The following is a 144,179-nucleotide window of genomic DNA, read 5'->3' on the forward strand; positions in this document are numbered from 1 at the left end:
GGACTAAAACTGTCATTTATATATGTGCGTTTCTGGAGTTGGAAATAGGGAAATAGGACTAAAATTGCAAAAAAAAAAACATATAGTTTAGGACCATTTTCGTGAGTTGGTCAAAATGCGAGTACCAAAAGTGTAATTAACCCAATAAATAATTTATGTTTTGATTGTGGCTCATTTGATGGAAGCATGTGAAAGGAAGAAAAAGATTATAACAATATCGATCATGCATTTGGAGATGTTGAATTTATTTACTTTGATGACAATGATGTTATGCTACTTTGCTTTAAGTAAGCGTTTAGCCAAAAAGGACATGGAATTGGTATGAAAGGAGTTTAGTAAGAGAAGTGCATTTTCAAAGAATTATTTACAGAAGTGATGTGGCTTGTGTTTTATCTTGGTTTTCGGGTGTCAAACATTAATTACGTTTGAACCTTTTAACCTTTGATATCTCATTTTTTCTTGGGAAGGGAAAAAAATAAGCAAAACCCTTGAGAATCGAGGTCCGGGAGTTGTTTTCGCTACGGGAAGGTGTTAGGCACCCATAACGACTATAGTATCCTATAGGAACCGTCTTTACTTTCTACGCGCGCGCTTTATTTTTAAATGCTATTTGAAAATGTTATTTACACCTAAGAGTTTACTAAGTCAAGAATTGGAGGGAGAAGAAGATGTTTGAATTTTGTTTTATTTGAATTGAAGGAATATTGTTTCCTTGCCTACGTACCCTTTTAAGGGATCAAATCCACCGTAGTTCTCTTCCAAAGATGTTTATTGTTTTTGTTGGTTGATTTTAAGTTTGAAAATTGGAATTTAGAGGAATGAGAGAGAGGCCTCAAGGGCATAAGGTTGTGAAAATGTGAGGTGGAATTGGTTATTTTGCAAAAGAAAGTCTAAGTATGATTAAAATTCATTAATGGTTTTTGCTTAAGAAAATAAAGGAAAAAGGGAGGAGTTTTGACTCCTATCTTTTTGGAAAAAAGGTTTTCAAGTGAGATTGTTCATGTTTATTTGGAAAATGATTTTTTGCTAAGTTTCAAATCCTAAACATACATCTAAAGCATTCAAACCCTAAACATACATCTAAGGCATGCATATCCTAATCATACATCTAAAGTATCTATGTGATGTGTGTGCATGTGTCGGTGCTCGTGTCGGTGTACATCATTAGATTCCATTGTCCTTTACATCATTGGCCTAGATACATGCTATGGTATTGCAAGAAAAGTAAATGACATGGAAGTAATATTACAAGTCCCTAATTCTTTACATACTAAATTTTTGTAAGAGAAATAATATTGCAAGAAAACTAGGCTAGAATATGAGATGAGACGAGCTTATGGAATGCATGAAACATGAAGTAAAGTGGTTAGTAACACAAGGTATAATAGCATGAAAATTATAAGCAAAAGAAACACTAAAAACTTGACAAAAAAATAATGAAACTCTTAACCTAAAAGTAGCAAAATATGCCTAAAATTTATCATAGTATCTAAGCAAGTATATGACCTATAATCCCCATACCATGACAATCTTTCAGAGGCTATATTACAATCCATTAATATGAGAATCATAAGAACATATCCAAATCAAGAATTATGATATATTTTTGGACATGTTTGGCACTTTTCTTTCACAAACAAATATTTACATGACTTGTAAAAACAAGAAACTAACACCACACATCACAAACAGTACCAAATACACTAAACCATGGACCAACATATCACCAAATTGATTCATCAAGTATCAATCATCATGAGATCAAGTATTGGAATCAAATTATACAAAAAAAAAACTTCACAAGTGTTGACAAAAGGCACCAAAACATCACAAACAAGATCACCTATGTTTTTTATCCATTTTTTATATATCAAAATATCCTAAGTAACAAATTTTAAGTGTCAAAATGACCTGCAAGGAGGTTTATAAAAGGTTAGAGGTTCCTTAACAAGATTTTTATCAAGAAATGAAAGAAAATTGAATCCACAAGGTACAAACTATTTTCATGTATTTTCTATCAAAATTAACATGTAAAACACATCAAGATTTATTGAAAATAACAAGAAAACATTCAACAAATTTTTAGGAATTTTTTAAAGGATTTTTAGTAGAAATAGTGGTGCAGAAATCAAAACATAGTGTTGGAATAGCAAAAAAACTGGAAACAAACAAGCTGCAGCGAAATAAGGGCCCAGGCCCAAAGGAAAGTGGATCCTGGATCATCCAAACGCACCAGGGACGTTGGATTGATCCAGTTCCTGAAACCCTAGATCAGACGGTGCAAACACATGGTCCAAGAATGAACCAAACTGGTTCAGGTGAACCGGTCTGGTTCACACTCCTTTAAAACTCAAGAGGCCGGTCCAAGGTTATTTCCACTTCTCTTTCTCTCTCTTCTCTCAAACCTAGTGAGAGAAGCTCTCACTTCTCTCTAAGATTCTGTCATCTTCTCCAGCAGGTTTCACCGCCGCCGGTGAAGATTTTGATGCCGGAAACCTAACCGTCACTCAAACTCACAAAAACTCTACGATCTAAAGCTTTTCACCGTTTATTTTTCATCCTAAGCATGAATCAGATACCAGAAATCACGAAAGAAGCCTAAATCTATGTAGATCGGAACTTGATCTTTACAGTTTTGAAATTTTTTTATGTTTTCTGAAACTTCTTGAAAGAAGCTTCATGAAAGCTTCCGATCTACATCGATCTGTGAATATACGTCATACATATGCCTTTGTTGAAATCTTGGAAGAAAAGAGAGAAGATGAAGAGCTTACCTGTGGTTAGATCGGAGAAAGACGAAGTGAAATGCTTCGGAAAACTTCGATGAAGCTTCTGATTTCTCTGGTGAATGATTTGTTGTTGTTAACACCGGAAATAAATCGGTGAAATTCCACTTTCTTCTTCTCCAGTTCAACTTCGAATTCAATCTTTTTTCTTCTCTTCTCACCAAATCCTTCGTGATCACGTTGGATTCGTCATCGTTGGTGATGAATCTACGTTTGAATTGCGAAGGTGGAAACTCAGTGATGATGATTCTTCTACGAATCTCTGAGAGTTTTTTTTTTTTTTTTGTAAATTCGAACTGATTTTGTACAATATTTGTTGAATTGAGTTTTCTTGTGATGAAATTGGTGTGGATTTGTGGTGAATTGATGTGGATTTTGATTCTGGACAATTAGGGTTTCGGTTTGGGGATGAAGTTCTTCATGAGCTTCATCGTGTTCTTGCAATTTTCTGTGATTGATTCTGTTTTCTGGAGAGAGAATTGGAATTGGTGTTTGTGATGATTTGGCACTAATTTTGCTGAGTTGTTGCGTTGTGAATGGGACCGTCCCTGACTTGTGCAGTAAATGCACTATTTATAGCCTGCCATGTGAGATTCTGCACAAATGAGATAGTGCCACCTGGACTTGGACGAAACTTGGACTTAGAGGACCATTCTGCAATTATGAAAATTAAAAGGACCAATCTGCAAATAACTAAAAAAAAGACTAAAAGTAAACTGGACAAAATGTGGATTGTTCTGTAATTACCAAAAAAATAAAGGATTGGACTACAAGGCTAAAAAGGACTGAAACACAATTTTTTTTAGAATTTTTAGGATTAAAATGAAAATTAAAAATAAAATTGAATTAAAATTGGTAAATGGAAAATAACGTAAAGTGAAACGATTAAAAATAACAAAACGGACTAAAATGAACCAACTACTAAATGAGGTACTTTAAAGTAACCTCTCTTTGCCAAAATCTTGTGTGAAATGACCAAAATGCCCCTAGGGACTAAAATGACTCAAAATGTCTCAGATGCAATTTGAAAAATGGTTTTTTTTAACAGGTAATTAAGGCAAGAGTTTATACCAGCAAATTAAAAGACTCAGAGACAATTTTTAGAGATTAAACAGGGTTTTAACACAGGAAATGACTAAAATGCCCCTAGGGGCTAAACTGACTCAAAATGACTTCAACTGTGATTTTTGAAATGGATTTTGACATGAGATTGAAACAAGGACTTATTCAGACCAATTGAAAAGACTCAAACAATTTTCAAGGACTAAAATGAGTTTGAATGCAGGAAATGAATAAAATACCCTTTTTCATAAATTTTGCAAGTAACATTGAAATAAGATGCAGAGGAATATGCACTTGATCAGAGACAAATTCAAATGACTTGAAATGCAAGAAAAATACTTTTGGATGACTTGAAATGCAAAGAATCATAGACAAATACACAGTTAAAAAGATTTTTAAAGCTAAATTGAGAGATAAAAGCAGAGTAAAATGTCAGTGTAAACAATAGCAAACTGGCAATTCTTCAAGAGTAATAGACATATATTCAAGATAGAAGAAATATTTTGAATAAGTATTTTTAGGTCCAAAATTAGGGTATAACAGTTGCCCCTATTTAAGTTTCTTTGTCCGGAGAGTCAAGAGACGAAGTCTTTGATTTGACGGGACGAAGATACTTAAATATTAACATTTGCACTGTTTTTGGACATAAAAATACGCTTTTCACATTTTCAAGGAACATGAATGCCATGCAACCTTTTGATTATGAATGCAAGACAAACAACTGGAGTCTACAGAGCATGTCATATCACTGGGGATCTAGGTAGACATTGACAGGGTAGACAAACCAGGGGACAAAAGAAAGGTACAAGCTGTTCTTTGGATCGAACTTGCCACTTGACCAAGAAATACAAACAAGAGATGGGTGCAAGCTGTTCTTTGGATCGAACCTGCTACTTGACCGGGGATAGAAATACGAGACAGGTACAAGCTGTTCTTTGGATCGAACTTGCTACTTGATCGGAGGCATAGACATATAGGCAGATACAAGCTGTTCTTTGGATCGAATTTGTCGCTTGATTGAAAACACAAACAGATAGGCAGGTACAAACTGTTCTTTGGATCGAACTTGCCATTTGACCTGGAGGCATAGACAAAAAGTTGATACAAGCTGTTCTTTGGATCAAACTTGCGGCTTGATCAATATCACAACATGTAGGTTGGTGCAAACTGTTCTTTGGATCGAACTTGTCGTTTGACCGATAACACAACATAAGCAGGGTACAAACTGTTCTTTGGATCGAACTTGCCGTTTGACCGGAAACATAGGCATATAAGCAGGTACAAGCTGTTCTTTGGATCGAACTAGCCACTTGACCGATAACAAGACATATAACAAGATACAGATTGGAAGTTTGATTTGAAAAGATATAAATTGAGAGTAAGTTGGCATTGATTTGATTTGAAGATAGACATGACCATTATTGTTGGCCCAAAAGCAAATTGAGAGTGAATTAATATTGATTCGAATTGAATTGAAAGTAGACATTGAAAGAGGCATTGAAAGTTGAAAACAATCAAGGACATAGACATAGACATAGACATAGACATTGACTTGAGAGTTGAAATTGAATTGAATTGGAGATTGAAATTGAATTGAATTGAAAATTGAGATTGAACTGAATTGCAAGTGGAGACTGAACTGGATTGAAAGTGAAGATTGAGTTGGATTGAAAGTTGAGATTGGGAATGCAACATGTATGTATGGTATAACAATATCATCAAATGTATGAGCACATAAAATGCATGATTATGCATGTATGAATGCTTGAAATGCATGATTGGTTTGTAGTTTGACAGAGAAATTTCACAGAGACGGACGAAACATTGGAAGATTGGGCACGTAGTGGCTCGTGCTGTAATATATACATATAGAAATCCTCTTTGGAGAGACCGTCGTTGAGAGACGTACCGGAACCATGGCTGAGGGCAATATATTCATATAACATACAAAACTTGTAGAAGAAGGAACCCTAGAAGATTCTTTGATACAGGTCGCCGTTGTTAGGCGTGTCAGTGCTGGGTAAACATTGGATGTTCGCATCTGTGGTCAATGTTTTTCATTCCTTCGTCCTTTCTTTTTCATTTTTCAATCCCATTTTTGCCTGAACCGCCCTTTCGGGTTTTCGATTCGCCGGGAATAAATTCTTTTCATTGCCCCATTTTTGCCTGAATTGCCTTCATAGGATGTCAATCAGCGGGGTGCTCATTTTTGCCTAAGTCGCCCTTTTGGGTTTTCAACTTAGCGAGCTTTTTATTTGCATTTTTTACTTTCATTTTGTTTTTTCATTCTTGCCATTGACCACAGATCATCCTGGGGAACAACCTGCTTGTAACATGTATTGGAATAGACATTGACACTCATTTATTCATGCATGTTTCACTGGAATGTACCCTATTGCTCAGGTTTGCTTTCAAAATAGACGGAAAAGATTTTTCAATTTTCAAAAATGTTCGTTTCAGACGTTGACATTATCAAATAGAAAGAAAATATTTTGTATATAGCATTGTAAGTAGGAAGAAAATAGAATTTCAAACAATAGCACAGGCTCAAATTGATGTAGAAGAGTGAGAGTCAGCCAAAGGCATGACTTCACGGATTTACAAAGCTTGGAAAATGGTAATTTTATTGGTTGGTGGTACATTGAACACGATGACCGCTACATTTCATAGAAATTTTGAATTCACAGGTACAGAAGCTTCTGATGAAGACGATCATTGACAGTTGCAGATGCCCCAAGGGGTGGTGGTGGTTTGCCAGATATAGTTACTTGTCTTTTATTATCAATCTCATTTTTGCATGAACCGCCCTTTCGGGTTTTTGGCTCATCGAGATGCTCATTCTTGCCTGAGTTGCGCACAATCTCAACAAGCTTTTTCATATTCATTTTTTTTGTCCCTAACTTTTGCCTGGATCGCCCTTTCGGGTTTTCGATCCACCAGGAAGCGCATTTTTGCCTAGGCCGCCCTTTCGGGTTTTCGACCTACCACGCTGTTCTTTTCTTTTTAGACAAAGTATTTCTTGACTATATCGGCATTAACAGGATTTGGGAGTTCAACACCATCCATGTGTGTAAGGATCAAAGCACCACCAGAGAAAGCCTTCTTGACTACATAAGGACCTTCATAGTTAGGTGTCCATTTGCCCCTTGGGTCAGGTTGTTGACTTATCCTTCTTTTCAATACAAGTTCTCCCTCCTTGAATTCACGAGGTCGGACTTTCTTGTCAAACACATTCTTCATCCGCACTTGATACAACTGTCCATGAGCCATAGCATCCATACGTTTCTCTTCAATCAAATTCAACTGATCATACCGACTTTGACACCATTCAGCCTCAGTTAATTTTGCTTCCATAATCACTCGAAGAGATGGAATCTCCACTTCCAGAGGGAGAACTGCTTCCATACCGTATACCAGAGAAAAAGGTGTTGCCCCGGTTGAATTGCGCACTGTAGTACGGTAACCATGCAAGGCGAAAGGTAGCATCTCATGTCAGTCTTTGTAAGTAGTGACCATGTTTTGAACAATCTTCTTGATATTCTTGTTAGCGGCCTCAACTGCACCATTCATCTGAGGTCTATAAGGAGAAGAGTTGTGATGTTCGATCTTGAATTCTTCACATAAAGCTTGATTCATGCTATTGTTCAGATTGGAACCATTGTCAGTGATGATCTTGTTGGGAACACCATATCGACAGATGATGTTATTCTTGATAAACTTCACTACCACTTGCTTGGTTACATTGGCATAGGAAGCAACTTCAACCCATTTGGTGAAATAGTCAATTGCCACTAGAATGAAACGATGTCCATTGGAAGCTTTTGGCTCAATTCTTCTGATCATGTCAATGCCCCACATGGAGAAAGGCCATGGGGAAGAGATAACATTGAGGGCATGTGGAGGCACATGAATCTTGTCGGCATAAATTTGACATTTGTGGCATCTCTTGGCATGTCTGTTGCAGTTACGCTCCATAGTTATCCAGTAATAGCCGGCTCTTAACAGCTTTCTTGACATGGTGTGACCTGTAGCATGGGTCCCAAAAGTACCATCATGTACATCATGCATCAATTTCTCAGCTTCTTGTTTGTCGACACATCTCAACAAGACCATGTCATAGTTCCTCTTGTATAGGATTTCTCCGTCCAGAAGGAATTTACTAGCCCATCTTCTCAAGGTCTTTTTATCCCTGTTGGAAGCACCAGGTGGATATTCATAATTCTGCAAGAACTGTTTGATATTATAATACCAAGGTTTTCTATCATTCACACTTTCATCAGCTTGATCTGGCATATTTTCAATAGTAAACACATGTGCGGGTCTATCAAGACGCTGCACTTTGATCACGGGCACATCATTCCAGTGATTTACACGAAACATGGAAGACAAAGTAGCAAGAGCATCAGCCATCTGGTTTTCATCCCGAGGGATATGGTGCAACCTAACCTTGGTAAAGTATGTCAACAGCCGTCTTGCATAGTCACGGTAAGGGATCAACTTCTCATGATGAGTCTCCCATTCACCCTTTATCTGATTAATAACAAGTGCAGAATCTCCATAGACATCAAGGTGCTTAATTCTCATATTAATGGCTTCTTCAATGCCCAAGATGCATGCTTCATATTCAGCTATGTTGTTCGTGCATTCAAAAGTTATTCGAGCAGTGAAAGGAATGTGGTGCCCCTGCGGAGTTACAATAATGGCTCCAATCCCTTTACCATAAGCATTGACAGCACCATCAAATACCAACCCCCATTTGCTATTGGGATCCGACCCTTCATTGATCAGTGGTTCTTCACAATCTTTTGCTTTTAGGTACATAATCTCTTCATCAGGGAAATCAAACTTGATCGGCTGGTAATCATCAAGAGGTTGACAAGCAAGATGCTCAGCAAGGATACTTCCTTTGATTGCTTTCTGAGCTTTGTACACAATATCATATTCAGACAACAACATTTGCCAACGTGCAATATTTCCAGTAACAGCAGGCTTTTCGAAGATGTACTTGATTGGATCCATTCTGGATATCAACCAAGTTGTATGATTCACCATATAATGACGTAGACGTTTGGCAGCCCAAGCTAAAGCACAACAAGTCTTTTCAAGCATTGTATACCGAGTCTCACAGTCGGTGAATTTCTTGCTCAGGTAGTAGATGGCATGTTCTTTCTTTCCAGTCTCGTCTTGTTGACCGAGAACACAACCCACAGAATCATCTAACACTGACAGGTACATAATCAAAGGCCTTCCTTCCACTGGTGGGACAAGGATAGGTGGTTCCAACAGGTATTCTTTAATGCTATCAAAAGCTTCTTGGCATTCATCATTCCATACAACAGGCTGATTCTTTCTGAGTAATTTGAAAATTGGTCCACAGGTAGTAGTCATGTGAGATATGAATCTTGAAATATAATTCAGGCGTCCGAGGAAACCTCTGACTTGCTTTTCAGTTTGAGGGGCCAGCATCTCTCTGATGGCTCGGACTTTGTCAGGATCAACTTCAATGCCTCTTTGGCTGACAATGAAGCCTAGCAACTTTCCAGATCTTACACCAAATGTGCACTTGTTAGGATTCAACCGCAGCTTGTACTTTCTCAATCTTTCAAACATCTTTTTCAAATACACGACATGCTGCTCTTCGTCAATTGACTTCACAATCATGTCATCAACATATACCTCAATCTCTTTGTGAATCATATCATGAAACAGAGTAGTCATACCTCTTTGATAGGTTGCACCAGCATTTATCAAGCCAAACGGCATCACTTTATAACAGAATGTTCCCCATGGAGTGATGAAGGACGTCTTTTCTCTATCTTCAGGTGACATCCGTATCTGGTTATAGCCAGAGAAACCATCCATAAATGAGAACACTTTGGATTGGGCAGTACTGTCAACAAGCACATCAATATGAGGCAATGGGAAGTTATCTTTCGGACTGGCTTTATTCAGATCTCTGTAATCAACACGCATTCGAACTTTCCCATCTTTCTTTGGTACTGGTACAATGTTGGCACTCCGCTCGGGATATTCAGCTGTCATGATGAAACCCGCATCAATTTGCTTTTGCACTTCAGCCTTGATCTTAAGAGCCATGTCTGGATGAGACCTTCTCAATTTCTGTTTGACAGGAGGACATTCAGGTCTTGTCGGTATCCGATGTTCCACAATCTTGGGATCTAGACCTGGCATATCTTCATAGGACCATGAAAAGACATCTGGATAATCATGGAGAAGCTGAGAAATCTTCTTTTTCACTTCTGGCTCAAGTGCAGCACCAATCTTGATCTCTCGCTTGTTCTCTTCAGTACCCAGGTTGATAAGTTCTATCTCTTCCTGGTGTGGCTGAATGGCTCTTCTTTCTTGCTCAAGCAATCGAGTGATCTCATATGGTATTTCTTCATCATCTTCCTCATCTTCAGCTTCATATACAGGGAATTCAAAATTTGGAGGAACCATAGGGTCACTGTGTTCAACGGGTTTATTGTGGTTCAATCTGCATAATATGATTGGGATGATTTTAGAAAAAATGTTTTTCATGCAGATTTTTGAAATTAATAAGAAAATACAGATGTTTTGGTTTTTTCTGGCATTACCATTATTTCCAAGAAAAAGGCACTAAAAAGTACAAAAACAAAGAGTCGCGGAAAAGACGACAACTTTTATTGATAACGGCAATGCCGAAACAAACATGCCCTTACAAGGATATCACTTTCGCCTTGGGCAGAGCAAAAGGATTGTTATTTTGAAAACAAAGAAAAGCATGAGCAACAAGACACATTACATGGAAGCATGCATGACTAAAGGAACATCAATGGCCTCCCAATTTCTCACGGTGCCTCCTGGTACAACAAACGTAGGCACATAACTACTTTCAGCAGCATCTTCAGTAATAGCATTAATGAACCCAGCACTGTAGAAAGTTCCTGTTGAAACGCCTGAGGTTGGGGAGAACCCAAGGCCTTCTTTACGCTTGTTTTCCAAAATCTGTATCACTTTGCCCCAGCCAGCAGCTTGCCCTTCTTGAACAACTTTCTGGGCGTCTTTCAATGAAACCATGCTAGCACTAGCTCTCCGGGGTTCTGCAGCTTCAACAGTCAAGCCTTGAAATGACGTCCCTTCAGCGAACCCTGCTTCAACACAAGAGAAAGATGACACTTGGCTAACCAGATATGCTTCTTCACCATGTATAGTGACAAGCTTACCATTCCTCACAAACATGAGTTTCTGGTGCAGAGTAGAAGTTACTGCCCCAGCGTCATGAATCCACGGTCTTCCAAGGAGACAACTGTAAGAAGCATTGATATCCATGACTTGGAAAGTGATCTGAAACGTCTCGGGACCAATGGTAATTGGTAGATCTACCTCTCCAAGAACATCTTTGCGAGATCCGTCGAAAGCCGTAACCAAATAACTACTTCCTCTTAGAGAGAGTCCATGATGACTCAACTGTCTCAGTGTGGACTCAGGCATTACATTTAAGGATGATCCAGTGTCCACCAGCACATTGGATATCATGTCAGACTTACAGTGTACGGAGATATGCAGAGCTAAGTTGTGGTGTTTTCCTGCTTCGGGGAGCTCATCGTCACCAAACCCCAAGTTGTTGCAAGCAGTAATGTTACCCACTATTCCATTGAACTGATCCACGGAGACTTCATGATCAACATAAGCCTGTTCCAGTACCTTCATTAACACTTTCCTGTGAGCTTCTGAGCTCAAGAGTAGAGACAAGATGGATATTTTTGACGGAGTTTGCAGCAGTTGGTCTACAATCTTATAATCGCTCTTTTTGATAAGCCTCAGAATTTCGTCCAGATTAGACTCTTCAATAGACTGGCCTGATGGGCCGGCGTTCTTGTCAACAGGAGGAGTAACTGGTGGAGTTATTGTAGCAACAGGTGTAACCACCTTCTTTTGGAACAAGGGTGGACGGACTTTTCCGCTTCTCAGAGCTGTAATCTCTCCAGCAACGTTATCAACCGTAGCTGGTGATACCAAAGTCACTTCCACTCCATTCTCAACCATGGTTGCATCATACTTGTAAGGGATTGCCTTTGTAGAGGCATAAGATACCAGACCAGGTAACCTGATCACCAAAGGTTCGACATTCCTTGTCTGAGATGCACTTTCAGCCGGAGAATCATGAAACACTGGCACAATCACGCAAACATCACTGGCAATCAAGTGCTTGTCATCCATTAGGCTTTGTATATCACCTTGCACCACACAACAACCCATAGGATTTTGAAGACATTCTGAATAAGAAGCATGATCGTGATTAAACAAAGAAGCCTAGCAAAGTTTGACATGTAGTGGCACCAAAGGAGTGGCAACATTACGGACATCTAAAGTGGGAGCTTCTCTAGGAACACGAACTCTTTCGAAAGCCTCGATCATGTTTACGGCAGCATGGTTTGGAAGTGGATTGTCGAGAACATGAGGAACACTATTTTCAAAAGTCAACCGTCCTCTGTCTATCAGGTCTTTTACCACATATTTCAGAGCATAGCAACCTTCAACATCGTGGCCTTGAGCGCCCTGATGGAATTCACATGTGAGATCCTGTCGGAACCTGGGAGGCAATGGTGTAGGCGGAGGCTTGCCTGGTCTGGTGACGCAGTGGCCTTTAGCGAGTAGAGTTGGGAGTAGATCAGCATACCGCATTGGTATTGGTGGGAAATAAGTCTTGGGCCGAAGACCCTGTTGTTGCTGCTGTTGCTGTTGAGCAGGAGGCTGTTGTTGTACCTGCTGAGCAATGGCATTAACGGGTACTGGTGGTTGACCCGGTGGCAGAGGATATTGCTGGTAGAATGGTGGGAAGAAAGGATGTTGAGAGTACTGCATATATTGGTAGGGTAGAGGTAACTGAGTAGCAGCTGTAGACTGGTTACCAGATACCATCCCTACTTCGGATTCTTTCTTCTTATGGTGGCCATTACCATACTTCTTAGGTGTGCTAGCTGAAGATTCCCCCTTTTCAAGAACAATGATACCTTCTCTGACAGCCTCTTCTAGACGAGTTCCCATAGTAACCATGTCGGAGAAATTATTCGGAGCAGAGACTATCATTCTTTCAACATATTCCTTCCTCAAAGTTTTCAGGAATGTCTGTGTTAGTTCTTCCTCATCAAGCCGAGGAGAAACACGGGCAGCTGCCCCTCTCCATCTCTGAGCATATTCACGGAAGGTTTCATCTGACTTCTGAGACAAAGACTTAAGAGAATCCCTATTTGGCTTCAAGCGGGTATTAAACTCATAATGATTTTCAAAGGCAGTAGCGAGTTCCTCAAAAGTATGGATATTGTCTTTGCTCAAGCCAGTGTACCAGTCTGCCGCATCTTCCATCAAGCTATCCTGGAAGCAGTGGATCATCAGCGCATCATTATCTGCGTAGTTGGCCATCTTTCGGATGTACCGAATGACATGGCTATGTGGACAAGAAGTTCCATTGTATTTGTCAAAATCTGGCACTTTGAATTTCTTAGGGATCTCAAACCGGGATACTAAGCATAGATCACGAGCCTTAGCGGAAACACTGTTCCCACGGCTAGCTTTGACCTCACGGAGTTCTCCAGCTAACTCTCTCAACTGTTTTCTCATAGCCTCCATTATAGGGTCTTGTCCACGCGGAGTGTCAACATCGATTACCTGTTGCACAGTGTGTACAATAGGATCGGTAACAACAGTAGTTACTTGATGCATAGAGGTAGGTGTGGAGGCAAAAGTTGTCACAGGAATCTGTCCTTGATTGCCAATACCAGAAATTCCAGCCGCAGTATTAGGAGCATAGAAAGCTGAGAGTCCATAAGGGCGTCCATTGGGCATAACAAACCGAGCATCAGACATCACAGTAGACAGTGGGATAGATGGAATCACTTCAGTAGAAGCTGGGACATATGTGGCTGGTTGTTCTTGTGCAGCCATCATAGTGGACATAGCGTCATGAGCCTCAGCCAAGTCTTCTTTCATAGCAGCCAATTCGGCACGGAGCTGAGCATTTTCTTCTTCAAAGTTAGCCATGTTTCTTCTCCTGTAAAATCTTGTTTGATTAACTCTATCTGGTTGGTAGACCTTCCGAGCACGAGCAACTTTTCAGACTGCGGCAGAAGAACCAGGAGGCAATGAGCACGAGGGAAGTTTTTTGTGACCAATGACTGCATATGATGCATGAAATGTGTAAATGCATATGCAAAAAGACTCTTTTTTGTGTTATCAAAGGGTTTTAGACAATCAAGCATCACAAAGTCTTTACAAAATAATTCCCTTTGAAATACTAAGCCAAGGGATAGACTTTGAAATGTAAAACAACATAAACAACTGGAAATAACAACAGGAAAAAGAAATCCTCAAGCATAGGAAGTGGAAGCATCATCCTCAGACTCAGACTCAGACTCATAACTGCAGTATCGGGCATAGAAGTTGCGGGCACCCCTAGCCCTCTTGGAATCTCTCATAAGCAACTTATCCTTCTCTTCAATTTCTTTCCTAGCTTTAGCCAACTCTTTCTTCAGTGTCAACACCTCATGAGTCTTCTGTTCATCTTTTCCATCCAAAGGCAAGATCAAATTCTCAGCCACATAGTATCTAGTTTTCCACTGATGCTTCTCCCGACTCTCCATAGCTAGATGCTCCTGATACATCTCCTGAGTAGGTGGAAGTAGAGGCAAAGGTATGGTTGGAATAGATGCAGACACATATCTCATGGCGGGGTAAGGCATACCAATCTTCTCAGCTTGGTTTATCACCCACTGTGTATAGGCCTCATGAGCAACACCGGACCTTACACCCATATGCTTCACCTCTTTCTTCCGAAGCCTAGACCAAGCCTCCATGAAATCCTCTCTTATTCCTGTGGGAGCATTGGAGTAATGGAAGAAGTAAGGAGATGTAGCAAGATGGATTGGCTTTACTTTCATCGGGAAACCAAATTGTCGCAAGGCGAGCTCCGGGTTATAGTTGATTCCACCCCGGGTACCAAGAAGAGGTACATTAAGAAACTTTCCACCACTAAGGATAATTTCTTTGACTCTAGCAGCAGGAGTGAGCCAAACTACTTCATTAGGGGTGAGAGCCATGATCCTCTGTGAAATAGTCCAACTCTCTGAATTGTCATGGAAAGACTTCGGAAGGTGCGAAATAAACCACCTATAGAGGAGAGGTACACAACAAAGAATGTATCCACGACCCTTGCCGGATCGATCGTGAATGGCATGGTATGTGTCAGCTAGCAAAGTAGGAACCGGATTCTTGGAGAGGAAGATCATAATAGCATTCATATCCACGAAGTCATCAAGATTTGGAAAGAGAATAAGCCCATAGACGAGTAGTGCAAGAATAGCCTCAAGAGTGTCCTGACAAGTGGTTTTGAGGTTGACTTTCTCAAGTAGATACTTCAAAGTGAACCCTCGGATGTGAGCCTTAGTGACAAGATTCTTGGAGACATCGGTGGTCTTGAGATAGAGATCTTTAGCAATAATCAATGGAGTAGGAGGATTCTCAAGTCCTGCGAAGGGTACCCCCTTAGCAATAGATAGATCCATCAAGCAAGCATAAGCCTCGAGTGTGGGCACCAACTGAAAGTCGGGAAAAGTGAAGCACCGATAATCCCGATCATAGAATTGCACTAGAGTGTGCACAAGCTTCTCATCCACATTAGCCCGGAGAATGGTAAGTAAATCCCCATAACGGTGTCGGAAACCAGTCGGATCCTCGACCTTGAGTGCCAAATCTCTCAAACTAGCCAAATCCACTTCCTTGAACTTGTAGGACTTAGTCTTCCCCATTCCTACAATGTTTACAAATTCAATTTGTCTAAGCCCTTCGATAAAATGCATGGAAAAAGTTTATGCATGTATGCATGTATGCATGATTATGTTCAAGTACGGAGAAAACATGTTGGGTTGAGATTCAAAGTCAAGAAGTCATGGGTGGACACGGTGTCCGGTGAATCTAGGGCTTTGGATAATAGTAACCGGGTTCTAAAAAGTTCCCAAGTCGCAACCTCTCCCACGTATATCATGGTGTCACGAGACAAACACTCGCTCCATGATTATCCGTAAGAAGGTCTAACTTGAGTGTAGTATCGCGTGACGACTAAAATTCGAGACAACACTCGGTTTAGCCTCCGCGCTACATCCTAGAAAATGGCCATGGATGGGTTCGGTTATCTACGGTTCATAGCGTCATAGAACAATTAGAAGTAAAGTGCCTAAATGCGACAACACGCGCCGACAACATCACCCCCAAAATGCCTCAACTATGTGGGATTGATCACATAATCCAATACACGAGGCAACCCTCGGAATGAATTGTCGATTATATCCCTCCTAAATCCTAAGTTCACTCAGCCCGGGTGTAGGACTTTTGATATTCTCACCCCACACGTTTGCAAGAAATTAAACATTTATTCACATAGGAAAACAAGTAAAAGAAACAAGTAAAAACAAAGCGCAAGCGTGGAAATAAAGACTAGGCGTAACTCTCGAATCTCCCCAATGAAGTCGCCAGCTGTTTTATCTTGGTTTTCGGGTGTCAAACATTGATTACGTTTGAACCTTTTAACCTTTGATATCTAATTTTTTCTTGGGAAGGGAAAAAAATAAGCAAAACCCTTGAGAATCGAGGTCCGGGAGTTGTTTTCGCTACGGGAAGGTGTTAGGCACCCATAACGACTATAGTATCCTATAGGAACCGTATTTACTTTCTACGCGCGCGCTTTATTTTTAAATGCTATTTGAAAATGTTATTTACACCTATGAGTTTACTAAGTCAAGAATTGGAGGGAGAAGAAGATGTTTGAATTTTGTTTTATTTGAATTGAAGGAATATTGTTTCCTTGCCTACGTACCCTTTTAAGGGATCAAATCCACCGTAGTTCTCTTCCAAAGATGTTTTTTGTTTTTGTTGGTTGATTTTAAGTTTGAAAATTGGAATTTTGAAGAATGAGAGAGAGGCCTCAAGGGCATAAGGTTGTTAAAATGTGAGGTGGAATTGGTTATTTTTCAAAAGAAAGTCTAAGTATGATTAAAATTCATTAATGGTTTTTGCTTAAGAAAATAAAGGAAAAAGAGAGGAGTTTTGACTCCTATTTTTTTGGAAAAAAGGTTTTCAAGTGAGATTGTTCATGTTTATTTGGAAAATGATTTTTTGCTAAGTTTCAAATCCTAAACATACATCTAAAGCATTCAAACCCTAAACATACATCTAAGGCATGCATATCCTAATCATACATCTAAAGTATCTATGTGATGTGTGTGCATGTGTCGGTGCTCGTGTCGGTGTACATCATTAGAGTCCATTGTCCTTTACATCATTGGCCTAGATACATGCTATGGTCTTGCAAGAAAAGTAAATGACATGAAAGTAATATTACAAGTCCCTAATTCTTTACATACTAAATTTTTGTAAGAGAAATAATATTGCAAGAAAACTAGGCTAGAATATGAGATGAGACGAGCTTATGGAATGCATGAAACATGAAGTAAAGTGGTTAGTAACACAAGGTATAATAGCATGAAAATTATAAGCAAAATAAACACTAAAAACTTGACAAAAAAATAATGAAACTCTTAACCTAAAAGTAGCAAAATATGCCTAAAATTTATCATAGTATCTAAGCAAGTATATGACCTATAATCCCCATACCATGACAATCTTTCAGAGGCTTTATTACAATCCATAATATGAGAATCATAAGAACATATCCAAATCAAGAATTATGATATATTTCTGGGCATGTTTGGCACTTTTCTTTCACAAACAAATATTTACATGACTTGTAAAAACAAGAAACTAACACCACACATCACAAACAGTACCAAATACACTAAACCAAGGACCAACATATCACCAAATTGATTCATCAAGTATCAATCATCATGAGATCAAGTATTGGAATCAAATTATACAAAAAAAACTTCACAAGTGTTGACAAAAGGCACCAAAACATCACAAACAAGATCACCTATGTTTTTTATCCATTTTTTATATATCAAAATATCCTAAGTAACAAATTTTAAGTGTCAAAATGACTTGCAATGAGGTTTATAAAAGGTTAGAGGTTCCTTAACAAGATTTTTATCAAGAAATGAAAGAAAATTGAATCAACAAGGTACAAACTATTTTCATGTATTTTCTATCAAAATTAACATGTAAAACACATCAAGATTTATTGAAAATAACAAGAAAACATTGAACAAATTTTTAGGAATTTTTTAAAGGATTTTTAGTAGAAATAGTGGTGCAGAAATCAAAACATAGTGTTGGAATAGCAAAAAAAACTGGAAACAAACAAGCTGCAGCGAAATAAGGGCCCAGGCCCAAAGGAAAGTGGATCCTGGATCATCCAAACGCACCAGGGACGTTGGATTGATCCAGTTCCTGAAACCCTAGATCAGACGGTGCAAACACATGGTCCAAGAATGAACTAAATTGGTTCAGGTGAACCGGTTTGGTTCACACTCCTTTAAAAACTCAAGAGGCCGGTCCAAGGTTATTTCCACTTCTCTTTCTCTCTCTTCTCTCAAACCTAGTGAGAGAAGCTCTCACTTCTCTCTAAGATTTCGTCATCTTCTCCGGCGGGTTTCACCGCCGCCGGTGAAGATTCCGATGCCGGAAACCTAACCGTCACTCAAACTCACCAAAACTCTACGATCTAAAGCTTTTCACCGTTTATTTTTCATCATAAGCATGAATCAGATACCAGAAATCACGAAAGAAGCCTAAATCTATGTAGATCGGAACTTGATCGTTACGGTTTTGAAATTTTTTATGTTTTCTGAAACTTCTTGAAAGAAGCTTCATGAAAGCTTCCGATCTACATCGATCTGTGAATATACGTCATACATATGCCTTTGTTGAAATCTTGGAAGAAAAGAGAGAAGATGAAGAGCTTACCCGTGGTTAGATCGGAGAAAGACGAAATGAAATGCTTCGGAAAACTTCGATGAAGCTTCTGATTTCTCTGGTGAATGATTTGTTGTTGTTAACACCGAAAATAAATCGGTGAAATTCCACTTTCTTCTTCTCCAGTTCAACTTCGAATTCAATCTTTTTTCTTCTCTTCTCACCAAATCCTTCGTGATCACGTTGGATTCGTCATCGTTGGTGATGAATCTACGTTTGAATTGCGAAGGTGGAAACTCAGTGATGATGATTCTTCTGCGAATCTCTGAGAGTTTTTTTTTTTTGTAAATTCGAACTGATTTTGTACAATATTTGTTGAATTGAGTTTTCTTGTGATGAAATTGGTGTGGATTTGTGGTGAATTGATGTGGATTTTGATTCTGGACAATTAGGGTTTCGGTTTGGAGATGAAGTTCTTCATGAGCTTCATCGTGTTCTTGCAATTTTCTGTGATTGATTCTGTTTTCTGGAGAGAGAATTGGAATTGGTGTTTGTGATGATTTGGCACTAATTTTGCTGAGTTGTTGCGTTGTGAATGGGACCGTCCCTGACTTGTGCAGTAAATGCACTATTTATAGCCTGCCATGTGTGATTCTGCACAAATGAGATAGTGCCACCTGGACTTGGACGAAACTTGGACTTAGAGGACCATTCTGCAATTATGAAAATTAAAAGTACCAATCTGCAAATAACTAAAAAAAAGACTAAAAGTAAACTGGACAAAATGTGGACTGTTCTGTAATTACCAAAAAAATAAAGGATTGGACTACAAGGCTAAAAAGGACTGAAACACAATTTTTTTTTAGAATTTTTAGGATTAAAATGAAAATTAAAAATAAAATTGAATTAAAATTGGTAAATGGAAAATAACGTAAAGTGAAACGATTAAAAATAACAAAACGGACTAAAATGAACCAACTACTAAATGAGGTACTTTAAAGTAACCTCTCTTTGCCAAAATCTTGTGTGAAATGACCAAAATGCCCCTAGGGACTAAAATGACTCAAAATGTCTCAGATGCAATTTGAAAAATGGTTTTTTTTAACAGGTAATTAAGGCAAGAGTTTATACCAGCAAATTAAAAGACTCAGAGACAATTTTTAGAGATTAAACAGGGTTTTAACACAGGAAATGACTAAAATGCCCCTAGGGGCTAAACTGACTCAAAATGACTTCAACTGTGATTTTTGAAATGGATTTTGACATGAGATTGAAACAAGGACTTATTCAGACCAATTGAAAAGACTCAAACAATTTTCAAGGACTAAAATGAGTTTGAATGCAGGAAAGGACTAAAATACCCTTTTTCATAAATTTTGCAAGTAACATTGAAATAAGATGCAGAGGAATATGCACTTGATCAGAGACAAATTCAAATGACTTGAAATGCAAGAAAAATACTTTTGGATGACTTGAAATGCAAAGAATCATAGACAAATACACAGTTAAAAAGATTTTTAAAGCTAAATTGAGAGATAAAAGCAGAGTAAAATGTCAGTGTAAACAATAGCAAACTGGCAATTCTTCAAGAGTAATAGACATATATTCAAGATAGAAGAAATATTTTGAATAAGTATTTTTAGGTCCAAAATTAGGGTATAACAGCTTGTATTGAGAATACGAGAATGGATAAGCCCGCTTTCCATAAATTGTATGAGATGTTGAAAGGTATTGATGGACTAGTTCCTACTCGACATATGTGTGTTGAGGAGTTAGTGGCCATGTTTTAATGCACATTTGCTCACCTTGTTAATAATAGAATGATTAGAAGGCAGTTTGTTAAGTCTTGTGAAACGATTAGTAGGCAATTCATGAATGTGTTACTAGCTCTAGTGAATTGTCACAAGGTGATGTTAAAACAACACCAACCAATTGTAGAGAACAATACCGATGAAAGATGGAAATACTTAAAGGTATAAGACCAAAGCCCGTTATTTATATTTTTCCAATTAGTATGAGTTTTAATATTCAATTTAAAGTAGTAACATTCGTCATTATACCATTATATAGAATTGTGTTAGGAGATCTTGATGGCACTTACATAAAGGTCAATGTGCCTGAAGCTGATAAAAGTAGATTCATAACAAGAAAGGGTGAGATAGATACAAACGTGTTAGGTGTATGCTCACTAGATATGCAATATATATGTGTTGCCTAGGTGGGAAGGTTTGGTGGCTGATTCTAGAGTCATCTGAGATGTTATTTCTCGACCAAATGGGTTAAGGGCTCCTCAGAACACAACATAAATTCATGTTAATATAGAACATGTCTCACATATTTAATGGAATAATAATAATAATTTTATTTGTGATAGGGTATTATTATTTATGTGATGCTGGCTATATGAGTGGAGAAGGTTTTCTTACTCCTTATAGAGGTCAAAGGTATTACCTCAGTGAGTGGAGGAATGACTTACAATAGGCTACACCTACAGAGTTTTTCAATATGAAACATTCATCAGCTAGAATGTAATAGAAAGATGTTTTAGACCATTGAAAGGGCATTGAGCTATATTGAGAGAGAAGTCTTTCTATCCTCTAAAAACTCAAATAAGAATTATAAACCATTTGTTTTCTTCTACATAATCATATTTGGAAAGAAATGGCACCAGATCCTTTGGAAAGGGATTTAGAAGATGTTGAGTCCTCTAACGAGTTCATGTGCGGTGACATGATAACGGTGGTGGAGCCAAGTAATGCATGGAATTAGTGGAGAGATAATTTAGCATGGGAAAACTTTAATAGATGGAGAGGGGAAACCATAAATAAATTTCATGTTTGTTATTTGTTATTTTTATTTTTGTATGTTGTTTTTCATCTTTTTTTTTTTGAGATGAATTTTTTCATCTTATTTGTATTATTGAATATGAACTAAAAGTTTGTATTATTGAATATGAACTAAAAGTTTCATCAAATAAATTTATATGTTCATTGTGTCTAAAATATTTTCTTTCTTTGCATTCGTAAGCATCAAATAATTGATATTGCTTGCATTCTTCATATCATATACGTATAATGGAAGGTTGAATGTTGGGTTATGTTAGGAGTTTGGACTTAGTTTATATATAGTGGAAGTTTTTGTTTCACACTTATCACGTTGTGTACTTACGTCATGTGTTAGACAATTTGGAGAGAGTATTATTTGGTTGCTTCAGATGCTGTTTCTCCATAAGTCCCCTCTATGACATGCTTGGAGAAGGTTTTGTAGAAAAATAAATTTTCAGAATGTAATTTACGGGAATGAGAGGTTCCTATCTCTAGTGAAATATAATTTTTTTTTAAATTCATTTCATCCGACTTCACCTCAAAAATAATTTTAAAATACATTATCATTAAGAAATGCATTAATAAATGTAATTATATATAGTTGTTACGTGTTGAATTTGTTAATCTATATAATCATATGTAGTTTTTTAGGAATAATTATATACATATATGCGTGCGTGCGTGCACGCGCGCATGCACTTGGTTTAGATAAGAGTTTACAATGTGTGCGCGCGCACGTGCATGCGCACATGCACGTGTGTTGTATATGTAATATATATCGGTCATTAACACTATGCTTTCTCCCAATAATTTATAACCACTACTACAGAAATGATATTTCACATCAGTGGAAATCGACTTTTCACATCGGGTCCCAACCGATGTCACTAAAGGTGATGTTGTATGTCCGTAACATTTCCCATCGGGTACGGAACTGTTGTGATAAGTCGTTATCCACATCGGCTTGTAATCCAACTGATGTGAAATCGCTTTTTCTAAAAGATGAACATGTATTTCACAACGACGGAATTTTCATCCCCGTAGTGAAATCTGCATATTTCACATCAGCTATTATTAACACCGATGTGAAATCCGTTATTTATTTAAAAAATATAATAATTATTTTATTCTGGATTAAACATCAAATATGTTTTTTATTCATTGACTTCATTTTCTTGATGCAATAAAAGTTATATAACAAAATAATATAAATTCAATGAAAAGTCCAATAATTTTAACGAGTACATAAATTATAAGGACATAAGATCTAATATTAATTTAAGTTATCACTTTCAAAATAGCATCAACACTACGATAAATATCAAGAACTTAGGAAGAATTTATGCGTATTGCACCATACACTAGATTATGTAAAGTACGTGAATTAATGCATACTACACAACAAAAATAGGAATATTACTGTACAATTTACATAATCAAGCATAAACAACTAGTCAATTTAAAATAATCTTCAATAACACTTTATAGCAAAGCTGGAATGTTCTGTCTCCATCTTACTCTTGCCAATAGCAATAAAACTACAGGACCAGTTGGTACTTAACTCAGGTGCAAGTAGCCGTGGAAGTTCCAAGAAGAAGAAATGCTAAATTTCTAACATGCAAGCAAATAAAGCACCAAGAGAATGAAACATGTTGCAAAGCAGTGTCTCTATTTGACTACTAACCTTTACCATAGTATCCCTCATAAAGTCATATTCAAATCTTTTCAGCTGAAGCTGCAAGACTGGAAGAAAATCGATGAACAGGACACCTTTCTTAGCATCCTGAAAATATGAAAAATTATTAGTTGCACATGAAAGCAGACTTCAAAGTTGCTTAGATGATTGCCCTCTCAGAGTGAATATAAGAAACTCAAGGAAATGTCATGAAGTTGTTCCAAGCAAATTACAAAACAAAATAGTAACATGGAATAAAATAATATATCAACATTTGAGTGCAGAAGGTAGGTAAATTAAATCATTCTGTTGAAAGAGAGGGCTAAGAGAAGATTGGTGGTGAAGGTACAAAACGTAATAAATACAAATAATCTTTTACTTCTGAAGAAACTAATTGATATACATATCTAAAACATTGAATGTTAACATCGCTTCTACTACTTTTACAATTATAAATCGTATGATTTATTTCTATTTCAATAACTATACTAACAGCAACAAAGTAAAGGTTTAGCTTTTCTAATAATAATAAAATTTAGATGCTCCATTAAGCATTATATATTTTTGCAGAAGTTATCTGATACTCAAAAAAAGCTAAGTTTTTTAATAAAGGGACAGGAACCCAAAGAAAAAGAAACTACAGAGAAGTAAGTCTGGGAGTGAAATCTATATTTTCTAGTAGTGAACTTAATTTTGAAAAATAGAAGTATAACAAACAAATGTCATGGAATAACACATAAAATTATTTTTAGAAAAAAAAACATAAAATTATTGATAAAAATGAATATAAATAAAATTAGTTGTTCATACGGATTTTAGTGCCAGAAGAGCACTCATTAACAAGACTTATTTTTAAATGGGTCATGTTAACTTGTTAAGGAGCTTAAAATGGAAATTAAAAAAAATCTTATATTGAAAGTATAACTTTAGCAACTTTTAATATATAAAATGCATAAGTTCCAAGAAAAAACCTTCTATATTTGGTTTTTTAACTTCTTCCCCAAGAACACAAGTTAACATTTCCCTTTGTAAATAAGTAAAAACAGATCACATTTGTCCCCATGAGCTTAGCTCATTTGGTAAGGGATAATGCACAATTTGTGCAGGGGCCGAGGTTCGAACCCCGGACACCCCACTTATTCATCTTAAAGGTGAATTTCTCTAGCCACTAGGCTACTTGACCCAAAAAAAAAAAAAGATCACATTTATTGTAGTAAGTAAACTTTATTGCTCAGGCACAGCTAAACATCACGATCGTTCGCTATTTGAGCTTTAGGAAAATCTCTGAATCTCTAGCCACTAGGCTACTTGACCAAAAAAAAACAGATCACATTTATTGTAGTAAGTAAACTTTATTGGTCAGGCACAGCTGAACATCACGATCATTCGCTATTTGAGCTTTAGGACAATCTCTGAACTTAATTCCATCATGTTCTAGACACAATCCAACTTCATGCGAATACACCGGTCCGCCAACTTTTGGTTGGTGACAACAAAGTTCTGGAATTTTTCCTTCAATAACCTTATTTATGACCTTCTCAACTTGTTTATAATCATAGGTGTTTGTTGTATTTGGTCGTCTATTTTTTTTGTGAAAGTAGTATTAATTATAGTTATATACCGGTCCATCAACTTTTGGTTGGTGACAACGAAGTTCTGGAATTTTTCCATCAATAACCTTATTTATGACCTTCTCACCTATGTTTATAATCCTAGGTGTTTGTTGTATTTGGTCTTCTATTTTTTTTTAAAAGTGGTATTAATTAGAGTTATATACCGGTCCGTCAACTTTTGGTTGGTGACAACGAAGTTCTGGAATTTTTCCATCAATATTCTTATTTATGACCTTCTCACCTATGTTTATAATCATAGGTGTTTGTTGTAATTTGGTCTTCTATTTTTTTTCGTGAAAGTAGTATTAATTAGAGTTATAATTGAAAAAAAATAATTAATGTTGTATTGAAAAGTAAAATGGGTCAATATTCTTGGGACAATATTTTTTTTACTAATAACTCAGTTATTATGGGATGGAGGGAGTATATACCTTATCTTTGATATTTAGGGAAAGCGTAAAATAGTCCAACACTTTAAATTTGGATATAGAACAACTGCCATGCTTCACCCACTTCCAAAACCAAGCGCCTAGAGTATGGTATAAAAAACTCCACTCCACTTTACTTGGGTTCTCTTTTACTCATAGTCAATATGATTCATCTCTATTTATTCATAGCACATCTATAGGAATTGTCCTGCTTCTTTTATAGGTTGATGATATAGTTTTTTTTTTTTTTTGACAAAACTGATGATATAGTTATTACTAGTATTTGTTAAAATGTGCTGCATATTTCTAGAATTATCTAGAATGCATTAGTAACATTTAGAATGTTATGAATTGATGTACATGTCTAGATTTCTCTAGAATAGTTTAATATATTTTAGAGTTAATTAATACTTTACTCTAAAAACTAAACACGTTTCAGTAGAAAACAGCCACAACAAAGAAACCAAAAGCCAATGGAGAATGAAAGAAACCACGCACCACACATTTTAGTATTACAAGAAACAAATCACTCACATTTTAAAAAGTAAACTATCCGAGTAGAAAGAGAAATTAAAAATAATACTAGAAGGTCAACTTTTGCATCTGAATTTAATCTGCTTCATCCACATTTTCATTATTTTGTCACCTCCCAAAATAGTATTCATTATCGTTTTCCAAAACTCGCACGACCACTAAAATAAAAAACGACCAATTATTTTTGTGATCTCCCTGGAAAAACGAAAATCGCTCTGAAAAGATTCAGAGAGCCACAACCGCCGCCCATCCGACCCCATGTATTGATTTATCTTTTTTGTTGGATGGATGATTTTTTGCAATAAACCATTTTCGATTTTGAAACAGAGTATTAGTTTATTGCAAAAAATCATCCATCCAACGAAAAAGAAAAATCAATATTTGGGGTCGGGCGGCAATGGTTGTGGCTCTCCGAATCTTTTTAGAGCGGTTTTAGTTTTTCCAGGGAGATCACAAAAATAATAGGCCGTTTTTTATTTTAGTGGTTGTGCGAGTTTTGGAAAAGGACAATGAATACTAATTAGGGAGGTGAAAAAATAAGGAAAATGTGATGGAAGCAGATTAAATTCAGAGGCAAAAATTGACCTTCTGGTATTATTTTTAATTTCTCTTTCTACTTGGATAGTTTCCTCTTTTTTTTTTCTCTCTTGATAAGCATGCCCTTGTGAGTGTTTTGTTGCTTGACGTGGTTAATATCTTTAGATTGATCTGATCATTTTGCCTTTGTCCTCCCTTTTTGAGATCTGATACACAACAAAGAAACCAAATACCAATGGAGAATGAAAGAAACCCTATGCTTCAATTCTCAAAACGTTTAATCCAAAATGGAGTGAAAGTGACACTAGGAAACACCATTTCCATTTGGAGCAAAATCGACAACAACATTGATCTAAATTCAATTGAAATTGAAAGCATCTCAGATGTTTCTTCAATTGAAATTGAAAGCATCTCAGATGTTTCCAAGAAAATTGGAATTCCTGTTGCTGTTTTTTTTTACTCAAGCTTGTTGTGTTAATACTAAAAACATTGGGGGGATGAGGACACTGATACTACTGATGGCACATTGGAACCTGATACTGACCATGAGTTTCACAAGCGCAACTGTCAAAGCTCATTGGAGCATGATATAGACACAGCTGGTACCCTAGCCAATTTGAAGGAAGCTGACCAGTACCTTCTGCACCATGAAGATGTTTTTATTAAACCAGGTAGGAAAGGCTGGAAGAAAGCTGCTAAAACCTTAGAGGGTAACAGTTCTGTCAGAGTTTCAACTAGACATAAGAAGACTAGTGTTCGCCTTAAGGACCAAGCATGAAGTGCATCATCCGTTGGAATTTTAGGGGAATTGTCTTTACTAGATTTTCTATGCTTTAGCTGTTTTTCTTCCCTCCTTGCTGTTTTAGGAGGGTTTGCTTCTTTTTGTTGGATTTGTTTCTTTTTGTTTTGTTTCTGAGACTTTTTGTATGAGGTTCAGGCTGCACCTGACAACATTTATTGAATTTTTAGCTTTATCAAAAAAATACTAAAAACATGCATGCTTTTATGAAATGGATTGAGTTGCCAATTTCGAGTAGTGAAATTGTGTTACTTTGATATTCCTACAAACCAGTTTTCAAAAATTGATCAAGCAGATTGGGTTCTTGTCAATACTTTCTATAAACTTGAGCCGGAGGTAAGTAAGTTACATATGTATATATATCTGTAAATATAAATATCATTGACTAATTTTTGATTTTTTATTCTTCATTTTAAGGATTGCAATGCGTTTGTGATTTTGCTAGTCATTATCAGATTTTTAACACGGATGTTGCAGCCCAGGTGGCAGTGGCAAACCTTTATTAAAAGCATTCGTCACGATCCTTAATATTGTAATCACGGGTAAATGTTGCTCATGTGACCTTACATGTAATCACATTGACATTTGAAACCATGATAGCATCGCCAAGATTGGGTTGAGGACTTTTTAGAATTGGGATTCCCGCAGAGATTAGAATCAAGGTTTTTTTTATAGCGATAACAGTTGTGGTTGTATCGCATTCTTTGACATTGTAGATAATCGTAGTCAAGTATGTTTGTTGCAACACTTAATATTATGGAATATATTTCGTATAGGTTGTTAGAGATTCAGAAAAGAGTAAAATTCCAAAGGAAATTTTGGAGTTATTATTAGAGAAAAGTTTAATTGTTAATTGGTGTCCACAACTACAAGTGCTAACACATGAAGCTATTGGTAGTTTTGTAACACATTGTGGTTGGAATTCAACATTGGAAGCTTTGAGTGTTAGATTTCCAGTTATTACAATGCCACTTTAGACAGATCAAATCACAAATTGAATGTTTATTGTTGATGATAGGAAAATTGGAGTCAAAGCTCATACTGATTAGAAAGGGATGGTTAGAAGGGAAACAATTAAGGATTGCTTAAAGGAAATAATGATACTTGCACCACACTTAAATGGATTCGCTGCGGTTGAGATATTTCTGCATTCACGCAGTCAATGCATTGGTAACTGTAAGATTGAGTTTCGATAGTTAACTAAGTATGCTGAATTTTTAATTTGTTTTTTAATTTTCATTGGTCATTGATGTGCTGACTCTATGAACTCGAAGTATTCCCACAGCAGAGAATCTCGGCCTATTATAAAATAAATTGGTATGTCAGCTTCAAAATTACGGTCTAAAAGTATGCTTAAGAGGTACCAATGAAACAAGGTTGTCTAATATTATAAGGTGATAATTCATTGATGAGGAAAAGCAAGTACTATCAATGTCATCTTAAATTGTATTGTAAGGTGATAATTTATTGATTTCCTCTTATAAAGTTTGCTCAATCATTAGAAGATGGACATAAATTGAGAAAAATATTTGTGTTTCAAAAAGTCACATGATAGCAATACTCGTAAAAAACTCCCCTGGAATTTATTATTTCTTCAAGCATATTAACTTTTAAACTTTTATTTAATTGATATAAACACTGATTCAATATAATGAAAAATTTGAAAATCTAAGCAACAGATTGTATATACTGGATAGATTAGTTGATATGACTGCACTTAAAATGTAAACATAATGTATTTAAAACTACCATTGTTGTACTCGGCATTTTTTTTATTAAATAAAAAATGAAATCTTGAACCAAAAAAAAAAAATGAAATCAACATGTTTGTACACAAATTTAGAATACCTTACTTCAATTTTGATTCTTAAGGAACCAAATAATAAATTTCATGTGTTTTCGTTTTTGAAAATTGTGGCTACAAATTTTAACTCTATTGATAACATAACCATCAATAATAAACAAAAAGTGTGAAGATTCATGATTAGGGTTGAAGAATATTTGACATTGTGAATTGATACTATGTTGGAGATTGATTTTTTTATTCTCACCTACTAATAATTAATTTAGGCCCCAACATTCTTTTTACCACTTTTTATTGTTCAAATCTTATTATTCGGAAGGCTATAAAGTATTCAACATGAACCGTCAAATTTTGTAATTTTCTTTCTTATTTACTTACAATTTATGGTACGTAGTATTTGCCATTTGTAACTCTTTGAATATTGTAAGGAGAAATTGTGTTTGTTATTCATTCAAGTGAAAAATACATCAAGTGGATACCTATTTATAGTAAAGTATCCAAGTATTTGAGCTATCTTACTTTACAAGAAATAATGCAAAACTAACTCTAATTCTCAGAAAGTAACTTAAGTTGTAAGCTCTAACAATCCCTCCCTTAAATTGTGCATTATCGTAAAACAGTTTACAAGAGTGTATCCTAGTCTAATCCATCAATAACACCAAGCTTAGCTCTCAGTTTGCAAATTGTTTCAAGTTTGAGTGGCTTTGTCATAATGTCAGCCAATTGATCTTGTGAGTTGCAGTGTTTCAGTTCCATGATTCCATCTCTGGTCAAGTCCCTCAAAATAATGAAATATTACATGATACATCTATGTACATGCACCTTCCATGCATGATAGGGTTCTTAGACAGTTTGATTGATGAACTATTATCACATTATACCACAGTTGCTTCCCTTTGATCTTCACACAGATGGCTCAAAATCTTTCTCAGCCAAACTCCTTGACAAAAGCATTAAGCTGCTGCATCATACTCAACTTCAGTAGTAGATACAGTAATTATAGGCTGCTTCTTAGATCGCCAGGATATTGCTCCATTTCCAATCATGAACACCTACCCTGAGGTGCTTATCCTATCATCCGTTCTCCATTTTGAATGTTTAATTCAAAATAAATAAACATTATATAAATTGCTTAATAACAATTATGTGTGTCTATAAGGCACTAATTCCATTTGATGAAACTGTAACAGTAGCCTATAATCATCTATACGAAATTACAACTTATTTTATATATTATAATAGATTAAGAAGAGTCATGTACCTTCTTAGTTGGTTAGAGCATGTTGGTAACGTGTTATGAAACTAAGCAAATAAGAAAAAGAATAGAGAGAAGGAGAGGAAGGGATAATAGAGAGAAGTATTGCATTATTCTTTGATGTCCTCTAACATGTTACATATGAGCTCTATATATTCAATAACTTAGGGAACAAGTCCAATCCCCAATCTTAAATTATTCGATTTTGGAGCAAATCAATTCTCAGGTCCAATCCCTATTTCGATTGCAAATGTTTCTGCCCTACAAATATTAGACTTAGGAAACAACAAGAATTTGGTTGGACAAGTTCCAAGTCTAGGGAATTTACAAGATCTTTCCTTTCTAAATTTGGAAGGAAACAATTTAGGTAACATTTCAAATATGGATTTAGAATTTCTAAAATATTTAACAAATTGTAGTAAACTACACTTGCTTTCGATAGCTGGAAATAATTTTGGAGGTCAACTGCCAACATATTCCATTGGCAATTTATCCACTGAACTTAAACTACTATATATGGGGGGTAATCAGATATCAGGAAAAATTCCTGCAGAATTAGGACATCTAGTTGGCTTAATTCTCTTGACCATGGAGAATAACTTCTTTGAGGGAATTATTCCAACTACTTTTGGGAAGTTCCAAAAGATGCAGCTATTATCTTTGATGGGAAACAAGTTGTCAGGAGATATTCCACCCTTCATAGGGAATCTCAGTCAATTGTTTAAATTAGAATTAAATCATAATATGTTTCAAGGAAGTATTCCTCCAAGCATAGGAAACTGTCGAAATTTACAATCTCTTGATCTTTCTCATAATAAGCTTAGAGGAACCATACCTGTAGAGGTTCTAAATCTTTTATCTTTATCAATCTTATTGAACTTGCCACATAACTCTTTGAGCGGTACCTTACCAAGAGAAGTGGGTATGTTAAAAAATATTGAAGAATTAGATGTCTCTGAGAATCATCTATCTGGTGATATTCCGATGGAAATTGGTGAATGTACAAGCTTGGAATATATTCATTTGCAAAGGAACTCCTTCAACGGAACAATACCGTCCTCTTTGGCTTCTCTCAAAGGTCTTCGATATTTAGACCTTTCAAGAAATCAATTGTCTGGATCAATTCCTGATGGTATGCAAAATATCTCTGTTTTAGAATATTTAAATGTTTCTTTTAACATGTTAGAAGGAGAGGTACCGACAAATGGTGTATTTGGAAATGCAACCCAAATAGAAGTGATTGGAAACAGAAAGCTTTGTGGAGGTATTTCCCATCTGCATCTACCACCATGCCCTATCAAGGGTAGGAAACATGCAAACCAACACAAGTTCAGGTTGATAGCAGTGATAATTAGTGTGGTTTCTTTTATTCTCATACTTTCATTTATCATAACTATCTACATGATGAGGAAAAGAAATCAAAAGAGATCTTTTGATTCACCAACAATTGATCAACTAGCTAAGGTTTCATACCAAGAATTACACGTAGGAACTGATGGATTCTCGGATAGAAACATGATCGGATCAGGAAATTTTGGTTCCGTATACAAAGGAAATATTGTTTCAGAAGATAATGTTGTTGCAGTAAAGGTCTTGAACCTCCAAAAAAAGGGAGCACACAAAAGTTTCGTTGTTGAATGTAATGCACTCAAAAATATTAGACATCGAAATTTGGTTAGGGTTTTAACATGTTGTTCTAGTACAAATTTCAAAGGTCAAGAATTTAAAGCTGTAGTTTTTGAATACATGAAAAATGGAAGCTTAGAACAGTGGTTACATCCTGACACTTTGAATGGAAATCCTCCAACAACATTGAACCTTGGTCAAAGATTAAACATCACTATCGATGTTGCTTCTGCATTACATTATCTTCATCGAGAATGTGAGCAATTAGTCCTTCATTGTGATCTAAAGCCAAGCAATGTCCTTCTTGATGGTGACATGGTTGCTCACGTGAGTGATTTCGGCATAGCAAGACTTGTCTCAACCATTTGTGGTACCTCTCATAAGAATACTAGCACAATTGGAATAAAAGGAACAGTTGGTTATGCTCCACCGGGTATGTTTTAAATTCTAGAATTCTCCATTATTTTTTTGAATCTTCATATGTTTTGGCGTAGATATATATAATACCTTTTGTTACATATTTTAGAGTATGGGATGGGTTCAGAAGTATCCACCTGTGGTGACATGTATAGCTTTGGAATCCTTATGCTGGAAATGCTTACCGGAAGAAGACCCATTGATGAACTCTTTGAAGACGGTCAAAATCTGCATAACTTTGTTACAATTTCATTTCCTGATAATCTTATAAAGATTTTGGATCCACATCTTTTACCAAGAGCTGAAGAAGGAGCAATAGAAGATGGAAATCATGAGATTCTTATTCCAACTGCAGAGGAGTGCTTAGTTTCACTTTTTAGGATTGGACTTTTATGTTCATTGGAATCACCAAAAGAAAGAATGAATATTGTGGATGTCACTAGAGAGCTTAGCACAATCCAGAAGGTCTTTCTAGCTGGTGAGATGAACTGATATTCTTATGCTTATTTGAATTATAACTAACTCATTAATTGGTTATGGAATTAGAATTTTATTCCTAAACTACAAAATATAATGGTAATAATGGCCTTCTTGATTTTAATTTCAGGTTTTGAACAAAATTTCTAAGTCAATTGTGGAACGAGAAGTTATGCAGCATAATGTACTTTGGTTAAGAAAATGAATGGTCAGCTGGAATCACATGTGGCTATGCTTAGTTTATTAGTTTGTTATTGTGTTCAACGTATATTTGTTTGCAACATACTAGTTGCTATAAATAAACAATGTCGTTTGTATTGCTTTCTAATTAAATGAAGTGAGAATTGATAATTCTCCAATATTTATCTTCATTCTCATAAGAAATGTCAATGTAGTTAATTTAATGGGTGTCGATTTAATCAAATCTTTATTAAAATGTGTGTTCAATTCCTAAGTATCTTAAACTTTATTTGCCCAAATAAAACAACAAAAAATTCATTGGGAAATGATTTGACTTCTTACTATATTACTTGACATGAATGAGTTACTTCCTTGGCTGTTAGAATCAAACTTAATTTTAAACTCAAAATCAATCATGTTAATCATAAGAAATAGTAAATCCATATGCGTAAGCATATCTGAATTCATGATCAGATATCATTGACGTGATATGTCATTCTATACACATTCTCAGTGAGAGAACTCTTTGTTATTCTCTTTATCTCCTTGTGATGATGGGATGTCAACAAGAACGACAACCACTAGTATGTGTGACCTAGGGGCCATGTTCTCCTTTATTTATAGAACCCAATTATGTTTAATTATTGGTATTTCTATTTTATTCCCTCATAAAAATAAAAATAGAATGAAAATTGTTTTTCCCACTTCAAAAATTGCTCAAACACACCTGAAAATTACATATATAACACAACGATAGCTGATTGCGGTTCGGCCTTTGCAACGGTCGTTAGTTGCCATTCGCTTAAAGCAAAGATGGTTAACTACCGTTTTTTCCTTGCAACGGTACTTAACAACCGTTGCGCTGGAAACTTACCAAAACCAGCACAACCTACTCCTACCTCACCGTTCATCCATCACTTTTTTTGTCTCTTCCATCAAACCACTAAAGTGCAAAAAAAAAAAAACCACAATCTTTGTCTCAAATCATTGAAGGAGTGCTACAAGGCTTCTACACACATTTGACGTTAAGAAACAGATAATGCATCTTTTAACACGTTTACATTTGTAAATTTTTCTGCTATATTTTGAAGTTTCTGTGATATACTCACAACAGTAGGTAACTACCGTTGATAGAACAGTAAGTAACTACCGTTTGTAGATTAACAGCTAACTACCGCTGGTGGAGCAGTTATTTTAGCATAGTGGCCACTGCTTTTTTTTTCGCAAGCCACGACTTTTTTTAGCATTCTTTTTTATTTTTTTAATTTGAATTAATTATTAATTCAATGTTTTTAAAAATGTTATGTTGTTTATTTATAGTTATGGTTGAAAATGCGGATGATGATCGGTTGAGAAAAAAACTAGTTTTGTTGATTATTCCGGCGAGTTCAAACAGCCTAAGGTTGAAGCTTCGATTGATGTCCCAAGTTGGATTTGATGAAGTTGACATGACTCAATTCTTTTCAACCGAAGATACATGGAAAGATAGAGATGACATGCTTAATTGGGTACGTCGATAAGCAAATAGGGTCAGATTTACCGTTGTTATTCGAAGATCCAATTTAAAGAAACCAATGTTGGTGTTGTTGTGTTTTAGGAGTCACGATCTCAAAGCGCCAAAGAAAAGATTGAACCATGAACGCATTCTTCTTAGTTATACCCACACCCCTTCATTCTTCTTAGTTAATTTGTCATCTTGCAGGCTCTAGGACCCTACTTCAATATGCTTCATGCAAAATGTTGTAAATGGAGATCAAACTTCTCTGTAGCTATTACTGAAGGAAGTCAAGTAATTTTTTAGATTTATAGTGATAAATTATAAAAGCATAGAGACCTATGAAGTATGGACTCCGACACGGACACCTGACACGGACACGTCGAAACCACTAATGTAAAAAATTTAGGATACCGACACCGCTACGTATATTGTGTCTGCTTATTAGAAATCTTGTTTATTAGAAACACCATTTGGTATTGTGTCTGCTTATTAGAAATCTTGTTTGACACAACATGTGTCCAACATATGTCTGTCCTACATGTGTGCCCTGTCACATACTGTTTCAATGTTTGTACTTCATAGGTTATAATGGATTCTGCTTTGTGTTTTCCTCATCTGTTTTTCAATTGTAGCTTACTATGTGGGACTTGAGAGTGAAAGAAAACGGCGGTTGTGTACATCGGATTAGTGGTACCCCTGGTGACACTTTATATTCTGTTTGCAGTTCTTCCACTGGTAATATTGCCGTTGCTGGGGTTGATCGTACTGTGACTATTTATGATCCTCGCAGGTTAGCTTCCGTCATCATTTCATGAATAACACTTCAAAAGTAATGTCTGCTATCATGACTTGTCATTATTTTTTTGTGAATCTGTATACATATTTAACCTATGTAAACATGATGCATGCCTATGACTAGTTTGTATATATTTTCTTAATTGTTTTTCAATTTACTTTAACAATTTCCTAACTATGTTTTATAAATCACTTCATATAGATGGTCGTCATTGTCTAGATGGGTGCATTGTTCAAAATTTGAGGTCAGTAAAACTCACCCATCCTTGATCTTCTTGCTCAACTTTGATTACTGCTTTTGATGATTTTTCTTTAAGAATGTATATTGCAGTTTTAATTTTATCTTCATTCCAATTTGCTTACTTCAAACCAATATTATCTGAGTTAATTTTACATGATGTTCAAATATATAAACAGAGAACATAGTCAATTATCCCTAGAGTTGAAATTCGACATGTATTTAATCAAGGAAACTGATGGAAACCATAAAATCATTAGTGAAATATGTGTATTATTGAATGAAAAAGATGGGCTCAGAGGCTCTACAATGGTGGAATAGTAGAAAAGAAAGAGATAAACCCCTTGAATACTTGTGAACACTCCTACCAGAGCTATGCTCCTAGACTAGAGAGAACATCTCTGTTAACAAATATTATATTTGCATTATATTTGCATGTTTACTATTGCTTCTATTTATGAATGTAATTGACTGTGTTTTCACAAGTATTGCAGATAACAGGGCTAGCTTTCTAATCAGTTGATCCTGACTATATCTATATTTAAGGGGTTGATTATGAGGTAATTATTTTATGGAAAATTTTACTGACCAATTTATAACTTCTATGTCCAATAATATAACGAGGTATTAGAAGTAGAAACCGCCATTGTTAAACCTTGATAGAGGTTGTAACAGAATTTAGTTACAAGAGAGAGAAAGAGAGAGAGAGAAGAGAAGAGGGAAATTAGAGATTCTCATTATTGATTGAATAATAGAGGATACAAGTATTTATAGGCACAAGCTAAGTGCAATGAGTCAGTGACACATGTCACTGACTTATAGACTAATGCTACACTAAGTGTAAACTAAGATAAGCTCAATAACAGAATATAACAAGCCTAATCAATACTCTTAACAGTCCCCCCTCAAACTGACAGTGTTATCAAACACTCTGAGTTTGTTTCTGAGGTAGATGAATCTTGATGTAGATAAGGGCTTTGTCAAAACATCTGCCCATTGATCATGAGTTGGTACATGAGAGACCACAAGAGTTTTGTTCAGAACTTTTTCCCTCACAAAGAAGATGTCTAACTGCATGTGCTTAGTTCTAGAATGTAGAACAGGGTTGTGAGCTAGGGAAACAACACTCAAGTTGTCACATTAAATTTGAGGAACCCTGCTAGGAACTTTCCACTCTTGAAGAAGGGACTGTATCCAGAGGATTTCTGCAGCAGCTTGAGCCAAGCTTCTGTATTCAGCCTCAGCACTTGATCTTGCAACAAGTGTCTGCTTCTTTTCCCACCGAGAAACAAGATTTGGTCCCAAATATATACAAGCACCAGATGTGCTTCTTCTGTCATCTGGATCAAGTGCCCGATCTGCATCACAAAAGCCAGTGATTGCAATGGGTTTTGATGAAGAGGCTGCTTCAATAGTCAGGCCATGATTGATTGTTCCCTTTAAGTACCTGAGGATCCTTTTAACTGTTTTCCAGTGATCTTCCAGAGGGTTAGAGAGAAATTGGCAGACCTTATTAACAGAGTAGGAAATTTCTGGTCTTGTAATGGTGGCATATTGAAGGGCACCAACTATGGACCTGAAGTAAGTAGCATCATGCACCTGATTAGAACCAAACTTTGAAAGTTTAGTGTTGGATGTCATAGGAGAGGCCATACTATTTGCATTGGCCGGCAGATCTTTAATATATTTTGTTTGAGAAAGATGAAGTGAGCCATTGGGAGAGTGCTTGACTTCTATGCCAAGAAAATAATCAAGTGTTCCCAAATCTTTTAATGAGAACTCTGAGTTAAGTTGAGATACCAGATTCTGAATCACAGCTTTTGAGCTTCCAGTGATGATTATGTCATCCACATACACTAACAAATAGATGCAATAAGTTTTGGTATGAAGAGTAAACAGAGAGGGGTCACATTTACTGGATTTGAACCCAAAACTGAGCACAGTAGCCTGTAATTTCTCAAACCAAGCTCTAGGGGCAGGCTTTAGCCCAGATAAAGCTTTATGAAGCTTGCAAACAAGTTGTTTGTCAGCTGATTCAAAACCAGGAGGTTGAATCATATAGACCTCGTTAGTTAGAAGGCCGTTAAGGAAGGCATTATTGATATCCAGTTGTTGAATGGCCCATTTCTTTGTGACAGCCAAAGTGAGAATAGTTCTCACAGTTGCAGATTTCACAACAGGAGAAAATGTTTCATTGTAGTCAAATCCATGTTGTTGGTGAAAACCTTTGGCCACAAGTCTGGCCTTGTATTTGTTGATGCTCCCATCAGGGTTTTGCTTGATTCTAAAAACCCATTTACATCCCACTGCTTGTCTTTGATCAGGAAGAGATACAAGTGTCCAGGTATGATTGTGCATAAGTGCATCATACTCAGCTTGCATAGCCTGCAACCACTCAGGGCTTTGCATTGCTTGCTTATAACTGGCAGGCTCAATATGAGTGAGTAAAAGTGTTGGTTGAATTCTCTTTTGAACAATCTCATGCTTCCCTCTAGTGGTCATAGTGTGAGTATTATGGGGATGAATGCGATGAGGAGGAGCATATTGTATGGGATGACCACCAACAGATGCAGAAGAAGCAGTTTGACTACTATGGTGTGACTCAATGGATGCATATGGATTTTCTGAAGAAAAGGGAGATAGAGTAGTAATAGGGAGATGATTTAGAATGGGTCCAGGAGGAAGGTGATGATGAGATTATGACTGAGAATTATGAGAAATATGAGGAGGAGTGACAAGATTTTGAGGTTGCTTACTGGCAACAGAGTGATGAGGTGAGGAATGAGAGGACTGAGTAGGAGAAACAGTAGCAGATGAGGACATAGTGAGATTAAAAGGTGACTGAAGGTTAGCAGTAGGTGATGCTACGGAAGAAGACATCATAGAAGGAAGGAAGGTGGTTAAACTGGGTCTGGTGAAGAGGAAACAGGCACAGCCAAAACACTTCAAGAATTTATAATCAGGGATCTGAAGGTGAAGGATGAAAAAGGGTGATTTGTTACCAAGAACAGGGGAAGGTAATCTATTAATGAGATATGTGGCAGTTACAAAGGCATGATCCCAAAAACATAAAGGCATTTTAGCATAGGCTAATAGAGTAAGGCCAGTTTCCACAATGTGCCTGTGTTTCCTCTCTACAGTTCCATTTTGATGGTGAGTATGGGGACATGTCAGTCTATGAGTGACACCTAAAGTATTTAGAAATTGGGTTAAAGGGCGGAATTCACTACCTCCATCTGTTTGAACAGATTTAATAGGGAGATTATATTGAAGTTCAACCATATTTTTGAATTTTTGAAATGTGATAAGAGTGTGGGATTTTAGTTTAAGTGGAAAAACCCAGGTATATCTAGAATAAGCATCAACACATGGCAAAAAATATGAGTAACCTTCATGAGACTCAACAGAGGCAGGGCCCCACAAATCACAAAAAACAAGCTCAAGAGGCTTACTATAGGTTGTAGTGGAGGAAACAGATGGAAGTCTATGAGACTTTCCTAAGCAACAAGTTGAACAAAAATCAAAGACATTTTTATTTGGTAAATGTTGATTACAAAGTTGCATTACATATTTGAGAGCCTCGTGATGAGGATGACCAAGTTTGCTATGCCAAACTTTCTACAAACTGGTATTGCTACTGCTAACACTATTGCTACGGGTTGAAGTGGACACACTTTCAACATTATTACATTGAATTTGAGACAAAGGGAAACTAGAGTAGGAAAAGCAATGATTAGCTGACACTGAGATTTGTGAGAAGAACTGGAGCAGGAAGAGTCAGCAACAGCCCTGGGCACAGAATGAGAGTCAAATTGTTAGAGCCCATCATCACCTAGACGCCCTGTTAGAAGGATTTTAGAAGAATCCTGGGATTTGATGTAACGGCCTAATTCTATTAAAGCAATAAAACATGCGAATATAACAAATATTCAAGAATTAAACGCTACGTCTCCAACTAAACAACAAGCTTGCATGCATAGATATAAATTTCAACATTCGCAGCGGACATAAATCATACATCTTCATATCAATCCAATACGTAAACCATGGTCAAATACATCATCATAAGAAAATTCCCCAGTCACAACAGTCAATACATCTCAAATACATAAAATGAGTCCAACACAAACAACAGACACTGACTCGACCTAATAAGAGCCTATATTATAACTCCAAAATGATAGCGGAGGCTAACTCCAGCTATCCAAGCACTCACCGCAAGTGGACTAATCCTGCACAGTGTCTACCCATCCATACAGACAGGTAGGCGGTCAAAACCACTAGAGGTTAGTATTACATCAATCATAAATAATAAGTAATAATTGGATAAGAAGAAGTCAATTATTCTCAATAATTGCATAAATAATTAACTACCACATATACATTCATTCAACCAATCCAAATATTACAAGCAAGCATATAGTTGCCACATACATACAACATTCACGTATCACATCAAGATTTTATTTCAATATGCAATGCGCCTATACCCGACACATATATGCATGTGGTACCATACAACAACAATAGATGCCAACCGCACATCTAGGTAAGAGTACACCTCCTCTTACTATGTAAAAGTACATCTCCTTTTACATTTCACAACTAACTCATATGATATGATGCATGGACATACAACAACGACCCGATAATGCACAACTACAACATACAACTACCAACGACAATGTAAAAGTACACCTCCAATTAGATTGACCAATTCAACAACATTAGCATTATCAAGTATTCATGTCCACACACATTCAACAAATTCACAATTCACATATGAGACATCATCACAAAAATCATCATCAATTTACACAATATCTCACAACAATTCCACATACTTCTCATAAACAAACAAAGTGGATAAATACATCCTTAATGATAAATATCATATACAACCTTCAACAACCATTCATACATTCTCAATTGATCACATAAAATCATTCACAAGAGATTCACAAGACAATTGGTCCAAAGGAACCATTTTCAACAAAGTTCGTCTATCTTATCTCATTTTCAAAACAATTGAAATTATTGAACCAAACCAAATAAACAAGATGCAATGCCTCAAATAAGTATACCTCTAGGCCACATATAGGTGCAGTATAGAATACCTTGGCGTTTCACCGGCTAAACTCGACGAAAATGTGAAAATCATAAGGTTCGTCTCAATTATCATTTTTCAAAGAATTTCCCATTTTCTAAGTAAAACAAGTTGGATTCACCACATCACAGTTTAAATGCTTTACCTAACTCATAAAAATTCAAGTTTCAAAGATTAGAAATCGTCCACAAGGTTCTGATCGACTTAGAACTAGTTATGCGGAAATTTTTCGAGAAAACTTTTCAAGAGTATTTTTCCCATAACTTGAAAACCAAAAACTATATCCAAGTCAAACGAAAGCCTATAGAAAGTTAAAAATATTATCTACAACTTTCATGTTTATGCCAAGAACCAACTCAAAACAGAAACAAGAGAAAAAGACGCAAGAACGCGAAACAAGGGGTTCTGCCCTGTGCAACTCGCAGGTGCGAGTAGCTTCACTCGCCGTTGCGAGTTGGATCCAGGGAGCCCCTGTTGCTCGCATTCAACTCGCAGCTGCGAGTGCAGTGCGAGTCATGATAGTTAGCTCTCGGGAAAAACTCCATTTTCACCCCAAAACCCCAATTTTGACTTCCCAAAGCTCAAATTTGATCCCAAAGTTGTTTTAAACATTTCTAAACATGAAAAGACACTCAAAATCATGTAAAACTTGTCCCAAAACAACCTCTTATCAAAAATCATCATTTGACCCATTTTCATAAACTTCAAAATAAACAACACAATTCATCACAACATCAAAGATTATGAGTACCCAAGGTTCAATTCATCAACAACAACATTCCACAACATCAACAACAACAACCACTCTTGAATTCACCATCAATTCAACAACTACAACATAATTCATCATTCATTTCACTCAAGAACATGTTACATGTATATAAACCCATTTTATCATGTACATTCAACAACAACAACACAATTATCATTCAATTCATGCATAGAATCATACCCTCAAAATTAAGCACGAATTTCTACATCTAAAAATCAAACTAACCACTTAATCAAAGAATTAGGGAAGAACAATAACTATTAATTATGCTTGAATTTTAACCCCCTTACCTTAATTATGCTCAACACCAACTAAGGCTTCACTTAAGCTCCCAAAGCTTGGTTCTCTAGCTCCCTCTAACCTCTTTGAGATCTCCTCTTCAAACCCTTATCTTCTCTCTATTTCTATCTCTTTCTTCCTTTTCTCCCAAATGAAAATTGTTGGCAAAAACCCTATTTCACTACTAACACTAGTGTTTAAATAGGCTTTACTTAATTGGGCTTAACTCACCACACCTTAATGGGTCTAACCCATTTCTATTCTAACCCACAAATATTACTACTTACTTAATGGTAAAATGTAACACTAACGGTTAACTACCGGTAAATAAAATAATTACTACATTCTCTCTAGTAATTAGAAAATACCCACTCTCACTAAGTACTAAAAATAAATCTCAACAAAATTACAAAATTACCCCTACTCGTAAAATGACCAAAATACCCCTGTGCCCAAAATGACTAAAACACCCCTCTAACACAGAATTATACAATTCCCAACCAAAAATACACACAGAGGCAATTAATCACATAAGAGCACATATAACACACATAAATAAATAATAAAATAAATCTAGCGAAAATCGGGCTGTTACAACTCTCCCCCACTAAAAAAGAATTTTCGCCCTCGAAAATTACCTAAAGGAAACAACTCCGGATACGAAACCTTCATCCTACTCTCCGATTCCCAAGTGGCACTCTCACCCGTCGGTCCAACCCAAATCACTTTAACCAAAACGATCTCCTTGCCACGCAAACGCTTCACTTCTCGATCCTCAATCCTAACTTGCCAAGTCTCAACGGTCAAATTATCCCTGACTTCCAAATCATCCACTTTAATCACATGAGACGCATCATACACATACTTCCGCAACTGAGACACATGAAACACATCATGAAGATTCGACAAAGATGGCGGTAACGCAATCCGATACGCTACAACCCCAACCTTCTCAATAATCTCAAACGGTCCAACAAAACGGGAATTCAACTTCCGACACTTCAAAGCACGACCGACACCGGTTACAGGATTCACTCTCAAAAACACATGATCACCAACCTGAAACTCAATGTCCTTCCTCCTCTTATCATGATAACTCTTCTGCCTACTCTGAGACGCTCTCATCTTCTCTTGAATCATCTTAACCTTTTCCGTAGTTTCTTGCACAACTTCCGGTCCTAACAAAGCGCTTTCACCTGACTCATACCAACACAACGGCGTCCTACACCTTCGACCATACAAAGCCTCAAAAGTGCCATTCCGATACTAGAATGAAAACTATTGTTGTAAGTAAACTCAATCAACGGTAAACATTCAACCCAACTGACACCTTGTTCCAAAACACAAGCTCTCAACAAATCTTCTAAACTCTGAATAGTCCTCTCCGTCTGACCATCAATCTGGGGATGGTAAGCAGAACTCAACCTCAACTTAGTTCCCAAAGCAGCTTGCAAACTCTCCCAAAACTTAGAAGTAAACCTTGGATCCCGATCCGACATAATACTAGAAGGAATACCATGCAATCTAACAATCTTCTCAATGTAGATCTCAGCCAACTTCGCCACAGACATACCAGTCTTGATAGGAACAAAATGTGCCGACTTCGTCAACCGATCAACAATCACCCAAATAGAATCAAAACCCTTAATAGTCTTCGGTAAAGCTCTAACAAAGTCCATAGAGATACTATCCCACTTCCATTCTGGCATAAACAACGGTTGCATCAAACCTGAAGATCTCTGATGTTCAATCTTGGACTTCTGACAAATCAAGCAAGCATAAACAAACTCTGCAATCTCTTTCTTCATTCCAGGCCACCAAAACAACCTCTTCAAATCCTGATACATCTTAGTTGCTCCTGGATGAATACTCAAACTACTTCTGTGACCTTCTTCCAAAATCCATCTCTTAAGCTCAAGGACACTTGGTACACAAACTCGATCGCGAAACATCAACACATCGTTCTCATCCAATCAAAAGTCTCCACCCTTACCTTGGTTAACCAACACCACTCGATCTACAAGTTCCAAATCTTCCTTCTGACCATTCTTGATTTCTTCCAAAATATTACTCGTCAGCTTCAACATTCCAAGTCTCACACGCTCCGGTGTCAACTCACTAACCAAACTTAAATCTCAAAACTGCTCAATCAAATCTAACTCTTTACCATCTAAGCAGACATATGCAACGACTTCCTACTCAAAGCATCGGCAACAACATTCGCCTTTCCAGGGTGATAACTCAACTAGAAATCAAAATCCTTAAGATACTCCAACCACCTTCTTTGCCTCATATTCAACTCCTTCTGATCAAACAAGTACTTCAACTCTTGTGGTCACTGAACACTTCAAACTTAGAACCATACAAATAATGCCTCCAAATCTTCAACACATACACAACAACCGCTAATTCCAAATCGTGAGTCGGATAATTCTTCTCATGCACTTTCAACTGCCTTGAAGCATAAGCCACAACCTGACGATTCTGCATAAGCACACCACCAAGACCCATCTTAGACGCATCACAATACACAACGAACGATTCCTTCAGGTTCAGCAAAATTAACAATGGAGCCGATGTCAACCTCTTCTTTAACTCTTGGAAACTCTTCTCACACTTAGCATCCCAAACATAAGCTTGTCCTTTCCGAGTCAACTGCGTCAATGGCAACGCCAACTTAGAGAATACCTCAATGAACCTCCGATAATAACCTGCCAAACCAAGGAAGCTCCTCACTTCAAACACAGACTTAGGTGATTCCCACTGCAACACTGCATCAACCTTAGACGGATCCATAGCAATACCACCTTTAGAAATCAAATGACCAAGAAAACTCACTTCCTGCAACCAAAAATCACACTTAGACAACTTAGCAAACAACTTCTTCTCCTTCAAGACTCCCAACACAATCCACAAATGCTCGACATGCTCTTCTTCAGACTTCGAATACACCAAAATATCATCTATGAACACCACCACAAAACGGTCCAGAAAAGGATGAAATATTCTATTCATGTATTCCATGAAGACACCTGGCAGATTAGATACTCCAAATGGCATCACAGAATACTCACAGTGTCCATACCTTGTTCGAAACGCAGTTTTGGATATATCTTCCGCCTTCACTCTAATCTGATGATATCCTGATCTCAAATCAATCTTGCTGAACACTTCTGCACCAACCAACTGATCCATCAAATCATCAATCCTCGGAAGCGGATACCGATTCTTGATTGTCACCTTGTTCAACTGCCGATAATCCACACATAACCTCATGCTTCCATCCTTCTTCTTAACCAACAACAGTGGAGCACCCCACGGAGAAACACTTGGCCTAATAAACTGCTTCTCAAGCAACTCTTCCAACTGACTCTTCAATTCACCCAACTCTGATGCAGACATCCGATACGGCGCAATCGAGATAGGACTCGTTCCTGGTACCAAATCAATTGCAAACTCAACTTCCCTCTCCGGCGGTAACTCGATAATGTCGTCCGGAAAAACTTCTGGAAACTCTTGCACTACCGGCAAATCACCAACTCCTTTCTCACTACTTTCCTTCAAGGAAGCAAACATCATAAACACACTAGCTCCACCGTCCAAAGACTTCTTCACTTGTTCCTTGGTCAAGAACTTCCCACCTTCCTCAGCTACCGGCTTAGAAAATGTTACACCCTTGGTCAAACAATTAATGTTAACACCAAAAGTCAACATCCAATCCATACCGAAAATCACGTCCATATGCTTCAACGGAAGACACACAAGATCCAACTCAAAATCAACATTGCCAAAACTAACAGGACACTTAGCACACACTAAGGAAGTAGTCACCGAACCACTAGTCAGGGTATCAATAATCATCCCTCGCGACAACGGAGTCACAACCAAACCCAAACGTTCAACACAACTAACCGCGATAAAAGAATGAGTAGCAACAATATTAATTGCAATCAAAGGAGTACTATTGATAAAACACATACCTCGGATGAGATTATCCGGATGCTCCACCTCTTCCGCATTCAATGCAAACACCTTTCCCGCCGCATTCTTCGGTTTGGTACACTTAGAACTGATATGCCCATTTTCACCACAATTGTAGCAAGTAATCTCCTTCTCAACATAAGTACACTCAAAAGCCTTGTGACCCGCTTTCCCACACTTGTAGCAACTATCACCCTTCTTGCAATCATTAGCAAAATGACCCAATATGCCACACTTGAAACACCTCACCTCAGTAACATTCACTTTAGAGCCTCCACCAGATTCTTTCTTCTTTCCTTTGTCCTTGCTATACGGATTCTCAAGTCCATAACTCTTTCCCTTCTTATCATGCTGAGCCTTGTAATAATTAGCTTTAACCATTCCGGCATCATCAAACGTACGACACTTATGCACCAAAGTATCAAAGTTTCAGATCTCCTGAATGCACATGTACTGATAGATGTCGGGCCTCAAACCGCTTTCAAACTTCACGCACTTAGAAACCATAGCATCCTCCGCATTGATGTACGGACAAAACCTCGAAAGCTCTTCAAACTTTGCAGCATTCTCAGCCCTGGACGGTTCTCTTGCTTCAAGTTCAAGAATTCCACTTCCTTCTTAGTCCTCAAATCCTCAGGAAAGTACTTCCTCAAAAACTCAATCTTGAACCTAGCCCAAGTCACAGCTCCACTAGCCTCAAGCCTCCCCTTAGCATTGGTCCACCAATACTCAGCTTCCTCAGCAAGCATATGAGTAGCCATCCTGACCTTCTGGTCCTCACTAGTCACCATAGCACGAAAGATTCTCTCCATGGCTTGCATCCATGACTGAGCTCCATCCGAATCATATCTACCCTTGAACGTCGGCGGACTGTTTCTCAAGAAATGATCAAGCCTCTGCTCCTCGGCCTCTCCAGGATCACGATGACCAACCGCCGCCTGCTCGTTAGCCTGAGCCAACACCTGAGCCATCGAAGCCAAAGCCTGCGCAATCGTTGCATCATCTCTACCACCAGACATCCCACTTCCACACAAAGCCAACCAACAGATAAGAACAACAGCACAACAAGTATCGAAGGTAACTCATTACCGTTCGTATACTAACATGAAAAATCAACGGATACTAGTCTACTAGTCCATTAGTCCGGACAAGACTGACCACGGCTCTGATACCAACTTGTAACGCCCTAATTCTCTTAAAGCAATAAAACATGCGAATATAACAAATATTCAAGAATTAGACGCTACGTCTCCAACTAAACAACAAGCTTGCATGCATAGATATAAATTTCGACATTCGCAGCAGACATAAATCATACATCTTCATATCAATCCAATACGTAAACCATGGTCAAATACATCATCATAAGAAAATTCTCCAGTCACAACAGTCAATACATCTCAAATACATAAAATGAGTCCAACACAAACAACAGACACTGACTCGACCTAATCAGACCTTATATTATAACTCCAAAATGATAGCGGAGGCTAACTCCAGCTATCCAAGCACTCACCGCAAGCAGACTAATCCTGCACAGGGTCTACCCATCCAACACAAACATCAAGATTTTATTTCAATATGCAATGCGCCTATACCCGACACATATATGCATGTGGTACCATACAACAACAATAGATGCCAACCGCGCATCTAAGTAAGAGTACACCTCCTCTTACTATGTAAAAGTACACCTTCTTTTACATTTCACAACTAACTCATATGATATGATGCATGGACATACAACAACGACCCGATAATGCACAACTACAACATACAACTACCAACGACAATGTAAAAGTACACCTCCAATAACATTGACCAATTAAACAACATTAGCATTATCAAGTATTCATGTCCACACACATTCAACAAATTCACAATTCACATATGAGACATCATCACAAAAGTCATCATCAACTTACACAATATCTCACAACAATTCCACATACTTCTCATAAACAAACAAAGTGGATAAATACATCCTTAATGATAAATATCATATACAACCTTCAACAACCAGTCATACATTCTCAATTGATCACATAAAATCATTCACAAGAGATTCACAAGACAATTGGTCCAAAGGAACCATTTTCAACAAAGTTCGTCTATCTTATCTCATTTTCAAAACAATTGAAATTATTGAACCAATACAAATAAACAAGATGCAATGCCTCAACTAAGTATACATCTAGGCCACATATAGGTGCAGTATAGAATACCTTGGCGTTTCACTTGCTAAACTCGACGAAAACGTGAAAATCACAAGGTTCGTCTCAATTATCATTTTTCAAAGAATTTCCCATTTTCTAAGTAAAACAAGTTGGATTCACCATATCACAGTTTAAATGCTTTATCTAACTCATAAAAATCCAAGTTTCAAAGATTAGAAATCGTCCACAAGGTTCGGATCGACTTAGAACTAGTTATGCGGAAATTTTTCGATAAAACTTTTCAAGAGTATTTTTCCCATAACTTGAAAACCAAAAACTATATCCAAGTCAAACCAAAGCCTATAGAAAGCTAAAAATATTATCTACAACTTTCATGTTTATGCCAAGAACCAACTCAAAACAGAAACAAGAGAAAAAGATGCAAGAATGCGAAACAGGGGGTTCTGCCCTGTGCAACTCGCAACTGCGAGTAACTTCACTCGCAGTTGCGAGTTGGCTCCAGGGAGCCCCTGTTGATCCCAAAGTTGTTTTAAACATTTCTAAACATGAAAAGACACTCAAAATCATGTAAAATTTGTCCCAAAACAACCTCTTATCAAAAATCATCATTTGACCTATTTTCATAAACTTCAAAATAAACAACACAATTCATCACAACATCAAAGATTATGAGTACCCAAGGTTCAATTCATCAACAACAACATTCCACAACATCAACAACAACAACCACTCATGAATTCACCATCAATTCAACAACTACAACATAATTCATCATTCATCTCACTCAAGAACATGTTACATGTATATAAACCCATTTTATCATGTAAATTCAACAACAACAACACAATTATCATTCAATTCATGCATATAATCATACCCTCAAAATTAAGCACGAATTTCTACATCTAAAATTCAAACTAACCACTTAATCAAAGAATTAGGGAAGAACAATAACTATTAATTATGCTTGAATTCTAACCCCCTTACCTTAATTATCCTCAACACCAACTAAGGCTTCACTTAAGCTCCCAAAGCTTGGTTCTCTAGCTCCCTCTAGCCTCTTTGAGATCTCCTCTTCAAACCCTTATCTTCTCTCTATCTCTATCTCTTTCTTCCTTTTCTCCCAAATGAAAATTGTTGGCAAAAACCCTATTTCACTACTAACACTAGTGTTTAAATAGGCTTTACTTAATTGGGCTTAACTCATCACACCTTAATGGGCCTAACCCATTTCTATTCTAACCCACAAATGTTACTACTTACTTAATGATAAAATGTAACACTAACGGTTAACTACCGGTAAATAAAATAATTACCACATTCTCTCTAGTAATTAGAAAATACGCACTCTCACTAAGTACTAAAAATAAATCTCAACAAAATTACAAAATTACCCCTACTCGTAAAATGACCAAAATACCCCTGAGCCCAAAATGACTAAAACACCCCTCTAACACAGAATTATACAATTCCCAACCAAAAATACACACAGAGACAATTAATCACATAAGAGCACATATAACACACATAAATAAATAATAAAAGAAATCTAGCGAAAATCGGGCTGTTACATTTGACATAACAGATGTTAGGATGAAATTCAAAGAAAACATTGTTGTCTTTTGTAAATTGACTTACACTGACAAGATTTTTAGTAATAGAAGGAACATGAAGCAAATTATGAAGCTTAAGAGTAGTATGAGGAGAAAAGGGAGAAGTAAATTTCAGTGAGCCAATAGAGTTAATAGGCAGACCTTGACCGTTACCAATGTGAACTTGGTCAGAACCTGATAAGGAAACTGCATCCATGAGGTTGGTGGCATCAGGGGTAACATGGTGCGTACCACTAGAATCAGCGTACCAGCCTGTGTTTAAGGAGTTGGAATTAATAGACTCATTACCATTCAAATAAGCTTGTGGAGGTGAGGGCCTGATATTACCAAATTGAGGAGGAAAAGAGGATCTAGGTGCAGCACCAGATGGAGCTCTCTGAGCAACACCTTGCATCCAAACATTAGGTTGAGGTGTAGCACCTTGCATCCAAAAGTTAGGGTGAGGAGTGTATCCAACAGAGGAGCCAGGGCCACCAAAATTACCACCAGAAGCACCATAGCCTTCATATTGAGGCAGAATAGAGAGTCTATGATAATAGATACTAGCATCGTGACCAACCTTATAGCATATTTGACATTGCACTGAGCTTCCTCTTCCAGAATTGCGTCCTCCTCTTCCTCTGTTGCGTCCTCCACGAAAACCTCTACCTCTAGAACCATTTCTTCCTCCATAGTTAGGATTAAAATACTGAGAAGCATGCTGATTTGAAAGAATAGTCCGATTCTGGTCATAATATGAATCAACTTAAGCCTGATTATTACCAAACTTTCCATCAGGAATAGCAGATTGAGTAAGATGAGCAAAAACAGAGTCTTCAGTTAGGGCTTTCTTGAACTTGTCATTGCGAGCCTCTTGTGTGAGTAACTGAGATTCCAATTCATCCAGAGAAATTATAGCAGCTTGACTATTCACAGTTGCAACAACAACATTGAATTCCTCAGGCAAAGCTTCCAAAACAACTTCAATTAGGTCACGGTGTGAAATTGGATCTCCAATAGACATTAATGACTCAAAAATTGTATGCACACGAGCAATAAACTCAGAAATTGAGTGTGTGCCTTAGGTGATTCCACGAAGCTCAGAGCGAAGCTGTCTCGAGCGTGTTCGCATTTGTGTATAGCAGTAAGTATGAATCTCATCCCATACCTGATGCGAATGTCGCAGATGAACGAAACGTGACAGCAGAGAAGGAGAGATAGTGGAGAGGATCCACGTACAGAGCAGAGAATCTTGTTCCTCCCAATCGGTGCATGCCAGATTCTATGTACCGGCTTCGCGCACTGCGTCAGAGAGGAAAACTGGTGGGATCTGCGGTGAAACGACATAGCGCACCATTTTTGTACCACGCAAAACGCCTTCAACTTGCTGTTTCCACTGGAGGTAGTTCGTATCGTCGAGCTTGACAGATACGACCTGTTTGAAGGTTCGCGAAGCCGCCGCAGTGACGCGTGGAGCTCCATTGGTGTCCGTGTGAGGTGCGGTGTTGTTCATAGGTGAAGAAAACGAAGACTAAGCAGAAGCCATGGATAAGGATCGAGAAAAAATGCTCTATGATACCATATTAGAAGTAGAAACCGCCATTGTTAAACCTTGATAGAGGTTGTAATAGAATTCAGTTAGAAGAGAGAGAGAGAGAGAGAGAGAGAGAGAGAGAGAGAGAGAGAGAGAGAGAGAGAGAGAGAGAGAGAGAGAGAGAAGAGAAGAGGGAAATTAGAGATTCTCATTATTGATTGAATAATAGAGGATACAAGTATTTATAGGCACAAGCTAAGTGCAATGAGTCAGTGACACATGTCACTGACTTATAAGCTAATGCTACACTAAGTGTAAACTAAGATAAGCTCAATAACAGAATATAACAAGCCTAATCAATACTCTAACATGAGGCATAAGAAAATTAAGGATGAGTGTGAAATCTACAAAGGGATTTATATTTTAGACAAGTGGTCTAGAGTTAAATCTTCATCATGCACAATCTACCTGATTATAATATGTTAACCATTTTTGTTTTCATCTACCTGATCAAACTTTTTTCAGATACTTGTTTCATAATGTTTTCTTTAAATCGCCACTGATAAATGTTTTAATGGGTCTGTGAAATTGTACAATCTGCATGTTAAGAATTTAAGATTACAATTTTTTAAATGACAAGTATGGATGCATTACATATCATAAAAATCTAAAACACATTTGAGGAGGTTAAGATGAGTGATAAATGCTAGTTTTATTCCTTAACAAAATCCTTTTTTGATTATATTTCTGGATTATATTCATGTAGATACTTATAATCTTTATACAGTTGTGTAACAGATTCAGGTCTTTTGTGGACAATGGAAAGAACGCAACAAGTTATTTTCATTTAGAGGAGACTCGAACTGGCTTGGCTTTAGTAAGGTACTGTATTTCAAAGCTCGTGTATAGATTTTAGATGTGTATGCATTTGGGTTTGTTACTCTGAAAAGGCTTCATCTCATTCTTCTCATGTTTTTGATAATTATTGTTATATTTGTTTAATTTGCATATTTTAGGTCTGTTTGTACCCAGTTCAGAACTTGTTAATGTCGAACTGAATCTTGCTTTTGTATCTATTTGACATACTATTTTCCCTGCTTTCTTCTACTCCCTCCGTCCCAAAATATGTTACTTTAGCACATGGCACACGAATTAAAAATGTAGTTAATTTTGTATGAGAACGAGAAATTATAACTTAGTTTACAAAGTTACCCTTCATAAATGGTATGGGAAAGATAGTGGTTTCCTTATTCGTAAATTCTTTCGTTAAACTATTGAAATTTGGAATTGCTCAAAGCTCATGGTTCTTTCGTTAATGTTAAATAATTTCAAACTTAGGCGCAACACTACCACTCACATTTGTTGTTTTACCAGGCAAATAAATAACCTTGGCAGAATGCTATTTTCTTTTTATGGAGCTTTTTCTATACTTATTTTTAACATTTGTTGGCTCAAACTTGCGTACTTGTGTTTAATATTACTGTATTTTACTTTGCAGTGCTCCAACAAAGATGTTTTGGGTGGATGGTGTGATTTGGGTAGCATATTTGTAGCTGATGTTGCTTAAGTGATATTGACATATTGGTCCGTCCTGTAAACATTCCAACTATGTATATTTTTTGTTGGTTCAGTATATTTAACCATGGTAGAGTCCATGTTTGATAGGAAAAAGAAAATCGATGTGTTTATTGTGCCAAATGTTATAATACATTTCTAGCCACAAAATGTGAGTTCATGTTACTGAATGCATTCATTTTGTGCTTTTTCAATGTTGTAATATTTTAGTGAGAAAGGTTTAATGTCCATTTCAAGTTCCTATTTTGACATTTCAATTATTTAAGTATCAAGTGTATTTTATGGTTTACAAACAAGACCGGACCAATATTGCAATATAAATTGAACATGTTTATGTTATAATTCAACGAGAAGACATGTTTAAGAGATCTGTGCATGAGGCCACAACCTCGTCCTTGACATTGTTGTACTTCGTTTTGAGGTGATTGATCGATGGTACAAACTTATGACTAGAAAGTGGACACTCGTTGTTCGTTTGGAGTTCCCTTCATCGAACATACCGTAAGTTCAATAGCCCCCTAGGGGTGGGTTATTGAACCATCAACCCATGTTTCATGAAATGTTCATACATAATGACAAATGAGCTCCCTTTGTCAACCAAGATTCTGGAGACTTCATGGCCGACCATTGCAGCTATGATCACCAGACGATAGATCTGTCACCGCCTACCATTTTGTTGTTGTCGACCCTAGGATAGGTTTCTCATGTCTAAGGCTCCGCCCTGAGTCCCTAATTAGATCAACTACGAGCATATCAATGATCTTCCTCTTTTTTGCCTCTTTCGAAGGCGTTTTGGGAGTCCTCTTGTAATGGATCCTACTGAGACACATTTTATCTTGTGGAATCACATGATGTTTTGTAGAGGAGGAGCGACAACAACGATTTGTTTGTGAGCTAGCGAAAGAGCGATGGTGGTGCTTTCTCTAGGAGTAGGAGAAGAATTTTGTTCCTGTTATCTTTAAGCGTAGGAGAGAGAATAAGAGCCGCATAATCTCGCAAGATTTTTGCCGCAAAACGGGATTTTGTGGAGGTATTCTTGAAGCAGGCGAAATCAGTTCCGGTCTTCGGAAAGTTATTTGTTTGGGAACATAGCTCAAAGACGATTCAATTACGATATATGTATTGTGGTGGACAAATACGGTAGAGGAGATGCTTCAATGCGGTTTTCGGTGATAGTTACAATGATGGACGACGATAGCTGCAAAACAAACACACGCTCCGACGCTTGTAAAGGAATTATAGGTTAACAACCCTTCATATATTAGGCTGACGATATGGGCTTCTATTCAGTCTGAAACAGAAATACTTATTTCTTTAGTTTCCAAAAGCTCATCGAGACGATATAAAATTGAATTGGATATTCCCTTCACTGCAAATCTAATTAAACCGTCCGTGACAAAACGTGTCAAATACAATATGGACTACAAATGATTATAAGAAATTTAACCAAAACTATTCAAATTAATTTGAGTATTTTAATTTATCCTCTTTTGGCTTATTGAATCAATGTTTTCAGAAAAACTTGTCTTTTGACAATCTCCAATTCAGCACAAAAAATATGGTTCAGACATTCAACAAAGACCTTGTATGTAATTTGCACCATGTTTTGATTCAATCTTTAAAGCTATAATTTCATTAAAATACATAATCTTTCTTGATCAAATTTCATGAAAGATTAATTTTATTAAATGGCAAACCCAACAAATTTTCTGTTTTTGCATATAATTTTCTGCACAATTTATAACAACACAAAGTAAAAGAGAGGGAAGAAAGTGTATACAATCGTCTTTGCTATGGGTACATGTACCACTAATTTCAAATGGCATTGAGATATTAATTTTCTTATGCAAAAAGGGTATACAAGAAGAAAACATTACAACAAAATCAAACCCCAATTGAATCTTCAATCCCTTGATGATGATGATGATAAACTTTCTTCTTCTCAACCCTTGTTCTTCAACCAAGATCAAGTACCAAAATCATTCAAACAATCCTCTGTTTGTTACTCATTTGCAATTCAGTTTAGGAAGCAAGGAGTGATTCGATTCATACTTCATACTTTCTTTGATGTATAAATTGACTTACTATCTTTTCTTTGATGCCAAGTCGTAGTTTTTCTTCTATTTGTAAGAAGTGACTCGGTGTTTCTAATATACAGGCTGAAAGGGTTTTTACCTTCATTGCTGAAAATGCTGGTTCTCTCCAAAACTTGTGCCTGCCAAGATGCAATATGAACGATTATGCAGTAGAACAAGTAAACCGAAAGCCTTCAATGATTTCCATCTTAGATTTGAGATATTGCATCAAAATTGGTGGCAATGCCATAGAAACAAGAACTGCAAATGCTTGGAAGTTTTCTGTCGAAATATAAATCTGTTAGAAACGTTGGGAAAACCCTTCGAAGATGCTGAAGCATTCAGAATTGTATCTGCTATGATCTCTTTAGCATAGCAGACACAATTGTGAATATTTCAGCCTCTACAAAGGGTTTTCTTAAAGTTTCTAAAAGATGCATATTCTGACACAAAACTTCCAAGTGTTTGCAGTTTTTGTCGATTGTTTCTATAGTATTGTCACCGATTTTGATGCAGTATCTCAAATCTAAGATGGAAATCAATGAAAGAATTTAGTTTAGTTGTTCCACTGCATAATCGTTCATATTTGAGGTACTCATACAACATAAACAATTCTACAGCAAGAGTAACATATAATTTATCACAACATCTCCAGCTTGATTATCATCTCGTTTGCTCATTTCCATTGTCCAATGGTTTGCACTTTTAGTGATAGAAAATCTTCGAGCTTCTAGTGGAGTAATGGGCGCATCTTTCTCATGATTATAATTCATGTGAGGGGTTGCAAGTATCTGTTGAATATTTTTCATAATAATATGATTATGATCTTAATTGAATGATCTAGATCAACAATAATATAATTGGTTTCTTAAAAAAAAAACAATATAATTGGTTAACTAGAGAACCTTCACAAATTCTATATGCAATCAAGATAACCACAAATTCACGCAGCCATATGTTTGATCTTGACATAAAATAGTGAAATTCATTTTAAAAAATGGATCTAAAACTCAAAATGAAAAAATGAAAATACACACTGTAACGCCCTCCTTGTTATTTAATTATATTTTTTGAGATAGAGTCGAATTATATGATTTATTTAATTATGTGATATGTTGATATTTTATTGAGTGGCTTTATTTTATTATTTATTAGAATATATTTAGTGGGAGAATATAATTAGTTGAAGAATATATTTAGTGGAAGAATATATTTAGTGGAAGAATATATTTAGTGGAAAAATATAATTATTTAGAATAATGAGGCTTTGGGGCAGAATTGAAAATAAGGGAAAATAAGTAGGTTAAGGATTTATATATAAAGAGGAGAGTTAGAGTTAGAAAATAAGGATTACGTGCAAACTGTTTTTTTTGGAGAAAGAGGAGAAACCTAGAGAAAGAGGAGAAACCTAGAGAAGAGAAGAACCAGATAAGAGAAGTCTGTGGAATCATTGCAATCAATCAAACTGAGGTAAGGGTGGGACTAACTTTCTCTAATTCTAAGTCATATGATTCTGAAATTGGGTTTAGCAAGTCGTAGGTTAAGAGTTTTGGGATTTTGAGAAATAGGGTTTAACATGTTTGTTGTTGTTTTATTTTGATGATGTTTATGTTGTTAATTATAATTGTTGAATTATATGCTTAATATTATTGTTGATTGCTGTCGTGAGTGGCTATCTCTCACTGTGTCTTTAGGTTCTCTGATACGTAACGAGATGGGGACTTTTGTGGTTATTTTCTATTCCTTACGTACTGCTTATGATTTTACATGACTATGATTTAGTTTTTGGATTATTACGAGATGTTTTGATGAGGCCTTTGCAATGCCCATTTCGATTATTTAATTATTTTAAATGAGTTTTAAGATATGTTTATATGATTGACGTGATTTATGAGTTTTTAGATTATATTTATATAATCGATGTGATTTATGTGATTTATATGAATTATGTGATTTTAGAGAATTTTATGAGATGTTGTGACTTATTTTATCATTTAATAAAATAAGATTTAAAAATAAAATAAATATTGAGTTGTGGGGCTGTTTTGTGAATTTAGAAAGTTTGGTGTAGAAATATATTTGTTATTTTGTGTAGAAATATATATGTTATCTGGTGTAGAAATATATTTGTTATTTTGTGTAGAAATATATTTGTTATTTTGTATAGAAATATATTTGTTATTTGATGTAGATATATATTTTTTATTTGGTGTTAAAATATTATATACATATACATTTTGATGAAATATGCTATTATGTGTTATTTGGTGTATTAATATATTTAGTGAGAGAATATATTTAGTGGAAGAATATATTTAGTGGGAGACTATTTTATCATTTAATAAAATAAGATTTAAAAATAAAATAAATATTGAGTTGTGGGGCTGTTTTGTGAATTTAGAAAGTTTGGTGTAGAAATATATTTGTTATTTTGTGTAGAAATATATATGTTATCTGGTGTAGAAATATATTTGTTATTTTGTGTAGAAATATATTTGTTATTTTGTATAGAAATATATTTGTTATTTGATGTAGATATATATTTTTTATTTGGTGTTAAAATATTATATACATATACATTTTGATGAAATATGCTATTATGTGTTATTTGGTGTATTAATATATTTAGTGAGAGAATATATTTAGTGGAAGAATATATTTAGTGGGAGACTATATTTAGTGGAGAAATATAATTATTATAATAAGTAGATTTGGGGGCTGAAATAGAAAGAAGAGAAGTTAGTTTTATAAATAGAGGAGATATTATGTTGAAAGACTAACATATGCAAAAACAAGGATTTAGAGAGAAGAGAACAAGAGGAGAGAAGAACCAAGAGAAGGGTTGCCAATCGATAATTCTAAGATAAGGGTGAGACTATCATTCGGTAATATTAAGTCTGTAATTCTGAATTTACAATTAACATGTTCTAGGATTAGTTTGTGAGAATTTGCGAATTAGGGTTCATAGAGAGAATTGATGATCAGATTATGAGAATTTGTTAGATTGATGTAGAAATTGTGTACAGACCTTAGATAATCCATGGGTAATCATAATCATAGAGCTTGAAGTGAATTTATGTTGTTCTTTAAGGTTTTCATGAAAAATGGGGCAAATGGTGATTTTTGTTGAAAGGGTGTTTTAGTTCAAGTTTTATATGGATTTGGTGTCTTTTCATGTTTAGAAACGTTTAAACAAACTTTGGGACCAGATTTGGGCTTAGGGGATTCAAAATTGGGATTTTGGGATGAAAAATGGAGTTTTCCCGAGAGCTATCTCTGACAGCATTCTCTATTTCATGTTTTTGCATCTTTTTCACACATTTCAGTTTTGAATTGGCTTTAGGTGTAAACATGAAAGTTGTAGGTATGGATGTTAGCTTTCTAATGCCGTTGGTTTGACTTCAAAAGGATTTATAAAACTTGAGTCATGGTCAAATTACTGCACGTAGGTCACAGTGTATTTTTATGGACTTTCAGCACAATTTTTCCGAAGTTAAAATGAAAACTGGTATTGATCAGTACATAATTGGTCTTAGGTATAAACATGAAAGTTTTAGATAATTTTGTTAGCCTTCCAGTGGCTTTTGTTTGACATGAAAATAATGTTTGGTCTTTGAGTTATGATGAAAATACTACAAGGAGGTCTTACGAAATTGCACAGTGACAGCATTCTCTGTTTCATGTTTTTGCGTTTTGTTCATATGTTTCTGTTTTGAATTGATCTTTGTTGTAAACATGAAAGTTGTTGATAATTGTGATATCTTTCTAGTAGCCTTGGTTTGACATGAAGATATGTTGTGCATGATTATTTATGTTCTTACAAAGATGCATGATGAATTGTTGATAGTTGAATACGATGATATATGATGAATTGTTGATATTTGAATACGATGTTATATGACGAATTGTTGATGTTTGAATACAATATTAATGATTATCTGTGAAGTTGTTATAAGATGATTTAATGTTGTTACTGATTATATATATAATCGTATATGCATTATGTGTTATTATGATGCTTATGTTGATGCGATGTTTAAGATGTCGATGTTTATCGTTTGATGCTGTTGTACCATGATACTGATATGATATGAATTAATATGTGCTGCATATGTTGTTGTTAATCTTTATTAAGATATAAATGTCGATCTAAGTCAAAGAGTTGTAAGGTGTTCATGAAGTTTCTAAGACGTAAGATGTTGAGTCCATGCATACTCATTTAAAGATGAGGGCTTATGCCCTGGAGCTTTTGCTCAACCAAAGACGAGGGCTCATGCCCTAGGAGCTTTTGGTCAACGACAATGAGGGATTATGCCCTAGGAGCTTTTGCTCAACAACGATGAAGGCTTATGCCCTAGAATGGTACCACATGCATTTGCATTTCATGATGATTCAAGATGGTTTAAGACGTTAAGAGTTGCATAGTCGAGTCTAGATTCATTGTCAAGTCATGTTGTTAAGTTGTGATGTTTTAATGAATTACCTTGTGATGTCTTTTAGTATGATGATATGTGACGATGATTGTGACTGCTATATGATGATATATTGCTAAGATGAAATGATGACGTCTATGTATTTGATTATAATTGTTAAATTATAAGATGTTTATATTGTTAAATGTAATTTATTATTTATGAGCTTAATATTATTGTTTGAGAAATTTCACCCCTTTTGCTTGAAAATGTTGCTCTTCGTATGGGTAACTTGCAAGTAATCAAGATTAGCTGCGGTCGTGGGTGACTATCTCTCACTGTGTCCTTAGGTGCTCTGATACGTACCGGGATGAGAATTTTTTTATTGTCTTTCTATTCCTCACGTATTACTTTGAAAGTTTTTCATGAATTATTGCTGAACCAAGATATTATGAGATTTTATGTTGAGGCCCTTGTGCCAAAGGTTTATTTAAGTTGTTGAAATTATTCCGCTGCGAAGTTTAAAATAATATGATATTGGATTTTGAAGGATAAATATTTATTTATTTGCTCCATGTACACATACAAAGAAGTTCCATTTTAATTGGAAAAGAAACCGAAAAATCAGGGCAATAACTAAGAGTAAAAGTTACATGGTCAAAGCTTGCAACGGTTGTTTAACAAGGAATAGGGAAAAATAAAAAGCGTTTTTTTAGTCGGTTACAAGACTTAGTTACTAGCAAAATTATTGATATAATTATTAATTAATATAATTAACTATAAAATAAATTATCAAATAAAACTCCAACAATCCTCCGCAATTTATTTTAGAGTTTTAGGTGTTCCCAAAAGCGGAAAAATCAATGCATAAGCGGAAAAATCAATGCATAAGCACTAGCACATAGAGAAAATGAAATCAGTGACCTCATCACGCACATTGACCTCTCGTCCAGAGTTGTTCAACGTGGTGTGGTGCATTTTGACCTTGCACCTATGCCTGGATTTCATGAGTGGCTCTAGAAAGTCTGCCCAAACATTCATAGAGGCGGCCCCACCTCCAACACTCATATAGGCAAATCTATCAAGTGTACACCACAGTCAAGCACTCCACTCAAATATATGAGCTATAGATTTATTAAGAGTTTATAAACTCAACCTTCAACGCTATACACTATCCTACACATAGGGATGAATTCTCAAAATTAAAATGGATAGTGTCTCAACAAATTGACAAGAGACTTGTCCTTACCCATATGAACATAACCTTGTGAATTTTCACAATTTATGTTGGGTTACCATCACTCTCAATTTTTGTATTGGACATAATTCATCCCCTTTCGATGTAAAAGTATTTTTCACTATACAGCAGCTGTATCAACAAATCACAAATAATACATTGACTAAGACGTCTCTCAGTCAGTATCTCATATATATTATCAAATCATCATCTATGATATATTATCATAGGTTTGCTTAAATAAATTCTAAGCAACAGCACCCCCACATAGGAGAAAATTAAATCTATTTTTAGATTTATTGCACATGTCTACTTGAAAATGCTTCCAAGCGACAACGCCCCACATTGGGTAAATATAGACTCATTTGTGGATTTTTATTAGTCTACTTGAATTATTTTCAAGTGACGACACCCCCACATTGGAGAAAATAAATCCACACATAAATAAATCAAACATCATTGTATTATTTTAATACAATGGATAATCCAAAATATATATCATCAATATTCTAAGGTGTATCTCAATATATATCTCATGAGTTTTATCAAGTGCCACAAACAATATATTCAGCTGCTTAAATTAATTTTAAGCGACAACATCTTTATTGCACTTATTTCACTCATGCATATCATATATGTATCTCTATAAGTTTCTCAATTTTTTTCTCTAATAATATAATTAAATAATATTCCACAATCAAACAAAATTTAACAAATCAATGCTATCATTGCACACTCATATCAACTTGGTTTCACATAATAAATGTACAAAGTAAATTCTCACAAATTAATATGTCCCTCAACAAAATTTATTTGAACAGTTTTCGCACAAATTATAAAGTTGACATATCAATGTATTTTATACCAACAAAATGTTCATGCTTCTGCAAATATCCCTCAAACACTTAGTCACCAGGGGCGGATCTGAACTAGGCCTGGTGTGGTAAGTGCTACACCAGCCTAGTTCCATTCAGTTTTTTTTTCTTAACAGTCCACAAGGCAACCCATCCATACACAGTCACAAACACACACTTTCCTCCACTCTCAGCAACCTTGCCACTTGTGGACGGTTTCAAGGGGATAATAGTTTATAACTTACAACGAAGTTGATCACGCTATATTGTTGTAGATTGAATCAAATGAATTCCGACTTTGAATGCATCTCACAACTATGAGCATTTGCCAATAATTTTTCTCGTTGCCGATAAGCGTTTCTCGAAGCAATGGCAGGAGAACAGAAGGAACCTTAAAAACACATGTATGAGCAGAATGAATTACTACACAACAAATTAAAAATCCCACCAATAAAGATCCAGCATTATCAAACCTGTGATTCAACAATGACAACACAAAATGAAAATACACACTATCCAGTCAAAATAGGATAAAAAATATTATTGTACTTATAAATCAAGTACTGGATTGCTACTTTCAAATTTCTCCTAATTTCTAAATTACCTTCAAAAAATATAAAAAAACATAATAAATAATATCAAATAGATAAACTATATAAAATATTAGTCATTGAAATAAAATCAATTAATTCAAAATAAAATATAATAGATTAGGAGATTATATATTAATTTAATAATTATTAAAAATTAAAATAAAATCATGTTTCTTTTAGGCTTACCTTTTTTCAATATTTAATCAATGAGATCATATCAGAGATTTGTCATGGAGATCGCAAAAACTAAAAATAGTCCTTGGATCTTGTTTTTCTGCCTCACCGTAGATCTAGTAGGAAAAATACATAAGATTAAACAAGAGAAAATAATCCAACAATAACTATATATCAATATCTGACAAAATAAGATAAAAGTCCTTATAGATCGAATACACACACATAATTAATTCGACTAAAATGAAATCACAAATATGATGAATGTAAGCGGCGCCGATTGCTCGTATTGTAACAGTTAACCTAGGAACACATTTATAAAGAGGTCACTTGAGGAGTTGTTGGAGTACATAGGTTAAATTTTGTTGACGAGCTTCACGGGTCCAAGAAGCATAGTGCACATATGGGACCCTTCATTATATCTTGTTTGGACAAGGCCCGCCTTTTTAACCACATCTCCTTTTCTTATTGACTATTTCTTTTTCCACCTTGCCCTCCCCTACACCCTATTTTTTTTATTTCTTTTTTACGAAAATGACTGTGGGATTTTTGGATTCTATAATCCTAAATGAGGTTTCCCCCTATTTTGGGTGGAAAAATGAGTTTTTCACCATTTCGGATTTTATAATCTGAACACCCCAAAAATTAGGGCGTGTTCCTTTTTTTTTTTTTTTTTTGGACTATACAATCCGAACACCTTGTAAACACCTTAGTGGTGTGAAATTAGAATTCGGCAACTGTACCAAATCGTATCATGTAATAACATAAAATTCGGAAAGTGTACCGAATCGTATCATGTAACAATGTAGTAAGTTATCGTCTCCAAGGGGATTGTCTTTCAACTTGATAATTGGTGGAATTTATTAGAAGTATAGAATTTAGAAAAGATGAAGTGGTTTGTAAGGTTTTAATTGACCTGCCAAATACGAGAATATGTCTTGTGGTTCAGAAGTATAAAGACAATTAGGGAATCCTTGAATCCCCCGTCCGCCTTTGTTGAAATTAACTCGGTTGATTATTAGTTTATGACTAGCAAAAACATGGACATACTTAGAGGGAATAGAGTTGACAAAGTATACTCAAATAAAGCATTTAAATCAATAGTCTCGAATTGTAATAATAGTAATAAACGAATAGTCTATAATTGTAATTGAAGTTGTAATTCTTATTTAAATCAATTTAATTGTGTATGAGCATTGTAGTACTAATACTACCTTTATCCCTAATTATAATCCCCATTTTGAAACAAAGTTGTCCCCAATTATGAGCTTCAATACAAATTACTCAGTGTATTTATTAATTTTTTTTCTAAATATATCCAAACTAATATTACTAATTTATCTTTGGAGATGAAAATTCAATATTGAAGACATCTATACAATTTAGTAAGGGTTTGTCTAACATGTGCAAACTTGCACATGATAAGGATATTAAAAGTAGCAACTTTTTATTGAAAACCATAATTATTTATTAAAAAGTTATATATCTAATATAAAATGCACAAGTTCCAATACAAACTTACTACTTTAAACTTCTTATCATGTGCAAATTTGCACATGTTAGAAAAACCCATTTAGTAATAGTCACATGCAAAATGTTTAATTTCAAAAGTATTGAAAGAGCTTATAAATAGAAAAGGATAAAGTATCATTGTAGATCTTTGAACTATCAGCAAAATTTTTAGACATTGCTTTTCATAATTTCCACGACAATATTATTTACAAAAATGCCTCTTTGTTTTGAAGTTTTTTTTAAAAGTAATACTAAACAAATGTTTATTGTTGGTATTAGAAATAAATAAAGACAAACCTAATGTAAATATTTTACTTTCAACTTTTAAGGTTATAAGTGATACATAGTAGTTGCTTTCGTTTATGATATAAAACTTTTTCCGTATGTCTTCTCTTTCTTTGTTTATGTTCTTGCAGAGGATGGAGAAGCTGAAAATTCTTAATCTTAGTCACTGTCATTATCTTACACAAACCCCTGACTTCTCAAACTTGCGTAATCTCAAAAAGCTAGAACTCACAGATTGCCCAGGTATTCCAATTGTTCTTCAATACTTTGTTATCATCAAAACCCTAAAAGAATTGTAGAACCATTCTTGTTCTAACCATCTTTCAGGGCTTTGAAGCCTGTGGGTTAGAGTGTGGCTCAGACCTTCAACTTTCCGAAGATACAAAAATTATTTTGGATGCTTTATATGCCACACTTGTGAAGGAATTGGAATCGACTTCAACTACTTCACAACGATGAAATATGAAAACTTCTGCATTAATTGAACGACGCGGTCAATTGCACGTTTCCGGATCAAATGATTACTTAAACTCTGTTCTAATACAAATGGGAATGATTTGCTAGGTCACCAGTAATCTAACATAAAGCATTTTACAGGTTTTTCTGTTTCTCTGGTTCTCTCTCTACATTATGTATTCATGACCTCATTGTTATGGTTGTTGATTTCCTCTTAAAGAATTACATGTAATGTAAGTATAATATATACAATTGTTTTCTGTATGTGTAAAATATTTAGAAATTAAAAATTGTGGAATTCCAAACATATTATTTTTAAATGATTTTCCACCACACATACACTGCACAATTTTTTATTATCATGGCATAAATATCAAATGGAAATATGAAACCCTTGTTAAACTTTAGAATTCAAGTAAATGCACATCTTACTTGTTCAGCAAGTACACTAGTCTAGTGCACAAATTTTCTGTTTTTCAGTTTTCTGATTCTCTCAATTTAACTCTGATTTTGTCTTCATCGTCATGTTCATGAATTTCATGAACCCTCACTTTTATTCTTGTTGTATAGTACTTTAGGCCGGAATGGCAGACTGATTTAAGAATCCAAGCTAAGCATTTTTTCTTCTGCATAATTCTTATTTCAACAACACATACGATTAATCATCTAATGATAAAAAAAATCACATCTTTAATTGTTGAGTGACATTATTAATAAACTTGACAAAAAAACATTAAGCCTATTTTCACTTTTACAGAATATGGATGAGAATAATATTGGTTAACCTTCAATTGCGAGGGTTAATCTATTACTTTTGAAGTCCCTCAAGTGGAAGGGAGAATGTTGAAGACAATAATGATATGCATTGTCCACTCTTTAAATAACATAACGTCTGATGCCCTAAATGAGTGTAGTACAGTAAGGATCATGTTTAAACCATGATAGTGTTCATGTTTGAAAGGAAAAAGAAAGTCAATGAATTTATTTTGGGAAAATTTTTCCAGTGCAAAATGATATAATGCGTTTCTAGCCACAGAATGTGAGTTCATGTTATGGAATGCATTAATTTTGTGCTATTTCAATGTTGTAATGTTTCAGTAAAAAAAGGTTTAATGTCCATTCCAAGTTTCTATTTATTAAAGTATCAAACCATTATTGCAATATAGCATTGAACATGTTTATGTTATCATTCAATGAGAAGATATGTTTGAGGTGGAAGTGGACTCCAAGAATGCTGTTGGATACAAACTTGCACGGGGACGCCATGGAAGTGGACTCTCACTGTTCGTTCGGAGTTCCCTTCATCAAACGTTACCAAGAACTCAGTGGCCCCCCAGGGATGGGTTATTGGACCATCAACCCAAGTTTCATGAACAGTTCCTCATACATAATGTCATATGAGGTCCCTTTGTCGACCAAGATTAGGGAGACATCATGGCCAGCTATTGCAGCTATGATCACCATAGGATAGGTCTGGCACTGCCTACCATTTGGTCGTTGTCGAACCCTAGGATAGGTCTCTCATGTCGTAGGCTACGCCATGGCTCCTTAATTAGATCAACTACAAGCATTTCAATGATCTTCCACCTCGCCACCTCCATCGGAGGCGTTTTGATCCTATTGAGCTACACTTCCCGTTCAACATCTGGTGTTTGACCACATGTTTTGTAGAGGAGGAGCGACAACAATGAAATGTTTGTGAGATGGGGAAAGAGCAATGGCGGAGCTTTCTCCAGGAGTAGAGAAAGATTTGTATTCATGTTATCTTTCAGCATAGGAGAGAGAATAAGAGCATCACAATCTTAAAAGACTTGTATGGCAAAGCAGGGATATGTAGCGACATTCTCAAAGCGGGCGAAATGAGTTCTGGTCATCGAAAAGTGATTTGTGTGGGAACAAAGGTCAAGGATGATTTAGTTACGGTACTCGTGTTGTGGTGAACTGGTGCAATGGAGGATATGCTCTGATGAGGTTTCCGATGACAGTTACGGTGGTGGACGACGATACCTGCAAAACAGACCCACGCTTTGACGCATCGAAAGGAATTATGGGTTAATAAATTATAGGCCAACGACATGGGTTTCTACCCGGTGTTGCGCCTTGTTATATTTAACAAATCAAAACACCCTAAATTTACAAGGCGTTGTAACTCTTTAAATTAACTGTTTTAAAATTGTCAACTATGTCTTTTATTAAATAAAGGAAAAATATATTTAAAGATCAAGATGTACAATAAAGACACACATAGAAATTGCAATAAAAAAAAATGTTTTTGCCTCCATTAGGGAATAATATATTGATACCGGGAGATGGGTCCCATATTATAATCCTATTATATTGGACAATGCATAATATATGCAAGATTCGGAGTTCAAACCCCGACCACAAAAAAAAAATCCTTTTATGGCCACATCTAATTGTAATTTCATTCTTGCAACTTCCATTCTTGAAACATATGCAAAATTTAAGTGATATATTTGTTTATGAATTAAAAAAATCTCTAAGATATTAAAATTTAAGAACATGAATTTTCTTCTTTAAGAGAAAAAATAAAACTTAGATTAAACAACAAGAAAAGAAAATTATTCCAATGGCTTCTTACTTTTATGTTTAACAAACACTAACTTTAATTAATATTTAGAATATACTATATAAATGATAAATTTCCTTAAGAGTAATGCTATAAAAAATTATAACTCTCCCATTTCATTTACAAAGTTGTCCATTGCAAGGAAAAAATCTGGTAGCAATTGAGATCCTATCCAACTTAAGTGGAAATCCAACTTAAGTGGAATTATGTGAGATTTCTTAGCATTATCAGTAGTTGTCCACATAGTTTGGTGGGTTGCATTATAAGTGTCGCATCATCAGCTGTTGTCCACATAGTTTGGCGGGTGGCATTATCTTCCAGTTTTCTACCCCAAAAGAAACGATTGTCATGTTGAAATGGTAGTATTTGCTTTTATCATAGAAACTTCGTCAAGAACGTATTAAAATTTGATTTGATTGTTATTTAAAACTAATTTACCCTTATTATTTGAATTGATAGCAGCAAATTATCCATGTGTAGTATCATCAATTTTATTTTGACGTAAAATCAAGTTTTGTACTCTATTAATTTCTCGGTTCCCTCCAAATTGTTTTTCCTTCTTTTATAGTTAAATAAGTCATTTTCACATTTTTTCAGTGTCTTTAGTTTGTTTTTGTGATTTCGTAAGATTCTGTTTGTTTTGACTTACCGCTTTTGTAAGGTGTGATTTTTGATTTCCCATCTTAGTGTTGCTGATTTAGATTGAAAGATTTGCTTTGAACATATATATTTAATCAATGACTTTTGCATCAAAAATCATCCAAAGGTGATTAATTATCTCCCATGTGCCGTGCTTCTCTGTTTGTTCGTTCAATTGACTTGACTTACACTTTGAAAGATATTTTCTTTAATTTGCTCTTCCCACACTAGTATTTAAATGCATGTTCCCTCTCTATTCCCACATCATAACTATCGAACACAAACAAAACTAAATTTCATATATCACTTTCTTCTAAACCAAATGAAGTCTTTTTCTTTGTTGTCCCCTACACTTTTATACCTTCATCTCCTTTTTCTGCTTACCTTAAATTTAATATGGTCTGGTCCAAACAAAAATAGGGCAGTGGCTGCAATAGGAAACCAAACTGATCATTTGGCATTGCTCAAATTCAAAGAATCAATTTCTAGTGACCCATACAAAGCTCTTGAATCTTGGAATTCTTCCATCCACTTCTGCAAGTGGCAGGGAATCACATGCAGCCCCATGCATGAACGAGTTATAGAGTTGAGCCTAGAAAGATATCAGTTACATGGATCTTTATCTCCCCATGTTTGCAATCTCACTTTTCTGAAAACTCTCGACATTGGAGACAACAACTTCTTTGGAGAAATTCCACAGGAGTTGGGTCAGTTGCTACATTTGCAACAACTTTTTCTCAGCAACAATTCTTTTGTAGGTGAGATTCCTACAAACCTGACATATTGCTCCAATCTCAAATTATTGTTTTTGAATGGGAACAATCTCATTGGTAAAATACCAACTGAAATCGGCTCTTTGAAAAAGCTTCAAGCAATGACTGTTTTGAATAACAATTTAACTGGTGGAATCCCTTCATTCATAGGAAATCTTTCAAGCTTAACAAGACTATCAGTTTCTCGTAACAATTTTGGGGGAGATATTCCACAAGAAATATGTTTCCTCAAACACTTGATAATTTTAGCTTTCGATGAAAACAATTTGTTCGGTAAGATTCCTCCTTGTCTTTATAATATCTCATCACTTATTTCCCTTTCAGTAACACAAAATAACTTTCATGGCTCTTTTCCACCCAACATGTTCCACACCCTCCCCAATCTTAAAATATTTGAATTTGCAGGAAATCAATTCTCAGGTCCAATCCCTATTTCGATTGCAAATGCTTCTGCCCTACAAATATTAGACTTAGGAGGCAACATGAATTTGGTTGGACAAGTTCCAAGTCTAGGGAATTTACAAGATCTTTCCTTTCTAAGTTTGGAATCAAACAATTTAGGTAACAATTCAACTATGGATTTAGAATTTCTAAAATATTTAACAAATTGCAGTAAACTACATGAGCTTTCGATATCTAGTAATAATTTTGGAGGTCAATTGCCAAATTCCATAGGCAATTTATCCACTGAACTTCAACAACTATATATAGGGGGTAATCAGATATCAGGAAAAGTTCCTGCAGAATTAGGATGTCTAGGTGGCTTAATTCTCTTGGCCATGGATTATAACTTCTTTGAGGGAATTATTCCAACTACTTTTGGGAAGTTCCAAAAGATGCAGGCATTATATTTGATGGTAAACAAGTTTTCAGGAGATATTCCACCTTTCATAGGCAATCTCAGTCAATTGTTTGATTTAGAATTAGATCATAATATGTTTCAGGGAATTATTCCTCCAAGCTTAGGAAACTGTCAAAATTTACAATATCTAGATCTTTCTCATAATAAGCTTAGAGGAACCATACCTGTAGAGGTTTTAAATCTTTTTTCTTTATCAATCTTATTGAACTTGTCACATAACTCTTTGTGCGGTACCTTACCAAGAGAAGTGGGTATGTTAAAAAATATTGAAAAATTAGATGTCTCTGAGAATCATCTATCTGGTGATATTTCGACGGAAATTGGTGAATGCACAAGCTTGGAATATATTCATTTGCAAAGGAACTCCTTCAATGGAACAATACCGTCCTCTTTGGCTTCTCTCAAAGGTCTTCGATATTTAGATCTTTCAAGAAATCAATTGTCTGGATCAATTCCTGATGGTATGCAAAATATCACCGTTCTAGAATATTTGAATGTTTCTTTTAACATGTTGGAAGGAGAGGTACCGACAAATGGTGTATTTGGAAATGCAACCCAAATAGAAGTGATTGGAAACAAAAAGCTTTGTGGAGGTATTTCCCATCTGCATCTACCACTTTGCCCTATCAAGGGTAGGAAACATGGAAAACAACACAAGTTCAGGTTGATAGCAGTGACAGTTAGTGTGGTTTCTTTTATTCTCATACTTTCATTTATCATAACTATCTACATTATGAGGAAAAGAAATCAAAAGAGATATTTTGATTCACCAACAATTGATCAACTAGCTAAGGTTTCATACCAAGAATTACACGTAGGAACCGATGGATTCTCGGATAGAAACATGATCGGATCAGGAAGTTTTGGTTCTGTATACAAAGGAAATATTGTTTCAGAAGATAATGTTGTTGCAGTAAAAGTCTTGAACCTCCAGAAAAAGGGAGCTCACAAGAGTTTCATTGTTGAATGTAATGCACTCAAAAATATTCGACACCGAAATTTGGTTAAGGTTTTAACATGTTGTTCTAGCACAAATTTCAAAGGTCAAGAATTTAAAGCTCTAGTTTTTGAATACATGAAAAATGGAAGCTTAGAACAGTGGTTACATCCTGAGACTTTGAATGCAAATCCTCCAATAACATTGAACCTTGGTCATAGATTAAACATCATCATCGATGTTGCTTCTGCATTACATTATCTTCATCGAGAATGTGAGCAATTAGTCCTTCATTGTGATCTAAAGCCAAGCAATGTCCTTCTTGATGATGACATGGTTGCTCATGTGAGTGATTTCGGTATAGCAAGACTTGTCTCAACCATTTCTGGTACATCTCATAAGAATACTAGCACAATCGGAATAAAAGGAACAGTTGGTTATGCTCCACCGGGTTTGTTTTAATTTCTTGAATCTTCCATTGTTTTGTTTTTAATATTTATATGTTTTGGCGTAGATATATATAATACCTTTTGTTACATATTTTAGAGTATGGGATGGGTTCAGAAGTATCCACTTGTGGTGACATGTATAGCTTTGGAATCCTTATGCTGGAAATGCTTACCGGAAGAAGACCCACCGATCAACTTTTTGAAGATGGTCAAAATCTGCATAACTTTGTTACAATTTCATTTCCTGATAATCTTATAAAGATTTTGGAGCAAGATCTTTTACCAAGATCTGAAGAAGGAGCAATAGAAGAGGAGTGCTTAGTTTCACTTCTTAGGATTGGACTTCTTTGTTCATTGGAATCACCGAAAGAAAGAATGAATATTGTGGATGTAACTAGAGAGCTTAGCAAAATCCAGAAGGTCTTTCTAGCTGGTGAGATGAACTGATATTCTTATGCTTATTTGAATTATAACTAACTCATTAATTAGTTATGGAATTAGAATTTTAATTGGTAATAATGGCCTTCTTGATTTTAATTTCAGGTCTTGAACAAAATTTCTAAGTCAACTGTGGAAATAGAAGTTATGCAGCATAATGTACTTTGGTTAAGAAAATGAATGGTCTCGGCTGGAATCACATGTGGCTATGCTTAGTTTATTAGTTTGTTATTGTGTTCAACGTATATTTGTTTAGAACATACTAGTTGCTATAAATAAACAAGAGGGTTACCCATGAGTTATGGTACGGGCCAAGTGTTCCACAACAGTGGTGTAAGAGTTACGTACATTCGTACAAGCCGAAATCTTCTCATCTCCATGAGGGTTACCCATGAGAGTAACATATAGATTTCAGATGTGTATGCATTTAGGTTTGTTACTCTATGAAAAGGCTTCGTCTTGTTCTTCTCATGTTTTTGATAATCATCGTTATATTTGTTTAATTTGCATATTTCAGGTCTGTTTGTACCCTGTTTATAACTTGTTAATAAACAGGGTACAAACATACTATTTTTGCTTTAGGGTACTCTGTTTGTTACTCTATTGAACTGAATATTGCTTTTGTATCTATTTTACATACTATTTTCCCTGCTTTCTTCTACTCCCTCGGTCCGAAAATATATGTTACTTTAGCACATGGCACACGAATTACAAAACGCAGTTAATTTTGTATGAGAACAAGAAATTATAACTTAGTTAACAAAGTTACCCTTCATTAAATGGTATGGGAAAGATAAAACCAATTATGTAACTTCACCTAGCATCTTAAGCATTTAGGAAAGTCTGTAGTAGGCCTGATTTTCTTATTCGTACATTCTTTAGTTAAACTATTGAAATTTGGAATTCCTCAAACACTTGGAAACTTCCAAGCATGTGCAGTTCTTGTCGATTGTTTCTTTGGCATTTCAAACCGATTTTGTTTTACTGCATAATTGTTCATATTAGGTCACGACATGCACATGTTTTTGGAGACAGCCAACATTTTCAGCAATGAAGGTAAAAACCCTTTCAGCCTGGATACCATAAACATTATGTTACTTCTTACAAACGGAAGAAAAACTACGACTTGGCATCAAAGAAAAGATAGTAAATCAATTTATACATCAAACTAAGTATGAAGTATGAATCAAATCACTCTAGTCTTTGAACTGGGTCGTTTTTTTTGTTCGAGGTACTCATAAAACACAAACAATTATACAACAAGTGCAACATATAATAATTTATCGCAATTCATATTTGTTAATTTGTAGCGATATCTTACAACATCTCGAGCTTGATTATAATCCCGTTTGCTCATTTCCATTGTCCAATTATTTGCTCTTTTGGTGATAGAAAATCTTCGAGCTTCAATTAGAGTAATGAGCGCATCTTTCTCATGATTATAACTCATGGGAGGGGTTTCAAGTATCTGTTGAATATTTTTCATAATAAATTTACCATATCATTAGAAACTTTTGAATTAAACATAAATATGATTATGATCTTAATTGAATGATCTGGATCTAAATATAATTGCATAACTGAAGAACCTTCACACATTCTATATGCAATCAAGATAACCATATATTCACACAGCCGTATGTTCGATCTAAACATAAAATACTGAATTCATTTTAAAAAATAGATCTAAAACACAAAATGAAAATACACACTATCCAATCAAAATATGAAAAAAAAATTGCAGTACTTATAAATCAAGTAGAGGATTGTTCCTTTTAAATTTATCCTAATTTCTAAATTACCTTCAAATAGATTCAGGTAGATTATATATTAATTTAATACTTATTAACTATATAAAATACTACTCATTGAAATAAAATTCAGGAGATTATATATTAATTTAATAATTATTAAAAATTAAAATAAAATCATGTTTCTTTTAGGTTTACCTTATTCCGATATTTAATCAAAGAAATCGTAGCCGTCGGAGATTTGTCAAGGAGATCGCAAAAACTAAACAATAGTCCATGGATCTAGTTTTGCTGCCTCCCTGTAGATATAGTAGGAAAAAAAACCTAAGATTAAACAAGAGAAAATAATCCAACAAAAACTATATATCAATATATGCCAAAATAAGATAAAAGTCCTTAGATTGAATACACACACATAATTAATTTGACTAAAATGAAATCACAAAGGATGTATCCCACCTTCACATATAATAACCACATCCACTGTATTAGTAGATACATGTGAGCATGTATGATATATAGATGAGTGATAAAAAGATATAAAAAGTCAAATAGAACATAACATGGACAAAGAGATAGAGACGCACAAATATGATGAATGTAAGCGTCGCCGATTGCTCATATTGTAACAGTTAACCTAGGAATACATTTATAAAGAGGTCGTTTGAGGAGTTGTTGGTGTAAATTGGTTAAGTTTCGTTGATGGGCTTCACGGGTTCAAGAAACATAGTGGATATATGGGCTTTTTCGTGCCCACCTTTTTTACCACATCTCCTTTTCTTATTGATAAATTCTTTTTCCACCATGTGCCCTTCTCCTACACCCTATTTCTTTTACGAAAATTGCTATGGGATTTTCGGATTCTATAATCTTAAATGAGGTTTCTCCCTATTTTGGGGTGGAAAAATGAATTTTTCACCATTTCAGATTTCATAATCCGAACACCCCAAAAATTAGGATGCGATCCTTGTTTTTTTACTAAATCTGAACACTCGTAAACACCTGTACCAAATCGTACCATGTAACAAATTAAAATTCAGCATGTGTACCAAATTGTATGATGTAAGAACGTAGTAAGTTATCGTTTCCATAGAGATTGTCGTTCAACTCGGTAATTGACAGAATTTATTAGAAGTTGAGAATTTAGAAAATATATATAAAGTGACTTGTAAGGTTTTAATTGACTTGCCAAATACAAGATTAGGTCTTGTGAAGCAGAAGTATAACAGTGATAAGACAATCCTTGAATCCTCCTTCCGTCTTTGTTGAAATTAACTCGGTTGATTGTTGGTTTATGACTAGCAGAAACATTAGAGGGAATAGAGTTGATAAAGCATACTCAAATAAAGAAATGGTTGAAAGTGAATCAACTGAGCTCTTTAATTGTGATGCATTCAAGCAAGTGAGTCCCAGAGAAGAATTTGTTGAAATTTCCAAAACCATCGTTATGTATTCCGGGGGATTACAGCTAGCTCTAGAAGTTCTTGGGCGCTATTTGTTTGAGAGAGAGGTGACAGAATGGAATTGTGTATTTGAGAAACTAAAAAGAATTCCCAATTACAAAGTACATAAAAAGTTAAAAATTAGCTATGATGGTTTAGACGATGACTACCACTACCAGAAAGCAATATTCTTCGACATAGCTTGTTTCTTTACTGCGATGAATCGAAATGATGTTATACATATTCTAAATGGCTGTGGATTTTTTGCAGAAGAGGGGATTAGAGTCCTTGTTGATCAAAGCCTAGTAACTATTGATTATAAAAACAAGATTGGAATGCATAATTTGTTGTGGGATATGGGAAGAGAAATTGTTTGTAATAACTTCATAGTAGGACAAACTGTAAGAACTTCATATACCTTTGTTTATTTTGGATTTAAAATAACTAGAGTTAACATAATGAGTCTGGGACTAACATTCATTTGATTTTTTAATTATCACAAGAACTTAAAAAATTTGATTGTTCTCTCAAGGATGCTTATAGATAGGTTTCATCACAAGTTTTGTTAACTGTCTTGTATCTATAAGTTGTGCATGGTTTAATTTCTGGTTCGGATCTATTGCACAGGGAACCAAAGCTGTTGAGGGATTGTCTTTGGAGTTGCCAAGAGATAGTGCAAAATGTTATCAACTAAAGCATTTAAGAAGATGGAGAAACTCAGATTGCTTCAACTCTCTCGTGTTCAACTTGATGGCGATTTTGAATATCTTTCATGAAATTTGAGATGGCTTTATTGGAATGGATTTCCTTTATCATGCATACCTGCAAATTTTTATCAAGCGAATTTAGTCTCCATCGAGTTAGAAAACAGCAATGTCAAAGATGTGTGGAAAGAGACTCAAGTATTAATTTTGATTTTAGTTTATTCGCATGTCATGAGTTATTTTCATTTTTCATATTTATGGTGAAATTTAAATCAATAGTCTCGAATTGTAATAATAGTAATAAAAGAATAGTCTCTAATTCTAATTGTGGTTGTAATTCTAATTTAAATCAATCTAATTTAGTGAGCAGTACAATTTATTGTTATCATGGCATAAATATCAAATGGAAATATGAACCCTTGTTAAACTTTAGAATTCAATATGTACGGCTTACTTGTTCAGCAAGTATACTAGTCCAGTGCAGAAATTTTCTGTTTTTCAGTTTTCTGATTCTCTAAATTTAACTCTGATTTTGTCTTCATCGTCATGTTGAGTGACATTATTAATAAACTTGTCAAAAAAACATTACGCCTATTTTCCTTTTACAGAATATTGATGAGAATGAGATTGGTTAACCTTCAATTGCGAAAGTTCTTCTGTTACTTTCGAAGTCCCTCAAGTGGAAGGGCGAATGTTGAAGTCAATAATGATATGCATTGTCTACTCTTCAAATAACATAACATCTGATGGCCTTACAAACTTGTGGTGAAAAATTACACCAAAACCACCAGATCAGCTTTATAAGAGAGATGCATTAATTTTCTTTGAAGATGAAGCGGGGCAGAGAGCAGTATCAAGCATCGAACATGGGAACAAAGTGGAGTTTATTGTTGTTTTTAGGAACGGTTTCGTTGTGAAGAAAACTACACTTTATATCATATATGACGAACCAATTGGAGAAAAAATAATGCCATGTCAAGAACCGGAAGGAAATGCTATTGTTTCTAGTGTTAGCTCTCGGGAAGTGCAACCCATGGATGAAAATTTTGGCGCTGCTAGTTGTTGTGAATTGATCAAACATAGTTTCATACAATGGATTACAAATTTTATGTGTGGATTAGTGGAGTGCTGGGGATAGACAAGTTGGTCTTGAATCTGTTAATCGGCATGTGCCTTCAGTTTAGTTTTCAATCTGCTGGTACTTTCAAGTAATGATATTTAGCAAAAGATGTATTCATTGGTTAGCACATTATAAAATCATAACTTCGAGGAGATTTCTTATCATGTTTCAATTTCCTTTGATGTCATTGCTGCAATTACTGCCTGAGATTTATGGTTAATTTACTGATTTTGTCGGTCAGTTTTTTCTCTACTTCAGTTTAGTTCATTTTTTGTGCTATTCAATTAGTTTTTTTTTTTTTTTTTTAATTTCAATTGAAAAACTGTTTATCTGTTAAATTGATCCTCTATCAATGAAATGCTATTTTCCCTGCTTTCTTTTACTCATTCCATCCCAAAATATATGTTACTGTAGCACATGCTACTTGAATTCAAAATGCAGTTATTTTTGTATGAAAAGAGAAATTATGACTTGGTTTACAAAATTATCCTTCATTAATGGTATCATCTGAGGCATTTAGGAACATGATATCCAAATCAATTCTCCCCAAATACTAGACAGTGGGTTTCTCATTTGTCCATTCTATACTATTGAAATTTGGAATTACTCAAGGATCATGGTTCTTTCTTTAGTGTTAAATAATGTCAAAACACTACCAATCACATATGTGGCTTTACCAGGCACATAAATAACCAAAACACTGGCAGAAATCTATTTTCTTTCTCCAACAAAGATGTTTTGGGTGGATGGTGTGATTCAGGTAGCATATTTGTAGCTGATGTTGCTTGAATGATATTGATAAATTGGTTTGTCCTTTAATCTTTACAACTATGTATATTTTTTGTTGGTTCAGTATATTTATACCATTCCCATGTTTGAAAGGAAAAAGAAAATCAATGAATTTATTTTGCGAAAAATTTTCACATCCAAAATGTTATATTCATTTCTAGCCACAGAATGTGAGTTCATGTTATGGAATGCATTACTTTTGAGCTATTTCAATGTTGTAATATTTCGGTAAAAAAAGGTTTAATGTCCCTTTGAAGTTTCTATTTATTTAAGTATCATGTCAATGTTATAGTTGACAAAGAGGACCAGACCATTATTGCAATATAGCATTGAAAATATTTAGGTTATCATTCCTTAAAAAAAATGTTTATGTTATCATTCAACGAGAAGATATGTTTGAGGTGAACAGTCGATGGTACTACACCCAAAGACGCCCAGGTTGGTCTACCAAGAATGTAGTTGGATGCAAACTTGCACGGGGAGGAAATGGAAGTGGACGCTCACTATTCGTTCAGAGTTCCCTTCATCGAAAGTTACCGAGAACTCAACGACTCCCCAGGGATGGGTTATTGATCCATCAGCCCAAGTTTCATGAACAATTCTTCATACATAATGTCACATGAGGTCCCTTTGTCAACTAAGGTTTGGGAGACATCATGGCCGGGCATTGCAGCTATGATCACTAGAGGATAGGTCTACCATTTTGTCGTTGTCAAACCCTAGGATAGATCTCTCATGACGCAGGCTCCGCCCATGCTCCTTAATTAGATCAACTACAAGCATTTCAATGATCTTCCTCTTCGCCGTCTCCTTCAGAGGTGTTTTAGGAAGAGGAAGTCCTTTTGTAATCGATCATACTGAGAGACACTTCCTGTTCAACGTCTGGTGGTTGTGGAATCACATGTTTTGTAGAGGTGGAGCGAAATGTTTGTGAGATGAGGAAAGAGCAATGGCAGCGCTTTCTCCAGGAGCAGGAGAAATAATTGTGTTCCTGTTATCGTTCAACAAAGGAGAGAGAGTGAGAGCAGCACAATCTTGCAAGATTCGTACTTCAAAATAGGGATATGTGGCGACATTCTCAAAACGGAAGGAATGAGTTCTAATCATCGAAAAGTGATTTGAGTTCTAATCAAGGATGATTTAGTTACTATACTCGTGTTGTGTTGAACCGGTTCAGTAGAGAAGATGCTTTGATGAGGTTTCCCATGACAGTTACGGTGGTGTACGACGATAACTACAAAACAAACACACGCTTCGACGCTTCCCATAACCTCCTAACCCCAGGCCACCATTTACCGTATTAGAGCAAACTGTATCGCACTTAATCCAAGATAGTTTACTAACTTCCTCGCTGCCCCCTCCATCCCAGAAAAAACAATTAAATGAAGATTAGATAGAAGAAATGATTGAAATATAAAAATAGACTAGGTTAATTAGTTGACATTTTCTAAGACTGAGAATTTGTTAATCATTTGATGTAAATTTTTTTTTTTAAACATCACAATACGTAAAAGCATTTTATAACATATTTTGTGATCATTCATTTTAAGAATTTCAAATTAAAATATTATTCCATAAAAATGTCAAATACTTTAACTTTTAAAGTATTGAATACATAAATTTTCACAAAAACTTAAGATTTAAGTTTTTTAAGGAGTACACCAAAAATATTTATTAACATTTTCCTTATACTTAATAGTTAATACTATTGCAGTTCTTTCATATGTCATGAGCCCTCTGGTATAGACCAAAAAACCATGACTTTGCTGGGATCTGTATAAATAAATTACCAACCAAGTGGATAATGGATATGTAGAAGAAAGAGCATAGTTAAAAAAAATTATATTTTTTAAGAAAGAGCATAGCAACTTTGTTATGTTACTATTGTTTGCATGTTTAAATTGATGATGAATTAGACCGAGTAATTATAGTAAAATTTATACTTTTGAGTTTTTATAAATTAAAAGTGCTACCTAATTTTGTGAAATTGATCGATTACTATGATTCAAAATATGCTAGGTAGCCATGTGTGGCCTATATATATATGATTCTTTATTTTGTATCGTTCTTAATTTCATCGGATGTCTCAAGGACTTACATTTGATTCTTACTTCGCAAGATTTGATGGATTTGTCGAAGATGCAAAAAATTCTGTCTAAATGTAATTGAAAATGTTTATGAAATGTATAAAGCATATCTGATGTAATCCTAACTAAATAATTTTTTTGAAAGAAGAAGGCTAATATCAATGTGATTTCATTATGGGCGAGTTTTAGCATGGGCAATTTTGTCTTACCTGTTATCAACTATACTCTTTGTTATTTGTATTCCAACTTATACCCTTAATTTTTTTTTGGGTTACAACTTATACCCTTAATTCTAAATCATAATTTCACCCCAATTATTTTGCTTATTTCTTTACGGGAGATATATCTTATTTTTCTTACACTCTCGTATAAAAATATAATATCTATTCCCAGCCCCATTCTCAATAATTGTTTTAAAATGAAAACATTCCCTTCCAAATTAAATTTTAAAATCATTTCCGAAAAATAAAAAATTCAAAAAGTGTTCTTTTTATATTAAAATAATATTAATTTTTCAGAAAAAATAAAATAAAATTCCTGTTTTTAGTAAAGCACGTTCTTTGAAAGTAAGCAATATCCCTTGTACAATTTCAAAAAGAAGCACATTAGTTTTTTAATATTAATATCCATCCAAGTTATTTGGTGCGGTAATTGGAACAGAATTTGTACAATTTCAAAAAGGAGCACTTTAGTGGGTAGTAGCTTTCTTTGGGTTCTCTTTTTCTAGTTTGTGAATGTGAGTGCTCTCTAAAGACAGAATTACTACTAAAAAATATTGAGTGGAAAAATAATAATTTTTTAAAATTGTGAACAAATATCGTTGAGCATTGTTTAAACACTTGAAAATATTAATTTTTATATAAAAAATTGTGAAATTATGTCTTTTTTACGTGTTTAACTTGTATTTTTAAGACAAAATTTCATTTTGTGGGTTTCTCAAACAATGTCCTTATGACATTAGTTAGTATTCCACATTTTTAATTGATCTTTTGATCAAGGTGTTTAAGAGCTTCCACAATAGAGACATCTATTTTTAGGTACTTAAATGAATCACGCGTGTTAACATCATTAATTTTCAATTTTTAATAGTAGCATCTAATAAACACTCAATCCCTTCAACCAAGCATCTCGCACAAATTTCTTGAATGAGACTCGTTAATCATTTATCAATAACTCAATATCATTATATTTTAATATTCCAATATTAAAAAAAATGTGGGTCCCACTTAAGATTGAAATGTTTCATTGGGACCTTGATCTCGTTAGATACTCATAATACTTTTTTCTCAATAAAGAGGTACAAAGTCTTAAATGGAGATATTCCAAGTATTGGGTAAAAAGATCTCACCCATCTCCACCCGCTTAGTGCCCTCTCTTTGAATGACTTCGGTTTATGTGGTTTGAAGATCGGTTTATCGGACGTGTCGAGCGAGTTGAATTGGTTGGATAAAGAGAATTGATTAGTTAAAACATACGTAGAATGATATGGATAAAGAGAATTGATGATAAAGGTTGAAGGGGAGAAAAACACAAGAAGGGGGGTTGAATTGTGTTGGACGTTTCTTCGTTTTCTCTAAAACTCAGAACACTTAAGTTCAGAAGCTTGAAGAACAGCTTCTGAATTGGGTGATCAGGAGCGTATGTAGCGGAATAAAAACAGAGAGAGAGGAAAGAAGAAAGACACAAGCAATTATACAGGTTCCTTCCACAAACCGGAAGTAGTCCTATCCCCCTTGCACTTCCAAGGAGAGTTCACTAAAAATGTAATATCTGATTACAATTTCTCAAGCACACAGCAAGAGACTTCCTTTGCTCAAGCACACTTTGCAAGAGTCTTCCTATGCTCAAGAACACAATCAAGAGACTTCTATGCTCAAGCACAACTGCAAGAAACTTCTAACCAAACAAAATTACAAAGAAAATTGTTTGAGGTTGAACACTTGATATACAATCAGTGGTGTTCACAATACAAATCAGATACAACTCTATAAGATTCTAGAATTTCTAAGATATGACTTTAAGAACAGAAATTCTTAGTGAACTTTTGGATGCTGAACAATTTGACAGAGTTTTGGCGCTTTCAAACTATTGTTGAGTCTTGTGTATATTCTTCAAGTATTCACTCCTATTTATAGAGGTGGGAAATGAACGTTCTAAGTGCCATCACATCCAAAAAGAGTCGTTGTTGAAGCTTGATCTTTCACCAATGATTCCTTGCCTGAGTTAGTTATTGTCCTATGAAGGATCAATTTCAAATCCATTCCAGTTGAGAGGGAACATTTCTGCAGGCTTGGTTGTATATTCAGAGCTGTTATCTTGTCTTGTAGCAGAGACACAAAACAGAGTAGTGGAGAAGGTGGTTGGACAGTTGGGACATAGTACAATGTCAACGCTCTTGTTCCTTTTGCAAGCAAATGCCTTCAAATACTTTTGAAATGACCGTTGCAAAGTTCCACTAGTCTTCTGCCATCTTTAGAGGAGTTTCAATCCATGAAACAACTCTTGAATCCTTGAATTCTGCAAATTCAGTTGATCTTCAGCTTCTGGCGAAAATAGCTTCTGATAAGGCAGCTTCTGATGATGTGGCACTTTAGGACCTCTAGTCTTCAGGAGCTTCTAGTCTTCAGGAGCACTTTGCCTTCAGGAGCTTCTAAGCTTCAATCTTGTTGATTCCTTTGCTCTTTATTTGCTCATTCAGAACCTTTGTATGATATAAAATTTTTGTCTATGGTCCTGTACACTTGAACAAATATTAGTAATTCCAATTTTCAATTTTTAATACCTTTTTATCATCAAAACTCTAAAGGTTTATTGTTAAACACATTTTGTTCCAACAAAGGTTAGGGTGACGAAATTTCTGGTCAGAGAGAAAGAGATTTTTGAAAATGAAACAAATTGATTGTTGTTGTGATTTTGTTCGATATTTGAAGGTTACGGGCGATGAAGGTTAAGGGAAGAGGAAAAGAAAAAGAGATCTAAAAGTGAACAATTGTTCTTGACATTGCTATTGTTATTCTGTTCGTTATTTGAAGGTTATGGATGATGAATTTTTTGGAAAAGGAAACAAATCAACTGAAGGTTAAGGATGATGAATTTTCTTGACAAAGCAGTGGCGCAAATGCATTAGGTTTCCTTTCTCTTCCCCGTTAACTTAAACTTATATTTCTTTGGGTTTTGGCTAAAATTGGGCCTGCATCCATTTTGGTCCAGTGTAGGAGTAAGATTGGTTGTATCTGAGTATAATTATGTATCACTATTACTTTTCTTGCTACATGAGTTTCTCATGCACCCTATATTTTTAAACGAAAATATCTTTGGTTCAGATTATATTCTCCGAACACTTTTTTTTTAGAGATTTTGGGATTATAAATTCCAAAATATGCAAACCTCATAAGCAACAATCATAATATCTCTTATTTCAACAATTTTGAACTTTGCTTAAAAACAAGCAAAAAACAAAGTAAAAAATTCATAAGACATGTCAAATAAAATCATAAAAATACCACAGACAATCCCCAGCTATGCCCATCCATGCCCCATCAAGGTGCTCCACCTATATATGCTTGATGTGCCATTTCCAGTTTTGTAGAAAAAATGGTCAATTTTCCCTGCAGATCTCTTTACAATCTTCAAGCTTGAACTTCTTCAGAAGCTCATTAGTATATTTTGATTGATGAACATAGACTCCATCTTTGCATTGATTGATTTAAATTCCAAGAAAGAACTTCAATTCACCCATCATGCTCATTTCAAACTCATCCTGCATTAACTTAGAGAATTCTTTGCGGAGAGATGCATTAGTAGAACCAAATATTATATCATCAACATAGATTTGCACAACTAAGATATCTTTCTCAAATGTCCATCTCAAGAGTGTTGTGTCAACATGACCTCTTGTAAATCAGTTTCAATTAGGAAATTACTTAGTTTATCATACCAAGCTCTAGGAGCTTGTTTCAGATCATATAGTGATTTCTTGAGTTTATAAACATGGTCAGGATACTTCAGATCCTCAAAACCTGGAGGTTGTTTGACATACGCTTCTTCAGAGATAACACCATTGAGAAATGCACTCTTAACATCCTTTTCATATATATAATGCAATGATTAACTGCATAAGATTGAAGTAACCTGATTGCTTCCAATCATGTAACTGGAGCAAATGTTTCAGTATAATCAATGCCTTCATGTTAACTATAACCTTGTGCAACAAGTCTAGCTTTGTTTCTGAGTACTTCAACCTGTTCATTTAGATTGTTTCTGAACACCCATTTTGTTCCAATAATGTTCTTATGCTCAGGCTTAGCTAACAGATCCCACACATCATTTCATTGAAATTGATTGAGTTCTTCTTGCGTAGCTACTATACAACCATCATCTGAAAGTGCTTCATCTATGGTAGCAGGTTCTATTACTGATAAAAAACCCAACATGGAATCTTCTTGTCTGAAATATGATCTTGTTCTTCTGGGAACCTCTTTAATTCCAATAATTAGATCCTCTGGATGTGAAGACTTGTACTTGTAAGTATTCTTGGATTGAGTAGCTTGCTGAGAACCATCTTGAGCTTCATCAGAAGCTTCCTATTTATGAGTGTCTGGATTAGGTTCAGCTTCTGGACTTTCATCAGATTCTGGAATCTGGTCAAGTTCTGATAACTGTATATCTGGAAAACTTTCAACTAGCTCCGAAATTTCATATCCAGGCTCCTTGTCATCAAATTTGATGTGCATTGATTCTTCAACACATTGCGTTTCTGAATTATGCACTTTGTATGCCTTGGATCTTTCAGAGTAACCTAGAAAGATTCCTCTTTTAGCCTTGACATCAAATTTCTTTAGATAAACTTTGTTATTTAGAATGTAACATGTACATCCAAATTGATGAAAGTAAGTGATATTAGGTTTTCTTCCATTAAATTGTTCTTATGTTGTTTTGTCCAATATAGGTCTAATGTAGATTCTATTTTGAACATAACATGTTGTGTTTACTGCTTCTGCCCAAAAATGTTTGGCCAAATTATTTTCATGAATCATGGTTCTAGCCATTTCTTGTAAAGATCTATTCTTTCTCTCTACAACCCCATTTTGTTGTGGAGTTCTAGGATAAGAGAATTCATGGACAATTCCATATTTTTCACAAAAGGTTTCAAATGGCTCATTTTCAAACTCTCCAGCATGATCACTTCTAACTTTTGAGATTTTCAATTCTTTTTCAGACTGTATTTGAGTGTAGAAGTTACTAAACACATCTTATGCATCATCTTTAGTTCTAAGGAATTTAACCCAATTCCATCTACTGTAATCATCAACAATGACAAATCCATATTTACTTCCATAAATATATGCAGTGCTAACTGGTCCAAATAAATCAATATGAAGTAGTTCTAAGGGTTTGGAGGTTGAAAAAATGTGTTTAGATTTGAAAGATGATTTAACAATTTTTCCCTTCAGGCACGCACCACAAAGTGCATCTGAATGTTAATCAAAGTCAGGTAAGCCTCTGACCAGTTGTAACTTACTAAGCTTAGAGATTAATCTCTAGTTAGCAAGTCCCAACCTTCTGTGCCACAACCATTTCTTATCATTCACTAATAGAAGATAAACTACCTTCTGATCATCCAGTTCTGAGAAATTAATTTTATACACATTGTTTTTCCTCTTTAGGTGTACTTAAAGATAAACTATTGATGAGTCAATAATTACTGATTTTAATATATTATTTGAGTCAGTTTTATTTAGATTTTATTCGTTTTTATTTCCTTTTTAGAACTATTTTAATTCAATTGTAAGTTATTTAATTTCAGGAACAAATATTCTAAAGATTGAGTCTTGGAGCAAAATAAAGGAGATTTGGAGTTTATTCAGGTCAAAAATATGAAGATCTTATACAAAAATATCTTGTGCTAAAAGTTTGAAGATCCTTCACCAAGAATAAAAGCATGGTGCCCCCATATTGCCTTTTGCTGCTTTTGCTTCTTCGACAAGCTGCCTATTTTAGTTATTTATGACCTAAAACCCATGGTTTCTTGTACAACACTTTAGTGATTTATTTCTTAAGGCTTGAGTCATTGTTAGGCTATAAATAGAGCAGCCATCAAATATGTATAATCATCTTTTGTTCTTGGAAATAATAAGTGACAATTGTTTCTTTTAATAAAAGTTCTTTATTTTATTTTATTTTATGTTTTTCTTCTTCTTCTCTTCTATGTCTACAATGAACATGAGTGAGTAGACTCTTCTTGTCTTGGGATTGTTGGATGAGTCTAATGACCTAATCCTAATCAAACCAAGCCTCGAACCCTAATTTTATGTAAATCTATTTTCTAATCTAATTTCCCCCTTATTATAATGAATTAACAAGTATCAAACTCATAATGTGACAGTGGAGGGTTAGTACTTGTTAATTCATCATCATAAATATCAAAGCGAAGCATCGAAAGAAGAAGTTTTGATATTGGAACAAGTGAAATTAGACAAGGATTGCGAAACATGAGAATAATATAGCAAACCTTGAGACAATAAAGTTTCGTTCTTCAAGGATTCCAATAGCAATCAACCATGAGAATAGACGTGGTTGCTAGAGGAACACACTCATTGAAACCGAAAGGAGATGTGATAGGCTAAAGAGAAACTTGTCTTTAGAAAATAGTTCCAACATAAAGTTCTAGGTTTAGGGTTTGGTTTGTGAAAGATTTGTCACCATGATGAACCAATAATCTCAAGACGCCTTTTATTATTATTATTATTATTATTATTATTATTATTATTATTATTATTATTATTATTATTATTATTATTATTATTATTATTATTATTATTTTCTAAACCTTTAAAAATCCCAACTTTATAATCTAACTCTCTTATAATCATTCATAATAGTTAATTGAATTCGACAACTCCTTGTCGGAACGATACTCTTTTATTACTACATCGGTAAACCCTGCACTTGCGGATTTACTACATCAACTACTCATCTTTAATTACTCCTTGTGGGGCAAAGCAGCAACAAGAATGCCTCTGATCTCGTGATGTTTCTTGTACAACTTCTTCTAAGTAGCAATGTGTTTCTATCTATCAACAACAACTTCTTATTCATCTAACACCAAGTCACCAACACCATCTTGAAGCACATCCCAAAGTTCTTCATCTAGACTCATAATGTGACTATACATTTTAGTTTTCCACCAAGAGAATGTCTCAGAATCTCCATTAAACATAAGAGGCTTGTTGGAACCAGATGACTTATCATCAGAAGTACCATAATCATATGCTACAACATTATGACCAAAACTTGAACCTTCAAAAGTTGACATGTTTTTTCTGAATTGTGTTAGTTTTTTCTTATTTATAAACTAAGCCCAATGTTCAGAGTTAGATAGAGTTTAGAGTCTTATGCATCGGATAAAGTGTAGAGATAGAGAGAAGAGAAAAACACAGAGCAATTATACAGGTTTCCTCCACAATCCAGCAGTAGTCTTGTCCCCATTGCACTTCCAAGGAGAGTTCACTAAAATCAATATCTAATTTCAATTGCTCAAGTACAAAAGCAAGAGACTTCAAACTATTCAAGCGCAAAAGCAAGAGGTTTCCTATGCTCAAGCACACAAGCAAGAGACTTCATATGCTCAAGCACAAAACCAAGAGAATTCTAATCAAACAGAATTACATAGAAAATTGTTTGAGGTTTGAACACTTGATATACAATCAGTGGTGTTCACAAATACAAATCAGATACAGACTCTTAAGACTTTAGAATTCCTAATATATGAAAGTTGTTAAGAAAGTCTAAGTGAACTTTGATGTGAAAACAATTCAGTAGAGTTTTGGCACTTGTAAATTGTTCTTGAGTCTCTTACAATCTTCAACTCTTCACTCCTTTATATAGAGGTGTGAAAGAGACATTGTTGATTGCCAGCACATCAAAAGAGTCGTTCTTGAAGCTTGATCATCACTAATGATCCGTTGCTTGATTTGGTTATTGTCCTAGGAGGGAACAATTTTAAATTCATTCCTTGAATAGAGAATAACCAGCGTAGACACAGTTGTTATCTTGTACTACTGCAGACATGAAGAGTGCAGTAGTGGTTGTACAATTGTACTATGTCCTTTTTATGCACTCCTAAGTGGATAAGCATCCAATGCCTTCCAATTCCTCTGCAATAGTTGTTGCTCCAGGTTTCCATTCCTTCTGCAATGACGTGTCTTAGAATAACAAACTTTAACTAACTGCAGCTTCCAGTCTTCAAACTCTGATGAACTTCAGCTTCAGAGGATCTTCAGACTCTCTGATGAAGGTAGCATCTAGCAGTCAGCTTCTGATGGTCTTCAGACTCTGGCAGTCTTCACACTCTGTCTTGCAACATAAGCTTCCTTTGTGGATTCCTTTGCTCTCTTTTGTTCTTTCAGAACCAATACTTGACTTATAAATTTTTGTCTATGGTCCTGCACACTTGAACAAATATTAGCAATTCCTATTGACATTTTAATACCTTGTTATTATCAAAACTTAAAGGTGGTAATGTTAAACACATTTTTTTCCAACAATGTTTGGCCTAACCTCTCTTTAAAAATGTAGAGAAGTTGACAAAAAAAAAACCGGGTCAAACGGTATCTTAATTTCCCACAACGGCAGTGTAGAATCAACTGAATCTGGGAGAAAAATTGGAAAATAGTTAAAAATAAAAAGTTGGAAAATATTATAAAAAATTGGTGAGGTGGCACTCAACCAAGCAATGCTAAAAATAATTATATGCATTAGCGTAACAAAAAAACAGACAGACGTACATAAATTATTACTCTGAATGCTAATGTGTGTGTGTCTATATTCGCGAGGTTGAAGAAAGGAAATAAAAATATTTGGTATCATTAAATGACAGCATGAATAAAAATATTTGTGAGGTTGTGATGTTTAAACGATATTGAAATTAACTATATAAGTGATAAAAAAGATAATAAAATTTCTTTGAAAAAAGATAATAAAATTAAATGGTGCCTCCTTGAAAAAAAAATTAAATGGAACAGTTAAAAAAAATAAAATAAAATAAAATGGAAGAAAAAACATATTGAAATATAATATTAAAGAATAAAAGAAAAGGTTCCCAACGTGAGTTGAAAAGAGGTGCTTGTGAAATAAGTTGTCGAGAAGTAGTTTTTTGAAGTAGCATTCAACAACTTTGGGCCAAAGCTCATTCCATTCAATTTAATGCATTCAAAAAAAGTACTTTTTTTAGTAAGTACTTAATTGATATTGTGTTTGGCCTAACTTCTCCTTAAAAATGTAGAGAAATTGAAGAAAAAAAACGGGTCAAACGGTACCATAATCTCCCACAACGGTGGTGTAGAAGCAACTGAATTTGGGAGAAAAAATTGTAAAATAGTTAAAAATAAAAAAATTGAAAAATAGTTAAAAGTTATAAAAAATAAAAAAAAATAGAAAATAGTTAAAAAAAATTGGTGAGAAGGTAAAAATAGAAATTCATAAGGCATTGGTGAGGTGACACTCAACCAAAGCCATGAATTATTGAATTACCAAATTTCCGCTCCTAGGGGCAAAAGTGGAAATTCATATGGAATTAATTTCTACATATAGTATATAGATTATTATTAATATTTTTACGAGTTAAAAAAACTTTAAGTTTGTGAGATTTTTTGAGTTAGCGGAGAACAAATTAGATACGGTGGCTGCCATGTTTGCGAGAGGGTGGGGTGTTAATATGGGGAGACTTGGAAGTGGCACTGGGGTTATTTGCGTGGGAAGAGAAGTTGTTGGGGGAGTGTATTGTTCGCATTTATATCTTCTCTTTTCAGGTTGACCGTGTTGATAAATGGATTTGGAAGTTACATACTTCTAACTGTTACGTTATTAGTTCTGCTTATTATTTTTTAACAGAAACGAAACATGATAGATATTAACAGCATAATAATAACAATTTCTTGTGGCTGAAAGCGGTGCCTCTAAAAGTGTTGATTTTTGCTTGGCGTCTCTTTCTTAATCGGATTCCTACTAGAGATAAAATCTTCCAAAGAAGGGTATTACTAATATCTGAACAAGGTTGTGTTGCTAACTGCGGTTCGAATGAGGATAGCACTTATTTATTACGTGTAGTTTCTTTGGTTTTTTGTGGAAGCTTATCGCCGGTTGACTTGGTCTCTCAACAGTTTTTCATTGTCAGTTTTTCGAGCACTTGCATCAGTTTAGTGGCTTGCGGGGTTCTTCCAAGAAGACAATTGAGTCCATGCACATTATTTTGCTGTCAGTTGTTTGGACAATATGGAAATAACAAAATAATAGATTTTTTCAAAAAAAAAAAAAACATGACAACTTGCTTGTGTTAGGTGAAAGGGTAAAGCTTCAGTCATTTTGGTGGTTGAAATCAAAATATGCTAATTTTGATTTTGATTATCAAATATGGCGGCGGTGTAATATCCCGCCTGTCAGTATCGGTATATTACCTGTGATCGTGCCAGAGGAATTAAAATCATGGAAAAGTAATTTAATGGAAAATAATTCATGACATGTCAGCTTAATACGGATAAAGTATCAGTGTGGTATTAAACACGCTTAAGGCAGGGGCAAAATGGTAATTTATCGTGGGAAGGATATTTATTTGGTTTTACCCAAAAATATCTCATTTCCCTTATCCATTTATCTCTCTTCAAATGTTGGGAAGAAATTTCTCTCTTCCTTCTCTCTTCTCTCACGCCACTCTCCCTCTTCTCCCTCTCCATCAAATCTTCCAAATCTTTCTCCTCCCATGGCAAGCTTCTAAGTTATGTTCCTCCAAGATTATTCTAAGCTAAGGAAAGCTTGTACCTTGCTTGATTTCTTTCCTATCTCCTCTTTAGAAGTTAGGGTTTTGGTTATATTGGAAGAGGAAGCTTGATCTTGTGCAAGATGTGGTTCCTCCATGAACAAAGAAGATAGCTTGAGGTTGAATTGAAGAGCTAAGGCTATGGTTCTTGGTTCAACAAAGGATTTAGGGTTTGATGATGGAGTGGTAAGTTGAAAGAGAAAACTTAAGGATTGATAAGCAACAAGGATCATGGTGCTTTGGTTGCAAGAAAGAACATCAAGATGGATTGGTTTGAGCAAAGGAAGCAAATGGAACAAAGCTAGGGTTTTGGCTTGGTTGGGCTTGCAACTTTGTGAAGCTTCAAGAACTTGTTTAGGTGAGTTCCATAGATAGTTTTCCCACCCTTTGGGATCATGATTATGCCTTGATAGATTAATATGAATAGCATGAATTTTTCTAGGGTTTTCAAGTATATGTTAGTTGCCCCTTTTCTTGCCATGCATACTAAAAATGTTTATACTTGCCAAATGATTGTTTTACAAGTATTCAATGATCAAATATGTACCAATATGCTTAGAGACACTTGGTTTGAGGATTTTGGGCTTAAAATACTATTTTTACAAGTTCTGGACTGTCATAACTTGCCACAGCGAGCTATTACTCGCCATGGCGAGCAAAATGGCAGTTCTGGAGGTTTGCTCGCAACCAACTCGCAGTGGCGAGTCATGTAACTCGCAATGGCGAGTAAGGGAACTCGCAGTGGCGAGTAAGTGGTGCCTTCTGGTACTGCTTGCTCGTTCTGGCAGATTCAGTGTTTTCCGTTCCGGATCTTTTGTGCAGTCTTTTTATAGAAGTAAACCCCACAAACCAAGGTCCTAAATGATGATCATTGTAAGCAAGATTTCTATGATAAAGAAGCAAGTATTAAGCATGTTAGTAAGGCATGGCATATGAGAGAACTAGTCAGGAATCGGGTAGCAAGTTATCCATAAGCAAGGGAAAACTAGAGCCTCGACATAGTCGTCGAGAACTAGCTAGTTAGCAAGAATTCCTAGTATGATAAGACGAGAAGTGTGTTATTTTTGCACATGATTAAGAGTAAGATAGCAAGCATGAATAAGTAAGACTTTACCACTAATCGGATCGATCAAGGTTCCGAGGTAAACATGTATGTATGATTAGGTTTAACCTAAATGAATGACAAGTCCATGACATGAATAAGTAGGTGGCATGTCTCTTGTAATCCATGAAGGTATGGATTCAAGGGGTTCTCATCATGAGAACGATTCAAGCAGTAAGGGACCCGCATGTCACCGAAAACGCAAGACTAAGATTATAACCGCATGTCGGTGTTCGTGTCTCTTGTTATCCATGAAGGTATGGATACAAGAGGTTCTCGACACAAGGGGAACGATTCAAGCCGCAAGGGACCCGCACGACACCGAGGGAGTCTGATGTACGTACATCGGTCATGATGGGATTGTACTCGGGGTTACTCCACCCGGGACTCTCCGTAAAATGAACCAAGATAATGATTGTTTGTTCAACGCTAACATAATAATGAATGAACTTATGTACGATTATGATTCTCATGATTATGATTATGTTATGACATGTAGAATGATTCCATGCAAGATCATGTAAGAACAAGAGCATTAGGTGCTACAAGCAAGTACAAGGCATGGAATAGAATAGATAATGAACATGATACCGATGACGATCTTAGGTTCCCCTAATCGTCTGGTTTAGAATCGGGCCATGATTATTATATGTTTAGGCCTCGATACGTAGAGCGTATCCTTGGCAATGCGGTCCTAGATTTTCCCCTCGACCGCCATGACACATATAGGAAGTGAAGCCTATAACAAGTGAGATAAGCCTATGACGGGTCTAGCATGCACTACCGTCTAGGAAGCATGACCACACACGTATAATCAACCGTCAGGTTGTATTGTAGACACGTGGTGACAGTAGGTTTCCCCTGAGGTTACCTATAGCCTAGGATTTAGAGGAACTCACTGAGACATTATGTCTCATCCCAATCCTTATTTGATTCAGATATCAGGTTGGACGTCAAGGTAGTAGCCGGATGGATATTTCAGCAAGAGATCGTTCGTACCTGAAGCATGAAGAATATGGATCTCAAGGATGTATTTATTTTAAATAAGATAAGATATGATGTATTGATATTGTACGAACGTGTTTTGTTGTATATAAATTCATTCGAAGTTTTTATGTTGTATATTTTAATGTATCCAATACTAAATTCATCGCACGTGCTAGACTTTCTAGATACGTCTAGTATGGGTGTTACAGGCGGAGTCCTTTAACTTGCTTAAACTCATTTTTTTAGCTTGTTGTTCTGTTTTTTTTCTTTTTGTTTTTGCGCCTTATTAGCATTGTACAGGATTGTTTGAAGTGATAACTTTCTTTAAAGTGTGTAATAATGTGAGAGGTCTTAACTCAACCCATCCCTGACGCTAAGCCAAACACTAACTTTAATTGATTGCTATTAGAAGAAAATATTCCAATTGCTTCTTACTTTTATGTTAAACAAACACTAACTTTAATTAATTGTTATTAGAATATAATATATAAATGATAAATTTCCTTAAGAGTAATGCTATAAAAAATTATAATTCTCCCATTTCATTTACAAGGTTATCCATTGCAAGGAAAAAATCTGCTAGCAATTGAGATCCTATCCAACTTAAGTGGAATTATGTGAGAGGTCTTAGCATTATCCGTTGTTGTCCACATAGTTTGGCGGGTGGCATTATCTTCCAGTTTTCTACCCCAAAAGAAACGATTGTCATATTGAAATTGTAGTATTTATTTTTATCTTTAAATTTAATCTATGTTGTTATAATATTTTTTAAATTAAAAATACAGTAATCATATGCATTAATTTATCATTACCTAAAAAAATACTCTTTTAAATTTTTTGAAAGATATCTCCATTTTCAATCATATTTTCCACCTCCTCAAAGCATTCACTTCCCTTCCCCGGGAAAGTCACAAACGAGATACCTTAATCCAATATGAAGTCTGACATAATTAGCAAGCCTATTGAGGGAAGAAGTTTTTACAATCACAAGTAGTGTAATTTTGTCAGCAACATAAATAGTTAAACAATAATTTTCACATTTTTTCAGCGTATTTAGTTTGTTTTTGTGATTTCGTAGTCTTTGCACGATTCTGTTTGTTTTGACTTACCGCTTTTGTGCAGTGTGATTTTTGATTTCCCGTCTTAGTGCTGCGTTTACTTGATTTAGATTGAAAGATTTGCTTTGAACATGAATATTTAATAAATGACTTTTGCATAAAAAATTATCGAAAGGTGATTAATTATCTCTCATGTGCCGTGCTTCTCCGTCTGTTCGTTCAATTGACTTGACTTACACTTTGAAAGATATTTTCTTTAATTTGATCTTTCCACACCAGTATTTAAATGCATGTTCCTTCTCTATTCCCACATAATAACTATCAAACTCAAACAAAACTAAATAGCATAAACCATTTTCTTCTAAACCAAATGAAGTCTTTTTCTTTGTTGTCACCTCCACTTTTATACCGTCATCTCCTTTTTCTGCTTACCTTAAATTTAATGTGGTTTGGTCCAAACAAAATTAGGGCAGTGGCTGCAATAGGACACCAAACTGATCATTTGGCATTGCTCAAATTCAAAGAATCAATAACTAGTGACCCATACAAAGCTCTTGAATCTTGGAATTCTTCCATCCATTTCTGCAAGTGGCATGGAATCACATGCAGCCCCATGCATCAACGAGTTACAAAGTTGAGCCTAGAAAGATATCAGTTACATGGATCTTTATCTCCCCATGTTTGCAATCTCACTTTTCTGAAAACTCTCGACATTGGAGACAACAACTTCTTTGGAGAAATTCCACAGGAGTTGGGTCAGTTGCTGCATTTGCAACAAATTTTTCTCAGCAATAACTCTTTTGTAGGTGAGATTCCTACAAACCTGACATATTGCTCCAATCTCAAATTATTGTATTTGAGTGGGAACCATCTCATTGGTAAAATACCAATTGAAATCGGCTCTTTGAAAAAGCTTCAAGCAATGTCTGTTTCGAAGAACAATTTAACCGGAGGAATCCCTTCATTCATAGGAAATCTTTCATGTTTAACAAAACTCTTAGCTTCTCGTAACAAATTTGAGGGAGATATTCCACAAGAAATATGTTTCCTCAAACACTTGAAAATTTTAGGCGTGGGTGTGAACAATTTGTCCGGTAAGATTCCTTCTTGTCTTTATAATATCTCATCACTAATTGGTCTCGCAGTATCAGAAAATAACTTTCATGGCTCTTTTCCACCCAACATGTTCCACACCCTCCCCAATCTTCAAATATTCGAATTTGGAGTAAATCAATGCTCAGGTCCAATCCCTATTTCGATTGCAAATGCTTCTGCCCTACAAATATTAGACTTAGGAAACAACATGAATTTAGTTGGACAAGTTCCAAGTCTAGGGAATTTACAAGATCTTTACGATCTAAATTTGCAAGGAAACAAATTAGGTAACATTTCAACTACGGATTTAGAGTTTTTAAAATCTTTGACAAATTGCAGTAAACTACATGTGCTTTCGGTATCTAATAATAATTTTGGAGGTCATTTGCCAAATTCCATAGGCAATTTATCCACTGAACTTAAACAACTACTTTTGGGGGGTAATCGGATATCAGGAAAAATTCCTGCAGAATTAGGATGTCTAGATGGCTTAATTCTCTTGACCATGGATTATAACTTCTTTGAGGGAATTATTCCAACTACTTTTGGGAAGTTCCAAAAGATGCAGCTATTATCTTTGAAGGGAAACAAGTTGTCAGGAGATATTCCACCCTTCATAGGCAATCTCAGTCAATTGTTTGATTTAGAATTAGATCATAATATGTTTCAGGGAATTATTCCTCCAAGCTTAGGAAACTGTCAAAATTTACAATATCTAGATCTTTCTCATAATAAGCTTAGAGGAACCATACCTGTAGAGGTTTTAAATCTTTTTTCTTTATCAATCTTATTGAACTTGTCACATAACTCTTTGAGCGGTACCTTACCAAGAGAAGTGGGTATGTTAAAGAATATTGAAGCATTAGATGTCTCTGAGAATCATCTATCTGGTGATATCCCGAGAGAAATTGGTGAATGTACAAGCTTGGAATATATTCATTTGCAAAGGAACATCTTCAACGGAACAATACCATCCTCTTTGGCTTCTCTAAAAGGTCTTCGATATTTAGACCTTTCAAGAAATCAATTGTCTGGATCAATTCCTGATGGTATGCAAAATATCTCTGTTTTAGATTATTTGAATGTTTCTTTTAACATGTTGGAAGGAGAGGTTCCAACAAATGGTGTATTTGGAAATGCAACCCAAATAGAAGTGATTGGAAACAAAAAGCTTTGTGGAGGTATTTCCCACCTGCATCTACCACCATGCCCTATCAAGGGTAGGAAACATGCAAAACAACACAAGTTCAGGTTGATAGCAGTGATTGTTAGTGTGGTTTCTTTTATTCTCATACTTTCATTTATCATAACTATCTACATGATGAGGAAAAGAAATCAAAAGAGATCTTTTGATTCACCAACAATTGATCAACTAGCTAAGGTTTCATACCAAGAATTACACGTAGGAACCGATGGATTCTCGGATAGAAACATGATCGGATCAGGAAGTTTTGGTTCCGTATACAAAGGAAATATTGTTTCAGAAGATAATGTTGTTGCAGTAAAAGTCTTGAACCTCCAGAAAAAGGGAGCTCACAAGAGTTTTATTGTTGAATGTAATGCACTCAAAAATATTCGACACCGAAATTTGGTTAAGGTTTTAACATGTTGTTCTAGCACAAATTTCAAAGGTCAAGAATTTAAAGCTCTAGTTTTTGAATACATGAAAAATGGAAGCTTAGAACAGTGGTTACATCCTGAGACTATGAATGCAAATCCTCCAACAACATTGGACCTTGGTCATAGATTAAACATCATCATCGATGTTGCTTCTGCATTACATTATCTTCATCGAGAATGTGAGCAATTAGTCCTTCATTGTGATCTAAAGCCAAGCAATGTCCTTCTTGATGATGACATGGTTGCTCATGTGAGTGATTTTGGCATAGCAAGACTTGTCTCAACCATTTCTGGTACCTCTCATAAGAATACTAGCACAATCGGAATAAAAGGAACAGTTGGTTATGCTCCACCGGGTATGTTTTAAATTCTTGAATCTTCCAATGTTTTTTTGAATCTTCATATGTTTCAGCGTAGATATATATAATACCTTTTGTTACATATTTTAGAGTATGGGATGGGTTCAGAAGTATCCACTTGTGGTGACATGTATAGCTTTGGAATCCTTATGCTGGAAATGCTTACCGGAAGAAGACCCACTGATGAACTTTTTGAAGATGGTCAAAATCTGCATAACTTTGTTACAATTTCATTTCCTGGCAATCTTATAAAGATTTTGGATCCACATCTTTTACCAAGAGCTGAAGAAGGAGCAATAGAAGATGGAAATCATGAGATTCTCATTCCAACTGTACAGGAGTGCTTAGTTTCACTTTTTAGGATTGGACTTCTTTGTTCATTGGAATCACCAAAAGAAAGAATGAATATTGTGGATGTCACTAGAGAGCTTAGCACAATCCAGAAGGTCTTTCTAGCTGGTGAGATGAACTGATATTCTTATATGTTTATTTGAATCATAACTAACTCATTAATTGCCAAACTACAATTATATAATGGTAATATAATGGCCTTCTTGATTTTAATTTCAGGTTTTGAACAAAATTTCTAAGTCAATTGTGGAAAGAGAAGTTATGGAGCATAATGTACTTTGGGTGGTCAGCTGGAATCGCATGTGGCAATGCTTAGTTTATTAGTTTGTTATTCTCTGAATTCTAGTAGAAACATACTAGTTGCTATAAATAAACAATGTTGCTTGTATTGCTTTCTAATTGAATGAAGTGAGAATTGTTAATTCTCCCATATTTATCTTCATTCTCATAAGAATTGTCATTGTAGTTGATTCAATGGGTGTCGATTTAATCAAATCTTTATTAAAATTATGTGTTTAATTCATGTGAAATGATTTTACTTCTTACTATATTACTAGATATGAAGGAGTTACTTCCATGGAGGTTAGAATCAAACTTTATTTTAAACTCTAAAGTTAATCATGTTAATCATAAAAAATAGAAGATCAATACCTGAATTTATGATCCGATATTATTGATGTGATATATCGTTCTAGATGAATACACATATATCCTCAGTGAGAGAACCCTTTGTTATTGTCTCTATCTCCTTGTGATGATGGGATGTTAATAAGAACGACATCTACTAGTTTGAGTGACCTAAGGACCATAACCTCTTTATTTATAACTCGATTATGGTTAATTATTAGTATTTCTATTTTATCTCATCATAAAAATAGAATTACCCTTTTAGTCTCTAGTATTTACACATTAAAGGCTCACACCCTGTTGTTATTCGTTCCACGTCTCCCATTACTTCATTGGATGAGAAGTCACTTAAATCTGGATGTGCAGCAGCTGCTGCTTCTCTTGCTTCCCAGATGGCTCTCTCGATTTTATCGATGTCTTAGTCGAATAGCAAGGTACCTGAATCTACACCATGCATAAAATAGCTCGCAAGGTAATTGAAAAACGCTTGCGAAAGAGAATTAGACTACCTAACAAAAAGAAAATTATTTATAAATATATATATATATATATATATATATATATATATATATATATGTAACTTCCTAGAATCTAACCTAATCGACAAACTAACATAAACTACCCCTAAAAAAATTGATACATACAAATAAAAATTAATCCTAATATAAAAAGAGAAAATAAAACCTAAATATTTACAAAATAAATTAAGCCAATTACCTTGTCGAAATATTAACAATTCTCAACAACGGAGCCAAAAAGTGTGTGCATGATCGAAATAAATATACCCTAGAGAGAACAAGAGAAGGAGGAAAATTATCTGCCTTAAAAGGTTGATGCGTGTGCGCATGGTCTCAATTTATAGTACATTATTATTAAAGTCTCCATTTATAGTGCATCAACGTATTTAGGTTCTCCATTTATAGTGCATCATCAACATAGGTTATAATGAATTCTGCGTTGTGCTTTCCTCATCTGTTTTTCAATTGCAGCTAAATGTGGCGATATCTTGTATTCTGTTTGCAGTTCTTCCACTGGTGATATTGCCGCCAGTGGGGTTGATCGCACTGTGTCTGTGAACACTTCAAAAACAATTCTGCAATCACGATTTATCATTGTGTTTTGTGAACTTGTGACATATTTAACCTATGTAAACATGGTGTAGCCTAACTATGCTTCATAAATCAACTCATATAGATGGTCGTCTTGTCTAGATGGGTGCATTGTTCAAAATTTGAGGTCAGTTTTAAAATGCATTCATCCTTGATCTTTCTACACAACTTTGATTACCGCTTTTGATGATTTTTCCTATGGAATGTATATTGCTGTTTTAATTTTATCTTAATTCTAGATTTCCTTACTTTAAACCAATGTTATGTGTTAATTTTACATGATGTACAAATATATAAATAGAAAACATAGTCAAATGATCCCTAAATTTGAGGAGTTGAAATCGTCATCTACCTAGTCAATCTAAATAAACAGTTGATGATTTTTCATAAAGGAATGTATGCATCACTTGATTTCCTTTGTTCAATTAGAAAAGCATTTTGTTGCTGCTACTTATGAATGTAATTGACTATGTTTTCATGAGTACTGCAGATAACATGGCTAACTTACTCAACAGTTGATCCCGACTATATCTAATTTTACTAACCAATTTATAACGTCGGTTGATATTGACATATTGGTTGGTCTGTCCTGTAATCATTCCGACTATGTATATTTTTCGTTGGTTCGGTAGAGTCCCATGTTTGATAGGAAAAAGAAAATCAATGAATTTATTGTGCGAAAAATGTTCCCATTCAAAATGTTTTAATGCATTTCTAGCCACAGAATGTGAGCTCATGTTACTGAATGCATTAATTTTGTGCTTTTTCAATGTTGTAATGTTTCAGTAAAAAAGGTTTAATGTTCATTTTAAGTTCCTATTTTGACATTTCAATTATTTAAGTATCAAGTCTAATTTATGGTTTAAAAAGAAGACCAGACCATTATTGTAATATATCATTGAACATGTTTATGTTATCATTCAATGAGAAGTTATGTTTAAGAGATCCGTACATAGGGCCAGGACCTCATTCATAGCATTGTGGTACTTCATTTTGAGGTGAACGGTCGATGGTACCTCACCCAAAGATGCCAAGGTTGATCTCCCAAGAATGCAGTTGGACACAAACTTGCAAGGGACAGCTAGCAAGTGGATGCTCATTGTTCGTTTGGAGTTCCCTTCATCAAACGTTATTGGGAGTTCAACGGCCCCCAGGGATGGGTTATTGAACCATCAACCCTAATTTCATGAACAATTCTTCATGCATAATGTTACATGAGCAACCTTCGTCAACAGAGATTTGGGAGACGTCGTGCCCGACAATTGCAGCTATGATCATTAGAGGATAGGTCTGGCACCACCTACCATATCATCGTTGTCGGACCTAGGATAGATCAACTACGACCATTTCAACGATCTTCTTCTTCGTTGCCTCCTGCAAAGGTGCTATGGGGAGAGGAAGTCCTCATGTAATGGATCCTATTGAGAGACACCTCTTGCTCAACGTCTGGTGGTTGTGAAATCACATGTTTTGTGGAGGACGAATGACATCAGCAATTTCTTTGTGAGCAAGGGAAAGAGCGATGGCTGCACTTTCTCTAGGAGTAGGAGAAAGAATTGTTTTCTTGTTATCTTTCAGTGTAGGATAGAGAATTAGATTGGCGTAATCTTGCAAGATTTGTACTGCAAAATGGGGATTCATGGCGGCGTTCTCAACATGGGCGGAATGAGCCTATGTCGTCGGAAAGTGTAAAGGAAAATGTTTAAGGTTATGCATTCAAGAAAATCCAAAGCAATCGATACAGTGATTCCCCTCTTTCTAGCACCAATGATATGAAGTGGGCCAGATCGATGAGTAATCAGTGAAAGTGCCTGTGCATGAGGATTTACGATGCGACAAAAGAAGTTCGTTGGTGAGGGAGAAATGGACCTGCAAACGAGGTCAGTACTCCGACGCACAAGTCGGCGAGGAAGGACAAAATGTGTGTCATAGAAATGAAAATGTGATCATAACTAGGGTGTGGCGCATAGCCACACTTATATAGTGGTGCACGGTTGTGACTAACACTGTCAAACCCGACGTGAGGAACATAAAAGCATTATAGAATAGGTCAACAATCCATATTAGACAAGGCGTGATCACATGCATTGAAACGCAGATGAGGTCTTCTACACTGGACTGAACGATGAGAATTATAGGTTAATGACCCTTTGCATAATAGCCGACAATATGGACTTCTACCCGGTCCGAAACAGAAATACATATTTTTTTTAAAAAAATTAATGCAACGAGGCCATATTAAATTGAGAAGTAACTCACATGGTTTGATAAATTATTTATTCCGAGGGTTGACTCTTAACTAAATACCTAACCAATATGTTGATAATCACATCATAAATAAGCAAAAGATCCAAAATCCAGTCCTAGCAGGATTAATAATTAAATTATCATTTCAAAATAAGTTAAGACCCTGTTCATTTTTCAAATGAAATGCAACTCCCCTCATTTTACAAACATACAAAACCGTGTTTGGTTTCTGCTTCCCCAACCATTTCACACACACCGAATCATTTGGCTCATCACCAATTTTTGTAGCACTTTGTATGATTGGACCAGCCGTATAAACTAATTGAGTAAAGGCTCTCGTTGTACTTTCCTCTATTTTTGAGAAGGTATTAGTCAACACACCATCAGCAAGATGGTAACTCATTCAATGTTAAAGAGTTAGATCATAAATAATACAAGACCAATCGTGAAACAAATTAGAAGGAAGATCTTGGCCGCGAATAGGTACGTTGCAGCCCAGGAGGTGAATAGGCTCAATGTGATCTTTGTATTCACATGAAATTTCTTCGTGGAGTGTTGGCAAATGTAACAACAACGACATTGACATGGCGGAGAGTGGAAAGTATATGAAAGATAAGAGGTTCAACTCTTTTGCTATTACTAATGCTTGGGTTGCCATAAAATCGACAACCAATGCTACGGGTGGTGTGGTTGATGTTGAACATAGTAAACTAATCAATGCGTCGCGGATGGATGATGGCATGGATTGAGAAATTGCAAGATCGATTTTCAAAGGAGAAAGATCTTGTGGTAGGTCTTGTTTGTTTATTGGAGGAAGGAAAGTGCATTGTATGCCGGAAGGAAGAGATTCAAGTAATTTGAGGGTGGCTGGCATAGGTACTTCAATGGTGGGAAAGATTCAAGTCACACGCAGGGGCGGATGCATGTTGGAGCTATGTGGGATTATAGCTCCACATGCTTTTCCCTATTTTTTTTTTTTAATAGATAAAACACATAAAATACACACACGCATGGTAGCAACTGCAAGTGTTGAACATGTTTTTTCAGCTATGAAAGTTGTGAAGAGTAATCTATATAATAAAATGAGTAGTCAGTGGTTAAGAGATGCTCTATTAACAATTAGCAATAATGTCATTTTATCTCATTTTCAACAAATGGATATGAGATGATTTTCATTGTAATGTATTGTATCAAACAATGAGGTAATAATATTTGTCGATTAAAAAAAATTGTTTGTATTATTATTTATTTGAAATTTTAGCTCCACATGTACCTAAAGTCTGGATCCGCCCCTGGTCACACGGATGTGGTGATGGAAATGGATGAGTATTTTGCATAACTCAATCATGGAGGATTGGTGGCTGAATAGAGGGATTGCAATTACTTCTATATGAGTTGTTTTAGCCATGGAATACTAATTGATTAGTTCGGGCTCATAGTTTGGTTATTTAAATATCTTTAAAGCAAACATGTCATTGAAATACACAAACTTTCTTGTTCAAATTTCATAAAAGATTGATTTTATTAAATGACAAAACTCAGCAAATTTTCTGTTCTTGCATAAAAAATTTGGCACAATTTATAACAACATAAAATAAAAGTGAGAGGGAAGAAAAAGAACACAAGAACTCCAATCGTCTTTGCTATGGGTACTTGAACCACTAATTTCAAATGGAATTGAGATATTGATTTTCTTATGCAATAAGTGTATACAAGAAGAAAACATTACAACAAAACCGAACCCCAATTGAATCTTCAATCCTTTAATGATGAAGATGATGATGATGATGATGATGATGAGCTTTCTTCTTCTCAACCCATGTTCTTCAACCAAGATCAAGTACCGAAATCGTTCAAACAATCCTATGTTTGTTAGTCCTTTGGAATTCAGTTTAGGAAGCTTAGAGTGATTTGATTCATACTTCATACTATCTTTGATGTATAAACTGATTTACTATATTTTCTTTGATGCCAACTCGTAGTTTTTCTTCTATTTGTAGGAAGTAACTCAGTGTTTCTTGTATATAGGCTGAAAGGGTTTTTACCTTCATTGCTGAAAATGTTAGCTCTTCTCCAGTACTTGTGCCTCCCAAGATGCAATATGAACGATTATATTGTTGAACAAATACACCAAAAGCTTTCATTGATTTCCATCTTAGATTTGAGATAATGCATCAAAATCGGTTTGAAATGCCAAAGAAACAATCGACAAGAACTGCAAACGCTTGGAAGTTTTATGTCGAAATATGCATCTGTTATCTTCAAAGGGTTTTCTCTAAGTTTCTAACAGATGCATATTCCAACAGAAAACTTCCAAGTGTTTATAGTTCTTGTCGATTGTTTCTATGGCATTACAAACCGATTTTGATGCAGTATCTCAAATCTAAAATGGAAATCATTGAAAGATTTCAGTTTAGTTGTTCCATTGCATACTCGTTCATATTGGATCATGGCAGGCACATGTTTTGGAGAGCCAACATTTTCAGCAATGAAGGTAAAAACCATTTCAGCCTGGATACCATAAACATTAAGTTACTTCTTACAAATAGAAGAAAAACTATGACTTGGCATCAAAGAAAAGATATTAAATCAATTTATACATCAAAGAAAGTATGAAGTATGAATCGAATCACTCCAGTCTTTGAACTGTTTTTTTTTTTTTTTGAGGTACTCATACAACACAACCAATTATATAACAAGTGCAACATATAATAATTTATCGCAATTCATATAGGTTAATTTGTAGCCATATTTTACAACATCTTGAGCTTGATTATCATCTCGTTTGCTCATTTCTATATTGTCCAATTCTTTTCTCTTTTGATGATAGAAAATCTTCGAGCTTCTAGTGGAGTAATGAGCGCATATTTCTCATTATAATTCATGGGAGGGGTTGCAAGTATCTGTTGAATATTTTTCATTATAATATTACCATATCATTTAGAAATTTCGAATTAAACATAAATATGATTATGATCTTAATTGAATAATATAGATCGACAACAATATAATCGTGTAACTGGAGAACTTTCACACATTCTATATGCATTCTAGAGAACCATATATTCACGCAGCCGTATGTTCGATCTAAACATAAAATATTGAACTTCATTTTAAAAAATGGGTCTAAAACACAAAATGGAAATATACATTATCCAATCAAAATATGTTAAAAAAATTACAGTACTTATAAATCAAGTAGAGGATTGCTCCTTTTAAATTTCTCCTAAATTCTAAATTACCTTAAAAAAATATATAAAAACATAATAAATAATATCAAATAGATAAACTATATTACTACCCAAAAAAAAATAGATAAACTATATAAAATATTACTCATTGAAATAAAATCTTGTAATTCAAAATAAAATATACTAGATTTAGGAGATCATATATTAATTTAATAATTATTAAAAATTAAAATAAAATCATGTTTCTTTTAGACTTGCCTTTTTCCGATATTTAATCAAAGAAATCGTAGCCGTCAAAGATTTGTCATGGAGATCGCAGAAACTAAAAATATTGTCCATGGATCTAGTTTTGCTTCCTCACCATAGATCTAGTAGGAAAAAAACCATAAGATTAAACAAGGGAAAATAATCAACAATAACTGTATATCAATGATTTCCATCTTAGATTTGAGATAATGCATCAAAATCGGTTTGCAATGCCATAGAAACAATCGACAAGAACTGCAAACGCTTGGAAGTTTTATGTCGGAATATGCATCTGTTATCTTCAAAGGGTTTTCTCTAAGTTTCTAACAGATGCATAAGCCAACAAAAAACTTCCAAGCGTTTGCAATTCTTGTCGATTGTTTCTTTAGCATTGCAAACCGATTTTGATGCAGTATCTCAAATTTAAGATGGAAATCATTGAAAGCTTTCAGTTTATTTGTTCCACTGCATAATCGTTCATATTGGATCATGGCATGCACATGTTTTGGAGAGAGCCAACATTTTCAGCAATGAAGGTAAAAACCCTTTTAGCCTGGATACCATAAACATTAAGTTACTTCTTACAAACAGAAGAAAAACTACGACTTGGCATCAAAGAAAAGATAGTAAATCAATTTATACGTCAAACAAAGTATGAAGTATGAATCGAATCACTCTAGTCTTTGAACTGGGTCTTTTTTTTTTTTTGTTGGAGGTACTCATACAAAACAAATAATTATACAACAAGTGCAACATGAAAATTAAAAAAAAAAATTATAGGATCCATGAAAATTCTAAACCGCTCGGCCAAAAGCGATGTCTCTATGATGGTAAAAGGAAGTATCAACAAACTCAATTTTTCTTAGTTTCAATTAGTTTGCTACTGTCAAAGTCCTTTACTATTTTTCTAGGAGTACTAAACCGCCTTATATCATGTAGACTACCCAGCCGTTCTTCCACCTTTCCATAAGAAATCACGCTTTTTCTTTTTATCATATTCCAACCCAAAATCAATCAATCGAATCACGTTTCTGCATAACTACAGGTATACACACCAATTTCTTTATCGGCACTGTTATTATTCAACAACATGTCCCCTCTCCATATCAAGTAAGGATGCCCTTAACGTGTTCGATGAATTTCTCATGAATGACTTTTGTTTTTCCCTTTTAATAAGGAATATTGATTTTCCTTTTAATAAGGAGTATTGTTTTCCCTTTTAATAAGGAGTTTTTGTGTTTATCGATGACAACGAGTTGCAAAGCTTGGAATTATCGTGGGCTTGGCAATCTACGAACAATTAATGCGTTCAAAAAGCTCTTACGAGACAAAAATCCCACAAGTGTATTCCTCTCTGAAACTAAGAAAAAAGACTTTGAGATGAATAAGTTTCGAAATATTCAAGGCTTATCTGGTGTTCTTGCTGTTAGTTGTTCAGGAGAAGGCAATAGACGCGCCGGTGGTCTTGCAATGTTTTGGAAGGAAGGAGTTGAAGTGGAGGTATTATCTCTTTCTCAAAACCATATTGATGTCTTAATTGCTATTGAGGATGGAGATGAGAAATGGAGGTTTACTGGGGTATATGGTTTTCCGGAGTCTCACATGAAGCATAAAACCTGTGAGTTAATTGACCAGTTAGCGTTGGTGGAAAGTACAGATAAGTGGCTTCTCGTGGGGGATTTCAACCTGATTCTTTCACAGAATGAGAAGGAAGGTAGAAATTTCAGCAGCTCTCATATGATTTCGATGTTTCTGGACACTCTTCAAAATCACAATCTTTCTAACTTAGGTTTTGAGGGTGATAAATTTACTTGGCATAATAGACAAGATGGTGCTTCTAATATTAAGGCTCGCCTTGATAGGGTGGTAGCTACACCATCCTGGTCATCATTCTATCCTTCGGCTTTAGTGGTGCATCTAACAATGTATGCTTCAGGTCATTTACCTTTGTGGTTGCAGCTTGCTTCTAGGAAGCCGAAGAAAAAACAAAACGTTCTTAAATTACAACGTTTTGAAGAATGTTGGTTGCGCGATAGTGGAATTTTGGAAGCAGTGAAAGGTTCTTGGGAGATGACAGGGGATTCTATGTCTGATAAAATTAATCGGTGTGTGAATGATATTTCTAAATGGAGTAAGGATCGTTTTGGTGATGTTCCCAATCAGATAAAAATTGCTCAAAAGAAATTGGATGATCTTAATAAACAATCTCAACATGAGGGAGTAATGTCGGAAATCAGACGAGTTAAGGCTAGATTGAATGACTTGGTGGAGAGTGAAGAAATTTGGTGGGCTCAGAGGTCTCGTTGTTTGTGTTTAAAGCATAGAGATAAAAATACAAAATTCTTTCATCAAAAAACTTCTCAGAGAAAATCTAGAAATTGGGTGGATTCCATATGTGATGATCATGGGGAAAATTTTAATGATGAGGAAGACATTGCTAGAGTTTTTAATGATTTCTTTCAAGTTCTTTTCTCTACCAGTCACCCTGAAAGAATTTTAGAAGCTGTCCAAGTGGTCAAAGATAGACTGTCGGATGCTATGCATAACATATTGGAAGCTGATTTCACAGAAAATGAGGTTTTTTTAGCCGCTAAAAATTTAAAGCCTCATGCTGCCCCGGGACCGGACGGAATGCCTGCTTTATTTTATCAACAATTTTGGAGTATAGTTGGAAAGGATGTGACTTCTTTTGCTTTGAAGATTCTCAATGGTTGTGGAAATCCAAGCAACATTAATTATACATATATCTGTCTCATTCCAAAAAAGAAAAAGCCGAAGGTGCCAGGTGATTTTCGACCTATTTCTCTTTGCAATGTCATTTTTAAAATAATTACAAAGACAATTGCAAATAGGTTGAAATTGATTCTTCCGGATATCATTGGAAAATTTCAAAGTGCTTTTGTGTCAGGACGTTTAATTACTGATAATGCCTTACTAGCTTTTGAATCTTTTCATTATATGAGGAAAAAAAGAAAAGGCAAGAAGGGGTGTGTGGCGTTAAAGTTAGATATGTCAAAAGCATATGATCGTATCGAGTGGAACTTTTTGATTGAGGTGCTTCAGTCTATGGGTTTTTCTCAAAAATGGCAGAACTTGATCTTCAATTGTATTTCCACTGTTTCTTTCTCTGTTTTGTTGAATGGAAGCCCTTGTCAGAAGTTTTATCCTCAACGAGGCCTTCGTCAAAGGGACCCTTTATCTCCTTACCTATTTATCTTATGTGCTGAGGTTTTTTCTAGGCTTCTAAATAAGGCACAAGCAGAAAAAGGCCTTCATGGAATTCGAATTGCTAGAGGAGCTCCAAAAATTAATCATTTATTTTTGCAGATGATAGCCTCATTTTCTGTAGGGTTTCTTTTCAAGATTCTCAGACCATTCGAGAAATTCTTAATACTTACCAATCTGCTTCTGGTCAACTTATTAATTTGGACAAATCTGAAATCTCTTTTAGCCGAATTGTAGTTGATGATCGTAAAATTTTGTTCCAAGGTTGGATGCAAATTAAGGCTGTTGAGTGCCATTCAAAGTATCTGTGGCTGCCTGCATTTGTTGGTAGGTCTAAGAAACAGGTTTTCAATTTTGTCCAAGATAGGGTGTGGAAGAAGCTGAAAGGTTGGAAATAAAAATTTCTATCAACTGCTGAAAGAGAAGATTTTATCAAATCAGTGGTTCAAGCTAATCCAATGTATGTGATGAGCTGTTTTGTACTTCTGATGGGTTTATGTGAGCATATTGAAAGTATGATTAGTAAGTTCTGGTGGGGTAGTAAACAAGGTGAACGTAAAATTCATTGGATTAAATGGGAGACATTATGTAAGGAAAAAAAAAGAAAGGTGGAATAGGCTTTCGAACATTTCATGAGTTTAACCTTGCAATGTTGTCTAAACAATGTTGGCGTATTATGCACAACGACGACTTATTGATCTCACAATGTTTGAAAGCAAGGTATTTTCCTAGAAGCAATTTCTTGAAAGCTTCAACTGGTTACTGTAACGCCCTCCTTCTATTTAATTATTTTTTTATTAAGTTAGAATCTATTTATGTGAATTATTTTAAATATGTGAAGTGTTAGTATTTTATTAAGTGGTTTTATTCTATTATTTATTAGAATATGAGAATTATTAGTGTAAGCAGAATTGGAGGTTAGAATAGATAGAAGAAGAAAAAAAAAACAATATTCTTGAATTATAATCCAAGGCTAGTATATTACTATTGTTATTATTTGATTTCTTTGTGTTTTATAATTTATAATATATAAGTGCATGTCCTTGTTTTGTGACTATTTATATGTATAGTAATTAAATTTGTTAATTGATATAAATCAATGGATTTGTTTTAGAAAAAGAATTGGTGACGCGGATAAGCTTTAGGATATATATATATGGCTACTTCCAGAAACCTAATTAGCTAAACCACTAGTATATAAGCAGCTGAATGCAACCTAATTAGAAAATAGAGCATTGTGAGATGAAAGAAAAACGGCGGAGATATTTGGTGCTACGTGAAAACCAAGAGTGAATGGGGTCGATTTGCAGCATCCACTTTTGTTCATAATATTTATTTTATTGATTTGCGAAGTGCGGGATACGCCAATCAACGAAGGCTGAACATGTAGTCAATAAGTTGCCGAAGTAAATTTGCTGCCATGAAGTCCTCTTTGTTATTTTGTGTTCTGCGAGATCTCCAATCCAGGTAAGGGTGAGACTATCTTTCACTAATATTAAGTCTGTAGATCATTAGATTACAACTAACGTGTTTTAGGATGAGTTTTGTAAGATTATGAGAATTAGGGTTTGAGTGAGAATTGATGATTAGGCGATGAAAAAAACCGTTGAATTAATGTAAGGGGGGAGTCTATATTCACCATAAGTGTTGTATGAACATATGGGTAGTGAAGAGTTTGTGTTCTTTTCCTAGTTTTCATGATCTTTTAACAAATACATGTTCTCATAGGTTGAAGGGATTATATGTTGATTTTAGTCTTGAATTGTGGTTGAAATATGGTTATTCGATAGAATTTTTATTGTGATAAATTGCTCCTTATTTTCCATCGCTACGATACCATAGATTCTAATTCATCCAATTTGATTGTCGGTGTCGTAATCATTATCTGTTGCTGGTTTAATTTGTGGATTGTTATTATTATTACTATTAATATTATACTTGTGATTCTCTCTGATAATTGTCTTACAGTAACGACATCTGTTTTTGGTTATGTGACTGCATGTTGCCTTGTTTAGTGTTTCTTTTTTTTGGGATAATTTCTTTATAGACTAAATAGCCTTGCTACCTCTTAGCTATATATATCTGATAAGAACCAGATAGTAACGAAAAAAAAAAAGAAATATATAAATACAAAGGATTACATGAGATGATAGTGCCCAATTACCTATATCCTATGACTCTTCGGATAATCATTCTCTACCCAAGCTTAAAGTTGTTACTATCTCAAATGACTCTTATCCATATGCTCTATCCCCATACTCTAATAATTGACCGTGTAGAATCACACCAAAGTTATACAATATAAGCCGAATGTTTGTATTGTGCATAATACCTTCCTAGAATATTAGATAGCTGCACCCAACAAATAGAAATATTAAAGGAACATATACACATTGTTTTATAAGAGGCATATGCGTGATGTATATATGTATGAGGTTAGCAGTGTCCCATAGGCGTGAGTACATCACCATTAGAAGGCATATTAGTATAATATTGGTCCTTAATTTAATATACAAAATTCTGTCGTGTATGCATGGGAGAAAAATACATAGATTTGGTGTTGTTAGTTTCACTAATGGATAGGCATACACTTGTAGGAATAAATAGCTGGTTTTTCCTTGAGGATTAAAGGAGGGGCTGATCACTAATATAGCATGAGGAAATACGTAGTTAGTAGCATATTGTTAAGTTTGGAAGAGAATTAGAGGGATGGCTAGAGTGAAGATCGAATCTTCTTTTAATTATTCTAAAAGAATTAATTAATCCTTTTTTTCTTTTGCTGGAAAAGTATTAAATGATGAGCAAATATATATTATTTTACAATGTGAAAATGATGTGTGTATTTGATGATGTGTTATTTGAAGATATATGATTTAAAGATGTGGTATGTAAAGATGTGATATTTAAGAAGTATAGTTGATGTATTATTTGACTAAGTGTAATTGTGAATTATTTGATGATGTGAAACTGATGTGTTAATTGATAATGTATAACTGAAGTGCTATTTAATGATGTGTATTTGATAATGATGCTATTTAAAGATGTGTTATATAATGAAGTGCTATTTGGAAGATGTGTGATTTAAATGTGGGTTATTTATGATGTTTATGTTGATGCGATGTTAAGATGTTGATGTTTATCGTTTGATGCTGTTGACCATTAATGTCATAAAGTTGTAAGTGTCGGTATAAGTTGTGAAGTCGTAAGAAGTTGTCCAAATTATTGGAATCATATAAGTTGTTTAAGAAGTTCAAGTTGTCTAAGTTGTAGGAGAGGTTGAGTCCATTGCATACTCATTAAAGTTGGGGGCTTTAGGCCCGGCAGCCTTGTGCTCATTAAAGTTGGGGGCTTTAGGCCCGGCAGCCTTTGTGCTCATTAAAGTTGGGGGCTTTAGGCCCGGCAGCCTTTGTGCTCATTAAAGTTGAGGGCTTTAGGCCCGGCAGCCTTTGTGCTCAAACTACGTTGGGGGTTTTAAGCCCGGCAGCTTTATGCTCACATGTTGAAGAGCCTAATTACGCTCATTTATGTTGTTGAATGGTACCACATGCATTTGCATATCAAGAAGTTTCACGATGATTTGAGTCGTTAAGTTGTTAAGAGTTGCATTGTCAAGTTGAGTCGCGTTGTCGAGTTAAGTATCAAGTTGTATATGATGTCTGATGTTGATTTAAAAGATGTTTGAGTATGATTTAATGTTGATATTTTATGATGATATGTGACGATGAATGTGACTGCTATATGATGATATATTGCTATGATGAATGATGATGTCAATGTATTTGATTATAATTGTTAAATTATAAGATGTTTATATTGTTAAATGTAATTTATGATTTATAAGCTTAGTATTATTGTTTGAGAAATCTCACCCCTTCTGCTTGAAAATGTTGCTCTTCATATGGGTAACTTGCAGGTAATCAAGATTAGCTGCGGTCGTGGGTGACTATCTCTCATTGTGTCCTTAGGTGCTCTGATACGTAACGGGATGGGGATTGAATACTATTTTCTGTTCCTTTACGTATTGCTTTTGAAGTTTAAGAATTATTATTGAACTAAGATTTATGTGACTTTTATGATGAGCCTGCGTGCCAAGACTATTTCTATTGTTAGACTAAATCCGCTGCGATGTTTTTTAAATATTATGTTGATGAATTTTTTAAGGATAAATTATTATCTATTTTGTTAAGATTTTATGATAAAGAGATGTAGCATTCCGTTTAAGTTGAATTACTCTGATTTTATTAAGAAATTTTCACGTTGGTAAAACGGAGTGTTACAATTGGTATCAGAGCAGGTCGGTCCGTCCGGCCAAGTAGATGAGTCGTTGTGTCGTGTCGTCATGTTTTCTAGTTAGTAGTTATGTTTTATTGTGTGATCATGTTTAACTGACTAACTTTTATGTGGTTTTGTGTCTTGTTTGAAGGAGCAATAACTAAATTTATTTTCTCTTGTGCTTTGAATTTCGAGGACGGAATTCTTTTAAGTTGGGGAGAGTTGTAACGCCCTCCTTTTATTTAATTATTTTTTTATTAAGTTAGAATCTATTTATGTGAATTATTTTAAATATGTGAAGTGTTAGTATTTTATTAAGTGGTTTTATTCTATTATTTATTAGAATATGAGAATTATTAGTGTAAGCAGAATTGGAGGTTAGAATAGATAGAAGAAAAAAAAAACAATATTCTTGAATTATAATCCAAGGCTAGTATATTACTATTGTTATTATTTGATTTCTTTGTGTTTTATAATTTATAATATATAAGTGCATGTCCTTGTTTTGTGACTATTTATATGTATAGTAATTAAATTTGTTAATTGATATAAATCAATGGATTTGTTTTAGAAAAAGAATTGGTGACGCGGATAAGCTTTAGGATATATATATATGGCTACTTCCAGAAACCTAATTAGCTAAACCACTAGTATATAAGCAGCTGAATGCAACCTAATTAGAAAATAGAGCATTGTGAGATGAAAGAAAAACGGCGGAGATATTTGGTGCTACGTGAAAACCAAGAGTGAATGGGGTCGATTTGCAGCATCCACTTTTGTTCAAAATATTTATTTTATTGATTTGCGAAGTGCGGGATACGCCAATCAACGAAGGCTGAACATGTAGTCAATAAGTTGCCGAAGTAAATTTGCTGCCATGAAGTCCTCTTTGTTATTTTGTGTTCTGTGAGATCTCCAATCCAGGTAAGGGTGAGACTATCTTTCACTAATATTAAGTCTGTAGATCATTAGATTACAACTAACGTGTTTTAGGATGAGTTTTGTAAGATTATGAGAATTAGGGTTTGAGTGAGAATTGATGATTAGGCGATGAAAAAAACCGTTGAATTGATGTAAGGGGGGAGTCTATATTCACCATAAGTGTTGTATGAACATATGGGTAGTGAAGAGTTTGTGTTCTTTTCCTAGTTTTCATGATCTTTTAACAAATACATGTTCTCATAGGTTGAAGGGATTATATGTTGATTTTAGTCTTGAATTGTGGTTGAAATATGGTTATTCGATAGAATTTTTATTGTGATAAATTGCTCCTTATTTTCCATCGCTACGATACCATAGATTCTAATTCATCCAATTTGATTGTCGGTGTCGTAATCATTATCTGTTGCTGGTTTAATTTGTGGATTGTTATTATTATTACTATTAATATTATACTTGTGATTCTCTCTGATAATTGTCTTACAGTAACGACAGCTGTTTTTGGTTATGTGACTGCATGTTGCCTTGTTTAGTGTTTCTTTTTTTTGGGATAATTTCTTTATAGACTAAATAGCCTTGCTACCTCTTAGCTATATATATCTGATAAGAACCAGATAGTAACGAAAAAAAAAGAAATATATAAATACAAAGGATTACATGAGATGATAGTGCCCAATTACCTATATCCTATGACTCTTCGGATAATCATTCTCTACCCAAGCTTAAAGTTGTTACTATCTCAAATGACTCTTATCCATATGCTCTATCCCCATACTCTAATAATTGACCGTGTAGAATCACACCAAAGTTATACAATATAAGCCGAATGTTTGTATTGTGCATAATACCTTCCTAGAATATTAGATAGCTGCACCCAACAAATAGAAATATTAAAGGAACATATACACATTGTTTTATAAGAGGCATATGCGTGATGTATATATGTATGAGGTTAGCAGTGTCCCATAGGCGTGAGTACATCACCATTAGAAGGCATATTAGTATAATATTGGTCCTTAATTTAATATACAAAATTCTGTCGTGTATGCATGGGAGAAAAATACATAGATTTGGTGTTGTTAGTTTCACTAATGGATAGGCATACACTTGTAGGAATAAATAGCTGGTTTTTCCTTGAGGATTAAAGGAGGGGCTGATCACTAATATAGCATGAGGAAATACGTAGTTAGTAGCATATTGTTAAGTTTGGAAGAGAATTAGAGGGATGGCTAGAGTGAAGATCGAATCTTCTTTTAATTATTCTAAAAGAATTAATTAATCCTTTTTTTCTTTTGCTGGAAAAGTATTAAATGATGAGCAAATATATATTATTTTACAATGTGAAAATGATGTGTGTATTTGATGATGTGTTATTTGAAGATATATGATTTAAAGATGTGGTATGTAAAGATGTGATATTTAAGAAGTATAGTTGATGTATTATTTGACTAAGTGTAATTGTGAATTATTTGATGATGTGAAACTGATGTGTTAATTGATAATGTATAACTGAAGTGCTATTTAATGATGTGTATTTGATAATGATGCTATTTAAAGATGTGTTATATAATGAAGTGCTATTTGGAAGATGTGTGATTTAAATGTGGGTTATTTATGATGTTTATGTTGATGCGATGTTAAGATGTTGATGTTTATCGTTTGATGCTGTTGACCATTAATGTCATAAAGTTGTAAGTGTCGGTCTAAGTTGTGAAGTCGTAAGAAGTTGTCCAAATTATTGGAATCATATAAGTTGTTTAAGAAGTTCAAGTTGTCTAAGTTGTAGGAGAGGTTGAGTCCATTGCATACTCATTAAAGTTGGGGGATTTAGGCCCGGCAGCCTTGTGCTCATTAAAGTTGGGGGCTTTAGGCCCGGCAGCCTTTGTGCTCATTAAAGTTGGGGGCTTTAGGCCCGGCAGCCTTTGTGCTCATTAAAGTTGAGGGCTTTAGGCCCGGCAGCCTTTGTGCTCAAACTACGTTGGGGGCTTTAAGCCCGGCAGCTTTATGCTCACATGTTGAAGAGCCTAATTACGCTCATTTATGTTGTTGAATGGTACCACATGCATTTGCATATCAAGAAGTTTCACGATGATTTGAGTCGTTAAGTTGTTAAGAGTTGCATTGTCAAGTTGAGTCGCGTTGTCGAGTCAAGTATCAAGTTGTATATGATGTCTGATGTTGATTTAAAAGATGTTTGAGTATGATTTAATGATGATATTTTATGATGAAATGTGACGATGAATGTGACTGCTATATGATGATATATTGCTATGATGAAATGATGATGTCAATGTATTTGATTATAATTGTTAAATTATAAGATGTTTATATTGTTAAATGTAATTTATGATTTATAAGCTTAGTATTATTGTTTGAGAAATCTCACCCCTTCTGCTTGAAAATGTTGCTCTTCGTATGGGTAACTTGCAGGTAATCAAGATTAGCTGCGGTCGTGGGTGACTATCTCTCACTGTGTCCTTAGGTGCTCTGATACGTAACGGGATGGGGATTGAATACTATTTTCTGTTCCTTTACGTATTGCTTTTGAAGTTTAAGAATTATTATTGAACTAAGATTTATGTGACTTTTATGATGAGCCTGCGTGCCAAGACTATTTCTATTGTTAGACTAAATCCGCTGCGAAGTTTTTTAAATATTATGTTGATGAATTTTTGAAGGATAAATTATTATCTATTTTGTTAAGATTTTATGATAAAGAGATGTAGCATTCCGTTTAAGTTGAATTACTCTGATTTTATTAAGAAATTTTCACGTTGGGAAAACGGGATGTTACAGTTACTGCCCAAGTTATACATGGAGAAGTATTTTGCAAGCACGAGTGGATGTTATTGGCTAAGCTGGTATTTGGAGAGTAGGAGACGGTCGTCTAATTAATGTATGGGAGGATAATTGGTTTCCTTATCAAAATGGATACAAGGTTTGGTCCCCTAAACCCCCTAATTGTGATATTACGTTTGCCTCAGATCTCATTCACCATGATATTCGATGTTGGAATGCTCCTTTAACTAATGAAATTTTTCTCCCTTTTGAGGCTCAACAAATTCTTCAATTGCCAATTTCTTTCTCTCAATTGCAAGATGAATTTGTGTGGGGTGCTTCACGGTCAGCTACTTTTTCTATAAAGAGTTCATACCATTTCTTAAAGGCTAGGCGTGAAGCAAATTGTAACGCCTTGGTTCTTATTTTAATTATTTTATTAAATTAGAGTTGAGTTATATATTTAAATTGATATATATGATTATGTGTGATATGTGATATTTACTTAAGTGGCTTTATTTTGTTTATTTAGTAAATATGACAAAAATGTAGTAAGAGGTCTTGAGGGGCTGAAACTGAAATTAGAAAAGTTTAGCGGGCATAAGTAGAAAAAATAGAAGTGGTTAGAAATAAATAAATAAAAAAAAAGAGAAACAAGTCAGAATACGTTTTCACATAGAAACAAGTTTTGGAGAAACCTAGAGGGAGGAGAAGAACCAGAGAAGGAGAAACCTGAACCTTTCTATCCGTCGAATTAAGGTAAGGGTGGGATTCATATTCTTTAATCTTAAGTATGTTTTTCTGAAATTGGGTTTGACAAAAGTTGTAGGTTGTGAGTTTTGGGGATTAGGGTTAATCTTATGTTGTTGTTCATAGCTTTGTTGTTTGACAAATTAGGTCTTTGAATTATGAATTTAATTGTTGAAAGTGCATGAATTTCCCATGAATTGCTGTGTTGAATTGATGTTCAGGTCTTAGAATGATCATAGGCAATGTTCCCTATCAAATTTGGGGTTTGGGTGATTGAAAATTGGGTTTTTGGGGTGAAAAATAGTGTAAAAATCGTAACAGCCTGTGCCAAATCATGCTCCAATTTTGTCAAATCGTGCTCCGATTATTTACGAATGAAAATGCTAATTTTGACCCAGAAAATCGTGCTCCGATTTGACAGCATCCCCTGTTTCACGTTCTTGCGTCTTTTTCACCCATTTCTGTTCCGAACTGGCTTTTGGTGTAAACATGAAAGTTGTAGATAATTGAGTTGGCTTTCCAATGGGTTTGGTTTGGCTTGAAAATGATTTTTAGATATTAAGATATGATGAAAATACTCTAAGGAGGTCTTAGTGAAATTTTATGAAAACTAACCCAAAACTTATAGATTGTCTCCAAACTTCAAAGCTTGAGTACTATGAGTTTAATTAAGATGTTTATAAGTATTTAATCTATGTTGTGATGAATCTAACTTGGTTTGATATGTAAGTAATTGATTAATGTATATGTTGCTATTGTTGTTGATAGGTTGGAATATATTATGTGATTATTGTATGTTGTATAATGTCATGTTGCTTATGCCATTCAAGTTGTTATGCCTAAGCTGTGTTAATGTGTATGTAGTCATGGTTGTCCTTGTGGTTAATGTTGCTGTTGCTGTCATCCAAGATTGTTAAGTGGTTGGTCGTTAGGTCCATGCATACTGAAGTTGAGGGCTTATGCCTTGAGAGTTTATACTCTACTAAATTTGAGGGCTCATCCCCTGGGAGCTTATGCTCAATTAAAGTTGAGGGCTTATGCCCTGGTGATCCCTTTTGTGCTCTATATGTTGGGGGCTTATTGCCCTGATTGGTACCACATGCATTTTGCATTCTATTGAGTTGTTAAGTTGATGATGTTGCATAGTCGAGTTGGTGTCGTCGATGTCTAAGTTGTTGTTGTTGCTATTGTTGTTAAATTGATTGCTATCAATGAGTTGTTAATGAAGAGTTATGTGAAGTAATAAGTTGCTAAATGTTGTAGTTACGTTGTTAAATTCCATTGATGAATTACATGCTTATTATTTTTTATTATGTAGCTCACCCCTTCTGCTTGGAAATGTTGCTCTTCGTATGAGTAACTTGCAGGTGACCAAGATTAGTGCAGTTATGAGTAATCTCCGCCGTGTCGTCTAGGATGCTCTGGTACGTAACGGGATGGGGATTGTTTTTGTCGCATGTTTCCTTGTTACGTATTTCCTTTTAAGCATTGTTGAACTATTTTTCATGAGAACTATTTAAGATGTTGATGTTGTGGCCTTAAGAGCCAAAGATTATTATAATATGTTGAAAACTATTTCCGCTGCATGATTGTTGGATTTTTTAAAAAAGCAGATTGTTTTTAATAAGTGGCATTTTGTCCTATTTATATTTGTGGAAAATTTTTCAAGTTGAATGTGATACTCTGTTTATGATGAAAAAAAAAACTCTGATATTCTTTATATTTATTTATGCTGGGAAAACGGGGTGTTACGATTGGTTTCAGAGCAGGTCGGTCCGTCCGGCCAAGTAGTAGAGTCGCGCAACGTGGTATGACAGATGTTATACTGTCATTGAGTTGTCCTGTTTGTTGTTTGTTGTGCAATCCCTAGTATGAACTGGTTGGAGTACAACCATGTTCACATTAATTGTTTAGTAAGTCAGTGTATTTTTCTTCTGTTGAAGAAGAAAGTGGAGCAGAGTTTTTGACTACTAAACAGCTGAAGCAGTTAGAACGTGATGGAATTTCCGTGTTTTCCTTGATGGCGTCCTTATCTGTTGAGAATCAAGCAGTAATTGATAGGTTACAGGTTGTGTGTGACTTCCCAGAAGTTTTCCCTGATGAGATTCCTGATTTGCCGCCGGAGAGAGAAGTTGAATTTTCTATTGATCTTGTTCCGGGTACGAAGCCTGTGTCTATGACTCCTTACCGTATGTCGGCTTCTGAGTTGGCTGAGTTGAAGAAACAGTTGGAGGATTTGCTTGACAAGAAGTTTATAAGACCGAGCGTTTCACCTTGGGGAGCGCCGATATTGCTGGTTAAGAAGAAAGATGGTAGCATGAGGTTATATATTGACTACCGACAGTTGAATAAAGTAACGATAAAGAATAGGTATCCACTTCCAAGAATTAATGATTTGATGGATCAGTTGGGTGCACGTGTGTTTAGCAAAATTGATTTGAGATCGGGTTATCACCAGATTAAAGTGAAAGATGAAGATATGCAAAAGACATCTTTTAGAACACGTTATGAATATACGGTGATGTCTTTCGGTGTTACCAATGCACCAGGTGTATTTATGGAGTACATGAACCGCATTTTTCATGCTTACTTAGATCGTTTCGTGGTTGTGTTCATCGATGATATTTTGATATACTCTAAGTCCGAAGAAGAACATGTTGAACATTTGAAGATTGTTTTACAAGTGCTAAAGGAGAAGAAGTTGTATGCTAAGTTATCAAAGTGTGAATTCTGGCTGAATGAAGTAAGTTTTCTTGGCCACATTATTTCTGGTAAAGGTATTGCAGTGGATGCGTCTAAAGTTGATGCAGTGTCACAATGGGAGACTCCTAAGTCAGTTACTGAGATTAGAAGCTTTTTGGGATTAGCAGGTTATTACCGCAGGTTTATAGAAGGATTTTCTAAGTTAGCACTTCCGTTAACTCAATTGACCTGTAAAGGGAAAGCTTTTGTGTGGTATGTTCAATGTGAGAATAGTTTTAATGAATTGAAGCATTGGTTGACGACGGCTCCGGTTTTGATTCTACCCAAGCCAGATGAACCTTTTGTTATGTATTGTGATGCGCCCAAGTTGGTGTTATACCCTAATTTTGGACCTAAAAATACAAACTCAATTCTTCTTTTCTTGTATTTCAAGTCATTTGATATGTCTCTGATCAATTCCATCTTTCTTTACATTTTATTTCAATATTACTTGCAAAATTCACATAAAAGGGCATTTTAGTCATTTCCTATGTTAAAATTTCTTTCAATCTTTGAAAAAATTGTTTGAGTCTCTTCAATTGGTTTGTATAAGTCTTTGTTTCAATCTCATGTCAAAATCCATTCCAAAATTATCATTTGAGTCATTTTTGAGTCAGTTTAGCCCCTAGGGGCATTTTAGTCTTTTCATATGTTAAAACCCTGTTTAATTTCTAAAAATTGCCTCTGAGTCTTTTAATTTTGTTTGTATAAACACTTGCTTTAATTTCCTGTTAAAAATCCATTTCAAAATTGCATCTGAGTCGTTTTTAGTCGTTTTAGCCCCAGGGGCATTTTGGTCTTTTCACACGAAATTTCGGCATTAAAGTACCTCATTTAAGCCATTGGTTCGTTTTAGTCCGTTTGGTCATTTTTAATCGTTTCACTTTACGTTTTTTCCAATTTACCAATTTTATTCCAATTTTATTATTATTTTCATTTTAGTCCCTAAACTGTTAGAAATTGCACTTTGGTCCTTTTACGTCATTTCTAAGGTTTTTCTATTTTTAATTTTTAGTCCTTTAAGTCTTTTTTGCTTTAAGTCCTTTTGAGTCAATTACAGTCCAGTCCTTTAATTTCAATAAATTGCAGAATTGGTCCTTAATATTCTTTTTCCAGGAAAGTCCTTTAAGTCCTGGAAATTGCAGAATGGTCCAAAAGTTAGTTACAAACTCATGATCACGTGGCAAGCCCTCATTGGCCTACATATACACATGTCAGCTATATAAGAGGTCCCAATCATTGCCATTCCAGTCAGAATCGTACAACTCATCACAAATCACCACAAACACAATTTCATTTTCATTTTCCAGAAAAACAAATCAAAGGCCACTTTTCACCAAGAACACGATGAAGTTCATGAAGAACTTCATCATCTAACAAACCCTAACCGAACTCAATTCACCACAAATCCACAAAATTATCCATCGATTTTCACAGAATTCATCATCAGTCATACAAGTTCAACATGAATCTCACAGAAACCTAGCCAAAAATCACACCAATTCAACAAAATTTCGAAGAAAGAGTTTGTTCAAATTGCCTCGGTTCCCAGGATTTTCTGTGAAAATCTCATCATCGAACCTTTCTTCCCTGCAATTCAAGCTCAAGATTACCACCGAAGTAGTGAATCTGAGCGATCACGAGGAAGACGAGAAGAAGAGAGATCGAAGTAAAAGAACCAGTTCGGTACGATCATAGGGAAGAAGCAAAAAGAGAAGAAGGAGATTCACCAACACTTACCAAAAGAAAAAACGAATATCACGAAGTTTCCTGAAGAATCTCCGTACCAATCTCCGAACTAAATCCAGGTAACAGTTCGAAACTCCTTCGTTTTCATTGCCAAGGCTCAACGAAGATTCACGTAGCGAAATAAACGGTGAAACGAGTTAGATCGAAGAGTTACAAACTCTTTTCCTTCAGAAAAAAACTTAAAAATCTTGAAACCGAAACATCAATAGGTAGATCTACAACGTTTCATCGTTTGTTTCGAAAATCAGAGTTCATATTCATGAATTGTGTGGAATTTAGGATTGATTTAGGGTTTCATTTCGCCTGAACTGTCAAAGAAAGGTGAATGGCGTCGTTAGGGTTAGGTTGAGAAGAAGAGAGAACGAGAAGAAGACGATGAGAAGAAAGAGAAAGAGTCTTTTAAAATGAAGGAAAAACCGGCTTGTTGCTTTTATAAGGGAGTGAACCGGACCGGTTCACCTGAACCAGCCTGGTTCACTCCCCAAACCGTCTCCTCTTTCTTCCTCACCGTCTGATCTGCCTCCCTATGATGTGTACGATGTAGATTCGTTCTTCTGGTGTGCCTATTTGGTCTTACGATGTGCATTGCGTTCCTAGCTGTCAGATCTAGGGTTTTGGAGGAAGTGGATCAATCCAACGCCTCTAAGGCATTTGGATGATCCGAATCCACTTAGAACTTTGGGCTTGGGCTTTTGTTTGCTGCAGTTAACGTTTTTCTTGATTTTCTTGCTATTTTCTACACTGTATTTTGCTTTTACACCCTCTGCCATGCCTAATACGTTCTAGAAAATTCTACAAAAAAATTTATAGGGACTTCTTGATATGTTTGTGATATATTTGTGTTGATTTTGTACTGAAAAACTTGGTAAAAAAATTATTGATATATTTTCTTGTGTTGTTCCTTGATTTTGTGTTAAAAAAACCTACAAAAATTGCCTGATTTTAATTCCAATTCTTGACAAATATTGGTGGTTTATGATATATGTTTTGAGAAGATTTTGCTACTGTTTGGACATGTTGCTACTATGTGTGTGTAGGATGATTAATTGCTTACTTTACAAGTCATGTGAAAATAAAGTGCCAAGTGTGCCTAAAAGTATATCATAATACTTGACTTGAATATGCCTCTATAATTCTCCCATTTTTTTTGGTTCAATGAAGCCTTTAGACAATTGCTATGATATGAGGATTATAGATCATATACTTGTCTTGATATTATGATGAATTCTAGGTATATCTTGCTACTTTTAGGTTAGGAGTCTTATTACTTTTTGTCAAATTATTTAGTGTTTCTTTTGCTTACAATTTCCATTCTACTATGCCTTATGCTACTAACCATCTCATTTCATGTTTCACTCATTCACAAGCATTCCTCATCTCATTTCATTTCTATAGCTTTAAAGACTTAGTATGTAAAAGCTTAGGAATTCTTGTATTTTACTTTTTGTGCAACTTTAATTTCTTGCAAGACTATAGAATGTATCTAGGCCAATGATGTAATAAGGACAATGGACTCTAATAATGTACACCGACACAAGCACCGACACATGCACACACATCACTTTAGATATATGTTTAGGTTATGCATGTTTAGATGTATGTTTAGGATTGTATGTTTAGATGAATGCCTAGGATTTACATTTAGAAAAATCAATTTTCCAAAAAACTTGAATAAATTTCACTCAAATCTTTTTCACAATAAACCTTGGGATCAAAATCCCATTGAATTTTCCCTTTTCTTTTCTTAATAAAAACTTAATGAATTTTAATCATACTTAGACCATATTTTGCAAATGACTAATTCAACCTCACAATTTCATAATCTCGTGCCCTTGAGGCCTCTTTCTCTCATTCTTCAAAATTCCCTTTTCAAACTTAAAATCAACCAACAAAAACAAAAACATCTTTTGGAAGAGAACTACGGTGGATTTGATCCCTTAAACGGTTACGTAGGCAAGGAATCAAAATTCCTTCAATTCAAATAAAATAAAAACTCAAACACATTCTTCTCCCTCCAATTCTTCACTTAGAATATTCTTAGGTTTAATAAACACTTTCAAATAGCATTTAAAAATAAAGCGCGCGCGTAAAAATTAAAGACGGTTCCTATAGGTTACTATAGTCGTCATGGGTGCCTAACACCTTCCCGTAGCGAAAACAACTCCCGGACCTCGATTCTCAAGGGTTTTGCTTATTTTCTCCCTTCCCAAGAAAAAATGAGATATCACCGGTTCAAAAGGTTCAAACGTAATCAATGTTTGACACCCGAAAACCAAGATAAAACAGTTGGGTTTAGGCGGTGTGCTTATGCAAGATAATAAGGTGGTGGCTTATGCATTGAGACAGTTGAGGATTCATGAAAGAAATTATCCTACTCATGATTTAGAGTTAGCCGCGGTACACTACACCATTTATTGTCTCTGGCAACACTTTTTTAGGGGACGGGTAAAAATTGTCCCCTAAAAGTCTCTAAGGCAACGATTTATGACTGTTGCCAAATATATTTTCGCAACCCCTGAAAAACGTCCCCTAAAATACTTTTGAGGACGATTTTGGAGCGTTACACTGTTATTTCTTTGGTGACAACCGTTAATTGTCCCCTTAGATACTTTTCGGGACGATTTTGGAGTGCCACACTATCATTTCTTTGGTGACAACCATTAATTGTCCCCTTAGATACTTTTGGGGACAATTTTAGATTGTTGCATAAAAATTTCACCAACATCAAATTTCTAGAGAGGGGTTAAATTAACCACTTGAATCATATACGGTTAAATTAACTCTTATATAAAAAAAGTTAATTTAACTCTTATTTTAAAATTATAACATATTGTTAATGTTTCTTATTTTAAATTATAACATATTGTTAATGTTTCTCTCTAAACCTATTTATTAAAACTAGAATAAATTTCTAATATTTATTTATATACAAAATGAATTTGTGTAGGTATGAAATTCATATATAATGGTAAATTTTGATATAAGTTTTGACAATTGGTAAGTTTTATTAGTTTTTATTTTTATATTTTCTGTGATTGAGTGATCCAGATTAATCTAATTCAACCCAGTTTAATACAAGTGCACACGTTTTTTTTTATAGAGATCGAGTCATAAATCTGATTTATCCGGTTTAGTCATGCAGTTCACCAATGACCCATTGGTTGAACCATCGACTCCGTGACCTAGTGACCTTACCGAGTCGACAACCGATCTTGTTTTTAAAACTATGTATCTAACACATTATAATCTATACAATATAGAAAGAAAACTACCCCTTTCAACACTTTTGGGATGGATTTTTCTTTTCAAAAATACCCTTAATTTTCAATACAAATAACACATGTAACAAAAAGATAATAATAAATTTAAATATTAAAATAAAAGTGTAACAAACACAAATGTCCACTTTTTCCCTTATCATTTAAAAAGTGTAACAAACTAGATGAGTGTATTTATACTTACTTTTTCTTTATCACAATTATACCCTTAAGCAACAATTTTTTCTATAATAAAGATTGTTGTTGGTGTCATTAAAAAATAAGAATTTATATTATATTTTTTTTATATTATTGGTTTCATTGAATTTTTTCTATAATAAAGATTGTTGTTGGTGTCATTAAATAAAAGAATTTATATTATTTTTTTATATTATTGGTTTCATTGAAATAGATAATCATGGTTAGTTTGATTTGTTATAATTAAAATTTCTAAAAAAACACCGTTCATAATTTTCAAACGTTAGCGAATTAAAAAAGAGCGAATAAACGGGCACGTGAGTGTCCGTCTTTTCGCTAGTAATAATAACATAATATAGGAGTATATTTTATGGGTAGCATTTATAAAATTTGGTAAAAAAATTAATGAAATAAAAATAAAAATAAAATATATCTAACACATAATAATAATGTAATATAGGAGTATATTTTATGGTTACTAGCGAAAAGACGGACGTGCCTGTCTTTCCTCTCTTTTTATTGTGCCAACGTTTGAAAATTATGAACAATATTTTTTTTTATAAAATTTTGATTTTGATTAAAACTAAAAATATAAATATTTTTTTGCTTTCAAGTTATAAAAAACCAAACTAACGGTGATTATCTACTTCAATGACATCAATATAACAAAAAAATTAATCTAGAATATTTTTTGAATGACACAATTCAAGGGTATAATTGGGATAATAAAAAAGTAAGAATAAATATACTCATCTAGTTTGTTACACTTTTTAAATGATAATGGAAAAAAACCAAACATAAATATATTCATATCGTGTTTGTTGCATTTTTTTAATATTTAAATGTATTCTTATATATTTGTTACATATGTTGAAATTTGAGCCAATGAATTGAACCTAACGAGCCGAAACGAGTTGTTCGTGAACTTTAAACGAGTTGAACTCCAGTTAAAAAAGGTTCGTTTCGAACTCGAGTCGAGTTTCAAGCAGAACCAATTCTTATCGAGTCGAGTCGAGCTCAGATAGGTTCGATTCGACTCGACTGATTTCCAGCCCATATATATATATATATTATTTCCTTCAAGCTCAGAACCAATTTTTTGAAGGAGTAGTTAAGTAAACGTAAAAGAAAGAGTAGTTAAGTATAAAATATTATTTCCTTCAAAAAAAAATATTATTTTTTTACAAAATTCAGTATATGATATAATATCTCTTATAATATGTGAAAAGAGTGTTATATTTTATTTGAATAATATTCCCTCAAAAAAAAAAAATTATTTGAATAATATAAAAACTAAAGAAGTCTAGAAAGAGTTATATTTATTGTTTTTTTTTTAGATAACTTGCTATATATATATTTTTTTTAGAGATCTTTATATATTTATTGTTAAAAACAATGTTTTATATATTTATTGTTAAAAATTAAGAAAGGAAAGAATAGAATGTATATACGCGAGAGGACAAAACGACGTCGCGTTCTTCACTTCTATCCATACCCATTTTCCAGTTTGTCTTTCATCCCTCAAAACGACCAAACGCTATGGTTTCTTGTTCGCTGCTCTTCCCCTCAAATCGATTTTGTTTCTGTTGTCCTCATGCCCCAAATCGATTTCAGATTTTGTTGACCTAACGCCCAAATTAATTTCATTTTCTATGTATTCACACCCAAATCGATTTGCCTCCAAACCCTTTGATTTCGTCATTCACGCCCAAAATCACGGTAGAAACGAAAACCTAGCTTTGAGAATCGCTTGCATGCTTCGAGTTTGAGAAGTTGACGAAGAAACTAAATCTTGAGTTTGATTTTGCCGATAAGGCACAAATCATCTGCGACGGTTGCCTCAATTTATTCTCACGGTATGAAATCAATTGATTACTTAAATTTTACATCTATTCTCTTAAATTTCTGAGTAGTTCTTTCCAAAATTTTATGTGATATAAGGTATCCGGAGTCGTTCATGGCCCTGTCAGAGGAGACAGATCTGGTTGTGCAAGGATAATTGGTAAGTGGTGTTTAGTTTGCTGTTTGGAGGAGTTGTTTATTCTGCTCTTATAATGTTCTGTTTGCCTTAGTTTTTGGAGGGGAGTTTTGGATTAAAAATTCTGGTGTGATGATTTTGTGTGAGTTTTTAGTGAGTTTTCATGTTGTTATTGGTGAGTTTTATGTTTTCTGGTGTACTGTTGATGTGGTTTAGTTTGAAGACAGTCTTGTTCCTCATGAAATCTTAGGAGCATTTCCGTGTATTTTTTGTTACAAAGTATTGCTTATATCACTAGTGCAGAAAAGGGATTTAAGACCTGTTATTTTGAGTTATAAGACCTGGATTTAACTGGGGTTATATCACCGGGTGTTGTATGTATGACATACCACACCTGTTTTAAAAACGGTATAAAAACTACTTATTGCACCCTTTATATGTAAAAAAAAGTTGTGATTTGTTCTTTTTTAAAACCTATTTTATTACAAAACGGGTGTGGAAATGGACATATAACCCCTTTTTAATTGCAAAAAACGGGTGTGGTAAATAGAGTAACGCATTAAAAAAAAAATATCAACATGCAGGTAAGCTGGCACCTACAGGGCATTAGGCTATTCCACTCCACAATGATTTTTTTTATTTACAGTGAATAAAAACCAATATGCATACACGAAAGTTTATTAAGATTTTATGTTGAAATTGTAAATGAACATACAAAGAGCTAATTTTTCTTAAATAACACTTGAGTTCATTCACAAATAGTTTCCAATACTACGATAACATTCATCATAATAAAATCGTTTCCACATGATCACACACAAAAATAGTCTAAATTCCTTCATCAGTCTTTTATATTTCAGAAGGGCTCACTCATAATTGGAAATTGAATTACAGAAGAGAATATACCATATCAATATTTCTGTCTCTTGCAAGTTAAAAATAAACAAATATCAACATAAAAAAATTGCTATAAAATAAAATTGCTTCAGAAAACATGAAAAATATAATGTTCATGCAAGCAATGATATTGACTATCTTTATTGGGGACTTGTCGAAGAGCTTCATCCACCATTTGTTAAACTGATTTCTCTTCTACAGGGTATTAAGGAAAATGTTAATGTCCAATAGAGTGCACATGATGGACAAGGGTAGTAGCAGAGATACATTGCCAATTATTCAGCAATGACCAAAGTAACTCTATGAGCATTGTATGTAGGATACTAAAAAATTAACTAACTTACGCAGAAAATCGCACTGGATAAGTCACAAGAGATTAACCTCCAATGCAACATCCTGACCCTGTAAAAGCCAGCAATTAAAAAAGAAATTAAATTAACAACAAAAAAGTTCATTAAAAAACTGATAAGATGAATGAAGACAGTACTAAGCATGTGTACTGCCTTCACTCTATTCTAACATGCAAAGGTTGAATGTATAGATAAATATTAGATTTGCAAAATTAAACAAACAAGTTATTAACCACAATTTACCCAAAATATTGTTACAAAGAAAAATTTAAAATGAAGAGAGACAAAGGAATTAGAAAAATAAATAAATGATATCAACAAACAAAAGTTAATCAAAATGCAAACCTTTCATAAAATTCTTCAGCGAGCTCAACCGCAAAAGAGAATCTAAAGATGTCAACTTCACGTATTTGGACACATAGAAAGATTTAAAGTGATAAAATTAGAACCCACAAGTGGTAAATACGGAACAAACAACATTTATTCAATACATCACAAGCTTCTTCAGTTTTGAATCACAACAAAATTATGACACCATGCAACCATCCGTAATAATTTTAGCTAAAAGGGATCATAAACATTTGCAGCTTTTTAGCTAACCTTTCACAATTTCTAATCCATCACTCTTAAAAAGATTGTCTCATATTTAAACTCAATTTAAATGCATGGTAAAATATCCTAAAGGCAACTATACATATAGGACATATCAAATGTGAGGACTAACTAATGTGAGAGATGAGAGAAGCACATAATAACCATTGGATCAATACAAACGGTTCATATAATTTCTTTTCAGTTACTCTATTGCATTGATTTATCTTCTATCCAATGCGTTGCTTCTCGTTTTCCACCTCTTCATTCATTTTTTTTTTTTAACAATCCATCTCTTCAGCCTATTTTCAAAGAAGTATTAATATTGCAAAAATGGTTGAAAGACTATCATTTTTTTCTATTGTTTTTTAAGTTTCAAAAACTTCATTTATTTCTTGCTAATTTCACATCTATAGTGTTCCATTCTCAACAGGTAATTCGAGCCCTATCACAAACCAAACCCTTTTCTTTCTTGTCTCCTTTGAGTAGTTATTGGAAACCATCAACAAGGATTTACTGAAATTTTTTGTTGCATCTCTAGCTTTCCAATCTCAACTGAAAATAGAGACAAGAAAATAAAAAGGAATGACCAATCTGTCTTGGAAGAAACCCAGTCCCTTTTGTCTCTAATCTAATTAAAACTCTGCCCAATTTACACATTACACATTTGCATCTAATCACATGGTGCCACTAAATCAAAAGGAACCTATTTATTCGTCACTGGAAAATTGTTCATTAGGAAAAAAAAATATATGAAGAAGATAGTCATGTGTGAGAGAGACGAGGAGGAATAGATGCAAAGAATGGATTGATAGAAAGAGAGAGTTGAATGCGTCGTTTCATTAGCAGCATGTTGGTCAGAAAATGTAAGGATACTTTGAAATTAAGCAAAAGTAAGATCTGAATGGTTTGTGTTGATCCAAGGGTTATTATCTACTCCTCTCATCTCTCACAATAGTTAGTCCTCTCATTTAATATGACACACACACACACACACACACACACACACACACACACAATATATGTTGTTAGTCTCATTTTGGGTGCTTAAGACTCATGTCCACATAAAAAAGTTAATAACACGCTTTGAAAGAAACAAAAGAAGAAAATTAAAAAGAGAATAAACTGAGACATGTGATGGAAAAGAAAAAAAAAAGACAATGAAAATCAGACTGAAACAAACATATACTTGCAGATTTTAGAAAGTTTGATAACTGGAATCAACAATTTTATAATAATTTCAAATGAATCAAATTATAAGAGAGAATAAGACAGTGAAAACTTAATTGTGATTTACCTCTGTCATCTTGTTTCAGTTGAACGACCATGCAAGAAAGTGGTTGCTGACAGTCGCAAACAACTCGTCCAATCTTCCTATCTTGTATCCGTCGTCTCACCTCTCACGTTCTGTCTCCATTATGTTGTGTCTGTTATACAGTCGTCTTACTCCTTCTTCCTCCCATCTTCACTTAACCATTCCTTGCTTCATTTTCACATTGTTAAACTTTACCATTGGTATACTTTATTTTCTTATCATCTATTGGTTTACTAATATAGAGACGTACAATTATGAGATTTGCATCATCTCGCGCTCGCGCACACATACAAATACATGTAAATATAGCATAATAATAAAGTAAAGCTCTTAGATTAATTTATTTGTATAATGAAACATCAAGTTTATAATAACAGTGAATTTTCCAATCTCTCCATATTGCCCAACTTGTTCCCTTAAAGGAATTATACACAAAGTAACAAAGAAAGGCACTAAACTGAACCTAGTTATGCAATTAGCAAATTAGAAAATATAATGTTGACACACAGCCTAAAAATGTTGTCAAATAAAAAATTCTACATACATTCACAATAATCTTCACAAACCACTTCGCTTAAATTTTATTTCTAATCATGTTACTGGTTAATAGTTTTCAAAGCACAAAACCAGTTTGGTAACTTTTAGCTCCTAACTTTTAGTAAACAGCCTAAATCCATAGACTTGTATGTAAATGCTAGATGATGGAGCTTCTTTTGAGAAGGACCGAGCTTCTAAAAATGTTAATGCGAAGAAAGCAAAGTGAATATATGTGACAAACTATTGTTAAAGGCAATGCTTGTTCCTAAAAGTAGTGAAAGTTATCTTAGTAAAAAGTAGAAAGAGTTTGAGCATAACAAAATTACCTTAGCACGAGGAAGAGCCACATTTATTTTGTGCCAGTGCAAGTCTCCGAGTAGGGAAGTGACACAGCTTGTTGAGTTCACACAAGAACATACAAAAAATACTAATATACAGCCTTTATCTCTACCCTGGACAAACAAATGACCAATTTATGAGGATCTTTCTCTATGAATCATGTTCTCTAAATAACACTGTAAATGAGGTAAAAAAAAACAAGGCAGAAAAACTAAGGCATGCCTTCAATATTAGTGAAATACTAAACACTTTGGATCATACGAGGATCAAAACTATGACATTTTTATACAATTAGTCTCTTCAAATGAATAAAATTTAAACAGGATTAAGAAGAAAAAAACACACATAGTTCTAAGGATAAGAAAGATATTAAACCCTTCTAATTTTTGCTTCAGCCTTACCTGGTATTTGTCAAAGATATGTATCAGTAAGGATGTTGTGCAAGCAACCTGCATTAACACCCAAATAAACATGTTATCTAATCTCCCCAGATAGTTGGCCCCAACTAAAAAACACAATAGAGCAGGAACAAACTCCAGGCAATACAACCCTAACCAAGGACCAAAAATCAGAATTAAAACCTGCTATCGCAGCATTAGCCAAAAAACCTTCCAACACCATAAAAACAAACCCCCCCTCCCAATAAACCTCCACAAACAATAATTCTCGGGTCCCAAATCAATCAAAATCGTTTGATATGAAACTTGATCTGTGAATGAAATAATAACAATACTACTAAAAGAATGGATTGAATAGCTTCACTCCGATCCAATAAGGAACTGAATACCATAATGACGATGGGAGAGTTCGGTTTCAAATCTGGAGAACGATTGTGAAACTTATTAGCAATTGCGAAACCGGAGAGCGGGAGAGTTCGATTGAGGAACAACAGAGTTCAATTGAAGGGTTTGATTGAGGAAGGGGAGAGAGGAACCGGAGAGGCAAAACTGGAGATTGATTGAAGCTTCACGATAACAGAAAGTGCGGTGATGATGTTGTATAGAGAAGGTGTTGGTTGAGAGTTTTCCAGTTTGATGAGGGTTTGATTGATTGAATAAATAAATTTTGGTGAGATTTGAGAAAAGGGTTTTCCTTTATAAAACGTGAAGGAACTGCAGTGGGTTTTTTTTTTTTTTGAATAAGGAACTGCAGTGGGTTTGATTGTTTGATTTTCAATTATATGATTATTATTGTTATAATTATTTGTTATATGGTGAGAGAGTGATTTCAGTTGAATGGGAAAATAGTGAGTGGGAGAGTTTTAATAGGGGTATATTCGACGGTGTTTAATTGAAAAATTAGAGTGTATTCATCTTAAGGTCTTTAGTTCGATTCTCTCTGAGGTTAATTTTAATGAATTAATTTGATTTCTTTAACAAACAAAAAAGATATCAAATCCTTTTTCTTAAAATAAGGTATAAAATAATATTTACAGGTTTGCCACCTTCATTTTTTTTCCATATATAACACCTGTTTATTTTTAAAATCAGGTTTAGAAGGATACCACTAAATATGAAATTTTTAATATATTTACAAAATTGCCACCTTAACTCAATTTCACACCTCTTTTTAATATAGTAGGTTTAATATAAATAATCCTTATGTCAATTTTGTACTAGTGTATATAAGATTAGTTGTTTCAAACAAAAAAGAAAGTATCAGGGACGGCAACAACTCAAGTTTTCCTCTAATTTTAATGGTTGAAGCAACGGCAATTTTCTAAAAGAATTTAAGGGTTGGAGTCTTCCCAACAAGTATAAAAAATACACTAACAAAAGTTGGTGTGTATTATAATTATGTTAGCATGTAAGTGAATCCTCAATCTTCACATTATTTGTTTGTCAAGTGATTTTAATAAAATATTTTTGCTATAGAATACTTACCTTTGTAATTTATATAATTATGTGTTCTTTTCACCACCTTATATGTTAGTCTTAGTATAATTTATATTCGAAAAGGGTGCAGAGAAATAGTCAAAGAGACTTGAATGATCATTTTATCAAACTCATTAGAGACAAACATAAATTGAGTAGTTATGTAAGTTTGTAACCTATTTTGACTTAGGCAATTGAAAGGAATTGGGAGGAAAATGCATGGGTAACTTGTTGTACCCTTTTTAATTTTTACTCTATATCTTTGAATAAAGTCTTTATGGTATGTTTTAAGTGTTTTTAAAATAGACGTATGATGAATATATTAATTATTTCACCTTGCACTCATACATTGTTATTTACCCTTTTATTTGATGATTTTTAGTTTTCAAAAACTGTTATTTTTTACAAATAAGAAGCTACGGTCGAATTTTTAACCAAGTTCAATATTTTTTCTTACAATTTGGCATATGTGCAGGGACTACGTTAATGACGTTATAGTCGGGGGAATTAATGAAGGGGGTTTAGTTGCAGCGACCATTTTTATGCTTCAGCTGAGTTTAGTCCACTTGTGTATGTGATAGCGTAACAGCAGCATGACCATTTAGGTGCAGGCTTGAGGGCAGTTAAGATGCGCTGAAAGTGCAAGTATAGTTCTCTGCATCTTGAAGTCGAGGTTGTAGAAGCAGTGTTTGTATGCGGCACACATGTAGTTGGTAAAATAAGGATAGACCAACATGAGTATAATTTTCATACTTCTCCTTGTATCTGAGTTGTATTTTGTAACAAATATATAATATGGTACACATTACTTTAATGTTTTATTGTATTTGAATTATAAGTGATATTCATTATAGCTAGCTCTATTTTCTTTTTGACTATTTTGAGTCTGTTTTGTCATTGTAAATTTTATAGACTTTCTAAATTGTGAAATATGCTTGACGGGAAAGCTACTGTGATGATATTTTATTATAAGATTACCTTTTGCTACACTTCAGAAATGTGGTTTATAAGCTATGGGTACGTTTATTCGTGTACTCATACTTTCAGTTTTAGGCTACAATTAAAAAACGTCGCCTCTAGTACACCAGAAAAACGTCCCCTTTTCCAAGACTTTAAGGGACGCTTATTGAAAGTGTCGCCAAAAGCGCGAGAAAAGCGTCCCCTTAGACTATAGGCAACGCTCGTATAGGAGACGCCTGAATATCGTCTCCTATTGTCTTTGGCAACGATTTTCATAGTTCTGGCAACGTTTTTCAAGTGTTGTTAGAGGCAATAAATGGTGTAGTGGTAGTTTTTGTGCTTAAGATTTGGAGGCATTATTTGTACGGTTCCAGATTTGAAGTGTTCAGTGGCCATAAGAGCTTAAAGTATTTGTTTGATCAGAAGGAATTGAATATGAGGCAACGAAGGTGGCTTGAATTGTTAAAAGATTATGACTTTGGATTGAATTACCATCCAGGAAAAGCTAATGTTGTTGCAGATGCCTTAAGTAGGAGAACCTTGCATATGTCTGCTATGATGGTCAAAGAGTTGGAGCTGTTAGAACAGTTTAGAGACCTGAGTTTGGTTTGTGAATTGTCACCTCAGAGTGTAAAGTTGGGTATGTTGAGGATAAATAGTGAATTTTTGGACAATATTAAAGAAGCACAGAAAGCGGATGTGAAGTTTGTGGATTTGTTGATTGGTAGTAACCAGGCAGAAGATAGTGACTTCAAAGTAGATGATCAGGGAGTATTGCGATTTAGAAACAGAATTTGTATTCCTGATAATAACGAGAAGAAGAAGATGATTCTTGAAGAAAGCCATAGAAGTAGCTTAAGTATTCATCCGGGAGCTACTAAAATGTATCACGATTTGAAGAAATTGTTTTGGTGGTCTGGTTTGAAACGTGATGTGGCACAATTTGTGTATGCATGCTTGACTTGTCAGAAGTCAAAAGTTGAGCATCAGAAACCTGCTGGGTTGATGACACCTTTAGATGTGCCGGAGTGGAAGTGGGATAGTATATCCATGGATTTTGTGACAAGTTTGCCGAACACTCCAAGAGGGCATGACGCGATATGGGTGATTGTGGACAGATTGACGAAGTCGGCTCATTTCATTCCGATTAACATCAGTTTTCCCGTGTCTCAGTTGGCAGAGATTTATATTCGTGAGATAGTGAAGCTACATGGTGTTCCGTCGAGCATTGTGTTGGATAGAGATCCAAGGTTTACTTCTAGATTTTGGAAGAGTTTGCAAGAGGCTTTGGGTTCTAGATTGAGGTTGAGTTCGGCTTATCATCCTCAGACAGATGGTCAGTCGGAACGAACTATTCATTCGTTGGAGGACTTGTTGAGAGTTTGTGTACTTGAGCAAGGAGGAGCTTGGGATAGTCATCTTCCGTTGATAGAGTTCACGTACAATAACAGTTATCATTCTAGTATTGGAATGGCACCATTTGAGGCTCTGTATGGTCGGAGGTGCAGAACTCCGTTGTGTTGGTTCGAGTCCGGTGAAAGTGTAGTTTTGGGACCAGATATAGTTCAGCAAACTACTGAGAAGGTTAAGTTAATCCAAAAAAGATGAAGGTGTCGCAGAGTTGACAAAAGAGTTATCATGATAAGCACAGGAAAGACCTTGAGTTTCAGGAAGGAGATCATGTATTTCTGAGAGTCACTCCTGTGACTGGTATTGGACGTGCATTGAAGTCGAAGAAGTTGACTCCGAGGTTTATTGGTCCGTATCAGATTTCAGAGAGGATTGGAACGGTTGCTTATAGGGTGGGTTTGCCACCGCATCTTTCGAATTTGCATGATGTGTTTCATGTGTCGCAACTTCGGAAGTATGTTCCGGACCCATCTTATGTGATTCCTAGAGACGATGTGCAAGTTAGAGATAACCTCATGGTCGAGACCTTACCAGTGAGAATTGAAGGTCGCGAAGTGAAGAAGCTTAGAGGCAAAGAGATATCCCTTGTGAAGGTCGTTTGGGGAGGAGCGACCGGTGAAAGTTTAACGTGGGAATTGGAAAGTAAGATGTTGGAGTCTTATCCAGAATTGTTTGGATAAGGTACATTTTCGAGGACGAAAATTTTATAAGTTGCGGAGAGTTGAGTTATATATTTAAATTGATATATATGATTATGTGTGATATATGATATTTACTTAAGTGGCTTTATTTTGTTTATTTAGTAAATATGACAAAAATGTAGTAAGAGGTCTTGAGGGGCTGAAACTGAAATTAGAAAAGTTTAGTGGACATAAGTAGAAATAATAGAAGTGGTTAGAAAAAAAAAAGAGAAACAAGCCAGAATACGTTTTCACGTAGAAACAAGTTTTGGAGAAACTTAGAGGGAGGAGAAGAACCAGAGAAGGAGAAACCTGAACCTTGCTATCCGTCGAATTAAGGTAAGGGTGGGATTCATATTCTCTAATCTCAAGTATGTTTTTCTGAAATTGGGTTTGACAAAAGTTGTAGGTTGTGAGTTTCGGGGATTAGGGTTAATCTTATGTTGTTGTTCATAGCTTTGTTGTTTGAGAAATTAGGTCTTTGAATTATGAATTTAATTGTTGAAAGTGCATGAATTTCCCATGAATTGATGTGTTGAATTGATGTTCAGGTCTTAGAATGATCATAGGTAATGTTCCCTATCAAATTTGGGGTTTGGGTGATTGAAAATAGGGTTTTTGGGGTGAAAAATGGTGTAAAAATCGTAACAGCCTGTGCCAAATCGTGCTCCGATTATTTACGAATGAAAATGCTAATTTTGACCCAGAAAATCGTGCTCCGATTTTCCAAATCGTACTCCGATTTGACAGCATCCCCTGTTTTGCGTTCTTGCGTCTTTTTCACCCATTTCTGTTCCGAACTGGCTTTTGGTGTAAACATGAAAGTTGTAGATAATTGAGTTAGCTTTCCAATGGGTTTGGTTTGGCTTGAAAATGATTTTTAGATCTTAAGATATGATGAAAATACTCTAAGGAGGTCTTAGTGAAATTTTATGAAAACTAACCCAAAACTTATAGATTGTCTCCAAACTTCAAAGCTTGAGTACTATGAGTTTAATTAAGATGTTTATAAGTTTTTAATCTATGTTGTGATGAATCTAACTTGGTTTGATATGTAAGTAATTGATTAATGTATATGTTGCTATTGTTGTTGATAGGTTGGAATATATTATGTGATTATTGTATGTTGTATAATGTCATGTTGCTTATGCCATTCAAGTTGTTATGCCTAAGATGTGTTAATGTGTATGTTGTCATGGTTGTCCTTGTGGTTAAGGTTGTTGTTGCTGTCATCCAAGATTGTTAAGTGGTTGGTCGTTAGGTCCATGCATACTGAAGTTGAGGTCTTATGCCCTGAGAGTTTATACTCTACTAAAGTTGAGGGCTCATGCCCTGGGAGCTTATGCTCAATTAAAGTTGAGGGCTTATGCCCTGGTGAGCCCTTTGTGCTCTATATGTTGGGGGCTTATTGCCCTGATTGGTACCACATGCATTTTGCATTCTATTGAGTTGTTAAGTTGATGATGTTGCATAGTCGAGTTGGTGTCGTCGATGTCTAAGTTGTTGTTGTTGCTGTTGTTTTTAAATTGATTGCTATCAATGAGTTGTTAATGAAGAGTTATGTGAAGTAATAAGTTGCTAAATGTTGTAGTTACGTTGTTAAATTCCATTGATGAATTACATGCTTATTATTTTTGATTATGTATCTCACCCCTTCTGCTTGGAAATGTTGCTCTTCGGGTGAGTAACTTGCAGGTGACCAAGATTAGTGCAGTTATGAGTAATCTCCGTCGTGTCGTCTAGGATGCTCTGATACGTAACGGGATGGGGATTGTTTTTGTCGCATGTTTCCTTGTTACGTATTTCCTTTTAAGCATTGTTGAACTATTTTTCATGAGAACTATTTAAGATGTTGATGTTGTGGCCTTAAGAGCCAAAGATTATTATAATATGTTTAAAACTATTTCCGCTGCATGATTGTTGGATTTTTTATAAAAGCATATTGTTTTTAATAAGTGCCATTTTTTCCTATTTATATTTGTGGAAAATTTTGTAAGTTGAATGTGATACTCCGTTTATGATGAAAAAAAAAACTCTAATATTATTTATAAATAAATATAAAGAATAAGTAGCGATCCATTGTGTGTTTTTTGTGGGGAACGTAATGAGACAATTTCACACCTCTTTATGGAATGTCAGTGGTCAAAACAAATATGGTTTGCTTCCTCTTTAGGTGTGGTATTTAATTCGCATGATTCCAGATACGTTCCTTTTCATAAGTGGTTGGAGGAAAATATTATTGATGTCGATGAGGATATTATAGTCCATGTTTTGGCCTTGGGTTATGAGATATGGTGTGTTAGAAATAAGAAATGCTTTGAGGGGACTGATGTTGATGTGGCTGCCACTGTTCAAAAGGCACAAAGATCTATTGTGAATTTAAAGAGTGCTAATACAGTGTTGGTGGAGACACTAAGTGGAGGTCCAATTTTGCCAATATCTGATGTTCATTGGATACCTCCTTTTAATGGTTTCTATAAGCTTAATGTTGATGCAGCAGGACCAATAGAGGGTGATAAGTGGGGTATTGGTGTTGTGGTGAGAGATAATGAAGGTGTTGTCGTTGGTGCTAGTTCCTGGCAAGTCTTTTCATTACCAGATTCAGAGGTTGCAGAAGCTTTAGCTATGCGGAAGGGTTTGAAATTTGCAAAAGACATGTCTTTTATGAATCTTATAGCATAATCAGATGCTTCTAATGTGGTTTTAGCATTGAATGCTCAACAACAATCTCCCAACTATGTTGGCTCTATTATTCGATATTGTATTAGTTTTAAGGGTAGTTTTCGTAGTTTAAATTTTTTGCTCATTATTTAAGGCGTGAAGCCAACCAAGCTACTCATTATTTAGCTAAATATGCTCTTAAGAATTTAGATTGCATATGGGTCGAAGAAACTCCGCCTTGTATATGGTCATGTTTTTGTCATCGTTACCTTTCTCCAAAAGCAGCACCTTGTAAATTTTCTTCCCCTGTTAGATAGTTTACACAGTTAAGAAGGTTTTGTTGTTCATGAAATTGGGTAGTGACTATAAGAATAACCAAATCGAAACAGAATCTGAGACAGAATCGTTGAGAGAAACGCTGAGTTAGAACTTAATCGGAGATAAAATCATCAAAATTGGAAGAAGTCATGGAGCCAACATAGTCAAAATCAATTGAAATATATTTGCTGATCGATTTGCTCTTTAAGTCTCTCTCTCGACATAGAAGAAGAAGTGGGAGGAGAGATAGCATAAAAATTGGGGCAGATTATTGATTGCTCCTTAAGTCAAAATGAATTTGAGTTTCTCAAATGATTTTCAATTGGATTCCTTCTCTCCGGGTCCTTTTTATTCTTCTATCTGTCCACGTTGAATTGTGATACAATTAAATGTATTATTCCTTATGTTTGCTAATCAGAAGTTGATCTTGATTAACAAAATAAAACACTAGTGGACAAGGGCGGATTTACCGCCCAGCTAGCCTGGGGACGCGCCCGGTCTCAACCGATACAAAGTGGTGGATTTCCTTGGAACCTATGGGAGCCATGGCATCCACCAAGGTTTCTATATATATTAGATTAGGCGTAATATTAACACTACGTTTTTGTTGGCGCAAGGGGAAGCTGGTTTGTTTTACTCACGGAGGTCGCGTGTTTGACTCATCCATATTTTTTTTTTATGTTTCTGTTTATTTTTACGATTTTGTGCAAAAAATGGTCGTGGATGGGAATCGATGTTTCTGTATATTTTTACGATTTTGTGCAAAAAATGGTCGTGGATGGGAATCAAACAAGCACACCCTACTATGCAATCAACCAAATCTACCTCTGAACCAGTTAACAATTTTGATATAATTTACAAATAGCTAAATATATATTTCACAAATGTTTGGCACCCCCAAGAAAATAACTCAAGATCAGCCAGTGGCGGAGCCAGGAATTATATCGAGCCTGGGCAAAATTTTGACCGCAAATTCACATAAAAGAGGCTCGTCATTTTGTGGAGTTAAATTTCTTTTAAAGATAGAAAGAAAGTTTGGGCAGTGGCTGATCTTGAGTTAATTTCTTGTGGGTGCCAAACGTTTGTGACATATATATTTAGCCATTTGTAAATGTAAATTATATCAAAATTGTTAACTGGTTTAGAGGTAGATTTTGATTGATTGCATAGTAGGGTGTGCTTGTTCGATTCCCATCCTTCCCGGACCATTTTTTGCACAAAATCGTAAAAATATACAAAAACATAAAAAATAAGAATATAGAAGAAATAAAAAAGAAGAATATAGAAGGAATATGGAGGAGTCGAACACGAGACCTCCGTGAGAAAAACAAACCAGCTTCCCACTACGCCAAAAGAAACATGGTGTTAATATTACGCCTAATCTAGTATATATAGAAACCTTCGTGGATGCCATGTCTCCCATAGGTCCCAAGGAAATCCGCAACTGGGTATGGGTTGAGCCCGGGCTCGTGCCCAGGCTATATGGGCGGTAAATCCACCCCTGAGATCAGCCACTGCCCATACTTTCTTTGTATCGCTACAAGAAATTTAACTCCACAAAATGACGAGCCTCTTTTATGTGAATTTGCGGTCAAAATTTTGCCCAGACTCGATATAATTCCTGGCTCCGCCACTGCTAGTGGACCCATCTTCTCCTAATGCACTAGCATCATCATTTTTAAGATCTTCATGTCTTTACTGAATCCCAACTCGTTCTTCACCCATCATTAGACTTCTAATCACCTTGCTAATTTCCTCTCTTTCTGCAATATTATTCTCATTAAATTTCCTCTTGGTTAACAAAGTAGCATTCATTCTTTGATCTGCAAACAAAGGCCAAGTTATCATCAGCACTCCATAAATGATACGCTCAAGTATTGAATTCCAACCACAATGTGTTAAAAATCCAAACGTTCAATTGTTTTCTATTTATAAAAACTATCACGTGGAGATTTTTTTTTTTGTTACAAATCTTGTGGAGTCTATTTAAGAAAAAAGCTAATATAGAAGATTATCTTTATACTTTAATATCTCACATGTACTGACTATTTGATTTTTTATAAATGAATTAATGTTCTCTCTTCAAGAAAAAAAAATTAAACCTGATTTCGTTTAAGAGGTGAGATATTTTTCTTTAAAAATTAAACCTAGAATTCTTCTTTGCTATGTTCGGAGCTTGGATCCCCTTGAACCTGTGAAGATTAGAAAGAAGCCCCCAATTCCCTTGGAGGTGGGAATAAATCACTCTTTTCCCTTTGGACCCTTGATTCCCAACCAAATTCTTTGAACGAAACCAATATACAATTCATATAGCACTCTAGCAATCTATGACTCAAAATCCACAAAGAATTTTAGAAAAAATGTTTAATCTGAAGAACAAGTGGAGAGAGAGGTTTGAAGACTCTTGAATGTTACTTGTGATTGATTCAATAGTTTGGAAGTGGTATGGGTATTGCTATATATTGGTAGAGGTGATATATAAGTGCAATATTTTAGGCAAAAATAATTTTGTGATTCGATTCAGACATGTGTAAATTAATGGATATTGAACTATGAAGGTTGATACAATTCATACAACATTTGAATCGAATCAAGGAAACCCGGATGAAGATTGATACGAATCAGAGAACAATGATACGACTCAACAAGGCAAACCACAAGACCAAAGAAAATAAGTGATACAAATCAAGTTATTTTGATTCGATTCATGAATTATACTTCAAAAAATCATGAATCAAATCAAGTTCACATGGTCAACACAAGTCGGGGACAGAGAGAAGGAATGATATGATTCAAACATATTTGAATAGAATCAGTGACCTAGAAAAGTGATTTTGCCACACGAAAATGAAGGTTTTCCCACACAATGAACTTTTTACACAAGACACATATGACGCAATGAGACAAGGATTACTAGGTGCTTTAACATGTTTTAGGCATTTAACTAATGCTTATGAAACATCATCAAAAGAAACTAGCTAGTAAACATCATCAAAACACAAACCTAGCACTAGGAGCAACTTCATTTTTTATCAACAAAAAAAAAAAGAGCCTCATATTTTTGTATGACATGAAATTTGATTAAGAAATTAAGACCGAGTCATAAGCTAATACCACAACAAGAAAGAGAGAATATTCTTAATCCAAGAATTATATGTATCTAAGAGATCTTGTTAAGCCAGCAAATTGAAAACATTGCTGACTCCTCTACCTAATAAGAAAAGGAGATGTATTTAAAAAGCTGGGTCTTGTCCAAACAAGATATCATGAAGGAGCTCATATATCCAATATACTTCTTGGACTTGTGAAGCCCATCAACGAAGCTTAACCTAATGAGAGTTGCTCTTTACCCAAACGGTTTTGCTCATTCCCAAAGTAAATGTCCAAAATACCCCTACGCATGTTAACTCACACAGCATGACTTAACTCACCCTAGTATTAAATTTGTGTGAGTTAACTCACGCTGCGTGACTTAAGTCACGCAAAAAAAAAACACTAAAACCCAGCGTGAGTTAACTCACGCTAGTGTTAAATTTGCGTGAGTTAAGTCACGCAAAAAAAACACACTAAAACCCAGCGTGAGTTAACTCACACTGGTTTTGTTAAATTGTGTTTGGGTTTTAGCTCTAAATTCAGCCTCCTCTTCCTCGTCCTTTTCCAAAGAAAGGTCCCATATTTTGTGGCAAAGGATTACTAAACTTGTTAAAATCCAAAGGAAGAAAAATAAGGCAGTTTGGTAAATATAAAGCTCAAGTTATTTGCAGAGTCCATGAAAGGGTACAACCCAAAGATAATATGAGAGAGACAGAATAAAGCCCTGAAATTTATTAGGAATTCGACCGACAATTCTGTGGATGGTGCATTGCTTTCAATACCGTATTTACTTACTTAAGTTGATTATCAGTGGATGAAACAGCCAATGAAGAAGCTTCGTGGACTCCACTCAATGGATGTGATTGGATGCTTATGGATGAAACACAACCCGCGTGAGTTAACTCACGCTGGGTTTTAGTGTGTTTTTTTTTTTTTTTTGCGTGACTTAAGTCACGCAGCACGAGTTAACTCACGCAAATTTAACACTAGCGTGAGTTAACATGCGTAAGGGTATTTTGAACATTTACTTTGGGAATGAGAAAAACCGTTTGGGTAAAGAGCGGAATTCTAACCTAATTACACTAACAACTTCTCAAGTAACCTCTTTATAAATGTGTTCCTAGGTTAACTATACAATTCAAGCAATCAGCGCCACTTACATTCATCCTATTTGTGTCTCTTTCTTTGTCCATGTTATGTTTCATTTGACTTTTTATTATCTTCCTATCACTCATCTATATATAATATACATATGATCACATGTATCTACTTGTACGATGGAAGTGGCTATGATATATAAGTGTGGGATAATTCCTCTGTGATTTCATTTTACTCAAATTAATTATGCGTGTATTCAATCTAAGGACTTTTATCTTATTTTGTCAGATATTGATATATAGTTTTTGTTGGATTATTTTCTCTTGTTTAATTTTTTTTCCTACTACAGTGAGGCAACAAACAAGATCCATGCACTATTATGTCATCCTTGATCAAATTCAAATCAATGATTTTTTCTTGGACTTATGTGCTTTATCGACTATGATTTGCTGCTATTTTTTTGTTTTTGCTATCTCCAAGACAAATCTCTGACGACTGTGATTCCTTTTATTAAATATGCAAAAAGGGAATCCTGAAACAAACATGATTTTATTTTAATTTTTAATAATTATTAAATTAATATATAATCTCCTAAATATTTTATATTTTATTTTGAATTAATTGATTTTATTTCAATGAGTAATATTTTATAAAATTTATCCATTTGATATTATTTATTATGTTTTTCATATTTTTTCAAGATAATTTCGAAATTAGGAGAAATTTAAAAGGAGCATTCTTTTACTTGAATTATAAGTACTATCTGTATTTTTAGTTAAATTTATAATTAATAATCCTCTCACTGTTTCCTAAGCTTAAAAGTTTGGATTTGACAGGTTGTTAGGGTGTCAAACCTAAAACCATGTTTGAGAACAGGAATGCTCCAAAACTTATGGCTTTGAGGTCTCAAGTTATTGGCTATTGTGAGTTATTGGATGATTGCTTTGAGGTCACTCATATCTTTTGTAGTGGGAAGCCCCAATTCTTCTTTGAACTTGCAATCATTGCGGAGGTTGTTTTCAAAAATGAAACAGTTTAGTCCATCCTGGGCACCTTGTACCTCTACGTCCGTCCGAGTGAATCGCTCGACGTACTCCCTTAGAGTTTCCTTCTTGTCTTGTATGATGGAGTTCAATGCTACCATGGTTTTTGGTTGTTTCCGCCTCACATTAGAGTGGGAAGTAAATTCGTTGCACCATTCTCTCCAAGAGTTTATAGAATCGTCTTCCAGCCATTTAACCAAATCATGGTGGCACCTTTTAGTGTCATTACGGACAACTTGCACTTCAGTGTGCCTCCCACCTGCTGGTAAATGAGGACGGTATCTAGGTGTTCCACGTGCTCGTTTGGATCGGTGGTGCTGTCTTAGGTCTCCAGCTTCGACGGCTTTGCGAAAACGCGGGGGATAAGGTATTCTGCGATCTTTCTGGTGAACGGTCCTTTGTGAAGGCTCCTATGGTGGAGTTTCGGGGAATAATCCTCCTTTTTACGGTTTTGGTGCGGAGGAGAGTTCTTTCTGAAATTCCGGCAGGCTAGCTTTCATGTGTTTTATACGATGTTACGAACAGAATGTCGAGTAAGATGTTTTAACATCGAGCTAGCAGAAAACAGACAGATCAAGGCAAATATAACAGATGTAGAATTTTAGCGCACTAGTACAAAAAAGACTTATTGACACAGGGATTTTAAGTGGGCAGTTATCCACCTGACTTAAAATCATGTGCGGAGGTTATTGACACATATATTTTAAGTGGGCAGCTATCCACTGACTTAAAAACTTAGGCGGAGGTTATTGACACATAGATTTTAAGTGGACAACTATCCACCGGACTTAAAACCGTGAGCGAATGTAAAGTTTTTAAATTCAATAGTTTTTTTTTTTTTTTACAAAAAATTCAATAGATATTAACTTGTTTTACCCCACTTAAAATGATAAAATTAAACAAAATACAAAGTAACAAAAAACAAATTTTGTAAAAAAAAAAAACAAACAAACAAAGCTTTAAATCAAAACCAAACAAAATTGGAGACCCAATCCATCGTTACAAACAAAATCAGAAGCAAGTTCTCAAGCAAACCATCGTGAAACAATTAAGAAATCAGAAGCCAAATTCTCAAGCAAACCAACCACCGTGAAACCTAATCCACCGTCATCGATTCAAAAGCAAACCCAATCCATCGTTACAAACACTACAATTCTGAAGCAAGTTCACCACCATCGATTCAACCCGTGAAACCCAATCTCACTTCAGTTCACCATCTCCACCGCCATCGCCGATTCTGAAGCACCGCCATCGCCGATTCTGAAGCACCGCCATCGCCGATTCTGAAGCAAGTTCACCCCAATCGTTACAAACACTACGATTCTGAAGCAAGTTCACTTCAGTTCACCATCGATTCTATAGTTCAATCAGCTTACGAAGACCGTTCAATCAGCTTCACCGTTCAACCAGCTTCGCCGTGCGTTTCTCTTTTCGCGGCCGTCTGTTACAGTTCCTAGCCTCAATGCGTTTTTGCAGTTGCCCAATCATCTCCTCCTTTTTCAACCTTTGGGTTCACCACCGTCGATCAAAGGTAACTTTGATTTCGCAGTTAACTTCGCTTTCATCTTTGATTTTGCTTAAATCCCATTGCAGCTAAATTCGATCTATAATGTGAATGTTCTAAGTTGGTGTTGAAATTAAGACATTCTGAATCATTTTTTGGGGTAGGCTTTTGGAGAGTGAAGGTGAGTTTGGGCTTAGGGTAGGGGTTGGGGTAAAGTGGTTGTT

At 34.9% G+C, this 144,179-nt stretch overlaps 4 protein-coding genes, 5 long non-coding RNA genes and 1 pseudogene across 18 annotated transcripts in view; 8 read left to right on the forward strand and 2 right to left on the reverse strand.

The window, feature by feature from the left end:
* The first annotated feature begins 25,832 nt into the window (after window positions 1-25,832).
* Window positions 25,833-27,274, forward strand: LOC146914353 (uncharacterized). The gene is made up of 2 exons (XR_015014131.1): window positions 25,833-26,361; window positions 26,512-27,274. It is a non-coding gene; the product is annotated as an uncharacterized LOC146914353 (long non-coding RNA).
* A 3,077-nt stretch (window positions 27,275-30,351) lies between these two features.
* On the forward strand, window positions 30,352-33,069 carry LOC146914354 (putative LRR receptor-like serine/threonine-protein kinase At3g47570). 2 transcript variants are annotated; one of them, XM_085717204.1, is made up of 3 exons: window positions 30,352-32,224; window positions 32,318-32,686; window positions 32,816-33,069. In XM_085717204.1, the coding sequence occupies exons 1-3, from the start codon at window positions 30,547-30,549 to the stop codon at window positions 32,833-32,835; spliced, it is 2,067 nt and encodes a 688-aa protein (XP_085573330.1). In that variant the 5' UTR covers window positions 30,352-30,546; the 3' UTR covers window positions 32,836-33,069. The 2 variants fall into 2 exon arrangements, with proteins under 2 accessions (XP_085573330.1, XP_085573329.1); XM_085717203.1 differs by lacking the exon at window positions 32,816-33,069 and having other exon boundaries at window positions 30,415-32,224; window positions 32,318-32,700.
* A 1,118-nt stretch (window positions 33,070-34,187) lies between these two features.
* On the forward strand, window positions 34,188-52,670 carry LOC146914355 (uncharacterized; annotated as a pseudogene). Its single transcript, XR_015016577.1, has 7 exons — window positions 34,188-34,373; window positions 34,568-34,654; window positions 34,996-35,153; window positions 35,361-35,403; window positions 35,891-35,956; window positions 51,643-51,720; window positions 52,337-52,670. The product of XR_015016577.1 is annotated as an uncharacterized LOC146914355 (transcript).
* A 14,873-nt stretch (window positions 52,671-67,543) lies between these two features.
* Window positions 67,544-71,179, forward strand: LOC146914356 (receptor kinase-like protein Xa21). The gene is made up of 3 exons (XM_085717209.1): window positions 67,544-70,263; window positions 70,359-70,694; window positions 70,805-71,179. The coding sequence occupies exons 1-3, from the start codon at window positions 67,563-67,565 to the stop codon at window positions 70,822-70,824; spliced, it is 3,057 nt and encodes a 1,018-aa protein (XP_085573335.1). The 5' UTR covers window positions 67,544-67,562; the 3' UTR covers window positions 70,825-71,179.
* A 571-nt stretch (window positions 71,180-71,750) lies between these two features.
* Window positions 71,751-73,065, reverse strand: LOC146914357 (uncharacterized). Its single transcript, XR_015016709.1, has 3 exons — window positions 72,910-73,065; window positions 72,649-72,749; window positions 71,751-72,167 (listed from the first exon to the last, which is right to left on the reverse strand). It is a non-coding gene; the product is annotated as an uncharacterized LOC146914357 (long non-coding RNA).
* A 19,796-nt stretch (window positions 73,066-92,861) lies between these two features.
* On the forward strand, window positions 92,862-96,484 carry LOC146914358 (LRR receptor-like serine/threonine-protein kinase EFR). Of its 2 annotated transcripts, XM_085717207.1 has the most exons (3): window positions 92,862-95,623; window positions 95,717-96,085; window positions 96,197-96,484. In XM_085717207.1, exons 1-3 carry the CDS (start codon window positions 92,923-92,925, stop codon window positions 96,214-96,216), a joined length of 3,090 nt encoding a protein of 1,029 aa, XP_085573333.1. In that variant the 5' UTR covers window positions 92,862-92,922; the 3' UTR covers window positions 96,217-96,484. The 2 variants fall into 2 exon arrangements, with proteins under 2 accessions (XP_085573333.1, XP_085573334.1); XM_085717208.1 differs by lacking the exon at window positions 96,197-96,484 and having other exon boundaries at window positions 95,717-96,147.
* A 10,907-nt stretch (window positions 96,485-107,391) lies between these two features.
* Window positions 107,392-114,577, forward strand: LOC146914359 (uncharacterized). 2 transcript variants are annotated; one of them, XR_015014137.1, is made up of 3 exons: window positions 107,392-108,089; window positions 110,536-111,824; window positions 114,264-114,577. It is a non-coding gene; the product is annotated as an uncharacterized LOC146914359 (long non-coding RNA). The 2 variants fall into 2 exon arrangements; XR_015014136.1 differs by having other exon boundaries at window positions 110,536-111,818.
* Window positions 114,578-124,791: 10,214 nt separating this feature from the next.
* LOC146914360 (uncharacterized) lies at window positions 124,792-131,993 on the forward strand. The gene is made up of 3 exons (XR_015016711.1): window positions 124,792-125,163; window positions 125,249-125,309; window positions 131,664-131,993. It is a non-coding gene; the product is annotated as an uncharacterized LOC146914360 (long non-coding RNA).
* Window positions 126,133-127,004, reverse strand: LOC146914361 (uncharacterized). Its single transcript, XR_015016710.1, has 3 exons — window positions 126,878-127,004; window positions 126,527-126,584; window positions 126,133-126,377 (listed from the first exon to the last, which is right to left on the reverse strand). It is a non-coding gene; the product is annotated as an uncharacterized LOC146914361 (long non-coding RNA).
* An 11,384-nt stretch (window positions 131,994-143,377) lies between the features above and the next one.
* Window positions 143,378-144,179, forward strand: part of LOC146914362 (uncharacterized) — a 4,768-nt gene continuing 3,966 nt past the window's right edge. For 3 of the 6 annotated variants that reach the window (XM_085717211.1, XM_085717213.1, XM_085717214.1), the window contains exon 1: window positions 143,426-143,982. The gene's annotated coding sequence lies outside the window, so the exon portion shown is untranslated. Of the gene's footprint in view, window positions 143,983-144,179 lie in introns of all 6 variants that reach the window. The other 3 variants (XM_085717216.1, XM_085717215.1, XR_015014138.1) reach the window with 3 other exon arrangements.

This window comes from Medicago sativa, chromosome 6, assembly GCF_051527215.1.
Source record: "Medicago sativa cultivar Bolivia chromosome 6, Bolivia_mono, whole genome shotgun sequence".
NCBI lineage: Eukaryota > Viridiplantae > Streptophyta > Magnoliopsida > Fabales > Fabaceae > Medicago > Medicago sativa.

Excerpts from the sequence above, each read along its gene's own strand:
- LOC146914356 (XM_085717209.1), top strand. The coding sequence starts at position 67,563 with ATGAAGTCTTTTTCTTTGTTGTCCCCTACACTTTTATACCTTCATCTC. Across the intron at positions 70,264-70,358 it reads AGTTGGTTATGCTCCACCGG|AGTATGGGATGGGTTCAGAA; the intron begins GTTTGTTTTAAT and ends TACATATTTTAG. Across the intron at positions 70,695-70,804 it reads CCAGAAGGTCTTTCTAGCTG|GTCTTGAACAAAATTTCTAA; the intron begins GTGAGATGAACT and ends TTTTAATTTCAG.
- LOC146914358 (XM_085717207.1), top strand. The coding sequence starts at position 92,923 with ATGAAGTCTTTTTCTTTGTTGTCACCTCCACTTTTATACCGTCATCTC. Across the intron at positions 95,624-95,716 it reads AGTTGGTTATGCTCCACCGG|AGTATGGGATGGGTTCAGAA; the intron begins GTATGTTTTAAA and ends TACATATTTTAG. Across the intron at positions 96,086-96,196 it reads CCAGAAGGTCTTTCTAGCTG|GTTTTGAACAAAATTTCTAA; the intron begins GTGAGATGAACT and ends TTTTAATTTCAG.
- LOC146914354 (XM_085717204.1), top strand. The coding sequence starts at position 30,547 with ATGGATTTAGAATTTCTAAAATATTTAACAAATTGTAGTAAACTACAC. Across the intron at positions 32,225-32,317 it reads AGTTGGTTATGCTCCACCGG|AGTATGGGATGGGTTCAGAA; the intron begins GTATGTTTTAAA and ends TACATATTTTAG. Across the intron at positions 32,687-32,815 it reads CCAGAAGGTCTTTCTAGCTG|GTTTTGAACAAAATTTCTAA; the intron begins GTGAGATGAACT and ends TTTTAATTTCAG.